We start from the raw sequence: 144,179 nt of genomic DNA, 5'->3' as shown, positions 1-144,179 counted from the left end.
CGGCCTAAAATCCAGCACCTAATTTTTTTATCCCCTTTTATTGGTCCTTAGAATTCATAAACAAGCCATATTTTTCAGGGCCCACTTACATAATTGCTGTTCATTCTCTAACTTATTCTCGGGGAAATCCTAGTCAGGAGGAATCGCCTGGGAGTGGGTGTAGATCGGTAGCTGGAAATCCAGGCTGTATCACATCTGTCTGTGATTGGGAGTCCCATAGGGTGGCGCACAATTGGCGGGGTTTAGTCAGAGTAGGCCGTCACTGTATATAAGAATTTGTTCTTAACTGACTTGCCTACACAGTAAAAATAAAAGTGTTAATTTAACTCCTATAGATTTGAATTCAACACTGTTTCAGATAACATTTGGTCCCGGTCTACATAGTGTTAAATTTACCCTAAATTTACCAAAATGGTGTTAAAATTTCACTGAATTGAGTTGAATTTACACTGCAATGACTGCATAATTTTACACTCCGATTTAATTCCGACTCTAGTGCTCATTGACTCCTCATAGTGTAGAAATTACCCATCCTGGGTTAAAATAAGTAAAAACTGTTATTTTTACACCTCTTTTCTTTAATGTGTAGTTAAATAAAGGTTAAATCAACAATAACAAAAAATCAACAACAAAAAAAGGGTAAGTATCGTTTCCCCAGGGGAGCTTTTGGCATCTGACATAATTTAAACAACACGAAAAGCAGACACCGTCGTTCAACAACGGTTGCTGAAAAACAGTGAGAGAACATCGGTAAATTGAAGTATAAATACAGTGCCTTGCGAAAGTATTCGGCCCCCTTGAACTTTGCGACCTTTTGCCACATTTCAGGCTTCAAACATAAAGATATAAAACTGTATTTTTTTGTGAAGAATCAACAACAAGTGGGACACAATCATGAAGTGGAACGACATTTATTGGATATTTCAAACTTTTTTAACAAATCAAAAACTGAAAAATTGGGCGTGCAAAATTATTCAGCCCCTTTACTTTCAGTGCAGCAAACTCTCTCCAGAAGTTCAGTGAGGATCTCTGAATGATCCAATGTTGACCTAAATGACTAATGATGATAAATACAATCCACCTGTGTGTAATCAAGTCTCCGTATAAATGCACCTGCACTGTGATAGTCTCAGAGGTCCGTTAAAAGCGCAGAGAGCATCATGAAGAACAAGGAACACACCAGGCAGGTCCGAGATACTATTGTGAAGAAGTTTAAAGCCGGATTTGGATACAAAAAGATTTCCCAAGCTTTAAACATCTCAAGGAGCACTGTGCAAGCGATAATATTGAAATGGAAGGAGTATCAGACCACTGCAAATCTACCAAGACCTGGCCGTCCCTCTAAACTTTCAGCTCATACAAGCAGAAGACTGATCAGAGATGCAGCCAAGAGGCCCATGATCACTCTGGATGAACTGCAGAGATCTACAGCTGAGGTGGGAGACTCTGTCCATAGGACAACAATCAGTCGTATATTGCACAAATCTGGCCTTTATGGAAGAGTGGCAAGAAGAAAGCCATTTCTTAAAGATATCCATAAAAAGTGTTGTTTAAAGTTTCCTCATTACACAAGCCACCTGGGAGACACACCAAACATGTGGAAGAAGGTGCTCTGGTCAGATGAAACCAAAATTGAACTTTTTGGCAACAATGCAAAACGTTATGTTTGGCGTAAAAGCAACACAGCTGAACACACCATCCCCACTGTCAAACATGGTGGTGGCAGCATCATGGTTTGGGCCTGCTTTTCTTCAGCAGGGACAGGGAAGATGGTTAAAATTGATGGGAAGATGGATGGAGCCAAATACAAGACCATTCTGGAAGAAAACCTGATGGAGTCTGCAAAAGACCTGAGACTGGGACGGAGATTTGTCTTCCAACAAGACAATGATCCAAAACATAAAGCAAAATCTACAATGGAATGGTTCAAAAATAAACATATCCAGGTGTTAGAATGGCCAAGTCAAAGTCCAGACCTGAATCCAATCGAGAATCTGTGGAAAGAACTGAAAACTGCTGTTCACAAATGCTCTCCATCCAACCTCACTGAGCTCGAGCTGTTTTGCAAGGAGGAATGGGAAAAAATTTCAGTCTCTCGATGTGCAATACTGATAGAGACATACCCCAAGCGACTTACAGCTGTAATCGCAGCAAAAGGTGGCGCTACAAAGTATTAACTTAAGGGGGCTGAATAATTTTGCACGCCCAATTTTTCAGTTTTTGATTTGTTAAAAAAGTTTGAAATATCCAATAAATGTCGTTCCACTTCATGATTGTGTCCCACTTGTTGTTGATTCTTCACAAAAAAATACAGTTTTATATCTTTATGTTTGAAGCCTGAAATGTGGCAAAAGGTTGCAAAGTTCAAGGGGGCCGAATACTTTCGCAAGGCACTGTACATCCCAAGATTTACACCCATTGGTTTAGAGAGATGAAGGTGATAATTGAGCCCATAGGTTTAACAGCAAGCATGAGGAATGTGCATAATTGTGTGATGCTTATAACCTATAAGGTAAATAGATGAATGGAGTTCCGCACGTGGCTAATAGGAAAGAAGAGAAGAAGCTATGAGGACACTATGCTGATGAGGAGGATACATTTGTATTCATTCCCACTATGCCCGTATAATAGGAAACAAAGTGAATGAAGTCATTATTATTATTATTTGTTTAACCTTTATTTAACCTAGGCAAGTCAGTTAAGAACAAATTCTTATTTTCAATGATGGCCTAGTTCAGGGGCAGAACGACAGATTTGTACCTTGTCAGCTTATGCTTACTTGATTAAGTTAAATGAGCATTCAGACCAGACTTCCTGATTGAACTTCAGTAAACTACATTTGTGTGTCATGTTTTAAGCATCACGTGACCCTATTGTCAGTATTCGGCTACATTATTTTCTTTATTTCCTTTATCATTTCATCATAATGTGCCTAGGAAGCCTGTTCGGTTACAGCATAATGTGCCTAGGAAGCCTGTTCGGTTACAGCATAATGTGCCTAGGAAGCCTGTTCGGTTACAGCATAATGTGCCTAGGAAGCCTGTTCGGTTACAGCATAATGTGCCTAGGAAGCCTGCTTGGTTAATATGATATACACTGAGTTCACAAAACATTAGGAACTGCTCTTTAACATGACATAGATTGACCATGTGAATCCAGGTGAAAGCTATGATCCCTTATTGACGTTACCTGCTAAATCCGTCAATCAGTGTAGATGAAAGGGAGGAGACAATGAGACAATTGAGACATGGGTCTCAGAGGGTGAACGGGTAAGACATAAGATTTAAGTGCTTTTGAACGGGGTATGGTAGTAGGCGCCAGGCACACTGGTTTGAGTGTGTCAAGAACTGCAACGCTGCTGGGTTTTTCACACTCTACAGTTTCCTGTGTGTATTATGAAGGGTCCCAAAGGACCCAATGGACATCCAGCCAACTTGACAGCTGTGGGAGCATTGGAGTCGACATGAGCCAGCATCCCTGTGGAATGTTTTGGACACCTTGGTGTCCATGCCCTGACGGATTGAGGCTTTTCTGAGGGCAAAAGAGGGTGCAACTCATTAGGAAGGTGTTCTGATGTTTTGTACACTCAGTGTACAATAAACCAACCTCATTAGAACTGATTTGCTATATGTTATGATTATGTTCTTGAAATGTTAAATTCAACACTGAAAAATGAACGTATTTACTGTAAAAAGTCATTAGTTCTGCTAACTACATCTTTCTGTTGAATCCCACTGCTTAGAACCATTTGAGACACCCAACTCAAAGAATGCCGTGGATAATACTTAAAGTAATAACATCACCACCCATTGCATGGCCAGTTATCTTTTTAAGTTCGAAAGAGGAATTATGTATTGTGAACTATAAAGATTGAAGTTACTTGAACATGAATATTTTTTCAGTGAACATAAACATTTAGTGTCCCTTCTACTTAATTATTTTTACCTTCATTACTCATTTTTTTGTCAAATGTAAGTAGTTTTCAACGGCCACGTCTAAATGTTTAACTTTGTTTAACGTATTTTACGATTTGTCATTTGAATCCACCTTAGCAGATACTGGAATGAGCACTGTGCTAAAGAGTAAGCTATAAGCATTACAGGATGCTGCATTAGCCTCTGTCATTAAGAGTGGTGCTAATGACTTTGTTGTTGGTGGGAATGGCTTGACTCACTATTGATCAATTACACCTCATAGCACAGCAAACTGCTTAATACTATTGTAGAAATATACTTTTCTTTCTTCGAACATGCATACAAAATTGTGTAAAAGTATCATGAAGTCTAAACATTTTGAATTACCCGCAATACTCTAAAAACAGAGCCACGTGGCACTACTAAGTATTCATAACTAGAAAAAACATAATAATTTGATATCATCACAACACAGATAAATCAAGTGTTTTTACTCAGATATCAATGTAAAGATGTAAAACAATACAATCAAGCAAGAACAACCTATTTAATAAGTGTTAGATTGACTGTAAAATATTAAACAATCATAACTTGTAAAAAGTCATTCATTTAGATCAGCAGAACAAAGACAAATAAAGTTAGATTTACTCTATAACCTAATATTTGTTTTGTTAACAGTACTCAAAAACATTAAGTGTTAAGAACATCTGAGTGAGTACCACTTACAGACGTGCTCAAATTTGTTGGTACCCTTACAGCTCATTGAAATAATGCTACATTCCTCCTGAAAAGTGCTGAAATTAAAAGCTATTTTATCATTTATAGCTCATGATTTGGAGAGAAGCTTGATGTTACATACCTCTACAACCACATGGGACATTGACTGAAGTTCACCTTGTCAGTAAACAATTTGCATGGCCAAATGAAGGCAGACCCGGCCTGATCAGAATGTTTAAAACATGCTACTATGAGAGACCTGCCGCCAGAATCACCATGATAATTTTGTAGATGAGGGGATGGCTGTTTGTTTTTATTGTGCTCAAGGAATCATGTTCCTTTTAATATTTATTCTATTTTTCTTTTTCCCGAAAAGTGTTGTGAATGGTTTGCAACTTGAAATTGGAAATAAGTTTTAACTTTACATGATCAACTTGAAATGTAGCAGATGAACAAATCATGTAAGTACAGAACTTACTTGTAATATTATATGACTTAATTGCAGAGCCACTGTACTTATATGGTATGAATTTAACTTAATTAAGTGTGTTTGCCTCAACCATCCCTTCCACTCTGTTGCGACCGACTTTTTAAACTAAAGGATGTGTGTGTTGCTACAGAAAATGTGTGCGTGCACCAGCTGAGAACACATTGCACATTTTCTTTGCATTCTTACCAGTGATACAATATATTTAATGTATTAGTATTTCTAGGATAAAAAAAACAAAACAATTATACATTATAATCCTTTTGTAAAAATCAATAAATAATGCATATTGACTCTTGATCTTTATAAACTATCCACTATTTTGTTCCTATTCAGTTTGATGTTTAACATCCCCTTTCACACAGGTCCATCTCTCTCTTTCTTTCTCTCGTCCCCCCTCTCTCACACATACATTGTATCAAATGCAGAAATTAGAATACTGTCACATTTGAAAACATTTTAATAAATATATTACAATTCATATAGCATAATGCGCGATTCATTATAAAAAATTATACATGATAAATAGAATATACGCTACACATTTAATTAGTAGTGTAATATAATATTGTGTCAAATAAAAGTGAATCTACAGACAAAGCAATGGTCTGTACTCGTTACACTTAAGAAACACAAGCTTAGCTTAGCTATATGATCATTTTTCATTTCCAATCTAAGAATAAAGGAATGTAAAAATGCTTTCTTAAATCAACTGCCACTAATTCTCCAAATTGAACAGTTGATTTCCATTTTACTCGAAGGAGACACCGCAGGAACTGCTCTCAAATTCACACTTCACCCCGCTAATGCTGTCGACGCTTGGCTGACTGTTAACTCTCTGGTGAGTGTGAGAAAAAGGGAAAGTCTCAGACCGGGACATCCTCCCTCTGCCCTGTGAGGAATCGGAGGAAGAGTTAATTACCAGTCTCATGAACTCAGGAGCGGTGAATCTCCGAAGTAATCTGGTTCCCAACCCGGTGAACCCCGGTGGACGGACAGGAATCTTCTCCGGCTCCATCTCTTCTCTGTAAAATAGGAGTTTGTTGAGTCGTCCGTTCGGAGGGAGGCCGCCGCACTTCTGACTCCCTCTCCTGCTTGATTGAGCGATGTCATTAATTTCATCTTTTGGCGCCCTGGTGGAATCCTCAGGCGCTCTCGGAGATTGACTTTTGCCGTTTAAAAGTGCTTTTTGCGCAGTGACAGTTTTGTCAGCATCGTTTGTCATCTCACAGTTGCTCTCTTGACATTCAGTCTTGACTATCAGGGATATTTCGTCCTGCAGTGAGGCTCTCTTTAATTTCCTGGCTGATAGGCTCATGTCACGCACATCCCCATGATAGGACTGCTTTCTGCTGCTCAGCAGGTCCAGGTTAAATGACTTTGCTTTGCCCCAGACTGAAATAGTATCTGGCTCCTCCTGTTTCATTCGTCCGTTTCTGCTGACATCTTTCTGGCATGGCTCTGGGCAATGGCTCATTGTTTTAACCCCCCTTATGTGCCTTAGTTTACAGTTCTGTGACTGTATCTGTTTGGCTGGGAATATGTCATCCTGTTCTTCTTCTGACTGGCCCCTCTCTAGGCAATTGCCTTTTCTCTCAAGGGACTTATTCTGGCATTTGATGCGCGCCCACAGCTCGTGGCTGTCCCCGACCCTCAGCTGTCTCTGGAACACCTTAGGTAGCTGGGCTTCATCCGTGCTGTGGAACGGTTTAGAGAACCTCTCCAGAACCTGCCTGGGGAGCTTGTTTGGTTGCCTCTGCTCGGTCCCTGCCTCTTTCCAGATCCCGACCTCCCCTAGTTGGTCATCTGACACCACCCCCCTCCTCCCAGAGTTTAGGGCCTTGACACACTGGTCGTGCCCAAAGAAGTTGGCCACCTGGATGGCAGAGTGGCCAGCGTGGTTGGTACGGTCCAGCCTCATGCCCATTCTTTTGAAAGACCTGACCAGGAACTCCAGCACGTGGCTGTGGCCGGTGTAAGCTGCGTACATCAGTGCGCTGTTCCCCCAGGTGTCAGACACATCAGGGTTTGCGTTGAACTGCACCAGAAGTTTGACCACGTCCAGTTGGCCCAGCTCACAGGCCAGGCTCAAGGACGTGCGCCCGTAATCGTCCTGGCAGTTCACGTCAGCCTCTTTCTCCAGCAGTAGACGGGTAAACTTGGCCCTGGCCATGGGGTCCTGCAGGCAAACGGCGAACATCAGAGGGGTGCGGCCGTTCTCTGTCTTGGAGTTGATGATGCTGTTGTCCAGCGCGTCCAGGACAAAGCGTGCTAGGTGCACTTTGCCACCATGCATGGCATCCAGGAAGGTCTTTGTGCCAGAGCCCTGGCGCAGATCCTTAGGTCTCATCATACTTAACAGTAAATTCTGGAGGTGAGCCTCAGACTGTGTTCTGAGATAGGAAGAGAGAGTGAATCCCGACCCTGTTTGTGTTGACAGTGTGTGTATTTACCTCAGAGTGAGCCTCAGTGAGGAGCTGCTGGCATTTTATACCTCTCTCTCGACACGCCCTCCCCACGTTGCCAGGGAAACAGCCATCTGAGGACCATTGTGCTGTTGCAACCTCCATTCAGAATAACCTGCCTCCGCCAGAAGAAAATATATGCTATTTCAACTGAATAATTACTCAAGGAGAAAAACATGACCAGTGTTTTTCATGTGTGCCAGGTAAAAGTGGCTGCAAAAGAGGTGCTTAAATCAGTCTCTTGTTTTTTCCCAGGCTACCATTCTTTCACATGGCAACTCTAATTAACTTTACCAGACTCTCTCACATGGATGAAAATAGAGAGCTTGGAGTCTCCATTTATGTCCTTTGTTGCTAAAGGTCAGCCAATGCTGCATGTTATGAAAGTTATAGTGTATCCTATAATGACTCATACATATCCATCTTCTCTTCCCAAAGGTTTCAGAGGAGAATAGAGTATAGTCCGGTTAGAAGCACTGATTTATTAATAGACAGAACATTTGTTTTTTAAGACGGAATGGGTGTTTCCATTCCGCCCTACCACTAAAACACCGCCCTACCACCTAAATACTGCCTTACCACTAAAACACGGCCCTACCACTAAAACACCGCCTACCACTAAATCACCGCCCTACCACTAAAACACCACTAAAACACCGTACTACCACTAAAACACCGTACTACCACTAAAACACGTCCTACCACTAAAACACCGCCCTACCACTAAAACACCGCCCTACCACTAAAACACTGTACTACCACTAAAACACTGTACTACCACTAAAACACGTCCTACCACTAAAACACCGCCCTACCACAAAACACCGCCCTACCACTAAAACACCGCCCTACCACTAAAACACTGCCCTACCACAAAACCCCGCCCTACCACTAAAACACCGCCCTACCACTAAAACACCGCCCTACCACTAAAACACGCCCTACCACTAAAACACCGCCCTACCACAAAACACCGCCCTACCACTAAAACACCGCCCTACCACTAAAATACCGCCCTACCACTAAAAAACCGCCCTACCACAAAAACACCGCCCTATCACTAAAACACCGCCCTACCACTAAAACACCGCCCTACCACTAAAACACGCCCTACCACTAAAAAACCGCTCTACCACAAAAACACCGCCCTACCACTAAAACACTGCCCTACCACTAAAACACCGCCCTACCACTAAAACACGCCCTACCACTAAAAAACCGCCCTACCACTAAAACACCGCCCTACCACTAAAACACGCCCTACCACTAAAAAAACGCCCTACCACTAAAACACCACCCTACCACTAAAACACCGCCCTACCACTAAAACACCGCCCTACCACTTGAACACTGCTTAATACAGTTCCAATAAATGGAGGTATTGTTTACATAGTGTAGCGACTCCCCTCTACTCCCCGTTCCAGGAAACCTGGCCCTCGCTGCCTTTGATCACTTTGATCTCTGTAATCAGTGACAAGAACTCTGTTTGTAGGACATCTATTATTTTTCCACTTAACCTGCTCCATGCTGTAATACTAATAATAACCATGTCCTGTCCACGTGTCAGGAGAGAGGTTTCTGAACATAGCAACCTTGATAGTATAGTATTGAGGATAATGTTTTTTTCATGCCCTCTTTGTCCTTTTGAAGTGTTTTGCAACCAACTGTTTTGTATATCACTGTTATTTTTTATTGTACTTGTCTTTGATTTGTCTAGAAACTGTATCTGATAATGGCTGCGATCGTACTATTCAGGAATTTATATAATATTGTCATTTTTCCCAGACAGCCATAGACAAATGTAATTTCCATCACGTCATTAAACATCCATTTTAGTTGAAAATGAAATATCATACAATTGATTTATAACGGATTTCTTATACATTTGTACATGAACTTGTATTGAATATGATTTTAAGTGATGATTGGAAATTACAAGGTGTGGTGGAAATTGCAAGGTGTGGTGGAAATTACAAGGTGTGGTGGAAATTGCAAGGTGCGGTGGAAATTACAAGGTGTGGTGGAAATTGCAAGGTGCGGTGGAAATTACATCTATGTAAAAAAGAAAAAAACATATGAAAACAATATTTTATTGCAAACATTTTGAACAACAACCATTGTTAAACATTTGATTAATAGAAGACAATGTAAGATTCCAAAACACTGGAACAACATGAGAACAATGTGTTACAGATGCTACAAGTAGAAATTCTAGCACATATATAGAGGGAAGAGTTCATTGAGAGCTACACATGTTTTATTTAATGGATGATTTTATGCCCTGCTTTGTATGTACTGTATCCAAGTGTATCTAAGGCTTAGAAAGAGAGCTAAGTTCCTCCCAGACCAAGGCATCCAGCTCCATGAGCCTTTTAGTCACTGGATGGGGCTCAGGGACAAGTCCAAGCACATGCTGTGGTCTGTACCATATGATGTCGTCTCTCATTGGCCCAAAAAAATGGTTGGGGCCAACGCACTCATGGTTTTCACAAAAGCACCACTCTCTGCGTGAACGTCTTGCACGATACCAGGGTAAACGTCGTGATCATACTCCACACCACTTTCCGATCAATGCTTCACTTAGATCTTCAATGTGCTGGACGGTGCTTTGAGAGGAGTTGAATTTTCAATCTTGGTCCACCTTTTCTTTTACTGTCAAATGTACAGAGAACATCTCCATGTTTCCCTCTTTGTTTTTCATCTCTCTCTCTCTCTCTCTTCAGCTTTGTTTTTCCACTCAAACCACCATGTCTGCTCACCAGCATCAAAGTCAGATGTTTTAAGCTATTTGGCTTGGCAAAGGGAGCAGTCTGTGTACATGCACTCTTTATTCAGGTTCTCACAGCACAAAGACTCAATATCTTTCTCAATGTTGCTGCAGCTGATCACTTTGTGATACTGTAGTTTGTCCGCCATGAACTGGAGGTTGGCGTGGCTTTTGCAGAGACATGTGTTCCTATCCTGGACTGCTGGCTTGACAACCCAAAAAGGACGTATTTTGCAGAATTCACAGTAGGAAATTTAAACTTCTGATAAAGGTTCTGAATTGTGCCATTCGAGAAGTGCTTTTGCTTTTTCTTCTTGTTCCTCGTTAGTGTGTCCTTTTTCCCTGTTGTTGCTCTGCTGTTGTCATCACGTTCTTAGAATCTAGTGATTTTCTCTTCTAGTGCAGTGCTAATTCTGTTACGCTGATTTTTCCTGGAGTATTGAAGACTTGATGGCCTGTTTTCATTTGCCCTCATTGCTTTTGCTGAAAATCCAAATTCTCTGTTTGGGGCTTTGACCAGGCCATACTTTCTCAGGATGTTGCCTCTGAGCATTTTTTAAGCCACTTGTTTGTCCTTGGCACTGCCCATTGTTTTGTACTTTTGTTTTAACTCTGCAATGATGGCATTTTGAAACAATAACATCCTTCTCAAGTTCTTCGGAGTTCCCTTCATTTGCGGTTTTGTCTTTGTCTTTGGGGAATCTTGTCTCTTCATTTTGTTCATCAGTCGATCGTACCTTTTTTTGTATTTCTCAGCTTTCCGTAAAGCATTATCAAGTTTGACATTTGTCATACTAAGATCTCTGTATGCTTTTGAGCGACCTCTTCCAACCTTTTTCCTTCCAGCAAGTATTCGACTTCTCATTCCTGTTGCAGACGATGAGGAAGAAGGGGTATCAGGGTCTGCATCAGGGGCAGGTATGTTAGGTGCAGGTATGTTGGCCTAATGTTCTGGCTGCAAGTCATCTGGTGACTAAGGTGTTGTGTTGCCTGATAGGTAGGTTTCCATTTCAACTGTTCTTTTTAAAGTCTGTCTTCAATTCCATTGGTTACATTTCCATTGCCTTCTCTTGTTTCTTTGTTCTCGCTTTGTAAGCTCAGAGATAAGATTTCACTTCTCCCCTCTCTTTTTTCTTCCAGTATCTCACCCCATCTTTTTGCAGATGTTCCTGGTATCGTATAGGAAACTTTTTGATTTTGTTTCTATATGTCTCTGACCTCTGTGCTGTTTTATGTGGCATAACTTGTGCACACCTTGTAGCATTTTCTAGATTAAATTAATTTAAAAGCTGACTAAATAAGCATGAAGTTGTTTTTTTTAAGTAAAGATAAAAAACAAATAAGATCATGGATTTGTGTAATTTCCACCACTTTCTGTAATTTCCCCCACACTTAAGTTTGTAATGGAAATGACTGTGATGGAAATTACATTTCTGCTTAGCATGCTTTGATTAGTTTTACAGCTAGTATATCATTTACACTAAATACATAAAATATAAAAAAATATATATAAAGTTCTTCCACAAATTAAAGAAAGTATAGCCTGTTTGGAAATGACTGACAATTAAAATATTCTCTACACGAGCAATATTTACCTCCATATTTCTTCAACTTCTGGACATCACATCTGGAACAATTGTCCACGTGCTTCAGTGTCACAATATGTTTCCATGGTAACTAAATTAACATTCTCATGAAAAAACATTATTAATGAGGAATTTGTCCTCAGTGGTGGAAATGACAACCACTCCCAAAGGACAGGTATATTTTGTGTAAAAAACAATATAAAGGGCATACTCACAATAAATATTGATATAGATTTGATTTAATTGCCTCTTTCTGTAGTACATAACATTATATAATGTGTAATTATTAATGTTTTCTCATAGAAGAACATAGTAAAAGCTTAAAAGTCTGGGTCAGGGTCAAGGGCAAAATATTGAAATTGAGATATAAAATGCATCTGAAAAGTAGCTAAAATACTTAATAGAGTGGTGTTTAAAAAAGTATGGGGTGATTCCAGTGTGAACTTAACATACACGTATTTGTTTTATTTTTTATAAAATCCCCAAAATTGACCCGAGGACATGGAAGTGCCCGTAGTTGCAGAATCACCATTTGATTCATTTGATGATATTGTTCCAAAAACATTATTCATGTTCCCCTCAGAAATACCTTTTAAGTTGATTGTTTCAGGTTCAACAGAATTGACCTGTGGGAGCGCAGGAGCCAGGCTCTTGGAAGAGGAGATTTGGAGGAGAGGATGGGGATGGACCCTCCCAAAAATGTGCCCACTGATTTAGCCAACCACCAGCAGTATAACATGTACCTAACACATTAACATAACTTCTCTTGAATTATAGAAAGCAGCCATCGCCTCCGTGCCTTCTGATCATTTTAATTAGGTTTTAATTGCTCAAATCAAAAACAGCAGGAGCAACCCCAGACCCAGATAGTGCAGGTGAGAGAAGCAGCACTTCCTTACTGTCAACATGTCTCTTCATCAAAACCCACAGCACGTCTCTGATGAGCCAGCTCCAATATCTCACCATTACATGTACGATTCCCATTCAGATAGATTTGATCAGAGGCAATGTAACACAAATAGGACTGAAACTCATGCAGTGACTGATGTAATTTTCTGACAGTAAGAGCTGGTTATATACAGTATTATATCACTGTAGAACAGGTATGTAATAATCTAGTCTTAGCAACAACTTCAATAAATGTTTTAATAATGCCATGAGATAGTCATTCTACATTCAACCTTCTTGATTTCAAGGATACATTTCCCCCCTGTCAACACTCAATAACAGATCCCAAGTTGCATTGTAAAATCACTGAGGAAGCCAAGCCAGTAAAAAAAGCCATATTACAACCTATGTTGTGATATTTGAGTTGTTTGCTCTATAACCCATTTGTTCATACTCCACTGTGATATACAATAAGGCCGTGACAACAAAAAGACAACAGTCATGCCGCGGCAGAATAAATTCAACTACACATGCGTTTGTCTAATCACAAAACCGAAGAGCAACATCTGGCGGGTGAAGTCCACAAAGCAAATATGTGACAAACAGTTAAATCACCTGCAGCATGATCAAGCAAGTTAATGTTTTCGACGGTTTACTAAACAACAACAACTGATTTAGAACCACAGAGTTACCGCAAGTCACAGGAGCACTGTCTCCGCTATTCCAGCACCATTTCAACTTAAACATCTTCAAATCAACAAGGCTATATGTATGCTTAGTTTAATACACTGAAAAAAGAAATGAAAGATCAAAAACAATTTAGTCCCATCAATATTGCTAAATATCATGTGGCTGTCCATGGTACTAATTTCTGTATGTGTGTGTGTGTGCATAAAACGTCTTTTTTTTACTCACCCTACTTGTAGACTAGTTGAAAGCGAATGTCATCCTTATGTCTTTCATGTTGGCAAAACGGTCTATGGCTCTGTCATACTGTCACACTTTTATTTTTTTGTTGTTGTCATAGGCTACCTAGCTTAAATGCTTGCTAGACTAACTTCCTCGCATGGGCAACAATGAACCACAGAACCAGCTGAGTTAGCTAGCTAGTTCAACGCTGATTAGCTAATTATCTTATAAAAACATTTATCAAGGGAGGCCAAATGCTTGCTGGTATCAATCAATCAAATGCTACGGCGGCAACATGTCATACTATTTTGGTCCAGACAACATCAGATACATGAGCGACGCATACTGAGACAGAAGGGCGCTGTTTCCCTCACTCAAATGATTTCTCCTTTGAGATTCAGCCACTTGCGAATTTACAGAAAATTAGGAAAACACAGAGAGAGAGAGACAAATGAGAAAGGATTTTATCGTTTAAAAACATGTATTGGTCAAATATTTGGGGAAGCCTGACTTCCCTTTGCATCCATGAATGTGCCTACACGCCACTGAACTACAATCCAGAGGATCTGGATCTTCTTTTCCAAAGCTCAGACTGAGTGGTGTGTCCTTAGGGACATCTGATGTTTCGCCTTAGCTACAGGACAGCCAGTGTCTCCGCTTCTCACCACCATCCTGCTTTAATTACTGCTAACGCACGCTCTCCATAGCAATAAGCCAGTGTGTTTATGATGCAGCCTCTGTCTCCTTCAATGCCGATAAGACCTTAATCAGGTTAATGTGATTCAGCAGATTCTGTTAACTAAGCAAACATAATAACCTGATCCCAGGATGCTGAATTAGGTCAGATCAATTTCTCACAACCGCAGCATGGTAATATAATAATCACCACATCTCAGACCATGTCAGCACAGCAGCATATTAAATAGCATACAGACTACTCATTAACAAGAGTTCTTATCTCAGCAGATATAGCTTGTTTAGGTTATTCCACCTTGTAGATATATGACTAAGGGGAAAGTTGCACAGTGCTTGATAAAAATGGTGCTCTCCATGTGTCCCCTTATCTGGTTTTCCAGTGGATTGCTTGCAGCCGTTGGCGGCTATTTCAGAGCTGCATTCCTCCAGAAATAGACGAGCTCTCAGACTAAACTTAATCCTAGCAGCGAGTCTACAGGCTGTGCTTGAGTTATTGTGTTGGCTCCCACAACTCCAGATAATCTGTGCTTGTTCATGTTTCCAGCTGTGCCTTTTGGGGAGTACAATATAATAAATATATTTTAGGATTTATGATCATACAGAAATAGCACAGGATATGTGGGTGGCATGTCACTCTATATGTACATACTTTTCATGTATCATTTTCATGCATTTTCCTAGGTTTTGACAAAAAGTGCAGAGTAAAAATAGTAATTCCAGACTGTGTCATTGAATATGTTCAGAGGTGACAAAAATGCACAGGGCAATTGCATTTGTCATTAAATACACTATATATTCCATTCAGATAATAGAATGAAAGGGATTGTTTAAATATGAAGAGTCTGAATGAGCAGGACCCATGAGGCTGACTAATTGAACAGATGAATGCGGAGAAAGCAGAGATGCCACGATAAATACTCTATCTCCCCTTCCCTACTCACTCTCACCCAGCTGCAGCCCCCTAGAATAGCTTATCAGATATTAAGGCTCACTTAAAGCCGTTGTGTTAACAGTCATAATGACTGAATTAGCCTCTAGGGAGAGGACACTTCTTGGATACTGAATCAACAAGTCTCTCAAGGTACAGCAGATAAATGTTTTAGCTACTTGGCGATGGCAAAGAATCTTAACACAATTCCAATTATTAAAAAACATAATTATAAATCATGAACAGGAATTAGTCTGGGACCTGATTTTGCGAGGTCCATTAATTTTACCTGTAAATGCCTCCTAACTGTTGTCAAAAAGTACACAGCTCATTTTATCTTGTTTCATCTTGTCTGTCCTAATTGGAGCACACCTGAGGATGCCTGCCTGGGTCTGGGATTACCCAGAACACACTGAGGAAAACAGGATGCATCTCCTTCACTATCATTAATCTGCTTCTCCCTCGACGACTTCCCAACAAAACAAAAAAACAATAACGAAGGGCCCTCCATATTAATTGGCCAAGCTTTTATATTCAGATATAATACTGTATTACCTCCCTGGGATGCTAATGTTGCACCATTATTTAACACATGTTATCAATGTGTCAGTCAACAACATCAGATTATACATTATTTTATACATCAGTGTGGACAGGACAGAACACCAGTCCATACACTTTATGTGCACAGATCCCTGTGTTGCCCTGTTTTTCCACTGTTACCTAGGGTGTGTTCGTAAATTCACTCTGGAGTGCCAGAGTGAGCTCTCGACGTTCGTAAATTCAGACCATTGTCAGTTCTTAAATTCAAAGCGTTTTTGTCTCTCGGAGAGACTGGACGATCTGGCCGAGGAGTAGGGTTAATCGAGCATTCTGACCTCACAGCGGCCGTGAAGCACCCAAGCTATCTGGCTAACGCTTGCTAGCTACTGAGAGATGGTTAGGCTGTTTTCATGTTATCCAGAGTGTTGGTGACTGTAACTGTGCTGCTGGCAACAATTTAATTACGCTTCTTTGCATACGTTTACTGACACCAGCCATATTCAAGGGGTTTTGAGCGTTTGTAAATTCATCAGTTATTCTGTGCTCTGGCACACAAACAGAGTGCTCTGAAATCAGAGTAGATAGCCAGAGGGATTTTATGAACGCACCCATAATCAGCTGAATGCTACCTCTCTGGTTGGGGGGTGGAAGATAACTGACTGGGGCTCACTAGATTGATCTCTCAGTATGCAGCAGAGAGGTGTCTGCTCGAGTGTCTTGCTTTCCTCGTCTTCTTCTTATTGCACTAATACCCTTTGATTTGGTACAAGGACACGACAGCTTGGTTTCAGGGGAAGTCTTCACACACAGGAAGGAAGCAGCTGGCCTCCTGTCATAGGGCCGCTCAATGTGCCTCTCTCTAAGGAGGCTCAGTGGAGGTCAGTGCTACCGTTGGCGGCACACAATAGAGACAATGTCCTTTTCAACTGCACAGCCTTTCTTTGCTGAAATGTTTTTAACATTTTAAAGGGGCAATCAGCAGTTGCTACATCAATTTTTTGACTCATAAATGAATGATATGTACCCATTGATTCTTGAAGAATATAACTTGAAAATGCCTCATGAGTTAGGTTAACTGTCGTATCCCATCAGAACCAAAAATACAGTGCCTTGCGAAAGTATTCGGCCCCCTTGAACTTTGCGACCTTTTGCCACATTTCAGGCTTCAAACATAAAGATATAAAACTGTATTTTTTTGTGAAGAATCAACAACAAGTGGGACACAATCATGAAGTGGAACGACATTTATTGGATATTTCAAACTTTTTTAACAAATCAAAAACTGTAATTGGGCGTGCAAAATATCAGCTCTCCCTCTGAGGCGCTTTGAACCACCAGGAATTAGATTTACAAATGCAATTTGTGCTCTGACTTTTTCCTGCATTCAGCGAGCGAAGGATAATAAAATGATTAAAAGTACCATTCCAGACAGTATTATGGTTTTGCTTGGATCCCACTCAATGGTGTCTGGCTTGATCAACATGTCTGGACATTCTTTTCCCTTTGTTCATGTGGCTCTAATCAAGCGTGATTTTATTAACGTCCCTAACCATTATTTAAATGACTGATGTCAAAGCAAATGATTGCCATAAAGATGGGATTCTCAATGGAACATATTTTGTGGAGGATCGATTTGACACACCAACATTGTTCTAACAAGTCAGATCGATACAGTCTGCATTTGTGTAGGACAAAAACACCTGAATTTGTTACGATAATAACATCATTAACAACAGAGACACCAGGCTCTGTGCACCAGGAGCCACCTGTGCCACATCATTGATCTATCATGTCTGGCTCTGATTGAAATTCACTGCCTGTCTTTGGATGCGCTCTGAGAAGGAGACAGAGGCCCGCGGAGCCTCCTCTCCATCTCTCCCCCTTACAGGCCCTATTTGTGGCCTTCTATCCTCGCTTGCCTGTGACAGCTCAATAAATTGGACAATTGGATAACAAATGTATTTCTGTGATGTCCACATCGTTGGGATACGGGCCATGCTAGGCCGCACCTGGAGTAATGGCCTGCCAGGTAATCCCATTCACACAGGAAGCTGCTGCGAAAGCGGCCCACAGTCTCTGGCTGGGACAGAAAAAGAAGAGAAAGCATTACCCACCATCTGGGACATTAAAACACCACCACGTGTAGCTTACATGTCACTGTGACTAATACCAGTAGACACAGTAACATCCCCAGATATTGTGTGCTGTGTATATATCCCTGTCGGTTGAGGAGGTAGATGTTAAGCATGCTAAAAGGTTGAAAGCAAATCACAGAGGATATCACTCAAGGTGGTTCATTTTTGATAAATCAATTGACATAAAAATGGATGGAATGTTACTTTGAATTGTCAAATGTAATAGCAACAGTTCTCAATTAAAATTCATAACAATTATTTGTTTTTTAAATATTAAATATTGAGTTTCTAAATGCTTTTAATTATTTCAGATTGGAGGAAAGTGTCCAAGTTAGTAAATGACTGGAATTCAGGATGGTTCAACACATCTCCCTCCCAGCCTGTCAGATGGAAGCAGTGTAATTGTATTGGCTGAAAAGGAATAACACATTTCTAAAACTAAGGTTCTTCAGGTCTTTTCAATAACATGACTGAATAGAAATGTCAAGGGGCACAACAAGCATTGTATAGTATGCTGGCAAAGTCATTTCTTCAAGGCAAATTATTTAAGTGCAGTGCAATCAAACTCTGTTGATGATGGAAAGGTTGCTCAGTCCGCAACATCACAAAGCTTTGTTAATGTCTGGAATACAGCTCTTTGAGCACTCTCTCTAGACTATTTAGTATTTTATTAGGATTTCCATTAGCTGTTGCCAAGGCAGCAGCTACTCTTCCTAGGGTTATCCTGGGGTCCAAACAAGAAGGATGCAGAGTAGAGGAACATACTTTCTTTTCAGATTAGCTCGTGCCCTTAGGCCCAAGGTTATCCATTTCCGCATCACAGGACAAACTAATTGAAAAACTTAGCATTTGACACTGTGCCTTTGAAAGAATCACATTGTATTTTTATAGGTAATATTCACTCTCCGCACATGACCGGCCTCTCAAATGTTTTACTTTCTGTCTTCAAACTAAATCCTTCACCTGCCTGATGTTCAGATCTTTTTTTAGTCTCAAGTTGAATGCAGAGGAACAGGAAGAGTGTAATGTGTTATGCTGTTTTATTACCGCAGGATGACACTGCAATGTTTTCAGGACAATTAAGACCTCTTAGATGTAAATTCACGTTTTGGGGACCTGCGTGGTTCTGGTACCGGTTCCGGCCGACATTTTCGCTTATAAATCGATCTATGGACACCATAAATCGTAATGCCTTGCACTGAGCTGTAGCCTTGATTCTCACGGACACAGGACTACTGAACATTTTTATAGCTAAACCAAGATAGACCACAGCCCGTCGTTTCAAATGGGAACAACAGTGATAGTGGGCAGAACTAGCAAGGAGCTGGGCAGAGCCAAGCACAAGCTTGCTATATCCTATTGGTTCATTTTAGCATACATTTGCATATTTCCGGTAGGGAACGTGTACTCTGTGAAGTGCACATGTGCAATGACTCAATTCGCCTTTGCACTACTTCTAAACCAGGTGTGCTCAAGCTTCTTTGACGTGAGATCTACTTTGCCAGCCTGATGAGATCTACCAGTCTCTAAATCTAAACCAACCAACAAAATATAAGAAACGCAACACACCACTGAGTATGGACTTGCTGCTGTGATACCTATTTGATATCCAAATATAATGTGGACCAATAACATGTTTTCCACAAATAAGTGCAACTAATTTAATTTCCTACCTTAGTGTGACCTTTGGCATGGGGTGGAGGCAATTAGTTTTTCATAGTCAGGGCTGGAGCAGCTTGTTGCAAGTCTCATGCAGGCAACAAGGTGGTCATCAGTCATAGCAGATCTGTGCTTGGACTTTATTATCCTCATGTGAGAAAATGCAGACTCAGAGAGGTAGGTTGATCCACAAAGGGCTGATAAGTTGAGAGCACATCTTCTAGCAGTAGCTCCCAGAACTCTTCCTTCATCTCAGTGGCTGCCCTGGATTTCAGCTGAATGTCAATTTGAAGGGTGAGAATTTCAGTTTCTGCTATAGTTGCGTTCAACTGAAAAAGTGATCCCATTTTGGAGGCAATGACTTCCACATTTATGTCTGTGCCAAATGGAAAGAACATATAAGTGGCAATAGGCTCAAACGATGCAAAGGCATGGTTGCCTTTTCCTTGCAGCTCTACATTCAATTCATTAAGCATGCAAGTTAGGTCAGTGAGAAAAACTAAATCCAGGAGCCACTGTGTGTCCTCTAGCTGTGCATATTCTGCACAACTCACTGAATCTCCCTAAAAATGTACCTCGGCTCAGCCACCGCACATCTGTGTGCAGCAGCAGGTCTGTGTGCTCCGCTTCAGTCTCTTCTAAGTGAGCGCGAAATAGCCTCCACTGTAGGCTTCTTTGCTCGAATAGAACACACAATCTTCATTGCAACATCCATCACCCCTTTCATGTTTAACATCTTCCCGCACAAAGCTTGCTGATGAATTACGCAGTGATAACTAAGAAAGTCAGGGAAAGAATCATTCCGTTTGCACAATGCAACGAACCCACTAATGCGGCCTACCATAGCAGGTGCCTGATAGTGTAATTTCATTATTCCAATATGTTTTTATTAATTGAATTCACTAGTCTATTTTATGAGAATTTGTAAGATTCTTATTTGCACAAAATAGACAGAGACCAGTCTTATCAAAAATAGATAATAGGCATTTATTCTCGGAGCGCGCTGCCATGTAACCACGAACAACAGTTTATATACAAAATATGACGTCATAGGTTATAAAATATTATTTCTCCCAACAGTTCAAAAGTTAATTCGGGATAAACCTGAAGTTTTTATCCATCACCATTCAGCAGACAGTTCCAGCTAATGGAAAACCTAAGAAAACACACACTGCCTTATCTAAACATCCCAGAGCTAAGTTGAGTCAGTTCAACCATAGGTTAAACAGGTGATGCACCTGGTAATTAAAACTTAGCTCCACTGGCAGAGAACCTGGAAAACTTGACAAACAATGTTAGCCTACAGACAACATTTGAAAGCAAGGTAAAAACTAAATGGCATTGTATATTATGTTGTGCTTACCTGTCTAGTAACACTGTAATTACTCTTGTAACAACATAGTAATTTAATGATTGCTTTGTTCTGGCATAGCAATGGAGTTCAGCATGTTGTTCGGCATATTATTAGATGAAAAACTAAAATTCTCGGGTACAACGGGATTTGAACCAACATTTCTCTGCTTTTTGGACAGCTTGGAATCATACTGTTCTTTTAAAATAGACATATTTTATTGAATCACTGAAGATTTCTAGTTGTTACAAAGACTCAAAGCTTGCTTGACAAATGGCTCTGACATTTCTTACCCTCTCTTTTCAATCATCAACAGAATATTACTTTATGAGTATACTATTACTAAGCTACTATATGAAAACTGTTTTTTTATGTTCATTGTATGGATGTTTTTGAGTTACACTTCCACATCAGTCCATTCCACGTCAGTCCATTTCCATTTGATCTCACCTGAGATCTGCACCTGCCAATCTTATACCAATTGGTTTCAAACCAGGGGTTGGAAACGGTTCAGGGAACAGAACTGAAAACCAGAAAATAACAAAAATGTTCAAGGAACAGCATCAGAACCGGGAACGAAAGTGATCTATACTGTTCAAGAACATAACCATTATTTTAAAAGCATGGGAACCGGTAAACAATGTTATTTTACATTCTGGGCATTTTTTCCCATCCCACAAAAAAAACGCAACAAAGCGCCTATGCAAAGCCCTCACTCTGTCACTCAGAAACTTATTCCAGTGGCTTCCTACCAGCTGAAAATCTTTGCCAGTGTGTGTGGTCACAAGCATTACAAGGATGATGCAGAAATCAGGGAGAGAGATTTTGATTTACAGAAGAATGGATTAACTCTTTCAATGTTAGTTAAGGATACTATAGTTATTATGTTTCACATTGGATTTATTAACTACGAAAAGGTAATTATTTTAAAGCTGGTGCCGCTCTGCACACACAAGCTTCTCAAGCTTACTCTCAGAAGTTCAAAGACATTCAAAGCTCCTTCATAGAAGCAGCTCCTCCGTTGGTATAATTCTGTGGGCCTAATTCAGATACTGTAGCTAACTCATGTCATAACAAGATACCCAGCGCTTCAAGCCAAGCCTCCACCTGCTCTCACTCTCTCCCGCAAAATTTCAGTCGCATCTCACGCCCTACACTTGTCTGTCCAATGCATGTAAACAACTATTGCTTGCCTGTTCCATATAGAAAGCTCCTCAATCCACAATGATTGGTGAAGTGATTTATTGTTGAGCTAAATGTTAAAAAAAAAATCTTTCAAAGGTTTAAAGGGAAACGAAAGGAAAAATATAAAGCAGTATTGTAGTACTCCAGACCGGGACCACATATTGAGGGTCTTGGTCTTGTCTTGGTGCCAGATACATTTTTTTGTCCCAATTTCCTTGACTCGCTGGTAGGGAAGAGTAGGGGAAATGTTGGAAAGTTGCACGCTCGCTATTAGTAAAGGTGAAACGGGGAAATTGTAACAGTCTTCATATCTATCTATATCTATCTATTTATATCTATCTATCTATACAGTGCCTTGCAAAAGTATTCGGCCCCCTTGAACTTTGGACCTTTTGCCACATTTCAGGCTTCAAACAGAAAGATATAAAACTGTATTTTTTTTGTGAAGAATCAACAACAAGTGGGACACAATCATGAAGTGGAACGACATTTATTGGATATTTCAAACTTTTTTAACAAATCAACAACTGAAAAACTGGGCGTGCAAAATTATTCAGCCCCCTTAAGTTAATACTTTGTAGCGCCACCTTTTGCTGCGATTACAGCTGTAAGTCGCTTGGGGTATGTCTCTATCAGTTTTCCACATCGAGAGACTGAAATGTTTTCCCATTCCTCCTTGCAAAACAGCTCGAGCTCAGTGAGGTTGGATGGAGAGCATTTGTGAACAGCAGTTTTCAGTTCTTTCCACAGATTCTCGATTGGATTCAGGTCTGGACTTTGACTGGGCCATTCTAACACCTGGATATGTTTATTTTTGAACCATTCCATTGTAGATTTTGCTTTATGTTTTGGATCATTGTCTTGTTGGAAGACAAATCTCCGTCCCAGTCTCAGGTCTTTTGCAGACTCCATCAGGTTTTCTTCCAGAATGATCCTGTATTTGGCTCCATCCATCTTCCCATCAATTTTAACCATCTTCCCTGTCCCTGCTGAAGAAAAACAGGCCCAAACCATGATGCTGCCACCACCATGTTTGACAGTGGGGATGGTGTGTTCAGCTGTGTTGCTTTTACGCCAAACATAACGTTTTGCATTGTTGCCAAAAAGTTCAATTTTGGTTTCATCTGACCAGAGCACCTTCTTCTACATGTTTGGTGTGTCTCCCAGGTGGCTTGTGGCAAACTTTAAACAACACTTTTTATGGATATCTTTAAGAAATGGCTTTCTTCTTGCCACTCTTCCATAAAGGCCAGATTTGTGCAATATACGACTGATTGTTGTCCTATGGACAGAGTCTCCCACCTCAGCTGTAGATCTCTGCAGTTCACCCAGAGTGATCATGGGCCTCTTGGCTGCATCTCTGATCAGTCTTCTCCTTGTTTGAGTTGAAAGTTTAGAGGGACGGCCAGGTCTTGGTAGATTTGCAGTGGTCTGATACTCCTTCCATTTCAATATTATCGCTTGCACAGTGCTCCTTGGGATGTTTATAGCTTGGGAAATATTTTTGTATCCAAATCCGGCTTTAAACTTCTTCACAACAGTATCTCGGACCTGCCTGGTGTGTTCCTTGTTCTTCATGATGCTCTCTGCGCTTTTGACGGACCTCTGAGACTATCACAGTGCAGGTACATTTATACGGAGACTTGATTACACACAGGTGGATTGTATTTCTCATCATTAGTCATTTAGGTCAACATTGGATCATTCAGAGATCCTCACTTAACTTCTGGAGAGAGTTTGCTGCACTGAAAGTAAAGGGGCTGAATAATTTTGCACGCCCAATTTTTCAGTTTTTGATTTGTTAAAAAAGTTTGAAATATCCAATAAATGTCGTTCCACTTCATGATTGTGTCCCACTTGTTGTTGATTCTTCACAAAAAATACAGTTTTATATCTTTATGTTTGAAGCCTGAAATGTGGCAAACGGTCGCAAAGTTCAAGAGGGTCGAATACTTTCGCAAGGCACTGTATCTATCTATAGACATGTTTGCACAGTGGCGAACCTATTGGACCTAGGCCTCCAGTGTGTGACAGGCTCATGATGCTGAAAGGACAGCAACCACAATACCAGCGCGCTCATGTAGGAGAGTGCACTTTTTGTAAAACACAAAGGGCCAGTGGTGTAGTGGAGGCTATACGCAGGCAAGCCTTATACCCACTTTTATTTTCAGTGGGCATTGCCTATAATCCCATATGTTGCGTATCAAAGTAGTATGGTGGAGGTATACGATTTATTAATGATGTAGTACAATAGAGAAATCATGCACAAAGTATCCTACACAATCGCAAAGCACATCAAATATATTAACATGTGTGCAGCACACATACCTGTAGCCTAGTTTCAGCGGAATATAATCTGCAGACAGCAAGAGCGCTGTCATGTCTTTGGCTATGCCGGATTAAGTGATATGACATGCTATTCTATAAAATAATTTCTCCGTAATTAATATCACCTGATTGAGCTAATCATGTAAATGTAATTAATTAGAGAGTCGGGCACCACGAAAAAAAACATTTATACAGCTGTTATCTTCCGAATAAACTCTTAAAGACCTAGTAATATTTTACATCAATAGCAGTCAATATTAATCCTCATCTTAATTCAGTCTCATCTGAAAATTGTAAAGTCTTGGTTATCTGCATGAACCCTGACTAACAATGTGAATCAGCAATACAAAATTGGGTTTAATTATTTATTTACTAAATACCTAACTAATCACACAGAATTACACATACACATAATTAAATCATAACTTGATTACAAATTACGTCATAATGGAAAACATCCCTAGCGGGCGGAACAGATATGACAGCTTGTTACACAAAGGAAAAGGGCTGGATTTGAGTGAAAGAGCGGGAAGACTGAGGGACACAGGGAGAAGCTGTGCGATCGTAAATACAGTATCTGATGCATTCTAAATTACCGCTCATTTGGAAAAGGAAAATGCAATAAATATTTACTCTGAGCTGCGCTTCGGTAGGTTGGTGGTAGATGGAAGGCCGTGTTGCCAAAACGAGTCCTTCGAAGAATGTCTCTGGTTGTCAATTGCATACGTTGTAGTAACGTCGTTGGGTGATAGACGGGATAGTCTGTCTGCTCCTTCCTAACCCTCATTGCATCTGCTGTTGCTAACTCAATGGCTAGGAGGTATCACACCTGTAGGGAATAAGAGTTCAAAGTTCATACCATTCGCAACCAAAGCTCACGCTGATGTTGGCTTCGTTCTGTATTTATCATCTGAACCATTCTGACATAGGACTGTCGTCCTACATCCTCGGAACAGGAGGTTCTATTGTCATCAAGGGATTATATAGGAAGGGAGAGGAGGGCGTGTTTGAAAGGTTTTATAGCCCATGTCCCTTCACAGGGGCGGGCCACTGATTGAGCAGAGCCCTGTCTTATGAAAACCCAAATCTCACATTTTAGAAGCTAAAATTACATTTCATCCCATCACGAATAATTTCATATTCAACCATTTAAATTGAACAACAATTCCATGTGAATCCGATAACTCTGATGTTTAGACTTTCCACTGTAGAGTTTATGTCATCTTATCATTGATGAGAATGTCTCACATGACAACCGAACTGACAACACATTCATTAAGTACCACCGCATATGTTCCATTGGTCGGATTAGCAGAATATAGTTCATTTCCCCCCACTTTCTGACGTTCCCAGAATCTCTATGTTAACCAAAGGTTTTGCAAATGTAACCTCAGTAGGGTAGAGAGAGGAAAAAGGGGGGAAGAGGTATTTATGACTGTCATAAACCTATCCCCCAGGCCAAGTCATGACAGCGCTCAGCTCTCAACTGGTTGTCACAAGAAGCAGCTCAGACGGATGACGTAGGTAGCCGGTAAGCAGGAAAGACGTTTCAATAGATGATATCTACCAGTAAATACTAACTAAGGCAACAATTAGTATGCAAGCCAGGAATTGAAAAAGTGTGGTCCTTAGTCTTGGTTAGTTGGCTATTTGCAATGTCCAATTCAGTCATCATGCACTGTTTGCATAAACATTTCTAAAGGCTTTCCCAAAAAAACCTTCTGATTAAATGTTGACTGCAATGTAGGCCTACCTGACAGAAGGATATAATGCTGATTTGTATCAATGGGGAGGGCATTTGTTTTGCTAAAAACAAAAAAAATGGCTACTGATGTGGTTTAGCAGTGGTGTCATTTTTTTTAATAAAAAATATTTAAAATCTAAAAAATCTCTAGGAAAACATAGTGTTTTTCACACAGGACGCCTTTATTCACACAGGAACCACTTCTCCAGGCCCGGCTACACCACTGCATAGGGCTGATGGAAAGACAGTAGTCCATTCATATAATAAGCCAGTAGGTCCCAATCACAAGAATACAAAAACACAACCATTAGGCTAAGCATTTCCCAAACAAAATGTACAACTATTACTTCCCATTTCAAAAAAACATTTCACGTTTAGCACAGCTGATCTAAAGTTTAAATGCAACAATGTTTCACACAGAAGTTATTTTCAAAGAGATAGCTAACAACAGTTCCACTCACCAGATGATGATAATTTTAAACGTAACTTCTTGTTGAAAGTTAGTCTTCAAAGGGGAGAAGCTAACAAATTAGCAACAACATCCTCTTCAATAACACTTGCTGCTACAGCCGCTGCAAACTAGTCTACAACAAAAGCTAGCTAGCTAGACCGTGGGAAAACTACTGCTCGCTATTGCACAGTGACCTGTTGGCCTTCGAGCTGTTGGTCAATGTGAATTGTTGGTTCCACTGTCACTCCAAAATGTTGCCCTAATGCAGTTGAATGGCAGATGCCTTCTGTCAAGCTTCTGATGACCTAGCCAATGGCTGGCTTAGCTAGGGAGATTTATCTTCCCAGAGACCACCAAAGAAAAATCCTGATTGGATCTTTTTTTCACTTGTGTTAACTTTTTCCTTTCTAACAAAAATTGAAGAGATTAAATCAGAACATCATTGAAAATATTAATATCATTATTATTATTTATATTATTTTAGAATTCCTTTGCCCTTCTCTGAAGGTGTAGAAGGCCCTCATTGTTCACCACTGTGTTTGGGTTAATAATAATGTGTGGCTCTATTTTCCCCCAGCATGCATTTTTTCACTATTCTGAATGTCTAAAAAATCCATATGTTGTTCTGAAATATACACACAGAAATACTGGACATTTTGAACTGTAATTATGGTGATGATTTGACAAAATTACAATCATGGTATTAAATTGGACTCTCATTTTTCTGGTCTCTGTCTTGACTCGGTCTCGGACCTGTCGTCCCCTCCCGGTCTAGGTCTTGACTCTGCCTTTGTGTAACTGTTGTTGTTTTGCCATGCTCTTGCTCTCTCTAAACTCATGCAGCGATAGCTATTCAGCTCACTGTGAGTCATGGACCCATTTAAGAAGAATCTTGGAGCCATTATGGTGGTATTACTAGGCAACAGTGTTTTTTCAGATGGTGCAGCGAGGCAGAGGTAGGGCAGAATGAATCAACAGGGCAGGTCTGAAGGGAAATATTACAGGGAAGGAGTTGCCTGGCAAACAAGAGGGATGGCATTAGGGTTCAAGCCAGAGGTGGGACCAAGTCACTCTTTTTTGAGTCACAAGTAAAGTTTGTATTTTCCACTTTAAAATTGGAGACTTGATTTGCCTTAACGAAAAAAGAATCAAGCTCAACAAAAAATGTCAGTTAATTATAATCCATATAATAATTCACATTTCCTGTTGCTGCATGATTATTTTCCTGCTGTAGCAAATTGGCTCAATTTAAGATCCTACCTCTGTACAACCAAGTACAGTCTCAAGTCACGTGACTCATGTCCACACCTCTGATTCACGGAGCTTCTCTGATGGAGCCTGGGTAAGGAGGGAATAGAGGAGGAGGAGGAGGAGGAGAGAGATTGAGGGAAACTGGCTTTGTCAAACCACACGTGTTAGAGGAAGGTTTGGGGGGATAATGAATGAGTCAGTTCGCCCCTCACTGTCCGCCAACATAGACCCTCTTATGGACCCTTAGCATTAATTTGTTATAACTAGAGGATATGGACCTGTTGAATCCACTTTTTCAATACACCTTGGGTTGTAAATTTGATTGGACTCTTGAAAACCTGTGGTATCCTTGGGCTATGAATGTCTACCCTTTTGTGTAGGATGGTTTAGGATGCTCATATCCCTCTCCAGCCCACACATAGTGTTGTTCATAACCCACCCCTTCTCAGCCCACACAGGCTAGCTGAGTATCTTAGGGAACAGGAGAGAGGAGACTTCCACCTTCTGTCTTGTCCTTTACTCTTTCCATCTCTCTTTTGATCTTTCTTTTGAGCGCTCTCTCTCATTCAGACTCATTTCCTATCTGCTTCATTTATTCATCATACTACCCATCTATTCTTTATCATTTCAGTCAACTGAAATGATCATGTCATAGCTGACTCTTTTTTTCATTCTTCTTTTCCCTGCCAACTTTTCCTCTCGTCACTCTCTTTTCTCATTCTCTCCTGGTCAATTTCACACTCTCTCATCACGTACAGAGCAATATAATCTAATCATAATCACAAGCACCACAGATTATTTGATTCTGATTGAATCTCAAAAGGAAGGTGCATTTCCAGCAAAGGAATGTATTTGTCCCGTAGTTGTTGATCACCAAAGGGATTGATTGTTACGCCTGTGTTTTTTCTAATCTAAGCGGAGTGCTGTGTTCCCTGGACAGTGAGCTGTCCACAGTGATGACCGGAGAGCATGCTCCCTGCATGGGGCCTTCCCTCTCTAGCTGGTGGGTGAGAAGCTGCTGGCCCTTATGTAACATTATGATAGTAGTGACTCAAGACTGAGTGGTATCACATGTTCAGCAGTGTGTGAGGGGACAGTAATCTCAGGCACAAGCTGTCCTGAGCAAATGGCCTGTGGACACTGACATCCTCATTTTTAAAATTTCAAAGCATTAGAAGCTGGGAGCAATCCAACTGGAGAATGGAACTTCCAACCTTCTGAACCTGAAGTTCATGTAACTTTTATTTAACTAGGCAAGTCAGTTAAGAACAAATTCTTATTTATAATGACGGCCTACCCCGTCCAAACCCTAGCGACGCTGGGCCAATTGTGCGCCACCCTGTGGGACTCCCAATCACAGCCAGTTGTGATACACCCTGGAATCGAACCAGGGTCTGTAGTGATGTCTCTAGCACTGAGATGCAGTGCATTAGACTGCTTTGCCACTCTGGAGACCCAGTAAGCACATTAGCTACAGTCCCTTGGAAGTGCTCATAGGTGCAGATTCCGACTTAAGAAATGTATGTCTTCCCTAGCACTTCTCATTAGATGGAATTCAGACTTACATTATGCAGGTGCGTAATGGGCTTTGCAGGCGTGGTTCCCTTGCGCACGCTGAATACATTTAATTCAACTGCTGAAAACCCTCCCACTTGCTGGCCAACAGATTTTCTTGTGGAGTTTTCATTCAATAGGGTTTTCAGTACATTTATCTTAAGCCATCTCTTTAAATATGATATACCTTTCATTTAAATTTTGAGAACAGAATACATTGAGAACAGGTTCAGAATATAGGGATCAATGATGTACATATTCGTCTCCGTTTCAGCACCAACTGGAAGATAAAGAAATATTCTGATTTTGTAGATTATTTAGGCACATTTTTGGATTTGGAACGTATGCATGAATCATAAAATAAAACAGGTTTGGAGAGCCTTTACGCAAAAAAATATATTTCCTTTGAGTGAGAGGTTATTTCCCTGGCACCACACTCCCAGGGCCCTCACCTTCTCTTTGTAGGCTATCTCATCATTGTTGGTAATCAGGTCTACTATTGTTGTGTCGTCTGCAAACTTGATGATTGAGTTGGAGGCGTACATGGCCACCAGTCATGGGTGAACAGGAAGTACAGGAGGAGGCTGAGCACGCACCCTGGTGGGGCCCCTGTGTTGAGGATCAGCGAACTGGAGGTGTTGTTTCCTACCTTCACCACTGGGGGTGGCCCGTCAGGAAGTCCAGGACCCAATTGCAAAGGGTGGGGTTGAGACTCAGGGCCTCAAGCTTAATGATGAGCTTGGAGGGTACTATGGTGTTGAATGCCGAGCTATAGTCAATGAACAACATTCTTACATAGGTATTCCTCTTGTCCAGATGGGATAGGGCAGTGAGTAGTGCAATGGCAATTGCATCTTCTGTGGATGTATCGGGGCGGTAAGCAAATTGAAGGGGGTCTAGGGTGTCAGGTAAGGTGGAGGTGATATGATCCTTAACTAGCCTCTCAAAGCACTTCATGATGACAGAAGTGAGTGCCACGGGGCGATAGTCATTTAGTCCAGTTAGCTTCACTTTCTTGGGAACAGGAACAATGGTGGCCATCGTGAAGCAAGTGGGGGCAGCAGACTCGGATAGGGAGAGATTGAATATTTCTGTAAACACTCCAGCCAGCTGGTCTGCGCATCTTCTGAGGACGCGGCAAGGGATTCTGTCTGGGCCGGCAGCCGTGGTAATGGATTGAGGGGGAATATACACAGCTTTGACTATAACCGAAGATAATTATCTTGGGAGGTAATACGGTCGGCATTTGATTGTGAGGTATTCTAGGTCGGTTGAACAAAAGGACTTGAGTTTCGGTATGTTATCACAATCACACCATGAGTGGTGAATCATGAAACATACCCTGCCGCCTTTCTTCTTCCCAGGGAATTCTTTATTCCTGTCGGCACGATGTACTGAGAACCCAGCTGGCTGTATGGACAAAGACAGTATATCCCGAGAGAGCCATGTTTCAGTGAAACAGAGTATGTTACAATCCCTGATGTCTCTCTGGAAGGAGATTCTCGCCTTGAGCTTGTCCACTTCATTATCCAGAGACGGAACGTTAGCGAGTAGTATACTCGGAAGCAGTGGATGGTGTGCATGCCTCCTGAGTCGGACTAGATATCCACTCCAAATACCTCTTCTCTACCGGTGGTGTTTTGGATCAGCCTCTGGAATTAGTTCAATTGCCCTGGGGGGTATGAACAAAGGATCCAATTCGTGAAAGCTGTATTCCCGGTTGTAATGTTGGTGAGTTACCGTCGCTCGAATGTCCAAAAGTTATTTCCGGCTGTATGTAATAACACAAAATATTTCTTGGGCTAATAATGTCAGAAATAACACACAAAAAGAAAACACTGCAAAGTTGCTTAAGGTAGGAGCTAGAAGCAAAGCTGCCTTGTCTGTCGAAGTCAACTTGCTTGTTTAAGCTATGGTTTACATAGCATTACTTTCTGTAATTATACATTAATACATTACTTTCTGTAATTATGTAGAACAGCATTAGGCCACAGACTCTATGTGAAGGTCTGATAAACGAGTCCCCATGCATTTTTAAAAACCTTTTAGTCATTACGCAGATTCTCTTATCCAGAGTGACTTACAGTTAGTGCATTCATCTTAAGGTAGCTTTTTTTTATGTAACATTGTCTTAAAGCTCTCTCCCTCATCTAACTACCACTGTGGATGAATGTCTCAACTCCTCAGCTCCTGACAACGTATTCCCAAATGTCTCGTGTGACACTCGCACTTTCCACATGCCTCCGTCATCGCCTCGCTTTTGTGGGAATGAATCAGCGATTTAGGGCTTTGAAATCGTAACAGACAGATACAAAGAGCATTGCAATTGTGTGTAATTATGAATGAGTAAGACCATTGTCTGCCAGATTGATGGCCATCATGGGCAGACAGAGATACAGCAAAAGATATTGTATTGAAAGTAGAGAGAGAGAGACGGAGGCACTCTGGTAATAGGAACCAGGCTTCACATGTGTCATTGCCTTCACTCACGTGCCCACCACCATCAAACAGCATTGGATCTGCTTCAAAACAAAAGAGCCAGTGAGCTCAAATAGCCTAGTGCCTTTGCATGCTTTACTAAATTGCTTCTCCCTTGTCTTCACTGTGTCTATCATTCAGATGCACTCAGTTCACTCATTGGACATGCTGCTGATGATTCACCCTGTATATGCTTGTCATTAGGGTACAAATATATTCCAGTATACAAACAAGCACACTCACATAGATCTACAAGCTCATATACACTCACACGCGGACACACACACAAACACACACACAAACGCACACACACACACACACACACACACACACACACACACACACACACACACACACACACACACACACACACACACACACACACACACACACACACACGCACACACACACACACAGGCGCACATACAAGTAACTGCCTAAATAAAGGAAACACCAACATCAAGTGTCTTAATAGGGCATTGGGCCACCATGAGCCTCCAGGACAGCTTCAATTTGTCTTGGCATAGATTCTACAAGTGTCTGGAACTCTATTGGAGGGATGTGACACCATTCTTCCACAAGAAATTCCATAATTTGGTGTTTTGTTGATGGGGGTGGAAAACGCTGTCTCAGACACCGCTCCAGAATCTCCCATAAGTGTTCAATTGGGTTGAGATCTGGTGACTGAGAAACACACACACACCCTTTAAACCCCCTATGCTCCTTGAGACACCTCTTTCATGGTCACTGAGATGACTTCTAGCCATGGAGGCCAAAATATTGGGGAACTGGGCATTGTTATACATGACCCGAAACATGATGGGATGTTCATTGCTTAATTAACTCAGGAATGAAATGTATTAGAGATCTGATAAACAGCATGCAGTATATGCTGTTAAACTTCAGACATAAATAAACTACTGTAACACAACTTTTGCCATGCATTTCCATGCACTCTGAATGAATGTGATTCTGACTGTGACTCCAGCTGAATGTGATTCTGACTGTGACTCTGGCTGAATGTGATTCTGACTGTGACTCCGGCTGAATGTGATTCTGACTGTGACTCTGGCTGAATGTGATTCTGACTGTGACTCCGGCTGAATGTGATTCTGACTGTGACTCCGGCTGAATGTGATTCTGACTGTGACTCCGGCTGAATGTGATTCTGACTGTGACTCCGGCTGAATGTGATTCTGACTGTGACTCTGGCTGAATGTGATTCTGACTGTGACTCCGGCTGAATGTGATTCTGACTGTGACTCGGGCTGAATGTGATTCTGACTGTGACTCTGGCTGAATGTGATTCTGACTGTGACTCGGGCTGAATGTGATTCTGACTGTGACTCTGGCTGAATGTGATTCTGACTGTGACTCTGGCTGAATGTGATTCTGACTGTGACTCCGGCTGAATGTGATTCTGACTGTGACTCCGGCTGAATGTGATTCTGACGTTGAAACAAACAAGCAGTGTGACTGAAAGTTTATTATCAGAAGGTATATATATAACCATAAACTCTGAAAACAACTGTCTTATAACAATAAACATACAGTAAATACAGTGCCTTTGGAAAGTATTCAGACCCCTTGACTTTTTACACATTTTGGTACATTACAGCCTTATTCTATCATGGATTAAATTAGAAAAAATCCTCAGCAATCTTCACACAATACCCCATAATGAAAAGGTGAAGTATATTAAACCTTAAAAACAGAAATACCTTATTTACATAAGTATTCAGACCCTTTGCTATGAGACTTGAAACTGAGCTCAGGTGCATCCTGTTTCCATTGATCATCTTTGAGATGTTTCTACAACTTGATTGGAGTCCACCTGTGGTAAATTCAATTTATTGGACATGAAAATCACACACCTGTCTATATAAGGTCCCACAGTTGACAGTGCATGTCAGAGCAAAAACCAAGCCATGAGGTCAAAGGAATTGTCCGTAGTGCGCCGAGACATGATTGTGTCGAGGCACAGATCAGGGGAAGGGTACCAAAATATTTCTGCAGCATTGAATGTCCCCAAGAACACAGTGGCCTCCGTCATTCTTAAATGGAAGAAGTTTGGAAGACTCTTCCTAGAGCTGGCCACCCGGCCAAACTAAGCAATCGGGGGAGAAGTGCCTTGGTCAGGGAGGTGACCAAGAAACCGATGGTCACCCTGACAGAGCTCCAGAGTTCCTCTGTGGAGATGGGAGAACCTTCCAGAAGGACAACCATCTCTGCAGCACTCCACCAATGAGGCCTTTATGGTAGAGTGGCCAGATGGAAGCCACTCCTAAATAAAAGGCCATGACAGCCCGCTTGGAGTTTGCCAAAAGACACCTACAGACTCTCAGACCAAGAGAAACAAGATTCTCTGGTCTGATGAAACTAAGGTTGAACTCTTTGGCATGACTGCTAAGTGTCAAGTCTGGAGGAAACCTTGCGCCATCCCTACGGTGAAGCATGGTGCTGGCAGAATCATGCTGTAGAGATGTTTTTCAGCGGCAGGGACTGGGAGACTAGTCAAGATCGAGGCAAAGATTAACAGAAAAAAGTACAGAGAGATCCTTGATGAAAACCTGCTCCAGAGTTCTCAGGACATCAGACTGGGGTGAAGGTTCACCTACCAACAGGACAACGACCTACTGTAATCACACAGCCAAGACAACGCAGGAGTGGCTTCGGGACAAGTCTCTGAATGTCCTTGAGAGGCCCAGCCAGAGCCAGGACTTAAACCTGATCGAACATTTCTGGAGAGACCTGAAAATAGCTGCGCAGCGACGCTCTCCATCCAACCTGACAGAACTTGAGAGGATCTGCAGAGAAGAATGTGAGAAACTCCTCGAAAACAGGTGTGCCAAGCTCGTAGTGTCATACCCAAGAAGACTCAAGGCTGTAACCGCTGCCAAAGGTGCTTCATCAAAGTACTGAGTAAAGTCAAGGGGTCTGAATACTTCCCGAAGGCACTGTAATCCATAATGCAGATAAAGTTCCTTTAGTGACATAATTAAGTACGAAATTGTAATTTAATAAACACATAAATAGATAACATCACTGCTACTAACCACACAGACGCTGGTAAAGATAGATAGTCTCCCATAGTGAGAGTAAGTCTAAATTCATCAGAATATAACTGACACAAAGCCAGCATCATGGCCTACTCCTCTGTTCTGATAACAGTTTAAACTTCTACCTTTCCTTTATTTAAAGTTTCTCAGCAAATTACAATCACAAAATGGATTTTGTGCTCCCATGTACATAAAGCCAATCTCTGAAATGTGTGGGGGAGTATCAAATTAATAAAGCCCAGTCCAATTGAACTGTGACAGATTGACTTATTCACTCAATTCAAGTAGACTGAGAGAAAGTCACTTCTCTCCACATTATACCTAATTCATCAATCTAATTGTCTCTTTCCTGTAGTCAAATGACGAAATCCCCCTCTAGTGACCTCATGGGTGGAATGTTATTCATATTTTTCATAATTTCATAATTAATAAACACGAACATAATTTCAACGCAGAAAAAAACAGTTTCTATGTCAAACGGTTTTGTTATATTTCAGTCTTCTGTGATGTATATAAAGTGTAATATTCGGATGAAAACTCAAAATGTAATACATCTCTGACATGGTACAGGTGTCTTCTTTTTTTAAAGCCCATAACCATGTGTGTGAGGTGGTGTATACTTTAGTTTCAAAGTAGATTTGTTGAAGAGAACCAAGAAACACTGTGACTCTAATTTAGCCCACTGCAGTAAAAGGTTAAGCCAGAAAGAGAACCACTTGAGGCTGTGACCATATGACTTAAGTAAGAGGTAGAGGCATGTGTTCTTAATATCCCAAATGTGTACTGATCTCTATATTGACTCATTGATAAATCATGATAAATCATTATTATTACAACGCATTGATAACTTTCCAATTTGTATCCCATACTGTAGTATCAACACCACTAACATGTCACACCTGATGTTCTCAGATATCGACCACATATACAGAGGAAAGGAGAAAGGTCCAGGAGCATGTCTACCCCAGGAAGACATTGCCATAGAAGCCCACCCCATCCTGCTGCTTCTCCCCAGCCTGGTCTATCTGCTCAGGGAAGTGGGCCCCCACACACACGTTCACAGCCTCCCGCAGATCAACAGGAAGTGACCTAATCTTCTTCTCATACTCCGCCAGGGCCTCCTGATTGAGCTGCAGATAGGTGGAGGTGAGAGGTCAGAGAGAGAAGGAGAGAGGAAGAGGTGAGAGTTGAAAATGCCTCTATTTGCACTGTATAATTATCCTTTATAGATGTTATCCACAGGGCAAGGTGGATTCATCCATGTCATTCATTTTGGACACATGGTCAACTGGAAAATCTACTGTGTAATCTATACGTTCATCAAACATCAATATCGGAACTATACTGTATCTGACACAAGTTAGATTTAATCAAATGTGTGATTAGTCTACCAGTAGGCTTATAGGACCTGTTCTGTGCATGCTGAAGACAGTATACATCATGCATCATTACATGTGTTACGTCATTTACATATTGGATGTTGATTGGCCTGGATGGACATTCTCTTAAAATAACATTTATGACAACCGCCACTTTATACCCATGTATGCATACGGATACGTGTGGACAGGTGTGTATGTGCATGTACATGTGCATTTGCATGTGTGTGTGCCAGACCTGGGTTCAAATACATGTGTATTTGATTATTTGTTATTTAAATACTTACTTTCTGTGTATTTTTGTATTTTCTAATTATGTGTCCCAAGTCAATTACTTATATTGGAAGTATTTTTTCTAATAATTTCCTATAAATAGCCTACTATTTGAAAATGTTTTCAAATACTTGGTCAATATATTATTTCAAATACTCCTAGGACCTAGGTTCCAATGCATGGGACCATTTGTTTGTATTTGAAAATACTCTGTGTAATTGAGTATTTTCAAAAAGATGCCAATGCTTTCAAAGTGTATTTCCAAATACATTCCAATATTCAACTGCTTGTATTTTCAACCCCCAAAATATCAATACTTACTTCAAAATATATGTGAAAGTCATTTAAGTCATTGAAATAGTATTTGAACCCAGGTGAGGTGTGTGTGTGCGTGTGTGTGTGTGTGTGTGTGTGTGTGTGTGTGTGTGTGTGTGTGTGTGTGTGTGTGTGTGTGGGTGTGTTTATTTGTTTACAGTACCTGATTGGCCATGCCTTTGATCTCATCCAGTGTGGCCGTTTGTCTCTTCACGAGAGCATCCTGCTGAGGACTGCTGTCTGTGGACTAGAAGAGTACAGTACCAACATGTCAATGAGAGCAGAGGCTTTGTATGGCTGTGTGTGTGTGCGCCGAGAAAGCGTAAAAGCTTGAAGGACAGGAAGAGTATGAGAGAGAGACACAGAGAGAGAGATGAGGAGAGAGAGACAGTGTGAGGTATCTTGTACAGTAAACCCAGGGGGATCCAACCTGAGAGATCAATACTGTTGGGTCACAACAGATTGGACCAATTCCATCAAGTGCTCTTTACGCTGTGAAACATTAGCTACAAGCTGGGTTGACCAAAGACGTTATCACATCATAACCCCTCTCAGAGACTCATGAAAGAGACAAAAAATATGCTTTTAAACCCTCCTTCGTTGAGGTGTTCAGATCAACCTGGTTGAACTGGTGTGAAAGGAGCAGAGTAGAAGTGATGTGCTTGTGAACAGTTGGGATGACTCCTGATGAGCCAACATGGTAAACAGCTGAGAAGAGCAACACCACCTCTCTCTCAGTGAGTCATCTCTCCACTCTACATGTGCTCCGTCCTCTCTCTGAGGTGAGTGAGTGCTCTGCTCCTCACTCAACTCAATGCGTGTGTGTGTGTGTTCTTTTTTTGTGTGAGAGAGCAAGAGAGCACATGCACGTGGGAGTGTGTGTAAACAGAGAGGGTGGTCATGTTAATGAATCCGACACTTTTGTGTACGGTACACTTCTGTAAAAGCTCTTTAGCTCAGTGTAACCATAGTTACTCTCCCAGTCTACCACAGTAGATGGACAAATGAGAATGAAAACCATGTGAATTTCTCTATATGGATGTGGAAAGTACTGCATCAATTACAGAGACACGTGTACATCCAGGTGTTGCCATTAAAGCATAGACCTGAGACATCTATAATAGCCGGTTCTATTTTATTTCAAAAGGAATGTACTTGCCACTGTATCAGTCTTTGCAGACTCCTCAGCCAGGTCCACGCTCATTGCCCTTTTCAGCCTAAGTATAGAGAAATATATATATTATGTTACCATTAAACTATGTAGTCTAGGTCTATGACAAAGTTGTTCCAACTCAGAACACAGCAGCACTCTGCCACGTGGAAGCAATTTAGCTTTCCGACCAACATTTAAAGCTCTGTATACTCTGCATATTTCAAATACTCCTAGGACCTAGGTTCCAATGCATGGGCCATTTGTTTGAGATATCAGCTGATGTACGAAGGGCTATATAAATACATTTGATTTGATTTGATATGAAAAGGTTTGGCATGGGCCCTCAAATCCACAAATAGTTATACAGCTGCACCCTTGAGAGCATCTTGACTGGCTGCATCACTGCTTGGTATGGCAACGGCACCTTCCTCAATCGCATGACGCTACAGAGAATGGTGCGGACTGCCCAGCACATCACTGGGTCTGAGCTCCCTGCAATTCAGGACCTCTATACCAGGCGGTGTGAAAGGAAGGCACGGGAAAATCATTAAAGTTTCCAGCCACCAAAGCCATTGACTGCTCTCTCTGCTTCCACATGGCAAGCGGTACCGTTGCATCAAGTCTGACACCAACAGGCTCCTGATCAGCTTCTATCCCAAATCCAAAACACTGCTAAGTAGCTTACAGAATCGCTACACGGATTATCTGAGTTGACCCTTGTATTTTATTTACATTTTTGCACTGTCTCTAAAGGACTCTACACACTCACTCACAATGGCACTCCAACACACACATATCATGCAGACATTTATACTGACTCTATACCACAGGGGGCTGCTGAGGACAGGAAGTCTCATAATAATGTCTGGAACAGAGTAAATGGAATGGCATCAAACACCTGGAAACCATGGAAACCATGTGTTTGATGTATTTGATAACATTCCACTGATTCCGCTCCAGCCACTACCACAAGCCCGTCCTCCCCAATTAAGGTGCTACCAACCCCCTGTGCTCTACACACATGCACACACTCACATACAGTGCCTTGCGAAAGTATTCGGCCCCCTTGAACTTTGCGACCTTTTGCCACATTTCAGGCTTCAAACATAAAGATATAAAACTGTATTTTTTTGTGAAGAATCAACAACAAGTGGGACACAGTCATGAAGTGGAACGTCATTTATTGGATATTTCAAACTTTTTTAACGAATCAAAAACTGAAAAATTGGGCGTGCAAAATTATTCAGCCCCTTTACTTTCAGTGCAGCAAACTCTCTCCAGAAGTTCAGCGAGGATGTCTGAATGATCCAATGTTGACCTAAATGACTAATGATGATAAATACAATTCACCTGTGTGTAATCAAGTCTCCGTATAAATGCACCTGCTCTGTGATAGTCTCAGAGGTCCGTTAAAAGCGCAGAGAGCATCAGGAAGAACAAGGAACACACCAGGCAGGTCCGAGATACTGTTGTGAAGAAGTTTAAAGCCGGATTTGGATACAAAAAGATTTCCCAAGCTTTAAACATCCCAAGGAGCACTGTGCAAGCGATAATATTGAAATGGAAGGAGTATCAGACCACTGCAAATCTACCAAGACCTGGCCGTCCCTCTAAACTTTCAGCTCATACAAGGAGAAGACTGATCAGAGATGCAGCCAAGAGGCCCATGATCACTCTGGATGAACTGCAGAGATCTACAGCTGAGGTGGGAGACTGTCCATAGGACAACAATCAGTCGTATATTGCACAAATCTGGCATTTATGGAAGAGTGGCAAGAAGAAAGCAATTTCTTAAAGATATCCATAAAAAGTGTCGTTTAAAGTTTGCCACAAGCCACCTGGGAGACACACCAAACATGTGGAAGAAGGTGCTCTGGTCAGATGAAACCAAAATTGAACTTTTTGGCAACAATGCAAAACGTTATGTTTGGCGTAAAAGCAACACAGCTGAACACACCATCCCCACTGTCAAACATGGTGGTGGCAGCATCATGGTTTGGGCCTGCTTTTCTTCAGCAGGGACAGGGAAGATGGTTAAAATTGATGGGAAGATGGATGGAGCCAAATACAGGACCATTCTGGAAGAAAACCTGATGGAGTCTGCAAAAGACCTGAGACTGGGACGGAGATTTGTCTTCCAACAAGACAATGATCCAAAACATAAAGCAAAATCTACAATGGAATGGTTCAAAAATAAACATATCCAGGTGTTAGAATGGCCAAGTCAAAGTGCAGACCTGAATCCAATCGAGAATCTGTGGAAAGAACTGAAAACTGCTGTTCACAAATGCTCTCCATCCAACCTCACTGAGCTCGAGCTGTTTTGCAAGGAGGAATGGGAAATAATTTCAGTCTCTCGATGTGCAAAACTGATAGAGACATACCCCAAGCGACTTACAGCTGTAATCGCAGAAAAAGGTGGCGCTACAAAGTATTAACTTAAGGGGGCTGAATAATTTTGCACGCCCAATTTTTCCGTTTTTGATTTGTTAAAAAAGTTTGAAATATCCAATAAATGCCGTTCCACTTCATGATTGTGTCCCACTTGTTGTTGATTCTTCACAAAAAAATACAGTTTTATATCTTTATGTTTGAAGCCTGAAATGTGGCAAAAGGTCGCAAAGTTCAAGGGGGCCGAATACTTTCGCAAGGCACTGTACAATCATAATTTACCCTGCTGCTACTCTGTTGATCATATATCCTGATGCCTAGTCACCTTACCCCTATACATATCTTACCCTAGCACCACCTATCCCTGCACATTGTAAATATGGTACTGGAACCCTGTAAATAGCTTCTTACTTTCTTGAGTTCTTCTTATTTCTTATTTTTTTTATTATTGTGCGTTTTTGTTTTACCTTATGTTATTTTTATGTTATGGATTACTGCATTGTTGGGTTTTGAGTTAGCAAGAAAGGCATTTCACTGTGCTTGTGCACGTGACATTAACACTTGAACCCTGTACTGTTTGTACTGTACATCGAACAATGACAGAATCAATGAGTCAAATGAGCGCCCTTTAATGTGATTCCATTAGCACACATTCAGCTCACCTTGCCTTGTCTGAACCTGAGCGCTTTGACATCCCTTTCTTCTTTGCCTCCTTCGATTCACTTGGGGAGGAAACAGAGAGCGCACATCACTGGGTGTGATTTTAAGGCCATTCAAGTGAAAGCCTCACTCAGCCCATTACATGAAAACTCCCACTCAATAAAGCGTCTTATGCAGCCGGGCTGTGTGACCATGTTCCAGTTCATATTTTCTAAGTGAAAAAGGGTCAATAAAGTAGTCCAGTGTCTGTTTGATGAGTTAAAACAGAGGCTTTCTTATCCCTCATACTGCTGTTTGATCACCTGGTGGCTAATGGCAGGCATTAGATAACCATCTGCCAGCTGGGGAAACTGGATAACACTCACACACACTCTCTTTTCTCACACACACACACACACACACACACATAGGCACAGTCTCTCTGTCTCTCATACACACATACTGTACGCAAAAACCCACACACTTTAGACCAGCATAAACCGCCTGAGGTCCCTGAATAACCTGGTCCCCGAGGTCTCTGAATAGCCTGGTCCCTGAGATCCCCAAATAACCTGGTCCCCGAAGTCCCTGAATAGCCTGGTCCCTGAGATCCCCAAATAACCTGGTCCCCGAGGTCCCTGAATAGCCAGGTCCCTGAGATCCCCAAATAACCTGGTCCCCAAGTCCCTGAATAGCCTGGTCCCTGAGATCCCCAAATAACCTGTTCCCTGAGGTCCCTGAATAACCTGGTCCCCAAGGTCCCTGAATAACCTGGTCCCCAAGGTCCCTGAATAACCTGGTCCCTGAGGTCCATGAATAACCTGTTCCCTGAGGTCCCTGAATAACCTGCAAGGATGGCTGAATCATTTATTACTTCAGTTATTTTCTTTGCAAAAGGTCAAATACTTTCCCTGTCTAACACACACATGCAAGCACATGCTTTACACACACACACACACACACACACACACACACACACACACACACACACACACACACACACACACACACACACACACACACACACACACAGGCGCACATACACGTAACTGCCTAAATAAAGGAAACACCAACATCAAGTGTCTTAATAGGGCATTGGGCCACCATGAGCCTCCAGGACAGCTTCAATTTGTCTTGGCATAGATTCTACAAGTGTCTGGAACTCTATTGGAGGGATGTGACACCATTCTTCCACAAGAAATTCCATAATTTGGTGTTTTGTTGATGGGGGTGGAAAACGCTGTCTCAGACACCGCTCCAGAATCTCCCATAAGTGTTCAATTGGGTTGAGATCTGGTGACTGAGAAACACACACACACCCTTTAAACACCCTATGCTCCTTGAGACACCTCTTTCATGGTCACTGAGATTACTTCTAGCCATGGAGGCCAAAATATTGGGGAACTGGGCATTGTTACACATGACCCGAAACATGATGGGATGTTCATCGCTTAATTAACTCAGGAACCACACCTGTGTGGAAGCACCTGCTTTCAATATATGTTGTATTCCTAATTTACTCAAGTGTTTCCTTTATTTTGCCAGTTAGCTGTACAAGTTCCTTATATTTGCTATATATCTAGAGATCCTGAATTTAGGAAGGCAGAAGGCTACTGTGATGTGTCTGTTGGCCCACCTCGCCAGAGTGTTGAGTTCACTGATGTGTCTCTCTGTGGCCATCTCCAACAGTTTGGCTAATCGCTGTCACACAGGAAACAGGATGTGTCAGTAACAATGTGGCAGCTCTACCAACAGCAAAACAGACCTAGTTGAAGTTACCCCTGAAATGTATTAGAGATCTGATAAACAGCATGCAGTATATGCTGTTAAACTTCAGACATAAATAAACTACTGTAACACAACTTTTGCCATGCATTTCCATGCACTCTGAATGAATGTGATTCTGACTGTGACTCCAGCTGAATGTGATTCTGACTGTGACTCCAGCTGAATGTGATTCTGACTGTGACTCCGGCTGAATGTGATTCTGACTGTGACTCCAGCTGAATGTGATTCTAACTGTGACTCCGGCTGAATGTGATTCTGACTGTGACTCCGGCTGAATGTGATTCTGACTGTGACTCCGGCTGAATGTGATTCTGACTGTGACTCCGGCTGAATGTGATTCTGACTGTGACTCCGGCTGAATGTGATTCTGACTGTGACTCCGGCTGAATGTGATTCTGACTGTGACTCCGGCTGAATGTGATTCTGACTGTGACTCTGGCTGAATGTGATTCTGACTGTGACTCGGGCTGAATGTGATTCTGACTGTGACTCCGGCTGAATGTGATTCTGACTGTGACTCTGGCTGAATGTGATTCTGACTGTGACTCTGGCTGAATGTGATTCTGACTGTGACTCTGGCTGAATGTGATTCTGACTGTGACTTTGGCTGAATTTGATTCTGACTGTGACTCTGGCTGAATGTGATTCTGACTGTGACTTTGGCTGAATGTGATTCTGACTGTGACTCTGGCTGAATGTGATTCTGACTGTGACTCTGGCTGAATGTGATTCTGACTGTGACTCTGGCTGAATGTGATTCTGACTGTGACTTTGGCTGAATGTGATTCTGACTGTGACTCTGGCTGAGACCTGACTACGAGATGCTACTGTCACACACTCGATTGGCCTTCCGGGCCAGGGGAGTCTATTCCCTGGGTGGTGAGGTCACAACCTGATTGACCTCTATCTGATGCAGATCCAGAGCTTATGCTAAGAGCACCCAAGAGCACCTGGCTGTGATGGATAATCAATACTGTGCTTACATGCCTGGCTCCCAGCCATCAGCTGAAGGCCGGAAGTGAGATTCACTCTGAGGTTAGTTAGGTGCATGGTGGTGGGGATTAAACATAATCTTACCTCAACTACTTATCCAGTACATAGATTAAATGTAAAAAGAAAGACATCCTTGAATAAGAGTGTACAGTATGTTTATGCAAATAACTATCAATAATATCCTTAATATCAAACCGACTCTGGCAGGTAGAGTTGGTCTGTACTTTACTGTACCTCAGTGGCATGCTGCTCCTTCCTCTTCTTCAGCTGATCACACTGCTCCACCCACAGAGCTTTGAGCTCCACCTGCAGCCTCTCCTTCTGCTCCATCACCCTCTCCACCCTGGGGCCGGGCTCTGCCGTTTCACCCCCTACCCTGGGGGACACAGTCAAAACGTCAGGGACCAGGCACTGGACATGAAATGACACTAGACGCTACAATTGAGTCTGTCTGCTGACCCCTGTAATACCCAGGGGTCTACCAGGGGCTCTACCAAGGAGCTCTACCACGGGGCTCTACCAAGGAGCTCTACCAGGGGGCTCTGCACATCACTGCCTCACATGGAGGTCTGTTACTTCATCCCAGCAGTATGGCTAATCGCTGTTTTTTATTATCATGCTTTGTCATGTAGTATTTTATTGTGTTTTGTACTGATGTTTGTGTTTGTATTGTGCAAGGATCATTCAAAGAAGAGACTTGGTCTCAATATGACACCATGTTAAAATAATAAATCAAGTACGATTGTAGGGCCAGGGGTTTTTTTTTCCTGATAATGTGACCTGACCAGGGCCCCAAGTTTAACTGGTCAGGATACGAGGACAGGAAACACTGCTGTCCCTAGTATCAATAATGTGGTTGGCACTTTGACAGTGCATAATCATGGCTTTTCCAAGAAAGGTTACTGGGTAAGTCTCCCGAGTGGCACAGCGGTCTAAGGCACTGCATCTCAATGTCACTACAGTCCCTGGTTCAAATCCAGGCTGTATCACAACCGGCCCAGGGTCGTCTGGATTTGGCCGGGGTAGGCCATAATAGTAAATAACAATTTTTTCTTAACTGACCTGCCTAGTTAAATAAAACATGTTTTTATGTCTTTGCAAGTTAAAAACATATATTCATAGAGGATATCATTATCCCTCCATTAATTGCTCCACCAAAAAAACATTAAATAAAGAATATTCAAAATCTCCCTGAAAGGAATTATTATTGGTCTAAATACAATTATTGTTAATTAAACTGGCCAACAGAAAAGCAACTTGATTACATTTGGTGTGTCTGCCACCACCACCTAGTGGATCAGAGGGGAATAAGATGAACACAAGGCTAAAAGAAAATACAAAAAAGACTGTATTCCATTACTCTTTTTTCTTCATGGAGTTCTTCTTCTTGAGGGCTTTGAAGGTGTCGCTGTATTTCTGGATCAACTCCTCCCCTTTCTTCTGGAACTTCTTCTCCAGCTCCTTCATGTCTTTCTCCTGTCTCTTGGTGACCTTCAGGAAACTCTTGTGCTGTAGTAGCTCCTCACATGGAACTGTGGATGGCTCTAAAAGGGGAGACGAGGAAAGGGGACAATATGGTTGGAGGTTGTCAGATTTTACACGGCTCCTATTTTTTCGGATATACAGCACCAGTCAAAAGTTTGGACTCACCTACTCATGTTTTTTCTTTATTGTTACAATTTTCTACGTTGTAGAATAATGCTGAAGACATCAAAACTATGAAATAACACATATGGAAGTATCGTGTAGTAACCAAAAAATATATTTTACATTTGAGATTCTTCAAAGTAGCCGAGCTTTGACTTGATGACAGGCTTGCACACTTTTGGCATTCTCTCAACCAGCTTCATGAGGTAGTCACCTGGAATGCATTTCAATTAACAGGCGTGCGTTGTTAAAAGTTAATTTGTGGAATTTCTTTCCTTCTTAATGCGTTTGAGCCAATCAGTTGTGTTGTAACAAGGTAGGGGTGGTATACAGAATATAACCCTATTTGGCAAAAGACAGTCCATATTATGGCAAGAACGGCTTAAATAAGCAAAAAGAAATGACAGTCCATCATTACTTTAAGACATGAAGGTCAGTCAATATGGAACATTTCAAGTGCAATCGCAAAAACCATCAAGTGCTATGGTGAAACTGGATCTCATGAGGACCGCCACAGGAAAGGAAGACCCAGAGTTATCTCTGCTTTTATTTTTATTTAACCTTTAACTAGGCATGTCAGTTAAGAACAAATTCTTATTTATTCTTATGCAGAGGATGAGTTCATTAGTTACGAGCCTCAGAAATTGGAGCCCAAATAAATGTTTCACAGAGTTCAAGTAACAGACACATCTCAACATCAACTGTTCAGAGGAGACCGCGAGAATCAAGTCTTCATGGTCGAATTGCTGCAAAGAAACCACTACTGAAGGACAACAATAATAAGAAGAGACTTGCTTGGGCCAAGAAACACAAGCAATGGACATTAGACAGAGTGAAGGAAAAGCAGCCAACAAGTGCTCAGCATATGTGGGAACTCCTTCAAGACTATTGGAAAAGCATTCAAGGTGAAGCTGTTTGAGAGAATGCCAAGAGTGTGCAAACCTGTCATTAAGGCAAAGGGTGGCTAGTTTCAGGAATCTAAAATCTAAAATATATTTTGATTTGTTTAACACTATTTTGCTTACTACATGATTCCATATGTGTTCATTCATAGTTTTGATGTCTTAAGTATTATTCTACAAGGTAGAAAATAGTCAAAATAAAGAAAAACCCTTGAATGTGTAGGTGTGTCCAAACTTTTGACTGGTACTGTATGCATGTAATTGTTTTAAGTATATTCTGGACATAGAAGAGTCACTGGTGTTACCTTCATTGTCATCTGGAGGAGTGGAGTCCTCAGGTGCAGGATCGGATGAGCTGGGCTCAGATGGAGGGACAGGAGCTATAGCAGGGTCGGCAACAGGAGTGGACTCAACATCTGGATCAGGGGTAGGGACGACATTGGAGTTAACATCTAGAGTGGAGTCAACATTTGAGGTGGGGTCGACGTTACTGTTGGGGTCTGTACAGGTAGTAGAGTCAACCTTAGGGTCAGGGGTCAACTCTGTGGCTAGGGCAGCCTCTGGGTCCACATCAGGGGTGTTAGGGAGGGCCTCAGGCTCTGTAACGTGCTCTACACTCTGGATGGGGCCAACAACAGATGGCTGAATGATTGGAACAGGTTCAGCCTCCACACTGATGGTGTTTGCGGGAGACGGTGAGTCCATGTTGGGTTCAGGCTCTGGAGGGGCCTCTTCAGGAGTAGGCGGAGTATCCTGGGTACCAGTGGTAGTATCAGCTTCCTCCACTGGAGAGGGAGCTTTAGTCTCAGGCTCTAGTGAAACAGCATTGGCAAAGAGCTCAGTGAACTACAAAACAACATTACTTTTCACACACTTTGCACTCAAACTCTAGTGAATAGATAACTTGGCCCTACTAACAGGAAACAGCCTCCTTTACCTCTTTTTGTATATGTAGCCTTCTCTCCAACAGTCGGTATTACGTTAACAAGGGGCATCTCGTATGGGGAGATGTAGTCTGCTGATGACTTCGGGAACAGAACACAAGAGCATCAGTCCCATAAGAAAGTCTTTATAAAACCACAAATCCCTTTTCAGTGCTTAAGCCATTTTCAGTAAGCATCTCACTATGGACATATTTTGTTGTAAAAGGACGAGGACCTTGCGAGTGAAACACGTCATTTTCACGTGGATCAATGAGTTCTGTCTTGGAATTGATTTACCTCTGTCGTCTTTGTTGTCTTCTCAGAATTTTTTGTTGGGTTGAATAAGGCATCTGTAAAATCTGGGACAGAACAAGACAATACTGAACAAATTACACAACGTTATAGTCCTGTTTCATAATCAGTCACTCAGTGCAAAATAATAATTTACTCTTAAAACACCATCTATAGGCTTAAATCTTACCTGCCCAAATTAGGCATAAGCATGCAAATTAAAATGATTTTGTGCGTTTTCTGGAAATAGGAACTGAAAGTAACTGTACTGTACCTGCAAAAGCAGCAGGGATGTAGTCCTTGACCTCGATGTACACAAAGAGAGCTGGCAGAGTGAGCGGCATGTTGCTCTCACTGCGAAGACAGATGTGCTGGAAGCCTGCAGAGCACAAACCCCATGAATCAATCAGACAAACGCAGAAGCTTTCTGGTGCAAGGTCTACTTCAATCAGCCTCATGCTCTGGAATTCTGGGTAGAAGTGAAATTTGAAACCCAGGTAGAAATAGGTAACTATTTACATGAAATTGCTCTTATATCTGTGTAGTAAATCTGTAATCACTTAACACTGTAACAACACCATGTTCATACTGTGTTTTCACTAGAGTAATGACAGTGTTACTACACATAGGAGAAAGGTTATGTAACATGTTATCAAACAGACCTGACTGAAGGGCCTCGATGGGGATGATCCTGTGGCCCAGAAACTTCCCTCCCTCCTCGTGAACCACGACCCTGAGAGAGGCCATGTCAGGCAGCAGGATCTGTCCACACAACAACACGCTTGACCCTTCTGACATGCATTCGACAAGGCAAATTTGTTTGCTTATAAAAAATAATAACTGAACGAATTGAATGAATATACCTTCTCAAAAACAAAGGGTTCTTCATTCCAAACTGGGTTAATGGTGTTCGGTGTGGTTGACCACCTGGTCCGGTACTTCTTCTTGGGGTCTCCTGGCAACCCAATGATCTCCACCTCTACGCCTGTCTTCACACTCTTGTCTGACAGGAACTGGCCTGAGTATATCTGAAGGGAATTATGATAATGGATATACAGTGTACTGTACATTATAACCTTTAGAAACACATGTAGGCCAAGAGTAAATAAGGAAGAAAATACAGCTGACAGCAGGCCTGTACACATATCACAAAACAGACAGGCATATTTTGCCAAGACACAGAGAGAGAGAGACACAGAGACACACATAGAGAGAGAGAGAGAGAGAGAGAGCGAGAGAGAGAGAGAGAGAGAGAGACACAGAGACACACAGAGACACACACAGAGAGAGAGAGAGAGAGAGAGAGAGAGAGAGAGAGAGAGAGAGAGAGAGAGAGAGCCTAAGGACATCAAAACAAGTGGGAGGAAATTAGCCCCGAGCTGCAAACAACCAGCTGAAGCAGTTCTCCCAAAGTAAATCCATGAATAATGATCCAGAATGCAGTTTGATAATGACCATCACAGTCGTATAATTACATTATAACTCACACATTTTAGTCCTATCATTTTAAAATTAACTGTCTAAATGCCTGCAACCAAGGCCTAAAGCAAGAATAGTGAATAGAGGTCTGCTGCTCTCTCTGTGAGGTTGGCGTAAACGTGCCTTGATGGTCAGTGTGTTGGCCACAATGGTGTCGATCCTTTCACAATAGGGGTCAAACTTCTTGTCACTACGGCGGAGGAGGTCATGCTTGAGGAGGTAGCCTGTCCTCCCGTTGAATTCAAATAGAGACATGTTGTGCTGCATTGGGAAATCTGGGGGAAAAAACAACATTTTCAGAACATTTCACAATTTCAAAACATGTTAATTCATTACTGCATTATAACACAAATGTGAGATAGATCTGTATTTTTATGGCATGTGCAGTAGACCATTGTCCAACTCAAAACAGTACAACACTGACCTCCAGTGGTGGATATAAGAAATGCTACTCAATCTCCGACTCAAGATTACAATTTCAGGAAACAAACTCTGCAAGTGTGCCTTATCATGACAACAACAATAATGGGAACAATCAGAAGTTGTCACACCAGTTTTTCAGCCGTAAACTAATACCAATCCCAGACAGCTGATATAGCTTAACCCATTGTTTGGTAGTTGAGCGCCACCATCTGGCATCCAGCGTTCCAGAAGGGCTGAGGGCTGTAGTTGGAAGAGTCCATTCTGGTTCCTTTAGGGTAAATCCTACTCATCTGCCTCTTGTTGTATCTGGGTTGTCATACTAAGGAAGTTTGCATTCACAAATGTGACAGAAAGTTATTTGAGAGTAATTCAATCAGAGCTAAATAAACAGTTGTCAAAGGATACTCCACAAACTCCACTGCAGTCTTGGAGATCATACTTTCCCCTTTGGTCTCTACAAAAGATGAGATGAGGTAGCTCTTGTTTTTCTCTGTCCACAGGAGAATGAGAGTGATCAAGCAGAATATTAGTTTCCATTAGCAACAACAACTAGATAAACAGTAATATGACATTTACTTTGTGTAAAAATGTATATCATATAACGTTATTATTTTAAAACTGCTCCTTCTTATTTTTTGTAGAGGGACAAGTTACCCTCATCTAACCCCTGCCCCAAATTAGCATCAACAAATCACAACTTACTTCGGGAGTTATCAAAGGAGATGAATTTGGTGGGTTGGATGTAGTTGACAATGGCAGACATCTCCTCATACGCTGTCACTTCCTGTCCCGCTGTACCCTATAGGAGGATAGACAGGAAGTTATCTCCTGTCTGAAACATCTACTGACCTAGAAAGAGGCTTAGAAACACCATCTTGCCATACCTCGTCCGAGTTCTTCATCTTCTCCTCATCCTGGTCTTCATCCTCCTGCTGTTCTTCATGATCATCAGTCATCTCCCCGGTCAGGGTCACCTCCTCCCCGGTCATGGTCATCTCCCCTTCTGGACATAAGACACATACAGCCTCAATATTTACTACAACAATGTGGCTGCAACATTATCTGGAGGATTAATACAGTACAATCACCATACAATGTCATTTGGTTTGTGCCCTGTATTACACACCAGTCACACACTGGTCCTCAGGGTTAGTAGGGCCTGTCTGGTTGGGCTCCTGGCCAGCGCTAGCTGTGACTATGGGCTGCTCTGACTCTTCTGTCTTCTTGGGGCAGGCCTGGCTGGGCTTCCCATGGCTGCCCTTCTTGTTCTTGATAAGGATCTTCCCCATGAGCTCTGCTGGGCTGGGGATCTGCAGACCTGGCTTCATCTGCTCATGGGAGAAAACACACTTCAGGGAAGGAGGCCAGGCACACACGCACACACACTCAGGTGGCAACACACATACAGTGTACTTGTGCTCTGTTCAGGGAAGGTCAATATTGGTTAGCTTAACACATAAATCAGTTTAGAAGGCTACAGAGGCTGATAAGAGTCAACTGTAGTAGTAATGTGTAACAGGAAAAGGTGGTGAGGGTGAAGGTTCGGTCTTTAAATTTATGTACGTTTAAACTGAGGATATAGACCGTATATATACAGTACCAGTTAAAAGTTTGGACAAACCTACTCATTCAAGGGTTTGTTTTGTTTGTACTATTTTCTAATAATATAATAATAGTGAAAACATCAAAACTATGAAATAATACATATGGAATCAAGTAGTAACCAGAAAAGTATTAAACAAATCAAAATATATTTTATATTTGGGATTCTTCAAAGCAGCCAACCATTGCCTTGATGACAGGTTTGCACACTCTTGGCAATTTCTCAACCAGCTTCAAGAATTTGTCACCTGGAATGCATTTGAAATAACAGATGTGCCTTGTTAAATGTTCATTTGTGGAATTTCTTTCCTTCTTAATGCCTTTGAGCCAATCAGTTGTGTTGTGACAAGGTAGGGGTGGTATACAGAAGATAGCCCTATTTGGTAAAAGACCAAGTCCATATTATGGCAAGAACAGCTCAAATAAGCAAAGAGAAACAACAGTCCATCATTACTTTAAGACATGAAGGTCAGTCAATCCAGAAAATGTCAAAAACATTGAACGTTTCTTCAAGTGCAGTCGCAAAAACCATCAAGCGCTATGATGAAACTGGCTCTCATGAGGACCTCCACAGGAAAGGATGACCCAGAATTACCTCTACTGAAGAGGATAAGTTCATTAGAGCTACCAGCCTCAGAAATTGAAGCCCAAATAAATGCCTCACAAAGTTCAAGTAACAGACACTTCTCAACATCAACTGTTCAGAAGGGACTGTGAGAATCAGGCCATCATGGTCAAATTGCAAAGAAGCCACTAATAAAGGACACCAATAAGAAGAGACTTTGGTTTCAACCACTTTGTCTTTGTGAGTGTAGGTGAACGGATGATCTCCGCATGTATGCTTCCCACCGTGAAGCATGGAGGAGGAGGTGTGATGGTGTGGGGGTGCTTTGCTGGTGACACTGTCAATGGTTTATTTAGAATTCAAGGCACACTTAACCAGCATGGCTACCACAGCATTCTGAAGCGATACACCATCCCATCTGGTTTGCCCATAGTGGGGCTATCATTTGTTTTTCAACAGGACAATGACCTAACACACCTCCAGCCTGTGTAAAGGCTAATTGACCAAGAAGGAGAGTGATGGAATGCTGCATCAGATGACCTGGCCTCCACAATCACCCGACCTCAACCCAGTTGAGATGGTTTGAGATGAGTTGGAATGCAGAGTGAAGGAAGAGCAGCCCAAAAGGGCTCAGCATATGTGGGAACTCCAACAAGACTGTTAGAAAAGCATTCCAGGTGAAGCTGGTTGAGAGAATGCCAATAGTGTGCAAAGCTGTCATAAAGGCAAAGGGTGGCTACTTTGAAGAATCTCAATTATAAAATATTTTTAGATTTGTTTAACACTTTTTTCTTTCTACATGATTCCATATGTGTTATCTATGTCTTCACTATTGTGGTCACAAGTGTATTTTTTACACCATTTTCTCCTCGCGTTAGGTCTCTTGGCTCATCTCTGCAAGAGTTTGAGTCATGCATCCTCTGAAACATGGCCCGCCTACTTCTTATCACACTGCTCGCTTAACCCGGATGTCAGCAGCACCAACGTGTCAGAGGAAACACTGCTCGCTTAACCCGGATGTCAGCCGCACCAATGTGTCAGAGGAAACACTGCTCGCTTAATCTGGATGTCAGCCGCACCAACGTGTCAGAGGAAACACTGATCGCTTAATCTGGATGTCAGCAGCACCAATGTGTCAGAGGAAACACTGCTCGCTTAATCCGGATGTCAGCAGCACCAATGTGTCAGAGGAAACACTGTTCGCTTAATCCGGATGTCAGCAGCACCAATGTGTCAGAGGAAACACTGATCGATTGACGACTGGAGTCAGCTTGCAGGCGACCAGTCCTGTCAAAAGTAGTCGCTAGAGCATGATGAGCCAAGGAAAGCCCCACCGGCCAAACTCTCCCTTACTCCGAACAGCGCTGGGCCAATTGTGCGCTGTCCTATAGGGCTCCTGGACCGAACGCCAGGTTATGGTGGCGCCTCCACACACCATGTGAACTTCTTATGTTTAACAGATGAAAATGAATATGGCTTGTCCATGAATGGATATGACTGAGACAAATGGACATGTTTGTTCCTAATAGACAGTCCCACTCACAGGGTACTTGTCCAGAGGATCCATTAGCAGCATATCTCCAAATATGGTCTTACAGTAGTTAGCCATTTTCTCCTGCTGCTTCACCCTGGAAAAACATAACATACAGCTTCAATGATAATCCATTATTGTCTACATGCAGGTTACAGGATCAATCATATGATATAAATAGTCACATGATATTAAGAACCCAAAGAAATGTTTGTGATGGTAGGGGCACTGAACGCTAAACTTGCATGTTTTTAATTTGAAAAGAGGAGTGAAATGCATTGTCTTACGAGTCCACATGGTTCTCAAAGGAGAGGATGACGGGGTACTGTGACGTCTTGAAGGCGCTTTCCGCGATGGCCTCAATCACATCCTGTCACACAGACAAACACACAGACAGACCGATCTGGACTCTGGGACATACTAAGTAGACACACAGCATGACTGGCAGTATCAACACAACTCTATCAGACCCAGCTAAACGAGCTGGAGGCAGGCCAAACATCATCAAGGCTGGAGGAAATCCGTGTTTGACAGTAAACTATGCTGAGGCGTTTGGTTTGGTCTGTGTGCCAGTTAGAGTGGAGCTCTGGGTGCCCTTAAATGGCAGTGTTGAGTGAGGGGCCCAGGGGACGTATGGTGTGGTGTGCTAAGGCTGCCGTGCTGCACGCGGGCTCCAGTGCCCAGGCCCATCATGACACTCTGCGCTGTGTCTCTATTGACACCTGCTGGCAGAGCCACAAAGAAAGCTGTCACTGTGAGACGTAAAGCAGGGGCCACTTCCTGGGGCACTGCTACAGTAGGTGCTTGGGTCTGGACTACCGTCGCGTAACAGTAACAGTCAGGGCCCGGCATTAGTGACACTATCTCTGTTGTCTGTGAGTCTTAATGAATCAGGGCTGTGTAAATGGGGACTGCAACAGTGGTCACAATGGGTCAATGGTGTACATTTAGTTAGATGCTTTGTCTTTGGTTGGCACGCATCATATTGGATCAGTAGGATTGAGGCTAAGGCTAGAATCCCCCAAAAACAGGTTGTATATTCCTTTCAAAATGTATGAATATTTGGTTTTACAGCACTATTGCACTGTCCAGCACTGAGAGATGAGGGCTGACTGACACCTGACCTTGAACAGAATCTCAGTTGTCATGGTGAAGCCGTGGGTGATAATAGGCTCCTCATCCGGTGGTTTTCCCTTCCAGCAATCCAGCTCCAGGCAGCGGCAGCCGGCCAGCAGACACTGGCGGTACATCTCTGGAGACGACACGCCGGAAAACTGACCAGCTGTGGAGGGATCACAACATTTTTGGGGGTCATTTTCCACTTTAGAGACACTCAAAGACGCATTAAAACCACAGTCTATAAGATTTTCGGTCATTTCAATTAAGGAAATAACCAGAAACGATTGTCAAAGATCATTCAGCCATTGTCTTTCTACTGCTTCTACTAATAGCTCTGGGCTCACAGTTTCTGATAAGAAAAATAGGCATTCCCATTTGCATTGCTCTGAGTAGCCTTTTACAACCTTGTGTACCATAGCTTTGTTGAAATGTGTGATAGTTTAAAGACTGTTCCCATCTCACCCGTCAGGTATGTGTTATGGGAAGACTTGATGAGGTAGTGGGGCAAAGGTTGGCTCATGTCCTGACACTTGGCCAGCTTGTCCAATATGACCACAGATGTCTCAGGCCCCATCAAGTAGAACAGCAGACCTTCCGGAGAAATCTGACCTGTAGAATAAGATACCTGTGCATTATAACAGTGTTACACATCTCTCTTCTATAAAACACTAGATTTAGAATACAGTAACGATTGGGAATAGAGTGTAGTCAATGATGAAGATTGGCTAATGCAGTAGTAATGTGATGATTTAGGCTTCTATGTTAGTTCTACTGTCCTGACCTTTAGTAATCAAACTGTATATATGTGTCTCTTACCTCTGTTGGAGTTGGAGGAGCAGGGTTCGTACTTCTCAATAAGGGCCTTCACCTGGTCAGGTCTGAAGCGGGGGAATAGCTCTTCATTGAGGCGGGAGTCACGCTGCTTTTCGTTGACGAACTTGGCCAGGCTCTCCTTGGTCATGTAGGGCTTAGCCTTGGCAGAGCTGGAGGGACAATCAGCCATGACATTCCCATCAACAGCATCTTACATCAGCCAGGGCCCAGACAAACCCTGAGCCAGGGAACTAATGCATGAGCTGGACACTCGACCGACCAACCATTGAGGAGAACATGATGACAATTACACCTGGCATCACCTCATGCCTGTATTCTCCAATTGGTAAGTATGAATGTTACTTACTAGGATGTGAAGATCTCATAGATCTCAGGCCGGGGACAAAGACTCATCAGGAAGAGCTTGAAAGCAGCTTCAGTGAAGACGTCCGGCTTCATAGTGTCACCCTGAGAGAACACACAACAGCCTGTCACATTATGACACTTTACTGAAAATAATTTATGATACACCTTTAAAAAGGATTACGATAAGTACTTGGACTACATAGGTGCAGACCCCAGAATTGTGACTGTTGAAAAACACCGGGGTTTCTCTCTGACCTTTCCTTTGGGGAGGTGTGCTGAAGCTAGAGCTCCCTCCACCCTCTTCTTATCAGCTGGAAACATCTTGTAAATACTGAGGATGGAAATAAAGACAGCTAATGAGAGGCTTGAATGTAGTTTAAATTGACTGAATCTGTTCAACTGTTGTTGTACACTCGTAGAAAAAAGGTTTCCAAAAGGGTTCTTCAGCTGTCCCCATAGGAGAACACTTTTTGGTTCCAGGTAGAACCCTCCATGTAGAACCCTCCTATGGGGACAGCCAAAGAACCCTTTCAGGTTTTAGATAGTGCAGATGTTAAACCAATTCGACATGACATTGTCTGTGACTCACTTTTTGACAGGGATCTTGCCATCCTTATTGGTCTGAAGGGAGATGCGGACATACCTAGGATGGAGAGGTTTATCAAAAAAAAAATATTATAATTTACTGGCTAACAACATAGAGAGAGACCGGTCCATGTCCACTCACATTTTCTCCATGAAGACTTGTCTGCAAGCGTTGTTCCTCGATGGGTTGTAAGCAATGGACAGGATATCAGCAGCCCAGTTCTACAACATCACACCATAGCTGCATGAAATAGCTGTCTGGATTTACGACATGTCCTGATAATATTGTTTTATTTGTGACCACTAGGGGGCACGGAACTGATCTGTGCTTCAGGAAGAGAGAGTCACGCATGTTGACTGTCTATCAATTGTTATTTTAATTAGAGTTTATTAAAACCGGATATTGTAGTCGTAAACTCAAAAAGAGGGCTAGGACAGAGGCTGCTTTGTGGTGGAAATGAAGGCTTATATATTAGTGGTTGACCTGAGGATAGAGCTGCAGAGCCAGTATGGAATCAGGCAACGAATATCACTTAAACAAATGTTGGTGGTAAGGTGATGCTGATAGGTATGTAAACATCGAGAGTAAATTTGCCTATCTCATTATGTTTAATTTATATATATATATATATATATATATATATATATATGTATGACACTTAATGATTGAAGTTATTTTACATGCAGTACGGGCAGTATGAGCTCTGGTTATGTCATGTTGCTGTAAAGAAGATGGAACGAAGTAAGGATTATTAATGTGCATTACCTGTGTCACTTTCTCCTTGTAAGCAAAGAAGTTGTGGTAAGTCAAATTCACCATGTCAGGGCCTGTGACAACAGTCAGGGTTTTGACTAGATGGTCGCTGTTTGGAAAATCCAGGTTGAACACATTCCTGACTTTAGGGTGCTGTTGATGAGAACGGACAGACATTTGTAAAAACCTAAATTCCAGTGACCACAAGTAATTGTTCCTTTGTACCTATGTTATCGCAATGTCTGTTTGGAGAGAGGGAAATGAGCCCTGCTGCACCCTAGTGTCTGTTTTCCATACACAGGACGCCTGGGAGCTCAAGCTGGACCAGGCAAATCAGTGCATGCAAACTCCCGACCAGAGCTGAGAAACATGAGAGCAGCAGCTCAGCAGAGGAACTGGGAAGTTACTATGTCCTCAACTACTACAGTACCAACAGATCAATGATGCTACAGCATTTGTTTTGATACAGTATCCATGGCTTATAGAAGAGCAACTGCTCTCCTTGACGGCAACACATAAGACAGACTGCATAGATAGATGGCACACCAGCTATGGGGATGATGTTGTTTATCCCCCAGGGAATAGCTGTGACCTACCCCAGTAGTAGGGAGTAATGGCTGCATACTGAAACTCTCTATGGAGACAGCTCAGTGTGGGAGAAAGCAGTGGGAGAAATTCAAACTGTCAAACTCAATCATATCTCTACAGCTTGATCTGCAGCACAGAAATCACACAGCTGGGCTCTCGCTTTGGCTGCAATCACATCACTAACACTGTGTGTGTCTGGGTGTGTGTGTGCACTGGCATTGTGTTTATTGCTGATTTTGCAATGCAAATTCCCCCCTCAATTATACAACACACTTCAGAATGCATGCAGAGGTTTTTACAGACAAACAGATAGAGAATGGTTGTATTGAGTGGATCACGCAGCAGTGAAAGCATTATAGCTCTTACGTAATGGTACTCACTTTAGGAAGTTTTGCATATTTTCCTGATCTGGTATCTCTGATGTTTGCAACATCCAGGAACTCTGTCTCCTAGGAATGGGGAATTATAAAATTAAAACCCACTGAGTGTACAAAACATTGAGGAAACCTTCCAATTATTGAGTTACACCCCCCCCCCCCCCACCCCACCTTTTCCCTCAGACTAGCGTCAATCTGTCGGGGCATGTTGACTCCAATGCTTCCCACAGTTGTGTCAAGTTGGTTGGATGTCCATTAGGTGGTGGACCATTCTTGATACACACAGGAAACTGTTGAACGTTAAAAACCCAGCAGTGTTGCAGTTCTTGACACAAACCGGTGCACCTGGCACCTACTATCATACCCCGTTCAAAGGCTCTTAAATCTTTTGTCTCGCCCATTCACCCTTCTGAATGGCACACATACACGTCTCAATTCTCTCAACGCTTAAAAATCCTCCACTACATCTACACTAAGTGGATTTAACAAGTGACATCAATAAGGATCATAGCTTTCACCTGGATTCGCCTGGTCAGTCTGTGGTTAAAAGAGCAGGTGTTCCTAATGTTTTGTACACTCAGTGTGAAGTAGAACCCACTGCATACTGAGAAAACAAATTATATCTTTCTATGATAAAACAATGATTATTTTATGATTGCATCAAGAGATAGGCTTCACCCATATTCAACTGTAATATGCTTTTCTATTACTTGCATGAATACTCTGTATGGAAGCTCCCACACTGTAAGCACACGTGTGTGTTTAAGCCTCGGTGGGCATCAGAATGTACTGCAGACCAGAAGGTGCCGAGAGAGAGGAGAGAGGAGAGAGAGAGAGAGGGAAAGAAAGAAAGAAAGAAAGAAAGAAAGAAAGAGCAAAAGAGAGAGAGAGAGAGAGAGAGAGAGAGACAGAGACAGAGACAGAGACAGAGAGAGAGAGAGAGAGAGAGAGAGAGAGAGAGAGAGAGAGAGAGAGAGAGAGAGAGAGAGAGAGAGAGAGAGAGAGAGAGAGAGAGAGAGAGAGAGAGAGAGAGAAGAGAAGCCCAATGAGCATTGTTCTGAATTCATCTTTGCAGCGGAGCAGGCTGGTAAAACCCACATCAGCTTCAATCAATACAATCCACAAGGCTGCTGGGACTGTGAGGCGCAATGCAACGCTCTAAACCATTCCTCAGCTAAATGTAATTCACTGTTAACATACAGTACATTGTGGTTACAGCGGTTGAGGCTCTAAGTCATCCCACAGCCTGACGGACCCCATTCTAGAGCTGTGGAGCCTGAGGCAGCCAGAACACATTTCATATGGCCTGGATTTAACACATAAGGACCTAAACTGCTCAACTAAGCAACCAGGCAGATTATATAAGGGGGCAATATTTACTCACTGTAACCCAATTATTTGGCAGTAATTATCTCATTGTGCAATGTCACTTCTGTTACCTTACCTTGCTTTGGTTAGTCCAGTAGAGGTAGTAGCCCTTAGGGTCCATTTTCATGGTGACAGGCACAGTCTTGGTTGACTCCTGATTGAGGAGAAATATATTTTGAGTTATTGCAAACCTTATCACAGAATTTATACTTGGCCCAGCTAGTTTTGTGACAGAGCTATAGCTCAGGGTCTTGAGGACAGACAACTTGTATTATTTATAGAGGCAACCCTGGAAATTGTAATGGATGTTTTACATCAATGGAGTCTTTGTAAATGCAATGTATTTTGGAGAGATCTTTCTGTGATTCTCATTCAAAGTGAACTAATGAACTTGTTTTCAATAGAAGATTTTCTCCAGGAATTTACTTTCAAGAGTAGCCAACTCACCTCTGACCATTTGGTAAACCTGTCTCCTTTGACCAAGTAGAGTTTGACCTCTGGTGGCTCCAGGGTATACCGTCTCTTGTCCATTGTGTTGGTCCCTCTATTGTCTCCTCTCCTGTTGTGTGTGACTGGTGGAGGTGACCCCTCTACACCATGAAGCTGACCAGTGACTGATCAACCCTACCTGTACTCTCACTGTGCCCTTGGAGAGATGTACTGTAGCTACAGTCAGACACAGGTAGGGATGACAAGGGAGGAGGCACCCCAACAAATATGCATTGCAAATGAGCCCAGCAATAAAAATGACATTATTTGACTTGGTGAAAGGGTTGTCAGAAAATCTAACTTAAATAGTGTGACACTGAATGCACAAAATGTTTGATGATGATATGAATTAGTATTCTGTTTACAAATCTAATTTATTTTGATCATCCCCTTGCCACTGGCAAATAATGACTGAACTTCCATGGACCTGAGCTTTAATTTAGTCTGTTAATGTTTTTCCTCTTCTCCAGACACATATTTTACAACACAATCACAGCATGCTGCTGGACATAACAATCAGTTCCCAAATGTAGACTGCATACTGTACAATATTGAGAGACAATTGCCAGGATGCTTGTTCTATCTGTGATGGATTACTGATCTAATGGTATATTGATTTTAATTTACTTTTAATAATGTGGTGTAGAGAAATGAAATGTACTGTATCATGTTAGATGGCCAGAGGTGGCAGAGAGGGCACTGATTAATGCTGATTCATTGCTTCTGCTTCTGACTGTTCCCTGTAATTTGTGTAATATGCAAATATCCACTTGAGAGCAATACTTTAGGACAATTGCATAGGGATAGGAGGACCCAAGTTACATAAGGACAGGAGTGTTTGTGGTAGGCCTAATAATAATGTCCTACATTAGATCAAATAGAACATTATATTAGAACAAATAGAACATTATATTAGAACAAATAGAACATTATATTAGAACAAATAGAACATTATATTAGAACAAATAGAACATTATATTAGAACAAATAGAACATTATATTAGAACAAATAGAACATTATATTAGATCAAATAGAACATTATATTAGAACAAATAGAACATTATATTAGAACAAATAGAACATTATATTAGAACAAATAGAACATTATATTAGAACAAATAGAACATTATATTAGAACAAATAGAACATTATATTAGAACAAATAGAACATTATATTAGAACAAATAGAACATTATATTAGAACAAATAGAACATTATATTAGAACAAATAGAACATTATATTAGATCAAATAGAACATTATATTAGAACAAATAGAACATTATATTAGAACAAATAGAACATTATATTAGAACAAATAGAACATTATATTAGATCAAATAGCACATCATTCACACTTTTGAAGGGGAAACTTGATGTATGGCAATATTTCCAAGGCAGCAATAAAAGCATACAACATACCGTATCCAGCATTTACGCGTACAACATACCGTATCCAGCATTTACACTGTAGAGTTTCTAAGTCGAAAGTACCTGTATGTGATTCATGACCCAAGCCCAGCTCAGTTACCCCCTACCATTGTGTCACAGAGTCATCATAATGCTTTGGCAAATGTACATTATAGCAGGGGCATTGGTAGACGACATGTAATTAATCTAATGTATGTCCCTTTAACTGCCCTGAATGCCTCTGCTGATCCTACAGCTATTGTATGCAGCAATCATGTGCCTATGAACCAGATTTATGCTGTGAGCACTGAGGAGGTGTGCTCTAGTAGGAAGACCACTGGATGCAACTCACCCTGCACTAGCATAAACAACATGAGAATATCTACTTCTGCTAAGCTTCCCAGTAAAGCAATGAAAACAAACAAGCATACCAGAAAAGTGCTCAAAATAGCCTACGTTAACATATGTAGCTTAACAAAGAAGGTTCATGCAATTAATAACTTGCCAGTAACAAAGGACATTCATATTCTGACTATCTCTGAAACTCACTTAGACAATACCTTTGATGATACAGTGGTAGCAATAGAAGGTTATAACATTTACAGAAAAGACACGAATGCTAGTGGTGGAGGTGTTGCTGTTTATATTCAGAACCACATTCCTGTCAAGATTAGAGAGGATCTCATGTTAAATACTGTTGATGTAATATGAGTACAGGTTCATATGCCTCACCTAAACACCCGTTCTTGTGGGAAGCTGCTACAGACCACCAAGTGTTAACAGTCAGTATCTGGATAACATGTGTGAAATGCTTGATAATGTATGTGATATCAACAGAGAGGTATATTTTATGGGTGATTTAAATATTGACTGGCTTTTGTCAAGCTGCCCACTCAATAAAAAGCTTCAAACTGTAACCAGTGCCTGCAACCTGGTTCAGGTTATCAGTCAACCTACCAGGGTATTTAAACAGCTCAGGAATGAAATCATCCACATGTATTGACCACATCTTTACTAATGCTGCAGAAATCTGCTCTAAAGCATTATCCAAATCCACAGGATGTAGTGATCATAATATAGTAGCCAAATCTAGGAAAGTTCCTAAGGCTGGGCCTAATATAGTGTTTAAGAGGTCATAGAAGAAGTTTTATAGTGATTCATATGTTGATGATGTAAAGAATATTTGTGGTGTGTAATGAGGCGCAACCAGACACTGCACTTCACACATTTAGGAAATTGCTTATCCCAGTTACTAACAAGCACGCACCCATTAAGAAAATAACTGAAAACTGTTAAATCCCTGTGGATTGATGAGGAATTTAAAAATTGTATGGTTGAGAGGGATGAGGCAAAAGGAATGGCAAATAAGTCTGGCTGCACAACCGATTGACAAACATACTGCAAATTGAGAAATTATGTGACTAAACTGAATAAAAAGAAGAAACAATACTATGAAACAAAGATAAATTACATAAAGAATGATAGTTAAAAGCTTTGGAGCACCTTAAATTACATTTTGGGAAAAAAGGCCAACTCTGCGCCATCATTCATTGAATCAGATGGCTCATTCATTACAAAACCGACTGATACTGCCAACTACTTTAATGATTTTTTCATTGGCAAATTAGCAAACTTAGGCATGACATGCCAGCCACAAACGCTGACACTAAACATCCAAGTATAGCTGACCAAATTTTGAAAGACAAGAATTGTACTTTTGAATTCCATAAAGTGAGTGTGGTAGAGGTGAAAAAAGTATTGTTGTCTATCAACAATGACGAGCCACAGGGATCTAACAATTTGGATGGTGTCACCGCCATCGATGGAAGTGGACCATGGTGCATTGTGGTGAGCTTAAATTTTCTTTTTTATTTAAAATGTCGCCAACAAAACAAGAAACAACCATGAAGTTTACAGGGCTATAGTGTTACTAGCAAAGATAACTACCCACACTGAAAGGAGGGAAAACAAAACAGAATGCCCACCCCACATCACACCTAACCAAATAGAGAAATAAAACGGGTCTCTAAGGTCAGGGCGTGACAGTAACCCCCCCACCCAAAGGTGCGGACTCTGGCCGCAAAACCTGAACCTATAAGGGAGGGTCCGGGTGAGCAACTATCCGTGGTGGCGGCTCTGGTGTGGGACGTAGACCCCGCTCCTCCTCTGGCTCACCCCACTTTGGTGGCGCCTCTGGTGTGGGGACCCTCGCGGTGGGCCCCAGACTGGGCGCTGTCGCTGCGGGCCCCGGACTGGGCGCCGTCACTGGGGGCTCCGGACTAGAGGCCGTCGTTGGAGGCTTCGTGCCATGACTCCTCACTGGAGGCTTCGTGCCATGGATCATCACTGGAGGCTTCGTGCCATGGATCATCACTGGAGGCTTCTTGCCGTAGATCATCACTGGAGACTTCTTGCCATGGATCATCACTGGAGGCTTCTTGCCGTAGATCATCACTGGAGGCTTCGTGCCATGGATCATCACTGGAAGCTTCATGCCATGGATCATCACTGGAGGCTTCGTGCCATGGATCATCACTGGAGGCTTCGTGCCATGGATCATCACTGGAGGCTTCGTGCCATGGATCATCACTGGAAGCTTCATGCCATGGATTATCACTGGATGCTTCTTGCCATGGATCATCACTGGAGGCTTCGTGCTATGGATCATCACTGGAGGCGTCTTGCCATGGATCATCACTGGAGGCTTCGTGCCATGGATCATCACAGGAGGCTTCTTGCCATGGATCATCACTGGAGTCTTCATGCCATGGATCATCACTTCAGGACTCACCAGGTTCACCAGGCTGGGAAGACATACAGAAGGCCTGGTTCTGGGAGCGGGCACAGGATACAGTAGGCTGTGGAGGCGCACTGGAGGTCTCGAGCGTAGAGCCTGCACAACCAGTCCTGGTTGGATGGTTACTTTAGCCCGGCACGTGCGGGACGCAGGCACAGGACGCACTAGGCTGTGCAGATGCACCGGAGACACAGTGCACAGAGCTGGCGCAGGATATCCGGGGCCGTAGAGAAGGTAGCGCACCGGACTATGAACGCGCACTGGAGACACCGTGCACTCTAACGCGGTGCCTGACCAGTACGACGCTGGCCACGGTAAGCACGGGGAATTGGCTCAGGTCTCCAACCTGACTCAGCCAGACTACCCATGTGCCACCCCCAAAAAAATTATGTGGGGGCTGCCTCTCATGCCTGCTCCGTTGCCGTGACTCCTGGTAGCGAAGTCATTCCTCCCTCGCTACTTCAGCCTGTTTCCATGGCAGGGTCATGTCCCCTGCCATAACCTCCTCCCATGTCCAATATGTATTCCATTCTCTCTTCTCCCGGGCCTTCTCTCTTCTCCCGGGCCTCCTGGTCCTTTGGTGGTGGGTACTTCTGTCACGGCTGTCGAAGGAAGTGGACCAAGGTGCAGCGTGGTGAGCGTACATTTTCCTTTTTATTTAGAATGCCGCCAACAAAACAAGAACCGAAGAAACAACCGTGAAGCTTACAGTGCTATTGTGCCACTAACAAAGATAACTACCCACACTGAAAGGAGGGAAAAAGGGAAACCTAAGTATGATTCCCAATCAGAGATCACGATAGACAGCTGTCCCTGATTGAGAACCATACCCGGCCAAAACATAGAAATAAAGAAACATAGAAAACAAAACATAGAATGCCCACCCCACATCACACCCTGACATAACCAAATAGAGAAATAAAACCGCTCTCTAAGGTCAGGGCGTGACAGATGGAAAATTACAGAGGATAATAGCAGATGATATCGCCACTCCTATTTGCCATATCTTAAATGTAAGCCTACTAGAAAGTGTGTGCCCTCAGGCCTGGAGGGAATCAAAAGTCATTCCACTATCTAGGAATATTAAAGCCAAATCTTTACTGGCTCAAATAGCCGACCAATCAGCCTGTTACCAACCTTTAGTAAAGTTTTGGAAAAAATTGTGTAAACAAATTGACAACAGACTTTCAGCACACTTATAGGGAAGGACATTCAACAAGCACAGCACTTACACAAATGACTAAGGGTTGAGAGAGAAATTGATGAGAAAAAAGATTGTGGAGGCTGTTTTTTTAGAGTTAAGTGCTGCTTTTGACATTATCGATCGATAGTCTGCTGCTGGACAAATGTGATATGTGTTACGGCTTTACACCTCCTGCTATATTACGGATAAAGAGTTACCTGTCTAACAGAACACAGAGGGTGTTCTTTAATGGAAGCCTCTCCAACATAATCCAGGTAGAATCAGGAATTCCCCAGGGCAGCTGTCCCTTACTTGTTTCTATCTTTACTAACGACAAGCCACTGGCTTTGAGTAAAGTTAGTGTGTCTATGCATGCGGATGACTCAACACTATTTTTACCTTTATTTAACTAGGCAAGTCAGATAAGAACAAATTCTTATTTACAGTGTGTTAACTGCCTTGTTCAGGGGCAGAACAACAGATTTTTACCTTGTTAGCTCGGGGATTCGATCTAGCAACCTTTCGGTTACTGGTCCAACGCTCTAACCACTAAGCTACCTGCTGCCCACTAGGTTACAGGCCGCCCCTATACACATCAGCTACTACAGCGACTGAAACAGAGAGCTGCAGTTAGTTTCAGAATGGGTGTCAAGGAATAAGTCAGTTCTAAATATTTAAAAAACTAAAAGCATTGTGATTGGGACAAATCATTCACTAAACCCTAAACCTCAACCAAATGTTGTAATACATAATGTGGAAATTGAGCAACTTGAGGTGACTAAACTGCTTGGAGTAACCCGGATTGTAAACTGGCATGGTCAACACATATTGATACAACATTAGCTAAGATGGGGAGAAGTCTGTCCATAATGAAGCGCTGCTCTACCTTCTTAACAGCACTATCAACAAGGCAGGTCCTACAGCCTATAGTTTTGTTGCACCTGGACTACTGTTCAGTCGTGTGGTCAGGTGCCGCAAAGAGGGGGAAAAAATGTGCAATTTGTGTCACGTCCTGACCTCAGAGCTTTTTATGTCTCTATTTTGGTTTGGTCAGGGTGTGATTTGGGTGGGCATTCTATGTTCTTTATTTCTAGGTTTTGTGTTTCTATGTTTTGGCCGGGTATGGTTCTCAATCAGGTACAGCTGTCTATCGTTGTCTCTGATTGGGAATCATACTTAGGCAACCTGTTTTGCCACCTGAGGTTGTGGGATGTTGGTTTTTGTTAGCTCTGTGTAGCCTTCAGAACGTGACGTTATTTTTTGTTGTTTTGTTTAGTGTTCAGTTGAAATAAAGTATGAACAATTACCACGCTGCACCTTGGTCCACTTCTTCCGACGAGCGTTACAATTTGCTCAGAAGAGGGCAGCACGGCTGGCCCGTGGATGCACACAGAGAGTAAACATTAATAATATGCATGTCAAACTCTCCTGGCTCAAAGTTGAGGAGAGATTGACTTCATCACTACTTGTATTTGTGAGAGGTAACGACATGTTGAAAGCACCGAGCTGTCTGTTTAAATGACTAGCACACAGCAGACACCCATGCATACCCCACAACACATGCCATCAGAGGTCTCTTAACAGTCCCCAAGTCCAGAACAGAATATGGTAGGCGCACAGTACTATGTAGAGCCATGACTGAACATAACCTGTTGTTGAAAAAACATGTGTTATAGCTTTTCAGAGCTATCAATCTAATAGAACTAATATAACTCAAATGGTTTTCTTTAATGGAAGCTTCTCTAATGTCAAACATGTAAAGTGTGGTGTACCGCAGGGCAGCTCTCTAGGCCCTCTCTTTCTATTTTTACCAATGACCTGCTGCTGGCATTAAACAAAGCATGTGTGTCCATGTATGCTGATAATTCAACCATATACCCATCAGCAACCACAGCTAATGATGTCACTGAAATCCTTAACAAAGAGTTGCAGTCTGTTTTGGAATGGGTGGCCAGTAATAAACAGGTTCAGAACATCTCTAAAACTATTAGCATTGTATTTGGTACAAATCATTCCTTAAGTTCTAGACCTCAGCTGAATCAGATAATGAATGGTGTGGCTGTTGAACAAATTGAGGAGACTAAATTACTTGGCGTTACCTTAGATTATAAACTGTCATGGCCAAAACATATAGATTCAATGGAAGTAAAGATGGGGAGAGGTCTGTCCGTAATAAAGAGAGGTCTGTCCGTAATAAAGCAAGTTCTGTAGAATCTAGTTTAGTCTAATATTTATTATTGTCCAGTTGTGTGGTCCAGTGCTGCAAGGAAAGACCTAATTAAGATGCAGCTGGCCCAGATCAGAGTGGCACATTTTGTCTAAGAGTTGAGGAGAGACTGACTGCATCACTTATTTTTATAAGCAACATTGTGTTGGAAATTCCAAATTGTTTGCATAGTCAACTTACACACAGCTCTGACACACACACATACCCCACCAGACATGCCACCAGGGGTCTTTTCACAGTCCCCAAATCCAGAACAAATTCAAGAAAGCATACAGTATTATATAGAGCCCTTATTGCATGGAACTTCCTTCCATCTCATATTGCTCAAATAAACAGCAAATCTGGTTTCAAAAAACAGATAAAGCAACACCTCACGGCACAACGCCTCTTCCCTATTTGACCTAGATAGTTTGTGTGTATGTATTGATATGTAGGCTACATGTGCCTTTACATTTTTTTATGTAGTTCTGTCCTTGAGCTGTTCTTGTCTATGTCATGTTTCATGTTTTGTGTGGACCCCTGGAAGAGTACCTGCTGCTTTTTGCAACAGCTAATGGGGATCCTAATAAAATACCAAATACCAAATGACTAACTGATGCAAGCAGTAGAATGAGATAAAAACAACTGATACAAATACCTTATGGAACAGCGAGGACTGTGAAGCAACACAAACATAAGCGCAGACGGATACACACATGATAACATACACACTATACACACACGTACACATGGATTTTGTGTTGCAGATATGTGGTAGTGGAGTAGGGGCCTGAGGGCATACACTTAGTGTGTTGTGAAATCTGTTATGAATGTATTGTAATGTCTGCCTTAATTTTGCCAGACCACAGAAAGAGTAGCTGCTATTGGGGATCCATAATAAATTCAAAATACAAATGTAATGTAGCCTATCAATGGATGGAACAGGATCAAATGGAAAAACTGTTTTTGATCACTCATATTTCTCACTCTTCATCTAAATCTGGCAGCCAAATAAGTCAGTCAAGCCCCCAGTCACCTGCCCAGCTAGCAATGAGGAATCGGCCCAGAAGCGGCCCTTTTCCGGGGGGCTGGAACTGATTGAATCGGGACAGAATCGGGTTTCGGACTCGGCCCGGAATCAAAATGAATGACTTCCCAGAATCGGCCTGATGCAAATGTAAATAAATGTATACACATTATACACAAATACATTTTATGCATACAAATATATGCGCAATATATAAATATATTATAATATATATAATATATATATAAATATACGCATCTACCAAAAAATAAATGTTTTGTCGGAGGAAACACTCTACACCTGGTGATCGTGTCAGCTGCGCCGCTGCGCCACTCCGGAGGCTCCATTCACAAAGTCTTTAATGCTAATCAATTGCCTTGCACAAAGTACCGAAATACTAAAATACAACTTAAACAGGACTCTTAAAGAATGTCATTGAAATGTTAATTGTATTTTTTAATCACAGAAACAATGAGAAAATATGGAAAAATAAATAAAAATGAAAAGTGAATTATATTAAGCAGCCAGTGTAATCATCTGCCAGAGAGTATCCCCAATCGGCCCGAGACCCAAGTAATACATTTGGGCCAGATAACTGTCACCGGAATCGTCCCGAACTCAATACCTGCATCCTAGCCAAAAGTAATACTGCCTAATACGGCCCAGACTCGGGCCACATGACGTCGGTCAAGTCTGACTCTCAGCCGAGTGCCCCGACTCTCAGCCGGAATCCGCCCAGATCCACTGTGCTAGCTGGGTGAGAACGTGTGTAATGTGTTGCCTGACCACACGCTGGGCACAGATGAACTACAGCCAAGAAGAGCAGTGGTATTGACAGTCAGGGTCGCGACCCATAGTGGGGTTGCGGGGGAACTGTAGTGGGGTAGCCCCCCCAAAATAGCAATAAAAATAATTATTAAATTACCAGTACAGATTATTGTATGGGACAATACACAACGTTTTTGAAACAGATCATTTGACAAATAAAAATTTATTGAGTAAATGTTTATATTGGTTTCTTTTCATTGTGGTTATTTGTTCATGTAAAAATCCACATTTTACGATGTTATGGTTGTGTCATTAGATTTGGGGAATTGTGGGGTCAGCATGAAATTCTTGGAGGGGAAATGGGGTCGCCAGAAGTTCTGGAGGAAAAAATGGGGTCCTCGCTGAAAAAGTTTGAATACCACTGGCTATCCCATATCAACACGCGCACGCAAACGGCACACACGCTCGTGTGCACTCAATTATTTGATGGGCTCCCAGAGGTCTGAGATTAACCTACATTCTTACTCTTAAGACATTATTTAGAAATGGCATTCTCAGAAGATATGTGAACCTGTTTGTTAATCTAAGAACATATACAGTAAGTATATAATCCCAGATGATCCCATGAGCTGCCATGATTCGCAGACGCTAACATATTTGTTTAAACAGCTGACCTTTCAAGCTATTGACTCAATCCGTAAATCAATTATGTTTAAATAAAAGGTTTGTATTTAATTCACATATGCTATATGAAATATTTTTCACGCAATGTCCGACTACTCTGCCAATTTAGGATCAACTACTATCGCGTAATTATCAGCTACTGGCCACTGTCCAAGGTGCTGAAATCATAATGGGTTGAAATCCTGCAGCAAGCGTTGGGACTGCTAAATGTGTCAATTTGAGCCTTCAGTAGTGGTCTCTAGATCATCACAAGCTATAAATTCCTAGTCATCAGTTCCACGTTGACGTCAATATGTAAACATAGGCACTCGCTCTGGACAGTTAAACCATGCGCATAAATATATGTATTTACTCAAGTAGTTTTGGGATGAGCTGTGCGTTTAGTGACGTTTAATTAGTTAATCCAGCCCGCTGCATAGCTGCTGGCACTTTAAGAACCTTCAACCCCCCCCCCCCCCCCCCCCCCCCCCCCCACACCCTTAAGTATTTTTAGCTGAGCCATTCACTTCGTTTGTTGTAGGCAACCGTACAGACAGTTGTGTAGGCCTACCGTATGGTCTCACTTAATCGTTTTAATAAATTACATCGAATCCTTTACTGCTGATTCCTTAGGAAATATTGTTGGAATAAACATTAGTTGTCTGGGATTCTGCTGGCGGATGCTGAAAATCACAAGAGCCCCTGAGCTGCTTGCCTCATCCGTCCATGATGAAACGCAATGCTGCACTGGGTTTCTGAGACAAACCGCAGTGCCTTCTAGGATGAAATGAATGAACCCAAAATATATTTAGAAATAAAATAGACAGTCAAAGAGCGCGGACGGTCCACAGTAAGGCTGTGGCTCTACGTCTTCTCTCGACCGGATAGGTTCCTGTGTTCTTTTGTATTGTGGATAACAATAAACCTTCAAGACGGACGGGGTGGTAGAGCATCGAGGGAAAAATCGGGGCAATATGAGAGAGCGGGACTTTATGCCCAACATGGAGAGGGGCAAACCTGCCACCTATACGGGGGACAAAAAGGCTAAGATGGCTGCGAAGACGAACAAAAAGTGGGTGAGACTAGCCACTGTCTTCGCATATGTATTGTCTGTGTCCTTAGCAGCCATCATTCTAGCCATTTACTACAGCTTGATATGGAAGCCAACGAGCGCATCCTCTCCAGCGGGAAAGCCGGTGGTGCCAGAGGAGGTCACAGCCTCCGCTAACATCTCAACAAACAGCTCCACAAGCATCAACGTCTTAGACACTAACTCTACACAGACAGAGCTTTTATCTGTCAATGACACCAGGTTAAGCGCAAAGCCTCAGACCAAGGCATTTAACTGGGAGGGCAGAAGCAAGAGCCCGGCCATCATCTCCGACGGTATTTTATCAGAAAGTGCTCACTCGCAACCGAAACGGCTCTACGAGTCTACTCAAAGACACACAGCCGCACAAACTGCGGATAGACCAAACACTGTGGGGAGAGACAGTCAACCGTCTCAGCTCACTGGGGACAATCGGGGTCCGTTGCGCACTGGAGCACACAACCCCATGCATGGGAGAGGGGAGAAGGATGCGGACCGACCAGCTACTGGCAGTGCGGATCAAGCAGCTGCAGATGCTGCTCCTTAAACCTCAAAGGCTCAGCTGCGCACCTCCGCCACGAGCCAACAGTGATTGCACAAAGGAGACTGGCCAGGCCTTTAAACAGTGATCTAACCAGTGTTTGACAGACTTATGCTGCGGTCGGATACAATTGCCTGCAGACAGGCGTCTTCGTGGAACAGATGTCGAAGAACAGGGGATGCTGCGAAAATTGCACAGGCTTCATGCACGTATTTTATTGATATGTTATATACCAATAATCTGAATGAGTATGACTGACAATTATAGACAAACTGCTTCAAAGGAATATTGTTTTTCCCTAAAACACTATGCGTTTTCTGTTAGGCTACTTTAGGCTATGCATTAATTGATGTAGGCCTACGTCATCTTTCCTTTGGACATCTCCACCAAGGTCATTTATTTATATCCATATTATGGACAAGGACATATGACATACACCTGTATTTAAAGCTAGAATCCTTACTTGAAACAATAACAAAGCGGCATCCCACCTCTGTTTTGGTAAAACGCTAAGGGATGGGCCTGGAGAAATGTAACCATTCTCAAAGTTATAGACAGAGGTATGGGTGCAAGGACTGACCATTCATTATATTAAAAAAAAATCTAGTTTAACCATGTTTTGAGGCTATACAGTGTTTGTTACTATTTACATTGTTTACAAACATTGGGGTAAAACAAGCTTATATGTTGGGTTCTGATGGGGTACGACAGTTGAACTCTAAGCTCCTGAGGCACTTAGAAGTTCAATTCTTCGAGAATCAATGGTTATATATCCTTAATAAGTCAAATAATTTAGCACCTAAGGATTCTAGCTTTATTAACTGGTACAGGAGATATGCCTGTGGTTTGTAGGATATGTAAATTACGCATAAACTATGGGCCTCCAATTTTATTCAATAGCATAGCCATTTATTATTGCCATTGATTGGCCGAGCTATTGAACAACAGGAACGCATTTACAAAGCATTGTGTCCTCTATATTTCCTTTCACGGATACATCTGGATTCCTGGTATATAGGAACCTGTATTATTGAGTTAAGCTCAGGTATATGTGCATATAACCATGTAAATGTATTGTGTATTTGGTCATGTATATAGGGCAGATAGTGTACATCCTTTGGCCTTGATCTAACTTCTAGTCTAATTAGATACTTTTTATTGAGACTGTCACTTAGGTCTAAATCACAAGGAAAATAAACGTCCTAGAAAATGTTTCTTTGATTAGATGTTGTTTTTTTTACATGCAGCGCAACTTAATAATAACCCCTTTAATATGAAACATTCTATTATTTTGAGTGATCTGAAATCATACATGGAAAATAATGTCAAGTGTTGATGTTTTGGAGTTTGATAGAAGCCGTTTTCAAATCGCCTAGTCTAATTATCCTCTGGTAAAATATGATACATTAGATTATCAGGTATATTATATCTCTATCCAGTCTACGGGATTATTGTTGACATAGTTCACTCTTTATCAGCTACCCAGTTGAACAGAGAAGCAGTAATATTCCGGCCAATTATTAGTCCGACAGCTCAAAGGACAGTCAGTTTACTGTCAATGTCTTCATGTGAGCCTGTCATTAAATCTGAGTTTTGCAGCAGGCAAGTGAACAGAGGTATAAAAAATAAAAAAAATGGCCCATTGTTTATCAGTCTGCCACATCTTATAGTCAGATCTCTCTCTCTCTCTCTCTCTCCTTCCTGCTTCTGACTCACTTCTGGTGAACTCTGGAGAGGGGAAAACAACAAGCCTGTATGTATGTATCTACTTGAACTGAACACACTGAACGGCATGTGAGGGAGGTGTATCGATTGAGCGCTCGGTAGTTACGGTGCAGAAAGGAAGAAGGAATGCATTACACAATACTGGCCGGTACTATTTCCAGCTACCGCTCTTTGAAAAGCTTATTTTTTTCACTGAGTGGTGGAGAGGTTTTGTTGCTGGTGGCGAGAATCACAGTGAAATGTAAGCCTCAGTTGAGTAGTGCTGCACTGCAACCCTGTCATGACGACACCTATTGTAAAAGAGCAGGCAGTATCAGGGTACTTTGAACAGAATTGTGCACAGAACACACTGGATATCCCTACAGTAGTTTCCCTATAGGCCCTACAATATGTCCGTGACAAGGACGGGGAGGGGCTAGTTAACTTTTGACCTCCCAGTCACCCGGGAGAATGTTTACAGGATGGAGTACTCCGTAGGAGATGGCGGTTGCTGCAACAAAGATCCTATTAAATGACAAATTATTTGGTTGCTGCTCTTTCATCACTGCTCTGTTTTTCCTGACCATGTGACCTGGCCCTAGTCATCACCACACCACTAAAAAAAAAATCACACCTGAGTCAGACAATCTAGCAGAATATAAAAGCTGTCCTGTTGTCCTCTTTTTTAAGGTATGTGTTTAAAAAACAACGTTTTTCTCAATCTTACAGCTGCAGCACGATTAGATGTTACAGTATGTTGAGCTCAAGCACAGCTACCACTACCGGGGCAATGAGCAATCAACGTCTTGGGTCCCGGGGTGTTGAGAGTTACCATTGGTCGTTAGGCTACACAGCTTAATGCCAGCTATAGAGGATGAATTACTGTTGATACTGATGACAGTGTTTGTTATCAGAGCAATAGCACAGCCTAACTTTGGATTTCGCAGAACTTCTTCTGTTTATCAGTCTCAGCATGTACTGCAGTGACACCAAGCATTATTTCAATGTGCCAAAATGCCACCCAAGAGAAACCTTTAAAACAAAGGCATTTAGAATCTCATTGTCTGAACAAGACACTATCACAATACTTGTGAATAATTCATGAGGGTTTGCAACACAGGAGAGCAATATAAAGCAAGATCATAATAGGCTCTTCAATTAACGTCAGGGAAGAATTATGGGCCCGTGCATTATTACTCAAACTATAGATAGACCCATGGTGTAGCAGTCACTCTAACGTAAGATAACATATGGTGCAGTGCAAGAGGTTTAAACAGTGTCCCAAACTATGCTGGGATTAATTTGACCCTAAGAGAAATAGCTACTGTGTAAATGTAAGTTCAACTGAATTAAGCCCTCTGTTCTCAGGGCCCTTTTACTATGAAGGTGTGCATGATTTCACCATGACAACATGGGGCACAGGTGCAGAGTCATGACATAATGCAATAAGCAGATGGTGACCTAAATGCTGAGTTCTCTCCCTATGCTTTGCAGAACCAGGCTGTCTATTGAACATCTCAAACGACACCTGCCAAGACCCTATGCTGCTTTTTCAAAACAAAATGCATTATAGGGAGCAACGGAAGTGCTGGTCTCCAGCCAGTTTAGCTGCGGTTCCCAATAGGAAAGATTCATCTTGGCTCATCCATATTCTGTTCAGAACAACAGTGGACAGGGAAAAACATGCTTGTTACTGACACCCACCATTTTGTGTTACATAGAAGGCTACTGGGGGCTGCCTGGACCTTCAGATTGACTGACCTCTTTAACCCGTGGAATCGGTACGACTTCAGTGAGAGCAATAGAGCTATTTCATACAACACATCACAGTAACAATCCATATAGTGGTCTGCCAGGCTGTCTGCTGGAGCTGTTTTATGACACTAACAATGGGGACATGACCCCATGGCTCAAATCAATAAGGCAAGCTGTACATTGACAGCCTTGTTTGCGAGGCGTGAGGAAAAGAAGAGCAGAACACGCTCAGATAACTCCAGCTGCTGAGGCGTGGTTGGTTTGTACATCCTGGGCCATATAGAGGCAGAGGGATGACGCACACGCTCAGTTGGGGAAGAGACCTGCCAAAGACCACCTGTCCAAATGCAGCCATATATGTAAAATGTCATGGCGCCTCAGAGACACTCTCATGCACTTGAGAGAAAGAGGGTTGCATATCCAGAGCGTAGCATTAGGAGCTTACTTTCCTCACCCCGACACTGAGGGCTGCAAGCGTCTCTGAGCCTGGTTCCGATAAGGAATTGGCTTTGACAGAGCATGTCTGAAGGAGACACCTTGTGAGGCTTCAATACCAGCCCCGGGTGAGAATGCAGGAGTCAGGACTGAAACATGCGAATATCCTTGGTGACAGGCTTGGTTTCCCGCTCAGAGCCTTTCTGCCTCCAAACGTTACAGTGCTTTAGACTTACAGCTGAGCTGCTGTCACCTCCTTTATGACAGAAGACCTTCTGCATTTCAAATCTTATCCCGCTGTGTATGAATACTGGTGACATAATCCCACAGCCCTCTTCAATTTCCAGAGCTACCTGTACTCCCACTGTTAAAGCATTGAGTTGCATCACACCCCTCAACATCTATTAGTCACCACTGGGAGAACTGGGGAGGGAGATCATTCTAAATGTAATCAAACTGCAGATGAATAGTTACATCTGGTGGTTCAGTGAGATAAACAAAATGTAAGTAATGTAATGAAAGCCTAGAGACTGTTCCCCCATGGCCATGAAATGAGAACCAGATGTGTTTTAAAAAGGGACAGAGGAGAGCCTATTACCTGCAAGAAAACAACAGGCAATGAAACATGAATGTAAGGGCTGATGCAGACTCAACTGAAAAACAAGGAGCAACAAAGCACTATGCCGAGGTCACAGGACCCAGGGGTTTAATGGTAGAAGGTGGCCCTAGAGAACGCCTGTGGAGAAGGTAATTAAAAGAGTAACACCTTGGAGGATTCTCACCCGAGGAGATGGAGGGAATGGTCTCCAACACAACAGTCCCATGGAGAGCTCATTTGAAATTAATCAAAAATGACTCCCACATGGAGGCAGCTTAACACAGGCAACACCATACTGTCACAGTCTCCCATTCTGAAACACCATACTGTCACAGTCTCCCATTCTGAAACACCATACTGTCACAGTCTCCCATTCTGAAACACCATACTGTCACAGTCTCCCATTCTGAAACACCATACTGTCAGTCTCCCATTCTGAAACACCATACTGTCACAGTCTCCCATTCTGAAACACCATACTGTCAGTCTCCCATTCTGAAACACCATACTGTCACAGTCTCCCATTCTGAAACACCATACTGTCAGTCTCCCATTCTGAAACACCATACTGTCAGTCTCCCATTCTGAAACACCATACTGTCACAGTCTCCCATTCTGAAACACCATACTGTCACTGTCTCCCATTCTGAAACACCATACTGTCAGTCTCCCATTCTGAAACACCATACTGTCACAGTCTCCCATTCTGAAACACCATACTGTCACAGTCTCCCATTCTGAAACACCATACTGTCACAGTCTCCCATTCTGAAACACCATACTGTCACACTCTCCCATTCTGAAACACCATACTGTCACAGTCTCCCATTCTGAAACACCATTTGTTTTTTACTGTAAGTTCAGCCAAATGTAATCAAATCAAGGGTATGCATGTGCTGCTATCGTGTCATATTACATTATTCAATCTCTTATGGGACACAGAATCATTATTTTTTCTAAAGTTGTCATGCTATCAGTGGTGGTTAAGTATTTTACATAAGCTATTAGATACATATTAGCAGCCAACTTTCCCATGCATGTATGTGAATCATCAGAAACCTCTCTTGGGAAATGTACTGGTGTTGCTTATCAGTGCTCAAAATGAATATAAGAAGTGAATTAGATGTGTATACAAAACATGACATATTGTAGTGTACACTGAGTATACCAAACATTAGGAACACCTTCCTAATGTTGAGTTGCACCCCTCAGAAAGCATTCCACAGAGATGCTGGCCCATGTTGACTCCAATGCTTCCCACAGTTGTGTCAAGATGGCTGGATGTCCTTTGGGTGGTGGACCATTCTTGAGACACACAGGAAACTGTTGAGTGTGAAAAACCCAGCAGCGATGCAGTTCTTGACACAAACCAATGCGCCTGGCACCGACTATCATACCCCCGTTTAAAGGCACTTAAATATGTTCTTGCCCATTTCACCCTCAATGGCACACATACACTATCAATGTCTCAATTGTCCCAAGGCTTAAAAATCATTCTTTAACCTGTCTGCTATCCTTTCATCTACAATGATTGAAGTGGATTTAACAAGTGACATCAATAAGGGATCATAGCTTTCACCTGGACAGTCTATGTCATGGAAAGAGAAGGTTTTCTTAATGTTTTGTATACTCTGTGTATATTACATAGGAAAAATACGTTTCACATTCACTCCATTTTCATGATGTTTCTATAGGTCAGGGTTAGGGGACAAGAGATCATATTTTGTGCAGTCAGTTGTGCACCTCTGTGTAAGACAGAAAGAGAAAGACAGAATCTGAAACAGGGGGTACTTTTTTTTTATTGTGCTGTATGCTAACTTACAACTGTTTTACAATCATGGAATTTGCACTCAAGTTAATACAAACAAAGAAGAAATTTTGACTGTAAAAAACTCGATGGACACACATTTTTTTGAATTATTCAAAAATCCTGTGTGAGTCCATGGAGCACAGGGCTCACAGTGATACACAATGTTGAAAGGAGCAGTAATATGGCAGACAATCATTTCTAAAATGTTCAAGTGTCATTAGGCAAGGCTTGGTGATGACGTAAATGTCAAGCAATAAATACACTTACCAAACAAACAAACAAACAAACAAACTGTAACCCTTATCTAAACAGGCACTGAACAGGAGAAGTACGTTTTGCACTACAGTCACATGGTTGAAGTCAATTCCACTACTTCGCACAAACAAACCTCCCTACGTTCAACTCTCTCCCTCTCCCAGGATCAATTTGTTCACTTCTGTTTTCTCCCAACAAAATAACTTCAATTCTGTTAGCTCTCAATTTCACTCTTTATTTTTCACCTCCTTTTAATAACAATCGAAAGAACCTCACCTTGCTCCTGTAAATTGTCACTTGGTTATGGCAATGTGCTTTTAATACCATGTTCTCCAACATGTGCTGTACACTGAATTGCATAAAGAAGTACTCTAAAATGAAGAATGAAAGTGTTTCATTAATACACTAACTATTTATTACATGGTAAGGCGCTCAGTCATATTTTGTTGTATCAAAGTATGATAAAACAACAACAGCAACTTAATGACCCTTTCCCTACTTTAAATAAAGCACTCCATCCGCTAATGTCATCAAGTAAGACTTTACACTCCAGCAAATAGTACTTGACAATCCAATTGAGAGCAATAAATAAAATCAACATTGACCGTTCGTTAATACCACATCACTCAAAACTAAACGTGAAATAGTTCCTACATTTTCTTTGAAGAAAAACAATGCAACAATTAACAACCATCATTGAAGGAGGAACCTTCTAGCATTTTAGTTATATTTGAACTTTTCTGCCAATACGATTTGTATTTGAAAATAGCAGAAAATGTATACTGAACTTTATATTACATAGTAATCCCACACTTAAATAATGCACTTGAATGGACTTTGACTTCATGTAACTGGTTTCACCAAACCAAGCCGTAAACTACTGTATGAATGAATGAGCTATCATATCAACAGATAAGTGCAATGGTTGGAGCTTTCTACTTAATTGATAATAAGAAAAGTTACATACAGCGCCATGAAAAGTATTTGCCCCCTTTTTAATGTTCTCTACTTTTGTATATTTTTGATACGGAATGTTATCAGATCTTCAACCAAAACCTAATATTAGATAAATGGAACCTGAGTGAACAAATAACAACAATTACATACTAATTTTATTTATTTTATAAACAAAGTTATGCAACACCCAATGGCCCTGTCTGGAAAAGTAATTGCCCCCTTATACTCAATAACTGGTTGTGCCACCTTTAGCTGCAATGACTCCAACCAAACGCTTCCTGTAGTTGATCAGTCTCTCACGTCGCTGTGAAGGAATTTGGGCACACCCTTCAATGCAAAACTGCTGTAACTCAGTGTGCAAAAAGTTATACTTTTGAATAATCTGTCCATAGAACATACTTCCAAAAGTCTTGATTATCATCCAGGTGTTTTCAGGTGCTTTTTGGCAAACTTGAGTCAACTTTTTGGATGACATGGGTCCCATTATATCTGGTGAAAACCAAACACTGCATTCCACAGTAAGAACCTCATACCAACGGTCAAGCAAGGTGGTGGTAGTGTGATGGTCTGAGGATGCTTTACTGCCTCAGGACCTGCACGAATTGCCTTAATAGAAGGAACCATGAATTCTGCTCTGTATCAGAAAATTCTACAGGAGAATGTCAGGCCATCCGTCTGTGAGCTGAAACTGAAGCGCAGCTGGGTCATGCAGCAAAACAATGATCCAAAACACACAATCAAGTTGACATGAAAATGGCTAGAAAGCGACACATTTGAAGTTTTGGAATGGCCTAGTTAAAGTCCAGACCTAATCCCAATTTGAGATGTTGTGGCAGGACTTGAAACAAGCAGTTGATGCTTAAAAACCCACAAATGTCACGGAGTTAAAGCAGTTCTACATGCAAGACTGGGACAAAATTCCTCCACAGTGACGTGAGAGACTGATCAACTACAGGAAGCGTTTGGTTGGAGTCATTGCAGCTAAAGGTGGCACAACCAGTTATTGAGTATAAGGGGGCAATTATTTTTTCACACAGGGGCATTGGGTGTTGCATAACTTTGTTAATTAAATAAATAAGATAAGTATATACTGCATATTTTTTTGTTATTTGTAAACGCAGGTTCCCTTTAATATTAGGTTTTGGTTGAAGATCTGATAACATTCAGACACAAAAATATGTGCAGCTCATTGCAACTAAAGGTGGCACAACCAGTTACTGAGTACAAGGGGACAAAAACTTTTTCACAGCACTATAAATACAGCCAGTGTACAGTATAACTATAAGCATATAATGCTAATTATATTTCATCATTCAAATTAGGCCTACTGCTAAGGCAAAGAGTGACACAACAACACCAGGTAATTTGATTGACAATCACTTGCGGCAGTGAAGTTTAAACGCAGGGCCTGTTCAGGTCATGTAGGTTAGTCATCCATAGGAACTGAACTAATACAAGCATTAGGACTGGTATCTTGAAATAACACTTCAAATGTAAACAAAGACAGTCATTCAACATAAGTTTGCCATTCAAATAGCACACTTACCTAATGTATGACGTGTCAATACTCATACCTCAAAGAATAAAGTGCTTGTAAGTATTTTCAAGCAGACAAAATTCTCAAAATGACTTACTTTGAACATTTATCGTTTCCTTTTCCCACTGTGAGCAACTAGCATCATTTCAAACGAAAGAACATTGTGGATGCTAGTCTCACCTTGACCAACTAGGCACAGGACACCTTCAAAGAGCTATTGGAAGCAAATGTGCTATTAAAGTGGAACTGACAGAATTTTCTGACTAAAATATGGTTATTTTGCTACTTTCACAGAATGTTTGGAAATTATGTAGAGCAAGTCATTTGTGAAAATTCTATAGCAATATATAGTGGGGAAAGCGGCCCTGCACTTGTACAATAGACACCGCAGTAAATGAAACCTAATTAAAAAACGTGTCAGTCCTGTCCTAAACAGGATTCTACAGACCGGACTCTACACAGTAGGCCTATATGCAAATAAGCCATTTTCCACATGGGCCTGCCATCTTTCACTTTGAACTGGACTGTGTTTACAGGCAGTAGCAACAGCGTGACTTTAAATCATTAGCCAAAAAAATACACCTGAAAATTGATTTCTGCAAATATGCAAACACCACGGTTGTCCTCTTACATTTGGGAACTTTACAGTCCTATTGATCAAACAACCAAGAACAGGTAGATTATCCCTCCCTAAGATCAACAACGAATGTTAGCCAGAGCTAGATGATTTCAAAGAATAGATAAACCCTCTCAAACTTTTTCAGCTTGTAGTTTGCCCTCAAAATTGCACTGAAACGATGGAGAATAAGTAGCCTGCTAACCTTTCTGCAGCTTGCCTGCCAATGCATGCTTGTCCCAACCTACGTTTTCCCAACTGAATGGGAACTGCCTGCCCGCCCATTTGATTGATGCCAAATGCATTTGATTGACAACTAAAGAGATCTGCATGCTAACTGTGTGTAACGGTCGTTCAAGTTCAGCTAGCTAGCCAAGCGATTCACGTCTCTTGCTAACTAACCAAATTCATCTCTAGCTGTTGCCACCGAAAAACGATATGAGGGGAAACTCATCCAATGACATGACATCCTCCCAGCAGCTAGCTCATTTGGCTGTGTTTTTAGCTTGCTAAATAAATAGCTACATAAATAGATACGCTAGCCTATTAGCCACGTTATGGCTGACTTGTGATCATTGCCCTTGCTAGTTTGATTGTAGTGATGGGTCGTTAACTTTTTGGTGAACATCGGGAACCGAATTGCAATGAGACGTTCATTTGGCTTCCTGATTTGCATACTGCTACTATACCAAAACTATGCATACATTCAGGCCCACACTAATTTTTGCAGTGCTTAAACCAATAATAATCTAATAAATTTGGCCAGGTAAAAATATATTTGAATCCGAATTTCCCGATCTGATATAATGGTAGCCTACTTTTTGGGCTTGACATTGGAGATTGATTCTAGGTGGTTCTAAAAATCATGGTTCAAAGTCCATTTTTAAGCAGTTGGAACAAAGAGCTGTTTCAGAGCCAAATAAACCAGCTCTTTTAAGTGAACGGAGCCAAATTAGCCAACTCACAGAAAATACTCTGAATGTCCATCACTATTGTATTGACATTCCGAGCCTAAACTATATATGTTATTGAAACTGAAACAGTGCGTCCCGAATGGAGGCAGCAAACAATGTACCAGGCCAGCTGTGATTTACAAGCTGATAGCAACATTTTTGGACTACCATGAAATGTATTGGTGAATTATATGAATCATGCATTGAACTGCATCCATCTATTCTGCAACAATGACTTACTCTACATCATGAAATGTTTTTGACAAATAGAACCTATTTTTAAAACCTCTTTCAAAGTTGGTTTTGTAGCATGAACTGGAAATGTGATATTTTTGACTGATATTATGATTGTCTGTTTCATATCTGCAAAGTTGTTAAAGTGCTGTGATTTCCACTTTAAACTAAAAGGCTTATGGTAAATTCTCTACTTAAGCATGTTTTGGTTTTACATATTGACCAATTCATATAAATGTTGAAAGTCCTTCAAACAATCTTCCCATTTTCTCTTGCCTATAAAACAAAACAATGAAAAAGGGGTTAAACAATGTGATTTTTTAAACAAGTGTAAGTAAGTACATTATTGTTTTTACTCAATGGTAGGCATACAGTACTTATTTTTGCACAAGTGGTTGGTAATGCACCATGCTACAGTGGTGAAGAGCTGGAATCTGAATATGCATTGTCTCTCAGCTATTTTAAATCCACTTGAACACTACAGAAGAGCATAGTGAATACACTCATGCAGCAATCAAATATCCACATTTTGCAGCCCTGATGAATCATACACACTTCTCTCTATCCATCCAGTTTCTTTCTCTCATTCGCTCCATCTCTCAGTCCAGACTACAATGCAGATGAGCCATCCATCCATCCATCACAGTTTCATCCTCTCAGTCTGTACTGACCTTGTCAGTGCTGGTGGTGTGGGTTGGGTGAGTATCTCCTGACTCCAGCCTCAGAACAGACAGACTAGAGTCAATCAGTTCCTCTGTGAAGGGAACCCATTTTTTAAAAACATTACGTCATAGTGATAGCTATTCACTGTACCTATTTGACAGGGAGCATCCATGAACAAAACCATTGCCTACCTGTATTTCTGTTGCTATTGCTCTTAGCGTGTTCTAAAGGCTGGACAGCATTCTCCTGTGGAGGGGCAGCATCTTCGACATTGCTGTTTGAAGTGGGAAAAACAGGGGTGAGCACACTGTCATGGCCGCTTTCAGCACACTCTGTTTTGGAGGAATCGGAAAGCTCAGAGCCCTCCTGCCCCGGTGTCTGCTCGTAGGCCCCGGGCCCATTGAGCTCCACCGAGAAGCGGACCTTCTTCTCTGCAGCTCGAGGGGACGATTCCTTAGCCTTCTCCTGTCTGGGTGTACCCTCCTCTGAGGGGTCGGCTGGGGCGTGGAGCCAGTCGGCTTGGTCCAGGGCAGGATTGACGGGTCCACTCACCTCCTCAGTCTTCACCACATCCGGGGTCAGGAAAGACTCAATTTTGAGGTAAACATCTTTGACCTCTGGAGTTTCTGCAGTGGAGTCGTCTACGTCAGGTCCACCCAAAGCATCAAGCTCTTCTAAGAATTCCTCCAAACTTGTCTCGGAGGCCTAAAAAACCAAAAACAAATTCCATTGGTAATATGAGCCCAAGCACAGCCATCTTTCATCGAAGCACAGAGCTATACAGAACAAAAATATAAAACGCAACATACAGCAACAATAAAGATTTTACTGAGCTACAAAATGGCTTTATTACAGACAGAAATACTCCTCAGCACACGTGGTCTACGGTTGAGGCAGGTTGGACGAACTGCCAAATTCTCTAAAACAACGTCGGAGGCAGCTTATGGTAGAGAAATTAACATTAAATTGTCTGGCAACAGCTCTGGTAGACATCCCTGCAGTCAACATGCCAATTGCATACACCCTCAAAACTTGAGACATCTGTGGCATTGTGTCGTGTGACAAAACTGCACTTTTAAAGTGTCCTTTTATTGTCCCCAGCACAAAGTGCACCTGTGTAATGATCATGTTGTGTTAATCAGCTTCTTGATATGCCACACCTGTAAGGTGGAGCGATTATCTTGGCGAAGGAAAAATGCTCACCAACAGGGATGGAAACAAATTTGTGCACAAAATTTAAGAGAAATAAGATTTTTGTGCATATCAAACATTTCTGTGATTTTTTAAATTTCCGCTCATGAAACTTGGGACCAACACTTTACAGTATTTGTTGCGTTTATATTTTGTTCAGTGTACATTATCAAAGCAAAGCATTCAGTTTAAACCCCACCTGCAAATCATCCCCATCCTCGCTGGCATCCCATCTGAAATGTTAAAAGGTTTATGATTAGAAGCATTCAGAACGAGTGGTCAATGTACTTCAGTATCCTGGTAACAAAGAGTGCTTTTGCGCTTAGAAAAATACACAGAAAAAACACTATTTCTGTTCTGTATGGTATCACAGATAGAGAGAGAAATATAGCGTGTGAGTGACACAAGAAGGAAATGGAGAAGGATGATAGGTCCTCTTACACACTTGTGTTTAATCATCATCTCTGCACATCCTGAGAAATGCTATAGGCTGGTCTCAGCAGTTCTCTTCACGCACTACTCTTTTCCCATTTGCACCAGCAGCAAAGCCTAATAACAGGCAACTGAGGCCAGGGACCACTCTCTGGACAGACCTGACTGCTCTTTCCCATGGCTAGCTCAATCTCAGAGAACTGCACAGCCACCAACACCTGCCTCTCAAGCACTGCTAACAGACTAAAAGCATTCTAGCCTCACGAATGGCTACAGTATAAAACGCTGGAATAGTTGGCTTTTTAAAATAACAGTGTGAAAAAGTGAATATGATGTTTTTTTATCATTTGACAAATGTGCACTTTTCGAGTAAGTCCCAGTGTGTTTTGCATACAGCCAGGCTACTGTATGTGTGTGGTTTCCTTCTCTCAACACGGGCTGCTACTACATTTTAAATCTGCTGCTACTCACCTCCTGGCCCTGCCAGTCAGCCGATCCTTGCCCTTGGCTTTACTGCTGACCACAGGCACTTTTTTAACCCCCTTGTCTCTGCCCCGTGGTTTCTGAACTGTCGATACAAACAAGAGAAACATCAGAATAGTTCCTCTATCAGTACGTAGCATGAACTTAGAACCGCAACACTGATGTTGAACTGACTCAGCTGCTGGTGCACAGTTCACAGCATTTCAACTCACCCCGTGACTCATGATTTGATTTGGGGTAACCTCTTCTTGCATTTCTTCCTCCTTGAAATGAAACAAGTTCAACAATTATTGGGTATCACTTGATTATGGTCTGACTATTCCTGTGTTCGAGTTGACAAGAATGTTTCAAATTTATTACAGAGTGAATTTCTCACCTCTATCTGGAGGCCCCTGTACTCTCTCCTCGGGAGATTTATCTGAAAACCTAAATAGAGACATTTCGTTTACAGTGAAAGAACTAAAACCAAATACACAGCCAGGATGTTCCATCAACAGAAGAACTACCAGATAATGAAGCCATGGTTTTGGTGTTAAAAAGTAAACAGGCAAACTCTTTCATGCCAGGGTTCATGAAGGGTCCCATGCATTTGGACATTCTTAAATATCTGTATTGTTCCACTAACCTAACAATTCAGCCATATTCATTTCCCTGTATCATTATGTTCTGTGATCAGAGATAGAATGACACATTGTACAAAGATGAGTATGGTATCTTGAAGTCATGCTTCTACACTCCTTATTCATTGAGAACATTAAGCTGCTGAATCAAAAAAATACTTTTCTTGCTCTATTTAGTCTCTGGGGCCTTTTTTAAAACCATGCCAAAAAAGGAAAGGCATCCCAAGCCCAGCTAAATATAGTCTCCTGTTCTCTCCTCTCTTTAAAGTTAGATGCTTCTTTCTTCTAAACAGTACTTTTATTTATCCAGCCACTGGGCCACTCACAGCACATCAGCTGTGTTTGAAACCTAAAAAAACAACAGAAAAAGAAGGGGGTGTTCATTTTTCTTTTCCTGGTAGTAAGGATGACACTGTCTGAAAGGATAGTGCCTCAATACATAGCCAAATAGTGGGTTTCAAAATCAAATAATGCAGGTTATACACTATATACAAAAGTATGTGGACATCACTTGAAGTTAGTCAATTCGGCTATTTCAGCCACACGTGACAGGTGTATAAAATTGAGCACACCGCCATGCAATCTCCATAGACAAACATTGGCCGTAGAATGGCCTTACTGAAGAGCTCAGTGACTTTCAACGTGGCACTCTCAAAGGATGCCACCTTTCTAACAAGTCAGTTTGTCAAATTTCTGCCCTGCTAGAGGTCAACTGAAAGTGCTGTTATTGTGAAGTGGAAATGTCTAAGAACAACAAAGGCTCAGCGGCAAAGTGATAGGACACACAAGCTCACAGAACGGGACGCCGAGTGCTGAAACTCATAAAAAACGTCTGTCCTGGGTTGCAACACTCACCACCGAGTTCCAAACTACCTCTGGAAGCAACGTCAGCACAATAACTTAGTTGGGAGCTTCATGAAATGGGTTTCCATGGTCAAGCAGCAGCACACAAGACTAAGATCACCATGCGCAGTGCCAAGCGTCGGATGGAGTGGTGTAAAGCTCGCCGCCATTGGACTCTGGAGCAGTGGAAACTTGTTCTCTGGAGTGTTGAATCACACTTCACCATCTGGCAGTCCGACAGACAAATCTGGGTTTGGCGGATGCCAGGAGAACGCTACCTGCCCGAATCCATAGTGCCAATTGTAACGTTTGGTGGAGGAGGAATAATGGTTTGGGCTAGGCCCCTTAGTTCCAGTGAAGGGAAATCTTAATGCTACAGCATACAATGACATTCTAGATGATTCTGTGCTTCCAACTTCGTGGCAACAGTTTGGGGAACGCCCTTTCCCGTTTCAGCATGAACATGTCCCCATGCACAAAGCGAGGACCATACAGAAATGGTTTGTAGGGTTCGGTGTGGAAGAACTTGACCAGCCTGCACAGAGCCCTGACCTCAACCCCATCGAACACCTTTGGGATGAATTGGAACACCGACTGAGAGTCAGGCCTAATCGCCCAGTACCCGACCTCACTAATGCGCTTGTGGCTGAATGGAAGCAAGTCCGCACAGCAATGTTCCAACATCTAGTGGAAAGCCTTCCCAGAAGAGTGGAGGCTGTTATAGCGGCAAAGGGTGGACAAACTCCCAAGTAAGCCTAAACTGGCCTAGGTTTACCAAGATGCGTACCAAAGTTGAGTCAGTAAGGTCAACTCTACTTCTCCCTGGTTCCATCACGTTGCCTTTCAGCTTATCACAAACCACAGGTCAACTTCTTCTAGTGGAAGCGTCCAATGTCTAAAATAGCTAACCAATGGAGATGGAGGTTAGAGTACTAGGGAGAAGGTAGTTTGAGTACTACATGATACACATCTTAAGAGGGCATCTTTCCCCTTTCAAGGTCTAACAGAGCCTTTTTCTAAGAATGGCTCACAAACTAAGGTGATCCAATAAAGATGTTACCTCAGAAAACTAACACATTTTTCCAAGGCTTCCCTCTAATAGCATTATATGCCAGTCTCCAATTTGCTGTGAATTGTTTTACAGTCTTGTGACTTGTTTGGATTAAACCTTGTGACAGTGTGAAATCAGTATCATGGGATGAGGCACGGGCATCTGGGGCCACAGGGCACCGACCTCCAGGATTAGTTTTAGAGTAATCTCATGCAGTTCAGTATTCTAAAAAAATATTTCCATGAGGCGGAGAGAAAATGTTGCAGTTTAAAAGCCAGATTCACTGCTATTCTACACATTCTGCCATGAGGCTGAGAGGAAATGGCAGTTATAAAGCAAATTTCCTGCAATTATAAACATTTTGCCATACCTTATGACATGTTCATATGCTGTCTGGGGGGGGCCCCCCCAACCAAAAATATATAATTATTTTTGGTTGGAGGCTGCCTCCAATTGTGTTAATACCTACAAACAATTTACATCTTCCGTCAGCCTAATTCAACATACTGAAAGTACCTTAGAGAGTCACAACAGGAAACAAGCCTATTAGTTCATTACCAGTAATTTGATAAAAGGGCCATAGCCATGAGAATAAGAACGTCACAGTATTGCTTTCCCTGTTTTCACCACTGTCTTCTCCACAGACATCATTCTGCGCTTCCTTAGAAAACAGTCAATGGCTCTGTATAGAAGCAGACAAAAAGTAGAGAAAAGAGAGAGAGAGACCGGGCTACTTCCTCTATTGAACAGCGAGGTAACAGAGCAGGTAATCTGCGTGATGAGTGAGTGAGTTAATGTGTTAGTTTAGTTACAATGGCAAAAGCATGGTCTCTATTGCATGGTAAGACACGACGTGTGTGGTAGTTAGCTGCAAGCTGAAGTTGATATGTGAAAACAAAAAGACCAGAAGACGAGCACATACAGAAGAGTACACTCATTTTTAATTGTAACATGACTTTATAATGAAATGAAAAATGAGCACTTAAACATGCATCAAGCAAATGGAACAGCCAAACCTGCAGAAACTGAAATGATTGACAATGCAAACTAAAGCGAAGAGCAAAGCAGCCAGCAATGGGAGCAGTGGGCTTACATATTCTCTGTTTTGTCCATGTCCCATGCCCGCCTCCACTGGCCATTGGCATTTCTGTGGCGGGCCACACGCTCCCGGTCGATCTGCTCACGCTCCTTCTTCCAGCGCAGGTACTCCTGCTGCTCCTCTTTGGACGTGGGAATGGTGAGGTCTGTGTCACCTGCCAGGCCTGGCCCCTCAGACTTCTGCAAGGAGAACACACGTACCAGTCATAGTTCAGTGCCAGTAGTGAAAACTGTGAAAGGCTTACCATAGTCAGATATCAAAGCTGTATTTTGGGTGTGAGAGGTAGCTTTCAACAAACTATGGGAGACAATAGCAATAAAAGGTCAAAATAACAGCCAACAATCAGCTGGCCGTGGGTTGGTGAAGCCTCTGTGCAGTCCAGAAGATCAGAGGAACAACAGGGGTATGGGGTAGAACTGAACAAGTGCTCCTGGTTCTTACATGAAAGAGGACATGTCTGTAGACTGGATAGGCTTTTATCGCATCACTGGGACTAGTCACCTGGGGTCCCAGATAACTACACTGTCTGCAGGCTTTCATCCAAGTTATTATCTTGTTTCACTCATTATCCGTCCCATTGTGATTCATCCTCTCTGCCCAGTGTTGGTAGTGGAATTCTGTAGTGTGATGATAGTGGTAATGTTTCCATGGATGACCAAACCACTGGACTGCTACTAATATGCAGTGGTGTGTATTCATAGTTGCCAAGGGAGGCCAGGCTTCCCCATAAATAAAAACCATATTTCGTCTTTCTGCGTTTCATAATATTCCCTCCATTCGCAGGAGGCTGAATGTATCTCACTGGAGAAAGCATCCAAGCAAGCGAAACAGCCCCCCTCTGTCTCTGAATGTGTAGGCCATCTATCTGATGCTGTCTGCTCAAAGAGTATGACATTGTTGCTGCCCCTAGCATTGAATGCAAGGAAAGCCAGTGAGCATTTGGCCTCCCTTGACAAAAAAATAAAATAATAGCCAATCAGCGTTGAGCTAAACTGAGTGAGCTCAACTGTGAATGGTCCTGGTGCACCAAAAAAAAAAAAAAGTGTCAAGGGAAGCACATTTGGATTTGGCTTCACTCCAACCACATCGCATCATTGACAGAAACGGGTTATCTAAAATTGTCCCTTTCCTAAATTAGCCATGGATGGAGATAGGGAGATAGACTTGTGGTTTTATTGAATTCTCCGTACTGGCCAATGATTATAACGGCAATTCTGATCCAACCATTCATTCATACTCCTGGCCTGAGAGGATGGAAGTTCAATATGTAGCTAGATGTAGAAGGCTAATGTTAACTAGCTAATGTTGCCCATGTAAGAAAGTTACGCTGGCGAGCAAGCATTTCAACTAGATAGCCTAAGACAACAAAAAATGAAAGTCTGTACTATATGACAGAGTGATTGACTTTCATCAACATGAAAGAAAGGAGGATGGCATTTCTCTAGGGTGAGGGTGAGTCAACATGTTTTTTCTACTTGCACGAACGCACACAAAACTATGGACATCCACATAATATTTAGCTTAGCTGACTGGACTAAATTGTTTTTGGTATCTTTTAGTTGTCACTGTACTAGACTAAGCATAGATGATTTGATCATGTTGAAATTGAAATGGTGCTGGAATAGTGGAGGCAGCTTCTGTTTTCTTTGCGACTTGCGGTAACTCTCCGTGGTTCTAAAATCAATAGTTGTTTAATGGTCCGAAAATATTAATTTGCTTGACTGTTTGTTTACATGCAACATGCTTTGTGGACTTCCCCGGACTGATGTTGCGCTCCGGTTTTGTGATGAAACAAAAAGGTGGTTGAATTTATTCTGCCACTGTTTTCTTATTTCCGTCTCAGCCTTAGGCCTATAGATCACGGTGGCGAGGTGTATGAACTAACAGGTTATAGAGCAAACAACGCAATTATCACACCACATAGGTTGGAATACGTAGTTGTTTTTGGCTTGGCTTCCCCAGTGATTTTACCCACACCACTACCACTAATTTGAGCTCCAGAAGTGGAAAGTAATGAATTACATTAAGCTCTGAGAAATGCCCTTCACAACATCCACATGGCCCCAAAGATGCATCTCAAATGTCAATGAACTCTGCCTTAAGGGAGGTTAGATGCTTGGCAAAAGAAGGGAGAAGAACAAGGCTGGAAGTTGTCATTGCTAAGAGTGTGTCAGGACAGAGGACGTCATGATGGTCAGTGAAGATACAGACACAATAACAGAGCTACCACTGTACAAACCAATGTGTGGTCGGTCTGTGGAGGGTTTTTACGCCCGAACCAGGAGACAGACAGACAGACAGGGAGGGAGAGCGAGACAGGGAGGGAGAGCGAGACAGGGAGAGGTAGTGACAGGGCACAGAGGTATAAAGTAGGGGCAGACAGAGGTGATGTTTTCCTCAAAGGTATGGACCAATCAGAGACAGGTAAACATGTGGCTCTCCTGCAGGTGGTATCGGGAACGTGGCATCCGTGATCATCCTCTCCTCTCTGTCTTTTCTCCACCAGTCCTGGAGGACGCAGGGCCCACAGGGGACAGCACGTCTCACATGTTCTAACAGGCCGGCCCCCGCTGGCTCCACCAGCCACACCACTAATTAGCACTTTCAATTTCCTGCCTCTGCAGGCGCTCTCTCCCAGGGTTACAGGGGCCAGGGAGGAGCCCAGGGGAGAACGACCGCCCCTCTCATTGAAGCCACAAAAGGTCAAGGACGACCACAATACTGCAGTCAATGTTTTCAGAAAACAGGATCCCTCATTATTGTGAATGGGAAAATGTCAATCTTCGTGTAAATAACATTTAAAAAATCAAAGACAATCATGGTACCAATAATTGCTTCTATTACACCAGATTCATGTCCCTGAACCACTTATTTCAAATTCACGAATAAGTTATGGATAATTCAGTTGCTAATGACAGCCTGCAGTACCACAGTCGGCCTTCAACGAGATACTGAATGAGAGGGGGCAGCACTGAGCTGTCAGAGAGGAAGAAGCGAAGCGAGAGGGTCCGCTCCCATCAAAATCTGTCCATGCGGGAATACAGCGATTCTGCTTATCAGTCTGCTTTATAATCAGACCATCTGCCTTCCCTCCTTTAGTACAACGACTCATATTGTACACTGTATTAAGTCTACATAAATCTCTCCCATGAGAGGCCATCTTACCAAGCTAAAACCAACTTCCTGAGTTTCAAATTCGCCAATGATTCTTAGGAATGCATGATGTGATGTCATCGATGGCTTTCTCCATTCATATACAGTCTTTGGAGGAGCGGCACACTGGCCAACAGAAAGGACCTGGGTCATATTCATTAGGGCATCGTAGCAAAATGTAGCAAAACATTTTGCAACAGAAAATGAAAAACATACATTTCTTATTGGGACAAGTACAATAAGTTTAATCTGTTTTCCCTTATTTGGTGTCCATTGAACACAACTCTGGGCTGTCTTGTCCTGAACTCTATGACCATACTTACTCTGAAGCGGTGTTGGATACTTCCCAAATATCAGAATAGAGCGTTGCAGAGAACGAGGACGGAATAACGGAATCAACATTAACATTAACTTAGTAGGAAATCAACTAAATGCATTGAACATATTAGAAAATTCATTAATTTGCCAAAGTTAATCATAAGACGAACTAAAGGCATCAGCGATTCGTATTTTCCTGCAATTTTCTGAAACGGCACAGGAATGCCACTCTCTATGTGTGTGCCTTTATCTGATGATGCAAATGATAACCTTCTTCTGGTAGATGGAAAGGCTTTCCCAAAAACCTTCTCAATTAAATGTTAACTACAAAGTAACCCATGCCTACCTAGCAGAATGATATCATGATTATTTGCATCAATCCAGTGGCCATTTGTTTAGCAAATTCTGCAATCATATGAGGGTTACAGAAACCTCACTAACCAAACAACAGTCTTGCTGGTGCACACGTGCACTAAAGGGTACCTACACCCAAAAATCAACATTTCTTATATTTTTCCCAGCCCTCAAAGTGTTCTCCTGATCTGGTTTAAGCATTGTTGTGGACTTACAACATCCATTTTTTTTCAACTGGGAAAAACAGAAACCTGGAAAAAATGAATTTAGGGACAAACTGAACTGAATCAGGCCCCACATTTTCTTAGGGCCCTCTCAGAAAAACTTCACATCTAGGCTTTAACAGAACAAAGCCGCTAACAAAGCTTTACTGGGGTGGGTCTCTGATCTGGTTCTTCTTATGCAACACTGGCTTCCAAAAACCAGTCCAGGTGGAAGAGGTTGACTAACTCATTGCATTCTCCACAATCAGGCTGAGAACACAGCAAGGTAGTATAACAGAGTGGACATGAACAGCATCACTTGTCATGTGACTCCTTCCCTCCTGCTCTGGCAGCTCTGTGCCCTCCCTCCTTGCCTAACTCCCTCTCTCTCTGCCTGCCTCCGAGTGTTTATGCCCTATATTTCACTGGAAACACTAACACACAGAAGGCACATGGGGACAGCTTACCAGAGGGAGTGGGGGGGTGGAGGATACTTGTGTTTTGGAAAAGAGGCAGTCTATCGTCACCTCAGAAGACAGGGAGTGTGGCCCCCCGGGGGCCAATAGGAAGGGGTCTGGTCTCTTACCTGGTAGTAAGGCTCACACTCTGACAGCCAGTGACGCTCCTCTGTCACACCCTTTCCCTGCCCCCCTTCATCCTGAGAGAGAAAGAGAGAGAAAGAAAAAGAGAACGAGAGAAAGAGAACGAGCGAAAGAAAGTTATCAAATGATAACAAATGATATATTCCTGTCCTCAGCAGGACAACAATTCATGCAGACTTTCAGAGAGCTACACTGCCCCCAAGTGGACATAGAGTATCAAAGTTTTTTTAACAGCCAACACCCTATGAATAGTCAGATCCCTCCTGAGCAGGAACAGCAGTACAGCAACAGCAGTACATATACCTCAAACCTATCTTACCCAATCTTTTTTCTATGACTTTTCATATAATGCTATTTATAGTCTTGACACAGCACCATTTTCTTCCCAGTATCCATTCACTACAACGTTTCTATTGCCAACCTTCCACTACTGCTTAAGGCCCTACCAGGGATCATCAACTAAATTCAGCCTAGGGCCAATTTTCTCTTGAGCGGAAAGTCAAGGAGCCGTAACATAATTACAAATAATTTGTAGACTGCAAATTGACCGCAAGAAGCCCAAACAGATATAATAGCTGACTAAAACGTAATCTTTTCAAACCTTGCTTACATTTGTACATTCACATATCTCTATCTTTTATGCATGGGACTACTTTGGAACAGGTTTCCAAGATTACAATCACTTAGAGCTGATTTGCTGGTGTTTTTACAGACTTACGTCTAACAATAAAAAACACTGCCAGTTGGAGAATCCTGCCCGAGACTGCAGGTTCTACTAGCAAACATCTCCAGAACAGTGAGAGACACTGTGTGATAGAGGTACTGGGAATTCTGGAAAGAATCAGGGAGACTGTCTGAGGAGTGATTTAGAATACCTTCAGAGTCACACCACTGAGCCTGGGATTTTGTACCCCTGTGAGCACACACACAAAGGATCCCTCGCTCTCGCTCTCTTACAACTCTCTCTCTTTCCTCCCCATCTCACACTCGTCATCCCTCTCTCACACTCTTTCATCTCCTCTCTCCTTCACCCTTCCTTGGCATGCTGCCCACTCGGTCCTGTCAGCGGCATAATGAGCCCATTCAGAACAAAAAGCAGCCAAATGTTAATTAGATTAAATCATTCTTTCATGATGGTGGGAATGAGGAAACAATGTGGAGGAGGAAAGCAGACTCTCCGTGGCTCAGGGGAGAAAGAGACTGGAAGCAGCATGTCTGTATGCCAGGTTCTCTTCTCCCCCCTTACCCCTTCGTATCCCCAGGGCCTGATAGGTAGTGCCTCACGGTACTATCACCCTCATATTTTCCTACTGATACTCCAGCAGTCATCCTTTCCAGAGACTCCCAGTCTCAGCCCTCCTCACCCTCCACCAGGAATGCTTCCTGTCTTCCCATCCTCCCCGTTTCTCAGGGACACTCCCATCCCTCCTCCTGTTCTGTCTCTGGGGTACAGCAGCTACCCCACCCTCCACAATGGAGAGACTACCTGGTCTGGACACACACAGAAGACCAGAGGAAGACAGGGCAGGGCACAGTGGACCATAGAGTCAGCTGTGGATCAGTAGGGGCTATGCTGCTGCAGTAAGAGTGTTGGCTGTCTGAGGAGAGCATATGGGGGAGAGGCTCAAGAGGTGAACAACAACAGGTGAACAACATTATATAAGTAGGGTCCAAGTGGCCCAGGGATAAAGGTCTAGTTTTCCACAGCTGAGGTGGCTCAAACACTGGCCATAGTTCAAACGCTAATTCAGTGAGCATGACATGACTAGGAGCGTCTGACCAGATAGATACAGGCCAGAAACACAGCCAGGAAACATCCTGTTCACCCTGTAAATGTGTCACGTTAAATTGCTGGACCTGGCTGTAACAGGGTAGGGTTCTAGATCATTCTAGAGCCTCTGTCTGTCCTGTCCCACACCACGCTACAACGTTGTGCATCCATCCTCTCCTCCTGCAACACTGATCTCTGTTCACAGAGCCCGTCTGACTGAGTTTCACATTTTAGTGTTGGAGGATCAACTGTCTGTGATGTGTATCAGCGCGTTGATTGGGCCAATGTGCGTGTGTGTTGATGTGAGTGCCAGACCACAGCCGGAGCACTAGCAGCTGTTCCAGAGACTGTGTGCCCAAGGGTCTAAATCAGAAACCGTATGGCAGCAGCCGGCAGTACTGTGTGTGTGTGTGTGTGAGTGTCCCCACATCTTCTAAGAAACAACCTGCATCAGGCAGTTAATTAAAACTCTTCCATCTATAAGTATTTATAAACACCCATATCACTGCATCAAAACTCATTAAGTAGTAAAGCTAAAGGCAGCACTACAAGGCAGGATGTTAGGGATTTCAAATACAGTGACTCAACAAGGAGCATCGTAATTATCCTTGAAATAAGCAAGCTGTGATTAAACAATGGCACCTAAAAGCTAAATAAAAGAAAGAAAAACACTAAAAGACCTTGGAGGAAATACACACAAACCATTTCTGATCTATTTTCCAAGTTATTCACTGCAGTCATTCCCAACGGCCAGACCAGTGTGAGTGAGCGTAATGAAAGCCCTGGATCAGCTAGATAAATACTTCTCCCTACAGTCTCATTATGGCCATGACAGCCAGGCCACTGTAAAGACAGAGGGACTAACAAGCTGTATGTATGCTGAGCGCTCTCAGCTCTGTCTGAATACAGCAGCTACATCCCACCAGGACTGCTTGAGGGGCTCTGCTACGGCCCTCCAGATCAGACCTCTGAGAAAAAAAAGACGCCATTTACCATCGAATGGGAAATGTACATGTTTTAACACACGTATGTGAACTGAGGGCTCTCAGACGTGACTAGCTACTCCAGCCGCCCTGGTCGTTGAGTGTTCTCTCTGCTACCGCACGGCAAGGGGTACCGGAGTGCCAAGTCTAGGTCCAAGAGGCTTCTAAACAGCTTCTACCCCCAAGTCATAAGACTCCTGAACATCTAATCAAATGGCTACCCAGACCATTTGCATTGCCCCCCCCTCCCTCTTTTACAATGCTGCTACTCTCTGTTATTATCTATGTATAGTCACTTTAATAACTCTACCTACATGTACATATTACCTCAGTTACCTCGACTAACTGGTGCCCCCGTACATTGACTCTGTACCGGTACCCCCTGTATATATTCTCGCTATTGTTATTTTACTGCTGCTCTTTAATTACTTGTTACTTTTATTTTATTTTAATTTATATTTTTACTTAAAACTGCATTGTTGGTTAAGGGCTTGTAAGTAAGCGTTTCACTGTAAGGTCTACACCTGTTGTATTTGGCGCGTGTGACAAATACAATTTGATTTGATTTACTAGCTACACCCCAGCAGGCCTGACTAGCTCCAGGCCAGACCAGTGTGACAGAACAGTTCCCAGTCCCGCCCCCTAATCAATCACCACCCCTGGGGCCCTCCCCCTGTCCAACAGCCTTTGTGCTTCTTCACAGGACGGGAGTTGCCTGCTGACATGTCTGACAACTGTGTAAAACAAGACAGCATTGTATGAGAGAACAGACACGAGAGAGGAGAGGGTGGCTTAATTAACAACAAGGTAAAGAGCAGGGGAGGATGTGGAGGCAATATAAACTAGCCAAAGTCTTGATAGTGTAAAAAGTACATAGTCACTGCTATATTTTCTAATAAAAAGCAGGCTGGTTTCCTCCAGGACTCTGTTTAGAGTGTGCAGCATCACTACACTTATACTACAATGTCTCAAATGATGATTCGGCCCAGTGTGTATGCACTGCTGACCTGTGGTCCCGTGTCCTTCTTTGCTGTGTTAGTGTGCTGGTGTTTTCCTCTGCCTGCTGATTCCACAAGGTGCTGGTGCAAGCCATCCTCTGTAAGGCTCTTCACATTCAGCAGACCGGGGGGACCTGGACCTGGTCTTCTCTCCAGCCTCTCACTCACCACCCTCTTACCCTGGGATCAAACAAACAGGGATCATCCTTCACATCAATATGGATCATTTACATGGGGTTAGGAGTTTCTCCTGACCAAATGACTTGATCAGGAAGAACTCCTGGTCCTAAACATCCTTCATATCGTTCAATGGCAATATTTGACCACTGTTGGCCACACAACTGAATAATTCCCCTACCGTCTCTCATAGACACCTGTCATGTTGTTTACCTTTGTGTTGCCAGCCATGGTGACCAGTAGCTGCTTCCTCCTGCCCCGTCCTGAGCCCAACAGGTTCCCCTCCGCCTCCCTCTCCCCAAGCTCCTGGACCCCCTTTGGGGTGGGAGAACCACCCGTGCCTGGTTTGGTCATCACAACACGAGGCTCCTGCTCAATAGCAAAGTGAACATGACAGTGTAAATCACTGAATTGGGATAATACATCTCTCTTGCTGATAAACATACACTGAGTGTATTAAACATTAGGAACACCTTCCTATTATTGAGTTGCACCCCCTTTTGCCTTCAGAACAGCCATAATTCATCGGACTCTACAAGGTGTCGAAAGCGTTCCACTGGGATTCTGGTCTTTGTTTACTCCAATGCTTCCCACAGTTTTGTCATGTCGGTTGGATGGTCTTGAAGCAGTGGACCAATCTTGATACATGCAGTGTAATTCTTGACACACTCAAACCCGTGCGCCTGGCACCTACTACCATACCCCGTTCAAAGGCACTTAAATCTTTTGTCTTACCCCTTCACCCACTAAATGGCACATATACACAATCCATGTCTCAAAATCCTTATTAAACCTGTCTCCCCATCATCTACACTGATTGAAGTGGATTTAACAAGTGACATCAATAAGGGATCATACCTTTCACCTGGATTCACCTGGTTAGTCTATGTCATGGGAAGATCAATGTGTTTTGTACACTCAGTGTATATTTATGGATAAGGTGGGTCTTTCATCAAGATGGACAGGTCATTCTATTGGTAAGAATATTCATATTTCAGAACTGTTCTGACAGGTAAAAGCATCTCTGTGTACATCTCTGTAGGGAGATAGGGGGTCACTCACGGTGGTAGACTTGTTGATGGTGATGGTCAAGTCCCCTGCGTTGCCCTTGGGGCTCTGCAGTGCCATTCCTTCCTCCTCTGCTCTCTTTTTGTCCTCCTCTACCTCCTGTATGGAATGAAACAGAACATGAAACCCAGAACAACCAAATGATCCTGATATTAGTCCTCAGCGAACCCTGTAAAAGACCTAAAAGATTTGTTCATTTGTTGAAATGCAGTCTTCACTCCATACAAGGCAGGTTGTTAGAGAGAGACTTACATTATCTAAGGTTTCCAATGCCACTTGCCATTTTGTTAGGGATATGATGATTAAACCATTGCAGAAAGACACCAGGTCTTTGTCAAGCTCAATCCCTCCTAGTTTTAAAAATGGTGTCCTTCTGTTTTCAGAGTAAGAACAGTAGAATACCAACTCACCTGATACCTCTTCATGAGGGCTTCATTCTTCCTGCGGAGAGCCTCGATCTTTTTATCCAGCTCCACATCCTTCTGCTCCTTCTTCAGCATGACGTCACTGGAGGTCTGGAGAGAGACGCACAACACTCAGCTAATTAGAACTGTAGAATCTTGTGCTACTTGTAAGTGGCTACAGTCCCTACAGTAAACAGTCCATTATCCTGGACATGCTATGCTTGATGGGCATTCAGAATGATGAACTCGCAGCAAAAGCAGGCCAAAAACTTAAGACTGCTCTCTCTGCTACCACGTGGAAAGCGGTACCGGAGCGCCAAGTCTAAGTCCAAGAGGCTTCTAAAACAGCTTCTACCCCCAAGCCACCTGAACACCTAATCAAATGGCTACCCAGAATATTTGCGTTGCCTACCTGCCACCCCCCCCACCTTTTACACCGCTGCTACTCTCTGTTGTTATCATCTATGTATAGTCACTTTAATAACTCTACCTACATGTATTACCTCAACTAACCAGTGTGCCCCGGTTCATTGTACCAGTATATTGTTATTTTACTGCATTGTTGGTTAGGGGCTCGTAAGTAAGCGTTTCACTCTTTTATTTATTTATTTATTTTACCTTTATTTAACCAGGTAGGCAAGTTGAGAACAAGTTCTCATTTACAATTGCGACCTGGCCAAGATAAAGCAAAGCAGTTCGACAGATACAACAACACAGAGTTACACATGGAGTAAAACAAACATACAGTCAATAATAAAGTATAAACAAGTCTATATACAATGTGAGCAAATGAGGTGAGAAGGGAGGTAAAGGCAAAAAAGGCCTTGGTGGCAAGGTAAATACAATATAGCAAGTAAAACACTGGAATGGTAGTTTTGCAATGGAAGAATGTGCAAAGTAGAAATAAAAATAATGGGGTGCAAAGGAGCAAAATAAATAAATAAATAAAATACAGTTGGGAAAGAGGTAGTTGATAGGGCTAAATTATAGGTGGGCTATGTACAGGTGCAGTAATCTGTGAGCTGCTCTGACAGTTGGTGCTTAAAGCTAGTGAGGGAGATAAGTGTTTCCAGTTTCAGAGATTTTTGTAGTTCGTTCCAGTCATTGGCAGCAGAGAACTGGAAAGAGAGGCGGCCAAAGAAAGAATTGGTTTTGGGGGTGACTAGAGAGATATACCTGCTGGAGCGTGTGCTACAGGTGGGAGATGCTATGGTGACCAGCGAGCTGAGATAAGGGGGGACTTTACCTAGCAGGGTCTTGTAGATGACATGGAGCCAGTGGGTTTGGCGACGAGTATGAAGCGAGGGCCAGCCAACGAGAGCGTACAGGTCGCAATGGTGGGTAGTATATGGGGCTTTGGTGACAAAACGGATTGCACTGTGATAGACTGCATCCAATTTGTTGAGTAGGGTATTGGAGGCTATTTTGTAAATTACATCGCCAAAGTCGAGGATTGGTAGGATGGTCAGTATTACAAGGGTATGTTTGGCAGCATGAGTGAAGGATGCTTTGTTGCAAAATAGGAAGCCAATTCTAGATTTAACTTTGGATTGGAGATGTTTGATATGGGTCTGGAAGGAGAGTTTACAGTCTAACCAGACACCTAAGTATTTGTAGTTGTCCACGTATTCTAAGTCAGAGCCGTCCAGAGTAGTGATGTTGGACAGGCGGGTAGGTGCAGGTAGCGATCGGTTGAAGAGCATGCATTTAGTTTTACTTGTATTTAAGAGCAATTGGAGGCCACGGAAGGAGAGTTGTATGGCATTGAAGCTTGCCTGGAGGGTTGTTAACACAGTGTCCAAAGAAGGGCCGGAAGTATACAGAATGGTGTCGTCTGCGTAGAGGTGGATCAGAGACTCACCAGCAGCAAGAGCGACCTCATTGATGTATACAGAGAAGAGAGTCGGTCCAAGAATTGAACCCTGTGGCACCCCCATAGAGACTGCCAGAGGTCCGGACAACAGACCCTCCGATTTGACACACTGAACTCTATCAGAGAAGTAGTTGGTGAACCAGGCGAGGCAATCATTTGAGAAACCAAGGCTGTTGAGTCTGCCGATGAGGATGTGGTGATTGACAGAGTCGAAAGCCTTGGCCAGATCAATGAATACGGCTGCACAGTAATGTTTCTTATCGATGGCGGTTAAGATATCGTTTAGGACCTTGAGCGTGGCTGAGGTGCACCCATGACCAGCTCTGAAACCAGATTGCATAGCAGAGAAGGTATGGTGAGATTCAAAATGGTCGGTAATCTGTTTGTTGACTTGGCTTTCGAAGACCTTAGAAAGGCATGGTAGGATAGATATAGGTCTGTAGCAGTTTGGGTCAAGAGTGTCCCCCCCTTTGAAGAGGGGGATGACCGCAGCTGCTTTCCAATCTTTGGGAATCTCAGACGACACGAAAGAGAGGTTGAACAGGCTAGTAATAGGGGTGGCAACAATTTCGGCAGATAATTTTAGAAAGAAAGGTTCCAGATTGTCTAGCCCGGCTGATTTGTAGGGGTCCAGATTTTGCAGCTCTTTCAGAACATCAGCTGAATGGATTTGGGAGAAGGAGAAATGGGGAAGGCTTGGGCGAGTTGCTGTTGGGGGTGCAGTGCTGTTGACAGGGGTAGGAGTAGCCAGGTGGAAAGCATGGCCAGCAGTAGAAAAATGCTTATTGAAATTTTCAATTATGGTGGATTTATCAGTGGTGACAGTGTTTCCTATCTTCAGTGCAGTGGGCAGCTGGGAGGAGGTGTTCTTAATCTCCATGGACTTTACAGTGTCCCAGAACTTTTTTGAGTTAGTGTTGCAAGAAGCAAATTTCTGCTTGAAAAAGCTAGCCTTGGCTTTTCTAACTGCCTGTGTATAATGGTTTCTAGCTTCCCTGAACAGCTGCATATCACGGGGGCTGTTCGATGCTAATGCAGAACGCCATAGGATGTTTTTGTGTTGGTTAAGGGCAGTCAGGTCTGGGGAGAACCAAGGGCTATATCTGTTCCTGGTTCTAAATTTCTTGAATGGGGCATGTTTATTTAAGATGGTTAGGAAGGCATTTTAAAAAAATATCCAGGCATCCTCTACTGACGGGATGAGGTCAATATCCTTCCAGGATACCCCGGCCAGGTCGATTAGAAAGGCCTGCTCGCTGAAGTGTTTCAGGGAGCGTTTTACAGTGATGAGAGGAGGTCGTTTGACCGCTGACCCATTACGGATGCAGGCAATGAGGCAGTGATCGCTGAGATCTTGGTTGAAGACAGCAGAGGTGTATTTAGAGGGGAAGTTGGTTAGGATGATATCTATGAGGGTGCCCATGTTTAAGGCTTTGGGGAGGTACCTGGTAGGTTCATTGATAATTTGTGTGAGATTGAGGGCATCAAGTTTAGATTGTAGGATGGCTGGGGTGTTAAGCATGTTCCAGGTCTACCTAAGGTCTACCTACACCTGTTGTATTCGGCGCATGTGACTAATACAATTTGATTTGAACAATATGTAGCAAGTACTGATGACTGACGACTTGCCATGATTAACAGAAGGATCACGAGTATGGAATCGTATTCCAGTCGTTCTACACCACTGTGCCTGTTGGTCAACACAGTAACAGTAGTACAGACCAAAATGCGTGCGCATGTTAGCACTAGAGCACAGAGCAGCATGCCTCCTCACGTGACAAGAGGCATCTGGCTAAAGCCTCGATGACTTCTTGTGGGACTGTAACAGGGTGTGTTACACTGCTTTTAAAGCCCGAAGGCATTTCATACGTCATACCACTGTGACACTGGAATTTATTGAGCAATAGGCATTACAGCAGGGGTGTCCAACAGGTAGATCGCAAACTAACAGTAGCTCGCAGCCCACCTAGGAGTAGCTCAACAATCAAACTGTCCATAGACATAAAGCACCCAGCTACTATCCAATCAAAGCCATATTGACATTATCCCACCCCTGGTTAGCCACTATTGGCTTAAAAAGTCCAACGTAACACAATATCTGCCAATTAATTTCCAGCAATATTGCCCTACTGTCTGTTTGGTGCGTACAGTTGTCCATCATCAGTCAGTATGTAGCCAATTAGCGATGTTAATGATACCCGGCATCTTGTGGGTAGACGGTCTTTCCCCAAAAACCTTCTTAATTAAATGTAAAACTGCAAAGTTGGCTTCCCAGACAGAACTATTTCATGATTCATTTGGACATTGTTTTGCAGCAGTAAGCCTTACTGCAGAAACATTGCTAAACCGACACATTCCTCTCTTGCTAGGTTCACAATTAGGGGAATTAGACTCATAAATCAAGATTTGTCCATTGACATGGACTCAGAACATAATTTTTAGTTGTTTCTCTATGAATAATTGTAATATTGAGAGTAAAAAACTTGCAACTCAGGAAAAAGAAAAACGGAGAAAACAGATTTCTGGAAAATAGAAAATATAATTTTATGGGGCCTGTCATGCCCATTGCTGTTTATTAACCATTACCAGAAAACACATCTCTTACAATAGAAAAAGACCCCGTGAAGAGTTACAGGGTAGAGGAGAGGACAAGAATGTGCCTCGCAAAATAAATAACCTCGCAATATTTTGGAGACCCCTGCATTACAGAAGGCAGCTAGGCCTAACAGCTGGTGTGTTGACAAACACATTTTTTTTAATGTATCCAGGGTACACAACCCAGTGATGGGGAATCTAATCTAAAATACAATCTGATTCAACTTTGATTCTTCCCCTTCTGATCATAAGAATTCTTGTAGCAGTCTCTAATGGCGTTAATTTAAATGGCTGCAGCGTGGGCTAAAGGGCACGTGTATGACAGGCCAGAGGGAGCAGAGTACATGTAACGTAACGCAGGACTCTTTCTGTTTCACTATACAGACAAGACTATCTGACTGTATATATGATACGATGGAACGAAAAGTAGCCTACGATCACTACACTCAATGAAAAAACCCATTTGGGAGCCGCAAACAGAAAGCAGACGTGCTTACGGCCAACTGTACAAAACAGCCGATTTGATCTCATCTTATGATTATTTTATCTGTTGAGATTGCAGCATGGTCATTCCACGTGGGTCCTTTAGGTGTAACTCCAGCGGTGTCTGTGCTGAACTGACACCTGTGTATGAGAAGTAAAACGTAGACTTTGGAACACGTTCTCAGAGGAAAATGGATGCCCTGAGCAGAGCTAGTGATGGAGCATTGAATAACACTTGTTTCCTCTCCAGGCGTAGTGAACGCCCACACCACTCAACAGCCCTTCACAGTTCTCAGAGGAAAATGTCAGATCGCATTGGCTCTGTACTCTGTACTCGGCACTGTGAGATGCAACTCCAAAAGTTCACTAGATCCTTTCATATAAGCCGAGCACTCATGATGTGACTAAACCTTGAGCTCCAACAATACATACACAAAGACACATGCACACACTCAAACAAGCACCATGTGTGCTGTCAATTAAGGATGCTTACAATTCAACCTGTCAGCATGAAATAAATGCAATTCCACTTTGTCATTCCCCTGTCATCTGTGTAATGAGTTTATCATTAGGAGCACTGTATACAGCAAATAATGCTAATGGTGAGTCTAAAAAAATAATACAACCAACAAGTGAAGTGGCCATAACAAAACAAAACTAGACCCAGGCCTTAATCAAATCTACTCATACACTTACTTGACATCAGAGGCAGTATGACAACAATCCTAACCCGAAACCATAACAAACATTTACACCTTTCAACCCTGTGCTGTACAATTCCCCCTATAAAAAGGGGCTACTGCATACCTTGCAGACAGCCTGACTGTCAAAGACAGAGAAAGGCAGGAGGTGGCACTCACTGCAAAGCTGCCTGCCTGCCTGCCAGTTACCCGCCGTCGCCACAGTGACGACAAAAGAGAATCCTGGCTGCTCAATGTGACATTCCGCTCAGTGCAGAACAATGAGTCACAGCGTAGCCTACACAACACAGCATTTGTACAGGATCCTTCCATGCCGTTCCACTGCCATTGCACTGTCACTGCCCTGGCCGCAAATAATGGCTGCCAGACTCCTAGCGCAGATGGTAGGAGATTTTGGAGGAGGGGCGTTGGTCAGACGTCTTGTTTTTAAAATTGACTGAAGAAAAGAATATCGTATTATTTGAAGCTCCATGTTTAAAATGACCAACATTCACATTCATCATGAACCTAAAAAAATGCAGGTTGAATATGGCACATTCATTTTTTAATGGACATTTTTTTTAATGGACATACTGACAATTTTAAAATCAGTTTGCTTGCAGTGCAGCATAGCCAATAGCAATGATTCACAGACAGCCCAACAGGAACATTAGCAAAATAGCTTTAAAAAGGTGCAATATGCAAAAACTAAACTTAAGAACGGAAAGCATAGAAATAGTGCACATAGAACAGATATACCACTTTAGACTTGCTTTCAATGAATGACATACTGCAGCTTAACGGGACAAGAGAGCATAAAATCCAATCTAAAGCTTTTGAAAACAGTGAGATAGAAGTTGGGACTCACAGAGAGGCGATGGGAAGTGCCAACTGCTTTAGAGCTTCTAGTTGTCAGGGTATCCAAACACAACAGGCCATGATCACACACCAGGAATAGGACAGCGAGGGAAAAGAACACCACCAGCTCTCACGCAGGCAAGTGGCGGCTCATGAGAATAGCCAGCTAAAGTATCAAAGTGAGCGAGAGAGACACCACAAGTTGAAAACGTGAGGGGGACGTGGATTTACCCTTCAGGGTTTGAGGTACCTCTTTTCTCCCTCTCGGAGTCCCTCTCACTGTGATCGCCTGTGAAGGGGGTGGGTCCTTAGCATACGGTAGCTGGCTCAGACCCACACACGTAAACATACACACACAGGCTGTGGGACTGTCAGCTAATGGCACCCATGCCCAGGCAGGGAGGCCTGCGGAACTGAGGCTGGCAGAGCCTTTCGCCTTAATCCCTACCCACCCAGCGACCCCAGCATCTAGTGGAGGACCAAGGTGGAGAATAGAGCCAGCACATCTGACTGAAGCCCTGCATTTACTTACAGCTACAACCTCTAGCTGAAGAGAGCCGGGAGGAAGTAGAGACGAGCCTGTAGCAGGAGACAACGAGAGTAAGGAGAGAAAGAACTAGAGATGCGAGAACGAGAACTAGAGCGAGAGAGAGAGAGAGAGAGAGAATGCACTCACAGGTCTCTCCATGTCAGCATTGAAACCTGGGCTGGGTCCAAACGCGAAGCAGCAGCCGAAGCGGCAGAGTCCGCGATCATGCCTTGATTACAATGAACCAAGTTGGGCGGACAGCCAAGACATCTAACAAATGCACAGAGCGCCCCTGTTAATGGATTTTACAGCGCCTGCCCGCTTGCTCTCGCACTCACCCTCTCTCCATCCTTCCCACTCTCACACACATGCTCTTGCGCTTTCCATTTCTCTCTCTCTGGGGCACTTGCTCTCAGTTAAAATTACCCTTTTCCCTCCTCCCCCTGTCCTCTGCTCAAAACACAATGGTTAAATACTGCCCCCCTCCCAATACATGCACTCAACCCTCTCTGAATTTAAAGGGAAACGGGAGATTATTTTAAGTTAGTGTTACCAAACACATGCTGTCTTCCTGAGCATGATACAGCCCCTCAAATACTAATAACAGCAGTCCAGTCAGTGTTATATTTGCAGCCACTGTCAATGTTATTCCAAACATGTCCCAGCCAGTAATGAGATGCATGTATTTGATTGTTAGAACAATTCCCCCTACCATCTCTTTCACAGCTGGTTTGCGTGCGAGTGCCCAGACAGGGTATGGGTTGGGGGTTGGATGGGGGGGGGTTGCCTGCAGGATTTCCCACGACTCCTTCTGCAGTCAGACAAATGCCAGACTGCTCAGGAAGCAGCAGGGAAATCAAAATGCTGTGACTTGCAGTCAGTCGCATAGTTTTCCCAGAGTGCTTCAGACACACAGATAGCTTCTTTGATAGAGTAGGGCAATTCCACGGTAACGGAATTACACTGAGACTCAGTTTTTTCTATTTAAAATGTATGCCAAACAAAACACATTTATTTAAAAGTTTAACAAACTCTATGCACAATGACTAAGTTTAACAATTTCCACTGAAAAAAATACAAAAACAAAATTAAGTGTAAGAACTGTGCAGATGCAAACTTTGGTAAAAGAATTACAGTAAAATCTCCCTCGTTTTTTTTTTATGTGACCACCTTTCCCCTCAAAAATATCTGCTCCGAATTCAAAGATGTCAGCAGAAAGAATGGAGTGTCACATTACACCTTCATCTTGAAAATAATCTATTTTGTTATTGAACTACAGTAAGTGAAGTGGATTTACACCCGGTAACAGAATTACAGAAATGGAATTACATCATGGCTCCCTGATCTGTAGTACACAGAAATGCATAATTATGGGTATGAATGTCATTCTCCATATGTTTCACAAGTTTGGACATCACAGTGTACCACAGCGGAGTTCAGAGCAGTATAGTGCAGTAAAGTAATAAAGTAGAGTACATTATACTGTACTCTAGTGTGCTCTACTGTACAGTATTGTACTGAACATTTACCTACCTTTTTTTTTTTTTTAACTGTCCTGTACCGTGATATCCAAACTTGTGAAACATACATCTATGATAAATCCAGTCCATCTGTGGACGTTGAAATCAAGGCCAGGGTGGACTGAACAAATTTAAACTACTTGTCAAAGTCCATGGACGTCCGGTGTCAGTTGGTGCACAGTGGCTGAGGATGCTGGTTACAGTAAATGGAAAGAAAGCGGGCTTTCTTGGTAAGAGCTGGGAGAGTTGACATTAGAGAGCGAGAGAGAAGACTGTTTTAACACTCTTGGTTTGACCACCAGATGCCAGAAAGACAAAGAAAACAGCTATTAGCTGAACATAAAAGTATTCCAGTGGAAGGGGAGGACAGTAGCAGGTGACCCAACTGTAATTTGTGAACATTAGGAGTTCCTATTGTAGCCAGTTCAGTTGCAGTATTTCCTTTACAGATTTTGGGGTAATTCCCTAACATAATTATGAGTTAATTAATGTAATTAATCTACCTTTACTGTAAACTCACCTTTAGTTCAAATTGCATTTAGTGTAATCAAACATATGCCTGGAACATGCATGCATTTCAATACATGAGTTCCAAATGTTTCAAGGACATAGCTAAACCACAGATAGAACAAGGAGTCCAATGTTTCAACGGATGTATAAATCTGAAGCATCCGGTTGGAAGTTCCACTCCCTACCAAATATGGTGAGGAGAGGAAGCCCAGTGGCCGATAGTGGGAGAGTATGGAGCGAGATGGAACTGGGCTGACATTCTGCATGATTTTATCATCGAGGAAAACCCCCGACCTCAATACAGTTTTCTGTTCCCCAAACTAAAATATGTTACGAACAGAATGCACTACGTTTTGTAGACGTGACCCCTTGCCAAAGCTTTTAAAAAGTGCATTGTTTACAAGTGCAAGTGCGAATTGAGTTATAGAGTGGTCTACTGTGTCCGGAAGCAACTTCACCATTACTTTTCTGGATTCAGGCTCACTCAAACATCGTTTTAAGCGTTGTTTTACTAAGTTGCAGCTGATTTCGGGATTCTATACCGATCGATTTGCTCTCCTTTAATATTTGTAATTTGATTCAGTCTCTGAATTGTTTCATCTAACTTTTCGCCGCAAGCTCCTGATATCGGGGCATAAAAACTACAATTTGTGTCCTGAATTAGCCTGGTGCGCATGTGCGCCCAGCTATATCCTGTCCCGAGCTTGTTTTCCCCGTTTTTTCGTGGCTAAACTAGCTGAACTATGCTAGTTTTTGTCCTCATTGGCAAACTTCATAAATACTTCACCATAAAATTATTTGTTTTGTTAAATAGTCATGACTGGTTCGAGCTATGTGTCGTGTCGTAAACAACGGGGCGAAGGATATCATTGCTACTTAGCGCGGACTCAAATTCAGTTTTGAGATCCACTGTCGTCATTGGCGTAGAGTTAGATGGAATGTTTCTGACGGTTCTTGGAACTGTGTCAACAGGCAGCCTCCCCCACTTGGCTTGATGGGATATGTAATGATTTAGCCTATTATTTAATTTGGTAACCTTTATTTAACTAGGCAAGTCAGTTAAAAACAATTTATTATTTATAATGACGGCCTACCTCAGCCAAACCCGATTCAGCGAGATATGTACAGTGTTGTACCCTTAACATTTTTTGAACTGACTTTCGTATTTGTTGATTAAAATCAAGACTTTATTAGAATAATGAGTAATCCAATAATGCCACGAGAAAATAGCAACTCTACAGAGCTACAATGAATGGCAAAATGTATGTGGTCTACCACTATGATAGAACCCAATAGGATCTCGCTAGATCGTGCTTGGTTGGCTCTGCCCACTTTGCTTCATGTGCTCCCATTCTCCCATTGAAAACGGCACAGATGAACCATCTTGGGTTATTTATAAATATTTTTGGCTAAACTTAACAAAATAAAAATGTTCTCCGGCACTTGCCAGGTACCATCCATGATGAGGACAGTAGTCTATTCTTATTTGCTATAAACTAACTTTTGGAACATCATCATCGTTCACATGTTCAAAAGACCTTGGATGTCCCTGACCTTGTACAGGCTGCATAGGCTCACTGAGATCCCATTGTAATTAACAGCAATGACACAGGGACAGTTGCAGCAGGCGAAGAAGATCAATAACACTCACGGCATAGTCACTGCGGTCTCTACCCTCTACCACGTATCCACTCTCATCGTGCAGGTGCTGGTATTCGATGCCCACCTCCACCTGTCCAACTGTTGAAAGTTGCCTGACTAAAGAGATGGCCACATTCATTATAATTGCATTCCATTAACAGTAAGTGATTTGCAATGACACTCGATTTTCATGCATAACCTGCATGCATGATGAATTGACACATGTTTACATGTAGATATTTGTTTAGGCTAACGTTAGCAAACTAGCTACTTGGAATGACACTGACAAGTGAGTTTTTAGATTTGGCGCTAAAAAAGAACAAACAAAATCCACTGCTGACCATGAAATCCTCAACGGATAGCAATTTGGCAAGCTAGTTTATTTAAAGAAAAAACGGGATAGCTTATATTAGATTGCTAGCTCTACCTGGGATGTAGCAAGCCATGTTGGATGGTGATTTTCCACCGTCGTCGAAGTAGAACACGTTGGTACTTATCAAGCTAACAATCTGCTAACACATATGATAAATAGGAAGCAGCAGTGTGTATTTTTGGAAATGTACAAATTCATAAACTTGTTGACGTGTATGCCTATACAATTTTAAGGTATCATTATAGCGAAATTGTGCAGCCTCTGTGCAAATTGGAAAAAACATGTGGACGAGACGGCAATGGTGAATAATTACCCCTTTTAACCACTAGGTGGATTACTTGCTTTATCCTTCTGGTTGGTGGTTTATTCCAAAGCCTCACCTGCCATACATACATAGGCTTGCATCAACTTTTGTTGGCTCTCATGCGTTAATTTATGCTTTCATGTCATTGTTGGTGAAGGAAAGACCATTAACGTTATATATCTATGATCAACTAGAGATTCAACTAATCTTAACCAAGAGGGGTTAGCGAGCCCCCGTAGACCACTACTGTGACATTGTCTGACTCTCGTTATGACTCATATGGGACTATGGGTTAGGCCTGCCTATTCAGTGGAAATCAGTCTGGTAGTGCCATTCTTTGTGTGCACGTAGTAAAATAGTATAGAATAGACCCAATAAGTATCGACCATTCCTCTTTGGTTTGCATGAATGATGGGTGTACATCGCTGAAGTCAGGAGGACTTTATCAGCCAGGCAATGTCCCCTTTAAATGGGAAGGGCACAATTACTGCCCACAGAAGCAGTGGGGTGATGTGACAGAGATAGAAATATGTTTAGCTCTGCCCTTTACATTTACAATATTAAGATGAGTGGGCCAAGACACAAAAAGGCAGAGGTAAGTCAGTTCACTTACTTTTGAAATATAAAAAAATGGTTTCAGACTTGTGCGCTTTGGGAAAGATTTGTCTCTCTAGGCTTCTTTACTTCAGTCAACTCAGTCTTAAATCACTTGAGCAAATCTCAGCTGCCAGTGTTGTCCTGCGGGATGTAAACAGAATACTGTCTGTTTCACAGGGCTTCGGAGGAGAGGGCAAATAAGAGGTAGGAGGCTTACACATTGCAAAAATGTTTATTAACTATCAACATTAACTTGGGAAAACAAAAAAAAGGAGAGTCGGAAGGGTGAGTCTAGGATGTCATTTTTTGGGGTAATTTCCAGGGGAAGGGCAATGGTGGAGGGGAACACGGTCATGGGTAAGGGAGAAGAGGTGGAAGAGGAGGTGAACATGGAGGAGGTGATCACGGAGCAAGAGGAGGTTGTGGCGGACATTAAAGATATGATCATGCATCTGTTGTCAACACTTATTACAAAGAAAACAGTTTGGGCAAAGAAAACAGTTTGTAAAGTTGACAAATTTCAAATAAAACATACTTGTAAAACTGAGCAAAATGATTGTTTAACTTCTTAATGCATAAGCAAATATTCATACGATGACATATCTAAACAGGACCTTATATGTCAAGAGTCAGTGAGACGCACCACCATTCTTACCATTCTTGTGCATGCCAGACTGCCCAGATCAAACAGTCAATTAAGTAATTCTTATGATTTTACTCACATAGAGAACATAAACCAACGGGTTAGTAATAAGCCCTTGTTATCAATCCTTTCCACAACATTTCAGAAAAAAAAATCCAAGACTAATGTTTGTGTACAACAAAAAGCCCACAGCATTGACCCAGTAAAAGGGCCAATTTAATTTGACCTTTATTTAACTAGGAACTGCCATCATTGAAAATATCTGCCCTGTTCAGGGGTAGAACGACAGATGTTTACCTTGTCAGCTCAGGGATTCGATCTTGCAACCTTTCGGTTTCAAGTTCAACACTAACTGCTAGGCTACCTGCCGCCCAATGGTCCTTGCAGTTGTGACCTTTACCACCAGAGGGATACACATCTCAAATTAGCTGTCTCATACATGTCCTATGAAATATATTCTAAAGATAATACATTCAGGGTCTGTGCTACTAAATAGTCTCTCAACTGCAGTTATTTATACAGCAATGGCATGTTTGTACACAGATTACATTTTTGTTTTTTTAATTTGGTTGAATATAAATTGAAAAGAAAAGGCATGACAAAAGTTTATTGTCCATGTAAAAGTACAGTATAATAATATGGATCTCATTGCTATGGAAACAAGTCTTCCACAATCTGGGGTGTTATGTCACACGATGAGTTGCTAAACAAACAATATGACAGAAAAGCAAGAAGCTGCTTAAATATTATCCATCCATGATACAGTATCATATTTCTAAGACATAAATTCACAAAGATCAAGATGACATATTAGCAACTATCTATACCTTTAGACAGCATGTTTTCTCTTTTTTTTTCTATACAAACAATAAAACCATAGCTTTCTGTTGTGATACAGGTTCATCATTTATCATAAGCAGGATGATGCAAAGGTCATTGTACCTCTGAATGAGAGAGTTTTTGGACTTTGCACGTGAACATTCAGCACTCTTTTTCCTCTTGGGTCAGTGTGGTATCTGAGTTCACCAGCTCAACTCTGAGCTGATCCAAGGCAGCGGTTATGACTACCTGAACCACAGAGCATGCTGTCTCCAGCAGGTGGACCTCTTTCTGCTGCACATCACAGTTCTGCTTAGAATCACCATTATTTTCAGCATTGAGGATTTCATGGAATGTGTCACAACCAGTCTTCAAAGAGTTGTTCAGTTCAATGGGGTATAAATGCACGTCATCACACATGTTACTCTCTAAATGTGAATCCTCTTTAACACTCTCATTTACAATTATGCTCATTGGAGTGTTTTCCTCTATTGCTTTTATTCCATTATGTACAAAAGCATCCTCACAAATTGCATTTAAGTCAATGTGTTTGTTAAAAGCGTTTAATGTGAATTCCCCCCCCAATGATGGATCCTCTGCGGCAACTGTGCTTGAGGTAACACTTTCACTAAAGCCTGAATGTCTCTGCACCTCCTCTACCTCTGAAACAAGATTCACCCCGTCATTGCCGGCACAACTATAGGTCTCTATGGGATATGGGGTTGCCAGCATCTCATCTGCCTGCTTCAGTCTATTTTCAGGATATTTTTTAGCTTCCATTTTATCAGTTGTAGGGGCAGGGTTTTCGTAAGCCTTAGTTTCTTCTTTACTTGTTTCTATGGTGTCTCTGACCTCAGTGTCCTCTGACTTCATAACACTCACATCCACACTCACTGTTAGTGTCTCAGAGCAATGCCCCTTAACCTCCCTGACAAAATCTAGGGGATGTGGATTAGGATTCATGAGCTCAGTAATATCATCAGCATGTCTGTTAGCCAGGACTATAGTCTCCTCCTCAATGTATTCCTGTGTGCCTCCAATACGCTCCTGGAAGAAAGGAGAGGGCTTTTTGGTTCTGTGCCTCCAGAGATTCGCAGTCTTTTTCTTGGAGGAAATAGCACAAGGAGAATGATCTTGTAGAGAAATCTCTGGTCCTAGCTGTTCTTGCTTTGTTTTTGAATGGTCGTTGGGAGCGATCATGAGCCTTTTGAAGATTCTCCAGGTTTTAACTTTGACCTTTTCATCCTTTCCTTTCATCGCAGGAGTGTCCATGCTAGAGCAATTATTAACTTGCTTTTCACTGGTTGTTACCCCATAAACTGCAGTTGGTTGAACAGCAAAGTCTCTGGTTTGCTTGTTGAAAAATGTGATATCATGACCTTCCTTGTCTTCCTTTTCACCAGCTCTCTTCCTCCACCTTCTAATGCAGATGAGTGATGGAGAGAAACATCGCTTCCTTGTGCCTTGTTTTTCCCTCTTGTGCTTTTGGTTTGAATGGTCAGCTTTTACATCACTTTGTTCTGTGGAGAGTGACTTTGTGGTTTCCATTGTGTTTTCTAGTGTTTCCTCCTCTTTGGAATCAGTGGATTTCCGAGGGCTCTTTGTGGTAGATTCCAGTGGAACCTCTTCAAAGATGGTGTCCTGACAGCCAGGCATGGAATCTTCCTTGGTCCCTTTGCCATCCCCTGATCTCTGTCCCCAAGCGCAAGTCTTTCCCTTCCTCTCCATGTCAATGCTAGTCTTTGATTTACCAAGGAGTCGTCGTGGAGGACCTGTCAGCTTTCTCCTCAGCCCCACTCTTCCCTGAGCGTGTCCAATCGAAGCCTCTTTGACTGACATGGTTGATTTATTATCAGACCAGCTCTTCAGTTATTTATCTTCCAGAGGAAGTTGGATGTGTCAAAACATTACTCAACCATGACACCAGGGGACAAAATCCTTGAAGACCCTCTGGCAGGATATCAGCCCTATGAATAAAACGCACACATTGATGAATTGTTCGAAAGTGTGAAGATTTGCGCAATCAATAACGTTTTCCTGGTGCAAAAGTAGTAAGCGTGTTTTGAGGTATACATATCAGATACAGGAGTCTCAAAGGAGATGCAACAAATGGCTTTGTTCTTATTTGCAGAAGCACAATATGCATCAATATTACAGCTTCTAACTTTAAAGGTCTTTGTCATGAATGAGTCACAATTATGAGACTAATTATGCCAATTAGATCATTTCAACCCAACATTAGTTGTCTATTTTTACCCCATGACTCATCCATGACTCAATGAATATTGAGGTTGTTATCACATTTGCATTTATTAGGCTAATATAGAAGAGATGAAAGGTAGAAGAAGGTTACAATCAGGTAAAAGCATTGAGCAAAACAACAATAGGATTTTCTCTCAAATGATACCTTTGGAAGAAATAACTCCTCTCTTCAAATAGTTCCTAACCTAATAAATTACAATTAATTTCAATGAATGAATAATTTAACTGCATCTATTTAAATGGTGAAGTAGCAATTCAAATACAATTATTCAGAAAATATATATAATATGTAAATAATCATGTTCTACTTACCATTTGTACAACTATGTAGGAAAATATTTTTTAATTTCCCAATGCCATTAGATACATGGTGGCACAATACCTGTAGACGTCCTGACAAGCCGCAGTCCGCGTGCAAGTGTCCGACAGAGCTCTCAGAGAGCAAGCAGTATGTTTCATTTACATGTTTCAAAGCAGCAGCATCCTACCCGGTTTCCATAGTGACGCATTGATTGGATTGTAGCACGATGCCCTGCCCACTATCACTACAACGTACAGTGCCTTCAGAAAGTATTCACACCCTTTGACTTTTTCACATTCATTTTTTTACAACCAGAATTCAAAATGTATTAAATTGAGATGTTTTTCCATCTGGACTACATGCAATACCCCATAATGTCAAAGTGGATATTTTTGTTGTTGACATTTTTACAAATGTATTAAAAATGAAGAGCTGAAATGTCTTGAGTCAATAAGTACTCAACTCCTTTGTTATGGCAAACCTAAATCAGTTCAGGAGTAAACATTTGCTTAACATAAGTTGCATGGACTCACTGTGTGCAATAATAGTGTTTAACATGCTCTTTTAATGACTGCCTCATTTCTGTACTCCACACATACAATTACCGGTAAGGTCCCTCAGTCAAGCAGTGAATTTCAAACACAGATTCAACCAAAGCAGACATTGATGATCCCTTTGAGCATGGTGAAGTTATTAATTACACTTTGGATGGTGTATCTATACACCCAGTCACTACAAAGATACAGGTGTCCTTCCTAACTCAGTTGCCAGAGAGGAAGGAAACCACTCAGGGATTTGACCATAAGGCCAATGGTGACTTTAAAACAGTTACAGAGTTTAATGGCTGTGATAGGAGAAAACTGAGGATGGATCAACAACTTTGTCGTTACTCCACAATACTAACCTAATTGACAGAGTGAAAATATTACAAAACATGCATCCTGTTTGCAACAAGGCACTAAAGTAATACTGCAAGAAATGTGGCAAAGCAATTAACTTTTTTTCCTGATTACAAAGTGTTATGTTTGGGAGAAATCCATTACATAGCATTACTGAGTACCACTCTCCATATTTTCAAGTGATTGCATAATACTATGGGTATGCTTGTAATCTTTAAGGACTAGGGAGTTTATCAGGATAACAAAGAAAAGGAATGGAGCTAAGCACATGCAAAACACCAGAAAATGGTTGTCTAGCAATGATCAACAATCAATTTGACAGAGCTTGAATCATTTTGAAAATAATAATGGCCAAATGTTGCACGATCCAGGTGTGGAAAGCTCTTAAGAGACTTACCCAGAAAGACACACAGCTGTAATCACCACCTAAAGTGCAACAAATTGTTGACTCTGGTGTGAATACTTACAGAAATATCTAATTTACATATTTCATTTTTAATAAATTTGCAAACATTTCTAAAAGCAAGTTTTCACTTTTGCCATTCTGAATTGTGTGTAGATGGGTGAGAAAAATCAATTTTGAATTCAGCATGTAACACAATGTGGAATAAGTCAAGGGACATGAATACGTTCTGATGGCACTGTATTTGTGAATTTCTGTTTTCAATTGACACAAAATTGGCACCAATATATAATTATGCACCAAGGCCACCCCCCTCAATTCTGATTGATACTACAATCAGTGTAGACAGATAAATACCTGTCTCAATAACAGGGACAAAGAGGGTAAAGGTTGCAGCCAATACAATATAACGTTTTGTGAATAGTTAAGATTACAGTACTGTTTGTTTTTCCTGCTCTTCTCTAAATTAGCTGCACAGCCATGCTACCTGGCTCTGATTCTGCATGTAGTTGTGCTGCTAGGCAGATGGCAGCCCCAGCAGGTGGTCCATGTCAGACTCAGCTCTATAATAATTTTAGCTTCTCTGGTCACCAGTCACAAAACTAATGCACACAGCAACCTCCTCAGTGGGGAAATCCACTCTAGAAAAAATTATATCACACCTGTGCTATATATTAAAACCCCCCAAAAATTCCAATGAACAGAGACATTTTCCATTTTAACTGTTTTTTTTCTCCATTTAATCGTTTGATATGTGTCATATTGATTTTAAGCAACATGCTCAAATTTCACAGAATCAATTAGTGTACAGTACTTTAACAGTATTTGACATTGTTTCTATTTTATATTGTAATATAGAATGACCAAAGGAAACATTTAAGAGAGGCACAATTAGGACAAATCTTTAAACAACAAGGATGGTCAATGTCAGAAGTTTTTATAATGCAGCAATGTCTGAATTTGTTCTGCTTAATTTTCAACTCTGTTTTGAATCTTTACCAGTCCATAGCAGTAGACAGTCTGATTTACACACAAATAACCACCCAATTCATGATCTGAGACTTCCCTCTCCCTAGGGTCTCCTTGCCATGCACAGTATTATCAGACACAACACTGTACTTCTGGAGGGATAAGATACAGTAGCTTCTGGGAAGGTTTGTTTATTTTTAGAGGTGATTATTGAAGGAATGTTAAGTAGGTCATTTCTCCCTGCTAGAATACTAATACAGAGTTAGTCTCGAGGGACAAACAGTTTAAGTTTCTTTACATTTACCCTTCAGTGGCCACAGGCAGAGCAAAATGAATTATTGACAGGCGTCAGAGACTGAGTGAAAAATAAAGGACATTATTAACAGGGGAGGGAAAAGCTTCCAGTTATTGCTCCACCACATTTCATTAGGGCTCGTTGTGGGTGCTGCAGACTACAGACCAGGGAGAGATCGAAAGAGAGAATATCCAGAATCATCACAGACATCAAGCATATCTGTAAACTAGTATGGGTTGTTGTATTGATGTCGTTCATATAGCTGTAATGTTAGCGGATTCCTTCAGGTACACAGGGTGGAGCACCAATTAGAATAGTCCGTTGACCTGCTCAGTCTCAGGGTCCAGGTCAATGTCTTAGCAACATGGCCTTGTGGGTAGCCCTGGAATCGTGGGCATCTAGGATGGGGCAGAAAAAAATAACAATATCAGTATATTTGTGTCCTCTGATCAAGAGATTGATTCAGTTGATTCTCTGTTGAGGCCAGTGCTTTCTTACCATGCCAACCTGATGGGCAGGACGAACCCTGTGGGCACCCCCTTTTTATCCGCCTCGTGGGACAGGGACAGATGGGTCTTTGCCATGCAGATGGGCAGATTCCCCAAAGCCCTGGACAAGACAGTAATGGCATTCATTGAAAGGAGATTAAAACCTCAAATAGAAATGCAAGTCTGTTGACAGAATTTCACCAACAAAAATAAAGTCTGGCCTTAAGTCTCTTTTTTTTTCTTGAACCTTCAAGGATGAAGTTGACAACGGAAGGCCCATGTCCTTGAGTAGAATGAGCTCCAGATATCATGTAAACAAATAACCATCTCGATTAAAATCCTTGGTCTCATAGCCATTGTACCCATTTGGTGTAAAGCTCCACCTTGTGCTGGGCATCTGGCAGCAGCTCTATGTTATCAGCCCCGTAGATCTTCTGAGAAATGATCCGGATCTTCTCCACAATGGGCAGCTAAAAGTGATTCAGACAGACAAACACACACATATGCATGACATATGAGTACCATAAAACTGGTTCAGGTCATCTACACGGATTCGTCAACGTTTCAATTTAGTGCATTTGCAACAGTACCAACCCACTGGGCACACCACGTCATTTTAACGTGGACAATTGGGTAATATTTGGTTGAGACGTTGGTCAATGAGTAAGTTGAATTTCCAGTGTGTTATCACTATGCTTTCAACCATATAAAAGCACAACCAAATTCCAATCGAAAAACAAAGTCCAATTTTTGGTTTAGTTGTCACACATGCTGTTCCAGATTCTGCACAGTACAACAGCAACAGCAATTGTGAAGATCTCCACAGACCTGAGACGACCCATGCATGAGATCTTGAACATGCACCCTTAATATGATTACATAAGAACAAATGTATAGTCACATTAACCTCAATGTGGCCATGGATGTGTTCCTCATTTTAAGGTTGAATGTTACATTAGTTTGTAAGATAGCCTTAACATTAGGCTATTTACTATATTTCATGTAAAAGTCATATTGACTTGTGTTTGGTTGACAACACAACCAAATATCAACATTTAAAGGGTATGCATCTACTGCTTGTATAGTTCCATCTGAGCCACTGGCTTAATCCCATTCTTTATAATTTATTTTTGGTTGAGTTGGAGTTGTGAATCCAGCATATCATTTGTTAACAAGTTAATAGGCTATATATTTTACACGACACAAGCAGGTGTGCTGCTCGTCGAACATCTCATTCCAAAATCATGGGCATTAATATGGAGTTGGTCCCCCCTTTGCTACAATAAGTCTCTACTCTTCTGGGAAGGCTTTCCACTAGATGTTGGAACATTGCTGTGGGGACTTGCTTCCATTCAGCCACATAAGCATTATTGAGGTCGGGCACTGATGTTGGGTGACTAGGCCTGGCTCACAGTCGGAATTCCAATTCATCCCAAAAGTGGTCGATGGGGTTGAGGTCAGGGCTCTGTGCAGGCCAGTCAAGTTTTTCCACACAGATCTCGACAAACCATTTCTGTATGGACCTCGCTTTGTGCACGGGGGCATTGTCATGCTGAAACAGGAAAGGGCCTTCCCCAAACTGTTGCCACAAAGTTGGAAGCACAGAATCGTCTAGAATGTAATTGTATACTGTAGCGTTAAGATTTCCCTTCACTGGAACTAAGGGACCTAGCCCAAACCATGAAAAACAGCCACAGACCATCATTCCTCCTCCATCAAACTTTACAGTTGACACTATGCATTCGGGCAGGTAGTGTTTTCCTGGCATCGGACTGCCAGATGGTCAAGCGGGATTCATCACTCCAGAGAAGGCATTTCCACTGCTCCAGAGTCCAATGGCGAGCCTTACACCACTCCAGCCACAACGGTTGTCATTGCGCATGGTTATCCTAGGCTTGTGTGCGGCTGCTCGGCCATGGAAACCCATTTCATGATGCTCCCAGCGAACAGTTCTTGTGCTGACATTGCTTCCAGAGGCAGTTTGGAACTCGGGATTGAGTGTTGCAACCGAGGACTTTCACGTGCTACGTGCCTCAGCTCTCGGCGGTCCCGTTCTGTGAGCTTGTGTGGCTCACCACTTCGAGGCTGAGTCGGCAAGTTCTCCTAGATGTTTTGACTTCACAATAACAGCACTTACAAGCAGACATTTTACAAACTGACTTGTTGGAAAGATCGCATCCTATGACGGTGCCAAATTAAAAGATACTGAGCTCTTCAGTACGGGCCATTCTACTGCCAATGTTTGTCTATGGAGGTTACGTGGCTGTGTGCTCAATTTGATACACCTGTCAGCATTGGGTATGGCTGAAATAGCCAAATCCTCTAATTTGAAGGGGTGTCCACATACTTTTGTATATATAGTGTATTTCAAAAGTGATATTGAATTGTGTTTGGTTGTCAATGCAACTAAATATCAACATTTGAAGGAGATTTATATTGTGCTTGGCTAATTCCATCTGTGCCACTGACTAGTCTTCAATTTCAGTTTGTCTGCAAAGTAATAAGTTATATGTTGGATTCACATCTCCATCTCAACCAAAAATCTAAGTTAAAGAATAGGACTAAATCAAATAAAACTTTATTTAAAGTGCATTTAAAGTTTGATTTGATGTAGTCCTATTGTTTAACTTAGGTTTTTAGTTGAGATTGAGACGTAAATCCAACATATCAATTATTCATTTGCAAACAAACTGGAATTAAAGCCAGACTAAGGCAGTGGCACAGATATAACTATCCAAGCAAAAGATGCTGCCCTGCCTATCTTTTTTTTGTGATAGTGGATATAACGTTGAAGATCTGACGTTTTAAAGGTACAAATTCAACATATTTTATACAAGATTTTTCCTATGTTGAAATTTGGTTACCATGACATAATCCTGTGGTTTAAATTTCACCCTCAACAGTTTACGTCGATTACTTTGATCAAATTCAATGTATTTTCCACATAGATTCCACTTTACAGTACATTGACAAATTATGTTGAAATAACGTTGATTCAACCAATTTGTGCCCAGTGGGAAGCCATTGCATAGCCTACAGTGCCTTGCGAAAGTATTCGGCCCCCTTGAACTTTGCGACCTTTTGCCACATTTCAGGCTTCAAACATAAAGATATGAAACTGTATTTTTTTGTGAAGAATCAACAACAAGTGGGACACAATCATGAAGTGGAACGACATTTATTGGATATTTCTAACTTTTTTAACAAATCAAAAACTGAAAAATTGGGCATGCAAAATTATTCAGCCCCTTTACTTTCAGTGCAGCAAACTCTCTCCAGAAGTTCAGTGAGGATCTCTGAATGATCCAATGTTGACCTAAATGACTAATGATGATAAATACAATCCACCTGTGTGTAATCAAGTCTCCGTATAAATGCACCTGCACTGTGATAGTCTCAGAGGTCCGTTAAAAGCGCAGAGAGCATCTTGAAGAACAAGGAACACACCAGGCAGGTCCGAGATACTGTTGTGAAGAAGTTTAAAGCCGGATTTGGATACAAAAAGATTTCCCAAGCTTTAAACATCCCAAGGAGCACTGTGCAAGCGATAATATTGAAATGGAAGGAGTATCAGACCACTGCAAATCTACCAAGACCTGGCCGTCCCTCTAAACTTTCAGCTCATACAAGGAGAAGACTGATCAGAGATGCAGCCAAGAGGCCCATGATCACTCTGGATGAACTGCAGAGATCTACAGCTGAGGTGGGAGACTCTGTCCATAGGACAACAATCAGTCGTATATTGCACAAATCTGGCCTTTATGGAAGAGTGGCAAGAAGAAAGCCATTTCTTAAAGATATCCATAAAAAGTGTTGTTTAAAGTTTGCCACAAGCCACCTGGGAGACACACCAAACATGTGGAAGAAGGTGCTCTGGTCAGATGAAACCAAAATTGAACTTTTTGGCAACAATGCAAAACGTTATGTTTGGCGTAAAAGCAACACAGCTGAACACACCATCCCACTGTCAAACATGGTGGTGGCAGCATCATGGTTTGGGCCTGCTTTTCTTCAGCAGGGACAGGGAAGATGGTTAAAATTGATGGGAAGATGGATGGAGCCAAATACAGGACCATTCTGGAAGAAAACCTGATGGAGTCTGCAAAAGACCTGAGACTGGGACGGAGATTTGTCTTCCAACAAGACAGTGATCCAAAACATAAAGCAAAATCTACAATGGAATGGTTCAAAAATAAACATATCCAGGTGTTAGAATGGCCAAGTCAAAGTCCAGACCTGAATCCCAATCGAGAATCTGTGGAAAGAACTGAAAACTGCTGTTCACAAATGCTCTCCATCCAACCTCACTGAGCTCGAGCTGTTTTGCAAGGAGGAATGGGAAAACATTTCAGTCTCTCGATGTGCAAAACTGATAGAGACATACCCCAAGTGACTTACAGCTGTAATCGCAGCAAAAGGTGGCGCTACAAAGTATTAACTTAAGGGGGCTGAATAATTTTGCACGCCCAATTTTTCAGTTTTTGATTCGTTAAAGTTTGAAATATCCAATAAAATTCGTTCCACTTCATGATTGTGTCCCACTTGTTGTTGATTCTACACAAAAAAAGACAGTTTTATATCTTAATGTTTGAAGCCTGAAATGTGGCAAAAGGTCGCAAAGTTCAAGGGGGCCGAATACTTTCGCAAGGCACTGTATATCAGGAATCAACCAATATTCCACTGCTCCTCTCCTCTGATTCCCCTTGTGCTCTCAGTCACCAATCACCAGAGGGGCGTACAGCAGCAGTCCTGCTCCTGTCTCTGACAGATCCACTGTAGTGGAGAATAGAGCCATTTCACATTTCGACTAACCTCGACTCAGGGGTCACAGGCACATCTCTCCTCACCTGTCAGTCGCACATTGACTGATGGAGTGACATGGGGTTGATGTATGGATACTCTGTGATGAAAACAGTCATCGGAGCATAAGAAGTGAATCACTGATTTCATCTACGGACATGACACAAGACTGATAGTGAGATGGTATGAATGGAAGTCCAGCCAGTGAACAGTCAAGATGAGAAAAATCTTTACGACCTGAGCAGGATGAAATCAATGCACCTATGTCATAAAGTGAAAACCAAGGTCTTTCAGTAAGGTCCAACGCTCGCTTTACCTCTACATCATAGAGAAACTTGAAGTCGCTGGGGGCCTCAGAAGCCCTCTGCACAGCCTGTCCCAGGGCCACAGCACCAGCACCCCCTTCAGCCCATTGAGAGCAGCGCACCGCATCAAAGGCTCCTGCTGCCTTGGCCAGGCTACAGATCAGGTCCAGCTCTGATTTCAGTGTCTGTCCTGCAGTCAGGGTCACAAAGGTCAGAGGTCAAAGCACTAATAGACAGGACAATAGGGGTAAAATAGTTTCAGATGCTCACCATGACAAAGACTTACTTGAAAGCGTTGACTGCCACCACCACTGGCACTCCAAAGTGTGTGGCATTTTCCACCTGTTTCCTCATGTTACTGCAGCCCTTTCCGAGATGCTCAAGGTTCTACGCAAGAACACACAATGGGTCTTGTTGATATATAGCCATTACATAACATATTGTGTATACTCTGCCTTTGTAGAGAAACCCCAGTGACCTTGACGAGCAAGTTAAGTGCAGCCAAGTTAAGTGCAGCAGTATGCACTGGTCCATGTAAATGAAGGGAGCTTGTGAACTGGACCTAATTGCACTCCATAATGGATGGGCCTGGGTAATTCAGATCAACTAATAGCATCAGATGAGAATTAAACCAGGTCACAAGACAGAGCAAATACCACGCTCATGCCCTTGATGCCTTCTAATGAATGATTGAGTCTTACAACCAAGACATAATGACATATTACCCATCCTCTGCACTAACAAAACATTTTCATAAAGGGGAAGTGACACATTTAGGATAGATGCCCTTTCATTGATGTGCTGAGGTGTGAAGGGGGAGGGGGTGAAGTTAAGACAGTGGGGGTGAGGGGCGAAGTAGTGTCTTACCTCTTCCACATATTCTTTGGGCAGGGGCAGTCCAGCAGTAACCTGCAGCAAGGGAGAAGTCCAGTCAAAAAGCCACCAAACTAGCATAAGCAATTATGGGATCAATCCCTACCCAATGACATGAAACTTAGTAGTGTTTGTGGGGATAGAGCTAAAGCAGCAGCAGAGTGAATATGAATGAGGTCTTCCTGTGTGACCGCCAAACAGCAGGAAATGTAATTACATTCTCAGCAGTGCACCTGCATTCATTGACGCGGGATAGAACATTCCATACGAGAAGATATGTGACAATAACGTGTGAACATTCTCTAGGCTGATCTGATGATTATAATTCACTGCAGTGAGCAACCATTCTTTTTCCTTTGAGGGTAAAAACCTGTCCTTCGATAGTTTTTTCTGAAGCAGTCTTTCTGAAAGCTGCCCGTTGTCACCACCGTTAGGACAGAGATGGAAAGATATTCAGAGACCCCCGGTAAAACTGTGCAGTCACTCACCATTGGCCCATCTCCATGCATCTCCGTGCATGGGGCGGCAGGTAGCCTAGTGGTTAGAGCGTTGGACTAGTAACCAAAAGGTTGCAAGATCGAATCCCTGAGCTGACAAGGTAAAACAAATCTGTGGTTCTGCCCCTGAACAAGGCAGTTTAACCCACTGTTCGTTCCTAGGCCGTCATTGAAAATAAGAATTTGTTCTTAACTGACTTGCCTAGTTAAATAAAGGTAAAATAAAAACAATTTATAAAACATCTTCAGGGCTCGGACAGTGGCCACCAGCACCACCACGTGAGGCCGGAGTAGCGGCATTTGATGTTGAAGAATGCCGACATGGAAGCACCAAACCCAGCCACCGTTGCTATCCCATGAGAGAGACAACCAACACTCACATTGCATGACTCGTTCATAGCTTTGTTTCTTGCCAAGGTAGAGGCTGTGTGTTTTAGCTCCACTTACCCACAAAGCCCTCCTGGCCGACCAGCTTCAGGGCCATCTTATCAGCCAAGGAGTTGCCATGGGTGATGTTGGCGAAGTGTCCGGCATGGACGAACACGGGTGTTTTCTGTTGAGAGAAATGCCTCACACAGCAGCAGAACATACAGACTGTGGCAATGTCACCACTCAGACTCACAGCAGTCAGTCTACCACATCAAAAGCCATACTGACTCAGAATCCCTTATCTGCAGTCAACATAAGTTTAGCTAAGCAAGTTCTAGGCTTTGAAATATCTGTTGATTAGACCAAATCCTGCCTCTGTACTTCTCAAAAGAGATATAGGGGATTAGTAACTAAGCTAAAAAACAGCCACAAGCAGATGCCTTCTGTCTATTCCAGACTGCGTTATCACTGCTCCGGGATAATGTAGGAAGCCTCACATCCACACTACCCTAACCAATTAAATAAATCTAAAACCCATTTTCCCACACTGCTTTGCTTCCCTCTCCTCCAGTCGCCGGGCCAGTACAGTTCAGCCCCCCCGGCTCTGTGGCCCCCACCCACCTCCAAAGTCTGCATCAGGTTGGGCTTGATGGCATCCCTCTTCAGCACAGTCAGGGCTCCGCTCACACCTTGTACAGAGTGAAAGCATAGGAAGAACCTTTCAAGCCCAGAATCAACAAGCACTCATCACAAACCTCAATCCAACCACTGATCATTGCACAACCACAGTAAAATGTTGTCAAAAACAGAGCAATTGAATGTGTTGACGGCCTATGTATTGGTTAACAGTGAAGGAAAAAGACTAGGGCCACTGACCAGATCCTCTGTGGTGATGGGCTGCCCGCTGCGGCTGGTGGCCACCACCTTGGCCAGGCGCTGGCCCATGTCCTCCAGGCTGCTGGTGAGATCCAGCACTGGCCACCAAGATACTGAACTGGGCCTGGGGTTGAGGGACAGAACATGTCAGTATTAGGTGACTAACTAATGGTAAACTAGTGTGTCCCTTCTCAGTCGGTGATTGGCCAACGGTGATCTTCCTCAGGAAACGATCATTGGTGTCCAACACTGAAAATGACGCAAAGACCCATAAAACATTATATTTCTCATGATTTTTGATAATATGCAGTATGCACAATAACAGCTGCTTGTGTCTCCCAGACACAGTGCATCTCCAGTACCTCCATGCCAGGTAAGAGAGTCTGGGTCCATGTCCAGGTGGGCGAAGCGGTTGATCTCCTCAGTGAGAGTGGTGGGGTCAGTCTTTTCAATGCACACTCTCTATAGGAGTCATACACACAGACACTTGCAGAGAAATTCTCTCACTAGCACAGCCAAGATGATAACGTCATTATCCAATTGTCATCCAATGAGCCGTTCTTTGTTCTGATGTTTTTAACTTCAGTCTGTTTATCTGGATGGGGAAGAACATCCGCTGACCTCCACTAAGGGGGACCAGACGGTTATATAAAGCTTGTGGGAGAGGTAATAAGTGAGAAAGATAAGAAATGGACTGACACACATTCATCAAACATGAAATACCACTTTGTGCAGTGCAATCTTTCTCAACAACAGAGGTCAACAGAGGTCGAGAGAGAGAGAGTTCACCTTGTCTATTTGGGTGGCTTCGTGGAACACGCGGGCGTCAATGGCTGCCACCACCAGGTTGTTGGCAGCTGTGATGGCATGGATATCGCCAGTGAGGTGGAGGTTGAACTGGAATCAGAATTAAGCTATATGGTCAGACACAAGCGAAGACAGTAAGCTTCATGTGAGCCCCCAGAGCCTGGACCAGTCCTATGGTGGTGGTGCTTTTTCCCTCCCCAAGCGGGGTGGAGGTGATTCTAGAGATACAGATAACATTAACACTGTAAAGTTTCAAAGAGCATAACAGATCATCAATCTTGATGAATCAAGAGTTCTGTACCAGGCCACTGTAGTGACAAGGAGCACATTTGTACATTACACCTACAGCATGAAAGAAAAATAACAGATTCAAGTCAAGAACAAAAGGTTATTGTACCCAGTACAAAATAACTAGCGAGACAGACAGACAGCGTACCCAGCGACCACCACGTATTTCCCATCAGGCTGTGCCCGCAGGCGTTTGAGGATGTCCAGCTGCACCTTAGCCTTGGTCTTCCCATAGAGCTCCACCTCTTCCAACAGCAGCCCCACCTCCCTGGCCATCCGGTCGATGGGCTTGAGTGCGCAGGAACGTGAGATCACGATGTCACTAAGGGCCACAGTGGGGTCACACTCATCTAGTCAGCAGTAACAGCAGACAGAAAATGTTCCGCAAGCCTCTGAGGATCAGGTTTAGGGCTTTCCACCATGAAGGTAGAGACTCAAGACTAGAGCCTCCTCAGTTAGTGGATGCTTGAATTATTCAGCAACAGTATGGAGGAGTATTAAAAGTATGACTAAGTGACTACGAAATAGAGTGATTCCACATCAGAGAAGGTAGGCAGAGGATGAGGGGACCAACCTTGGCACAGGCAGGTTGAGCTTGATGTAGGTGATGCTCCACTTGCCTGGCTGGTGAGACTCCAGGAATCGCTTGGCACTGTGTTCTGGAGATGAAGAAAAGTCGCAAACCACACAGCCAATAAAAAGCTCTGACTACACGTTCAGCTTGGAATTTGTACATAACTCGAAGGCAATTTGCTATGGTTCTGCCTTATGGACAAAAGCTATTAATTCTAAGGAAATGTGCTCTGAGCAACCGTGGACTGCAGAGTGCCATAAAAGTGAATAAAAATAAAAATTGCTTTCCATTCATTCATGTCGTTAGAATGCAATTGCCTCAGCTCAGAGGATTACCAGACAGAGGGAAATTAGCTTCTGAAGGAACACCTTATCTACAACAAAATGCTCCACAGTCTGTTTTTTCCATAATGTCATGCTGCGGAAACAGGTGAATAACATTGATAAGGCCACAGGACAGGGAGTTGCTCCATCACAAACAAAATGACCACCAACTTTTCCCCTGAAATGTGAATTCTCACAGGATGAATTTTGGAGCTGAAGTGTTTTGTGTAATTACTAGTAGGGGTGACACTACCTTCGTAGCAGAGGTGGATCGGTAAGCTACACTCACGTCATGAGTAACTTTGGCTGAGATCTGAGGACTTGTATTCCAAGGCTTTAGCTTGGTGGGCTACCGTATTCTTGAGGCATACAGACAACCTGTGTTCAGTCAAGGGCTCCACTCCTGGTACGAGAGTGATGAAGCCAGCCTGCTCCTTAGCAGAGGAGTATTGCACATCCCCCACCTCGTGCTTCCCACTGGGCCTCGTCCCATCTTAGAAGGTCAAAACAAGCAGAAGTGCCCCTAAACTTTACCCATAAATAAAAATCAAATCAAATCAAATTTTATTTGTCACATACACATGGTTAGCAGATGTTAATGCGAGTGTAGCGAAATGCTTGTGCTTCTAGTTCCGACAATGCAGTAATAACCAACAAGTAATCTAACTAACAATTCCACAACTACTGTCTTGTACACAGTGTAAGGGGATAAAGAATATGTACATAAGGATATATGAATGAGTGATGGTACAGAGCAGCATAGGCAAGATACAGTAGATGGTATCGAGTACAGTATGTACAAATGAGATGAGTATGTGAACAAAGTGGCATAGTTTAAAGTGGCTAGTGATACATGTATTACATAAGGATACAGTCGATGATATAGAGTACAGTATATACGTATGCATATGAGATGAATACTGTAGGGTAAGTAACATTATATAAGGTAGCATTGTTTAAAGTGGCTAGTGATATATTTACATCATTTCCCATCAATTCCCATTATTAAAGTGGCTGGAGTTGAGTCAGTATCAGTGTGTTGGCAGCAGCCACTCAATGTTAGTGGTGGCTGTTTAACAGTCTGATGGCCTTGAGATAGAAGCTGTTTTTCAGTCTCTCGGTCCCAGCTTTGATGCACCTGTACTGACCTCGCCTTCTGGATGATAGCGGGGTGAACAGGCAGTGGCTCGGGTGGTTGATGTCCTTGATGATCTTTATGGCCTTCCTGTGACATCGGGTGGTGTAGGTGTCCTGGAGGGCAGGTAGTTTGCCCCCGGTGATGCGTTGTGCAGACCTCACCACCCTCTGGAGAGCCTTACGGTTGAGGGCGGAGCAGTTGCCGTACCAGGCGGTGATACAGCCCGCCAGGATGCTCTCAATTGTGCATCTGTAGAAGTTTGTGAGTGCTTTTGGTGACAAGCCAAATTTCTTCAGCCTCCTGAGGTTGAAGAGGCGCTGCTGCGCCTTCTTCACAATGCTGTCTGTGTGAGTGGACCAATTCAGTTTGTCTGTGATGTGTATGCCGAGGAACTTAAAACTTGCTACCCTCTCCACTACTGTTCCATCGATGTGGATAGGGGGGTGTTCCCTCTGCTGTTTCCTGAAGTCCACAATCATCTCCTTAGTTTTGTTGACGTTGAGTGTGAGGTTATTTTCCTGACACCACACTCCGAGGGCCCTCACCTCCTCCCTGTAGGCCGTCTCGTCGTTGTTGGTAATCAAGCCTACCACTGCTGTGTCGTCCGCAAACTTGATGATTGAGTTGGAGGCGTGCGTGGCCACGCAGTCGTGGGTGAACAGGGAGTACAGGAGAGGGCTCAGAACGCACCCTTGTGGGGCCCCAGTGTTGAGGATCAGCGGGGAGGAGATGTTGTTGCCTACCCTCACCACCTGGGGGCGGCCCTTCAGGAAGTCCAGTACCCAGTTGCACAGGGCGGGGTCGAGACCCAGGGTCTCGAGCTTGATGACGAGCTTGGAGGGTACTATGGTGTTGAATGCCGAGCTGTAGTCAATGAACAGCATTCTCACATAGGTATTCCTCTTGTCCAGATGGGTTAGGGCGGTGTGCAGTGTGGTTGAGATTGCATCGTCTGTGGACCTATTTGGGTGGTAAGCAAATTGGAGTGGGTCTAGGGTGTCAGGTAGGGTGGAGGTGATATGGTCCTTGACTAGTCTCTCAAAGCACTTCATGATGACGGAAGTGAGTGCTACGGGGCGGTAGTCGTTTAGCTCAGTTACCTTAGCTTTCTTGGGAACAGGAACAATGGTGGCCCTCTTGAAGCATGTGGGAACAGCAGACTGGTATAGGGATTGATTGAATATGTCCGTAAACACACCGGCCAGCTGGTCTGCGCATGCTCTGAGGGCGCGGCTGGGGATGCCGTCTGGGCCTGCAGCCTTGCGAGGGTTAACACGTTTAAATGTATTACTCACCTCGGCTGCAGTGAAGGAGAGACTGCATGTTTTCGTTGCAGGCCGTGTCAGTGGCACTGTATTGTCCTCAAAGCGGGCAAAAAAGTTATTTAGTCTGCCTGGGAGCAGGACATCATGGTCCGTGACTGGGCTGGATTTCTTCCTGTAGTCCGTGATTGACTGTAGACCCTGCCACATGCCTCTTGTGTCTGAGCCGTTGAATTGAGATTCTACTTTGTCTCTGTACTGACGCTTAGCTTGTTTGATAGCCTTGCGGAGGGAATAGCTGCACTGTTTGTATTCGGTCATGTTACCAGACACCTTCCCCTGATTAAAAGCAGTGGTTCGCGCTTTCAGTTTCACGCGAATGCTGCCATCAATCCACGGTTTCTGGTTAGGGAATGTTTTAATCGTTGCTATGGGAACGACATCTTCAACGCACGTTCTAATGAACTCACACACCGAATCAGCGTATTCGTCAATGTTGTTGTCTGACGCAATACGAAACATGTCCCAGTCCACGTGGTGGAAGCAGTCTTGGAGTGTGGAGTCAGCTTGGTCGGACCAGCGTTGGACAGACCTCAGCGTGGGAGCCTCTTGTTTTAGTTTCTGTCTGTAGGCAGGGATCAACAAAATGGAGTCGTGGTCAGCTTCTCCGAAAGGGGGGCGGGGCAGGGCCTTATATGCGTCGCGGAAGTTAGAGTAACAATGATCCAAGGTCTTTCCACCCCTGGTTGCGCAATCGATATGCTGATAAAATTTAGGGAGTCTTGTTTTCAGATTAGCCTTGTTAAAATCCCCAGCTACAATGAATGCAGCCTCCGGATGAATGGTTTCTAGTTTGCAAAGAGTTAAATAAAGTTCGTTCAGAGCCATCGATGTGTCTGCTTGGGGGGGGATATATACGGCTGTGATTATAATCGAAGAGAATTCTCTTGGTAGATAATGCGGTCTACATTTGATTGTGAGGAATTCTAAATCAGGTGAACAGAAGGATTTGAGTTCCTGTATGTTTCTTTCATCACACCATGTCACGTTAGTCATAAGGCATACGCCCCCGCCCCTCTTCTTACCAGAAAGTTGTTTGTTTCTGTCTGCGCGATGTGTGGAGAAACCCGTTGGCTGCACCGCTTCGGATAGAGTCTCTCCAGTGAGCCACGTTTCCGTGAAGCAAAGAACGTTACAGTCTCTGATGTCCCTCTGGAATGCTACCCTTGCTCGGATTTCATCAACCTTGTTGTCAAGAGACTGGACATTGGCAAGAAGAATGCTAGGGAGTGGTGCACGATGTGCCCGTCTCCGGAGTCTGACCAGAAGACCGCCTCGTTTCCCTCTTTTTCGGAGTTGTTTTTTTTTTGGGTCGCTGCATGGAATCCACTCAGTTGTCCTGTTTGTAAGGCAGAACACAGGATCCGCGTCGCGAAAAACATATTCTTGGTAGTACTGATGGTGAGTTGATGCTGATCTTATCTTCAGTAGTTCTTCTCGACTGTATGTAATGAAACCTAAGATGAGCTGGGGTACTAATGTAAGAAATAACACGTAAAAAAAAAAAAAACTGCATAGTTTCCTAGGAACGCGAAGCGAGGCGGCCATCTCTGTCGGCGCCGGAAGTAAAAGTTGCTAGCTCCATGGAGAACTGATGACACACTAATGGTTAGCGCACATATTTGTTCTAAAAAGAAAGAATACTTGTCAAAAGGGAAACCAATGGAGGGGACCACACTAACTAACCTAGGATGTGATTAATGCCACAGTCGATGACCACCGCTCCTTTCTTTACCCAATCTCCCTTCACCATCTCTACTTTCCCGATCCCAACCACCAAGATGTCAGCTCTTCCCACCTGCAAAGAGGGGATTGGATGGATCTCCTCAAAATACTATATTAGTGTCTTTCGTGGAATGAGTCTGTCAATCTAATGTACATTAGTGCTGCTGTATATGGGATCTGTATGTGACATATATACAGTGCCTTGCGAAAGTATTCGGCCCCCTTGAACTTTGCGACCTTTTGCCACATTTCAGGCTTCAAACATAAAGATATAAAACTGTATTTTTTTGTGAAGAATCAACAACAAGTGGGACACAATCATGAAGTGGAACGACATTTATTGGATATTTCAAACTTTTTTAACAAATCAAAAACTGAAAAATTGGGCGTGCAAAATTATTCAGCCCCCTTAAGTTAATACTTTGTAGCGCCACCTTTTGCTGCGATTACAGCTGTAAGTCGCTTGGGGTATGTCTCTATCAGTTTTGCACATCGAGAGACTGACATTTTTTCCCATTCCTCCTTGCAAAACAGCTCGAGCTCAGTGAGGTTGGATGGAGAGCATTTGTGAACAGCAGTTTTCAGTTCTTTCCACAGATTCTCGATTGGATTCAGGTCTGGACTTTGACTTGGCCATTCTAACACCTGGATATGTTTATTTTTGAACCATTCCATTGTAGATTTTGCTTTATGTTTTGGATCATTGTCTTGTTGGAAGACAAATCTCCGTCCCAGTCTCAGGTCTTTTGCAGACTCCATCAGGTTTTCTTCCAGAATGGTCCTGTATTTGGCTCCATCCATCTTCCCATCAATTTTAACCATCTTCCCTGTCCCTGCTGAAGAAAAGCAGGCCCAAACCATGATGCTGCCACCACCATGTTTGACAGTGGGGATGGTGTGTTGCTTTTACGCCAAACATAACGTTTTGCATTGTTGCCAAAAAGTTCAATTTTGGTTTCATCTGACCAGAGCACCTTCTTCCACATGTTTGGTGTGTCTCCCAGGTGGCTTGTGGCAAACTTTAAACGACACTTTTTATGGATATCTTTAAGAAATGGCTTTCTTCTTGCCACTCTTCCATAAAGGCCAGATTTGTGCAATATACGACTGATTGTTGTCCTATGGACAGAGTCTCCCACCTCAGCTGTAGATCTCTGCAGTTCATCCAGAGTGATCATGGGCCTCTTGGCTGCATCTCTGATCAGTCTTCTCCTTGTATGAGCTGAAAGTTTAGAGGGACGGCCAGGTCTTGGTAGATTTGCAGTGGTCTGATACTCCTTCCATTTCAATAGTATCGCTTGCACAGTGCTCCTTGGGATGTTTAAAGCTTGGGAAATCTTTTTGTATCCAAATCCGGCTTTAAACTTCTTCACAACAGTATCTCGGACCTGCCTGGTGTGTTCCTTGTTCTTCATGATGCTCTCTGCGCTTTTAACGGACCTCTGAGACTATCACAGTGCAGGTGCATTTATACGGAGACTTGATTACACACAGGTGGATTGTATTTATCATCATTAGTCATTTAGGTCAACATTGGATCATTCAGAGATCCTCACTGAACTTCTGGAGAGAGTTTGCTGCACTGAAAGTAAAGGGGCTGAATAATTTTGCACGCCCAATTTTTCAGTTTTTGATTTGTTAAAAAAGTTTGAAATATCCAATAAATGTCGTTCCACTTCATGATTGTGTCCCACTTGTTGTTGATTCTTCACAAAAAAAATACAGTTTTATATCTTTATGTTTGAAGCCTGAAATGTGGCAAAAGGTCGCAAAGTTCAAGGGGGCCGAATACTTTCGCAAGGCACTGTACCTGTATACATGATCGTGACGAGTTGGATGTAGTAATGGCCTGTATATGACAGGTTATGGTTGTGAGTGTGTTCATGTTCTGAGTGAGCGTGTGACATGTTCTGGGCTTGGGTTTACCTCAGCAGCGAGGTCAGCAGTTTTTGAATGGCAGGTTGTCACGGTAGCGTGGTTCCACAGCAGCAGGTCATGCATGGGCGCACCCACTATCTTACTGCGGCCAATCACTACTACACCGACACACAATCATTAAATTGAGCACTTTTACATACCTCTTATGAACTTTGAGCGGTTCTGGACTGGTTCTGACTGACATTTTGGTGTACAAAGTGATCTGAAAGTCGTAGGGTCCAGTGCCTTATAGTACCAGAAAGCCCCAGCTGTCCGCTCTCCACAACCACTCTGTCAGCGGAGCAGACTTGAAGTGTCAGGTTTCACACTCTACATTTGCATAGGGAATGACGTGTCACATTGTCTGGCCTATCCAGACAAATAATATATTTGCTCTCCCTCTAAATGACGGGAGCCCAACCTTGGAGACTGCATATGAAAGAGGACAGTCTAGCGATTCCAGCAGTTGTGGTTTCATCTCATTATAACCACTTTCACTTGGTCACTTTGTGCATAAAGCTGAAGTTCTAACGAGTCTGCAGCAATTTGAATGGTGTCTCTGCATCACTCAGAGGAGACTTTACAGAAAATGCTCTGTCATCAGTTATATGAAATGGGGCCACATTTGTACACTAACTAAATATGATCATATTTATTTTCCAGTTCTAAGAAAATTGAAATCTTATAAGTCATTCGTAATTTGATTGTTACTATATTTTAAAAGCTTTTCAGTCATTTCAAGTCGTTTTTCCACACTTTTGTTGAAGATTTTTGTTATATTTTCACAATATTTGTAAGATGTACTTGAGCTTGTACTTGAGAACACCTCAAAAGTGAGTTCAACTCAGCAATTTATAATTATTTCTACCAGAAAGGTGAGTTCCCGTCCTTTCTAGAACTAGGCAGCATTACTAGTTTTTGTTTATGGGCATCATGAAAAATTATAACTTTTGGCTATGTCTATTTAGGCGGAAATCTATATTTTGCATTATCATTCAAGTCAAGTGATTCAGCTGACTGGCATTTAGTCCTATTTTCTCCACTGTACCCACCAGTCTGTCTGATGAGCTCCATGCAGCCGTTAGGAGTACAGGGGATGAAACAGTCACCCAGGTCCCCACAGGACAATTTCCCTGCATTTATACTAGTCAGACTGGGAACACACAAACAGTACACTCATTATCAGCATCCGTTTTCTGATCAACAATTCTAACCACTAAGAGTTAGTCATACTTACACATACAGTGGGGTCCGAAATTATTGACACCTTTGATAAAGATGAGCAATAATGATTTTTTTTAAATAGTTTATTCAAATACTAAGCTATATTATATGCTCAAAAACATTCTGGAAATTATATAATTTTATACTAATACAATTGCTCAGAGAAAGAGCTTTTGTTTAATAAGTCATATTTTTTCTAAAACAAAGTAGGGGGTCGAAATTATTGACAACCTTAAAGATTCTTAGAAATAAAAGGTCAAAAGTTTAGTATTTGGTCCCATATTCACAACATGCTTCTGATGCTACAAACTTGTTGGATGCATTTGTAGTTCATTTTGGAGTCATTTTTATTCTAAATAAGAATAGAATATGTTTTTATTTTACCTTTATTTAACTAGGCAAGTCAGTTAATTAAGAACAAATTCTTATTTTCAATGACGGCCTAGGAACAGTGGGTTAACTGCCTGTTCAGTGGCAGAATGACAGATTTGTACCTTGTCAGCTCGGGAATTTGAACTTGCAACCTTCCGGTTACTAGCCCAACGCTCTAACTGCCCTGCTACCCCAGGGTAGCCTAGTGGTTCTAAACACTACTATATTAATGTGGATCCTATCATGATCATAGATAATCCTGAATGAGTCATGAATAATGATGAGTGAGAAAGTTAGAGGTCAAAGATCACACCCCCGTTATTGGTAATGGTGAGAGGTTAGCATATCTTGGGGGTACTCATCATTATTCACGATTACTCATCATTATTCACATTAAACAAAATCTTTCTCTGAGCAATTGTGTTAGTATAAAATTACATAATTCCCCCATTTTTTTGCAGCTTTGAAGGGAATATTGAGAAAACATCCTGGGTGAAGCTGCTACTACAGAACAATAATGTTTCATTCTATTGTTAATGTCGGCGTATTCCCAACCTTGATACAGTATTTTTTTAATTGAATGACATTTTTGTTAAATTTAACTAGGCAAGTCAGTTAAGAACAAATTGTTATTTACAATGACGGCCAAACCCGGACGACGCTGGGCCAATTGTGTGCCGCCCTATGGGACTCCCAATCACGGGCGGATGTGATACAGCCTGGATTTGAACCAGGGACTGTAGTGACTTCTCTGTAGTGACTTCATTTCACATGAATGGGCAGGGGTGGGGGGGCATAGGCCCACCCGCTTGGGCGCCAGGCCCACCTACTGGGGAGCCAGGGCCAGCCAATCAGAATGAGTTTTTCCCACTAAAAGGCTTTATTACAGACAGAAATACAACTCAGTTTCATCAGCTGTCTGGGTGCCTCGTCTCAGATGATCCCACAGGAAAAGAACCTGGATGTGGAGGTTCTGGGTTGGTGTGGTTACATGTGGTCTGCGGTTGTGAGGCCGGTTGGATGTACTGCCAAATTCTCTAAAACATGAGGCGGCTTATGGTAGAGAAATTAACATTCAATTCACTGGCAACAGTTTTGGTGACATTCCTGCAGTCAGCATGACAATTGCATGCTCCCTCAAAACTTGAGTCATCTGTGGCATTGTGTTGTGTGACAAAACCGGAGATTGTAGATTGGTCTTATTGTCCCTAGCACAAGATGCACCTGTGTAATTATCATGCTGTTTAATCATGCCATATCTGTCGGGTGGATGGACTTTCTTGGTAAAAGAGAAATGCTCACTTACAGAGATGTAAACAGATTTGTGCACAAATTTTGAGAGAAGCTTTTCATGCGTATGGAACATTTCTGGGATCTTTTATACCAGCTCATGAAACATGGGACCAACCCACATGTTGCATTTATATTTTTGTTCAGTATAGATTCAGCCGCGCGCCGATTTGTTCTTGAGCTCTGTGGAGATGGGAGATCCTTCCAGAAGGACAACCATCTCTGCAGCACTCCACCAATCAGGCCTTTATGCTAGAGTAGCCGACGGAAGCCACTCCTCAGTAAAAGTCACAGGACAGCCCGCTTGTTTACCAAAAGGCACCTAAAGGACTCAGAACATGAGAAACAAGATTCTCTGATCTGATGAAACCAAGATGGAACTCTTTGGCCTGAATGCCAAGTGTCACATCTGGAGGAAACCTTGCACCATCCCTTCGGTGAAGCATGGTGGTGGCAGCATCATGCTGTGAGGATGTTTTTCAGTGGAAGGGCCTGGGAGACTAGTCAGGACTGAATGAAAGATGAATGGAGCAAAGTACAGAGAGATTCTTGATGAAATCCTGAGCGCCATGGAGCAGATTCTCAGACTGGGGTGAAGGTTCACCTTCCAACAGGACAATGACCCTTAGCACACAGCCAAGACAACGCAGGAGTGGCTTCGGGACAAGTCTCTGAATGTCCTTGAGCAGCCCAGCCAGAGCCCGGACTTGAACCCGATCGAACATCTCTGGAGAGACCTGAAAATACCTGTGCAGCGACGCTCCCCATTCAACCTGACAGAGCTTGAGACGATCTGCAGAGAATAATGGGAGAAACTCCCCAAATACAGGGGTGCCAAGCTTGTGGCGTCATTATACTTCACAAATTCAACTAGAACGCTCCGAGAATGGCAAAGATGTGGATGTGAAATCTCCATGATTTGCCGGAGTGTCACAAAATAAAATTAAAACCGTTTTTGAGAGTTTATCACAGTTTGATTGACAGTAAACTGGTCACACAGAACATGACAAACATGTTGAAACATATTAGTGCTTTCCCATCCACATCCTTCTCTGGGGCCGCAGCATTAGTCACCTTCTCAGTATCTATTTTGTGGATGGAGTCTAGAGGCAGCTGAACGACGAGGCCATGGATAGCAGAGTTCTCATTCACCTCCGTAATGCTGTGCAGAACCTACAGAGATGTGGGGTGTGTAAAAGAGAGAGGAAGGGAAAGAAATCAAAAGAAAGGGAATGACTGAGACAAAGAGAGCGACAGAAAGTGGCCTGCAGGGACCACTAGGAAGAAACACTATGCAAGCTGTGAAGTCAACCCCCTCAGGATCCCTCCTCACCTCATCCTCTGTGGCAGTCCTCGGGAGCCTTAGGTGTGTGGCATTTATTCCAATCTACAATAGGCACAAGAAAAACAGAGTTTATGAAGTGAACAGGGAACAACGTGGAACATGTATCAGACATAAATAATCACGTCAAACTTTCTACTGTTATTTACCTCGGCTGCTGCCTTCAGCTTCATGCTGATGTAGAGGCTTGAATCATCTCAGTCCCCCACCTGAAAAGTACACAGCACATTGGAGAAAATAGGTATTCTTCATTTGTTGCAATAATGATTGAATAACCAATGTCAGTTATTATGTACATTACGTTTCATAATTCAACTATATAAGTATAAGAATGGAATAAATGATCCTCTCTCCACTCTGAGTGGTTCTGAATCTGCCTGAGGAAAGATATGACCCCCAGGCTTTATTCTGTATCCCTTTTAGCAGACAACACAAATTCGTTACCCTCTCAAGTACACTCAAATGATACAAAGACTACCCATAGACAATCTAAGGAAACAGGCCATGGGAAAATAGGCTACATGGACAGAATCAAGATTTGAACTGCAGCCCTAAACACAAACTCTTGCTCTTACCTTTAACACAACCAGTCTTGGTCAAAAGTTAGGGTCCTGAGACTTCATCTGCTCCACATTCTTCTTCAGCCTCTCCCTCACCTGGCTGTGGACATAAGACAAGCTACAGTCTCACAAAGAGAAAGCAGGGGACCATTACTCGGGGGTAGAACCTGGATAGTCTTACAGGGACGTGGTGTTCCCAGACACCACTGAAGCCATGGACCTCCATCCTCCAACTGTCCACAGCACAACTCAGATCTTTGCAGGAGGTGAGGTGCAGCATGATTACCAGCTGAGGGACAACTCCAGGAGTATGGAAAAGAGCAACCCCTGGAGTGCAATGCTAGGAAAGAGCCCTTATAGCGCTAAGAGACTCAGACCACAGGCAACCTTGGGTGTATTAGCTGGTTATTTTGGCGTGGGAGAGGACAGCAATATATGATATGTGACAGAGAAAGTCTTGCTAAGGAATTAGACTGTTACACTAAGTGATGTCCATGTAAATTCACCAGCCCAGCCAAATGAAGGCCTCTTAAGAGAGGGGCATCTCAGAAATGTCTTATTTTAGGCCCTTTTCTATCAACTAAACAGTTATTAGAGAGAGAGAGCAAGAAATGTTAGGGTCGTCAGCATCTCATCCTGGCTTGGCGGTACTCACATGAAAAAGGAATAGATCAATGGTACATTCTATTACATAATAATTGGCTCCCGAGTGACGCGGTGGTCTAAGGCACTGCATCTCATTGCAAGAGAAGTCCCTACAGTCCCTGGTTCAAATTCAGGCTGTATCACATCCGCCCGTGATTGGGAGTCCCATAGGGTGGCACACAATTGGCCCAGCGTCGTCCGGGTTTGGCCGTCATTGTAAATAACAATTTGTTCTTAACTGACTTGCCTAGTTAAATTTAACAAAAATGTCATTCAATTAAAAAAATACTGTATCAAGGTTGGGAATACGCCGACATTAACAATAGAATGAAACATTATTGTTCTGTAGTAGCAGCTTCACCCAGGATGTTTTCTCAATATTCCCTTAAAGCTGCAAAAGATTGTGACATTGTTCCCATCCACTTTGACATGAGACTAAGAGGAAAACTATGAGTGACATTTGACGTCCTCGGGTTCAAAATAAAAATGTAGGCCAAGTGGTTCATGCAGTTCATTATTAGCTACACACTAACAAGTGCATACTGTTGATACCAGAATAAAGGATGTATGGAATTCTCAGGAACACGTTCTTCAGAATCTGTTCCAACCTTGTTTGTGGTTTGCAAAGTTTTGGGTAGAGATTCTACAGAACATTATGAATAGAACGAGGTTGCCAAGTCATGCTTGATGCATGTGGCTGTTGTTCACCATGTACAATGTCTGCAGAATGCAACAGAACGTAGAGATACGTGAGAAAAGCAACCTGCTACGAGGAAGCTATGTCAAAGGTTTACACAAAATCAACATCATAGTGCTTTCTAAACCCTCTGCACAAGAGCTGTGTGCTAGTCGAGCAAAGTTACAAAAATGTGCGTGATACACTTGCTGTGGTTGCCCAGCAGCAGTACCATTTTGATCCAACAGACATGGTCAGAAATATTACAGAAACGGACAGTAAATCTCTTACGCAGAAACATCTTATCCATTGATGATTTGGGCTGGCATTGTTGGCTGAAAGAAAGTTTGTCCCGAGACAACAATTAAATTCAAGGGGCTGTATTGAACTTGTTCTCAACTAGCCTACCTGGTTAAATAAAAATGAAATTAAAAAAATAAAAAAATAAAATTGGCATGGGAAACAAACAGTGGGGCAAAAAAGTATTTAGTCAGCAACCAATTGTGCAAGTTCTCCCACTTAAAGATGAGAGGCCTGTAATTTTCATCATAGGTACACTTCAACTATGACAGACAAAATGAGCAAAACAAATCTAGAAAATCACATTGTAGGATTTTTAATGAATTTATTTGCAAATTATGGTGGAAAATAAGTATTTGGTCAATAACAAAAGTTTATCTCAATACTTTGTTATATACCCTTTGTTGGCAAATACAGAGGTCAAACGTTTTCTGTCAGTCTTCACAAGGCTTTCACACACTGTTACTGGTATTTTGGTCCATTCCTCCATGCAGATCTCCTCTAGAGCAGTGATGTTTTGGGGCTGTTGCTGGGCAACACGGACTTTCAACTCCCTCCAAAGATTTTCTATGGGGTTGAGATCTGGAGACTGGCCAGGCCACTCAAAGACCTTGAAATGCTTCTTACGAAGCCACTCCTTCGTTGCCCGGGCGGTGTGTTTGGGATCATTGTCATGCTGAAAGACCCAGCCATGTTTCATCTTCAATGCCCTTGCTGATGGAAGGAGGTTTTCACTCAAAATCTCCCGATACATGGCCCCATTCATTCTTTCCTTTACCAGTCGTCCTGGTCCCTTTGCAGAAAAACAGCCCCAAAGCATGATGTTTCCACCCCCATGCTTCACAGTAGGTATGGTGTTCTTTGGATGCAACTCAGCATTCTTTGTCCTCCAAACACGATGAGTTGAGTTTTTACCAAAAAGTTATATTTTGGTTTCATCTGACCATATGACATTCTCCCAATCTTCTTCTGGATCATCCAAATGCTCTTTAGCAAACTTCAGATGGGCCACTACATGTACTGGCTTAAGCAGGGGGACACGTCTGGCACTGCAGGATTTGAGTCCCTGGCGGCGTAGTGTGTTACTGATGGTAGGCTTTGTTACTTTGGTCCCAGCTCTCTGCAGGTCATTCGCTAGGTCCCCCCGTGTGGTTCAGGGATTTTTGTTCACTGTTCTTGTGATCCTTTTGACCTCACGGGGTGAGATCTTGCGTGGAGCTCCAGATCGAGGGAGATTATCAGTGGTCTTGTATGTCTTCCATTTCCTAATAATTGCTCCCACAGTTGATTTCTTCAAACCAAGCTTCTTACCTATTGCAGATTCAGTCTTCCCAGCCTGGTGCAGGTCTACAATTGTGTTTCTGGTGTCCTTTGACAGCTCTTTGGTTTTCGCCATAGTGGAGTTTGGAGTGTGACTGTTTGAGGTTGTGGACAGGTGTCTTTTATACTGATTACAAGTTCAAACAGGTGCCATTAATACAGGTAACGAGTGGAGGACAGAGGAGCCTCTTAAAGAAGAAGTTACAGGTCTGTGAGAGCCAGAAATCTTGCTTGTTTGTAGGTGACCAAATACTTATTTTCCACCATAATTTGCAAATAAATTCATTAAAAATCCTACGATGTGATTTTCTAGATTTTTTTTGCTCATTTTGTCTGTCATAGTTGAAGTGTACCTATGATGAAAATTACAGGCCTCTCATCTTTTTAAGTGGGAGAACTTGCACAATTGGTGGCTGACTAAATACTTTTTTGCCCCATTGTATATGGTTTTGCTGTTTGTTCTTTGTTATAGAGCCAAAAAGATTGGAGAAGTGGTTTACCCATACATCTCCATTTTGGATAGACAAGTCTTCATGTTGTTGTTTAGTGTTTTCCAATTTTCCCAGAAGTGGTTAGAGTTGATGGATTCTTCAATTACATTGAGCTGATTTCTGACGTGCTGTTCATTCTTTTTCCATAGTGTATTTCTGTATTGTTTTAGTGATTCACCATAGTGAAGGCTTAGACTTCCCGGTTTTCCGGGTATCTATGTTTTTGGTTGGACAGGTTTCTCAATTTCTTTCTTAGATTTTTGCATTCTTCATCAACCATTTGTCATTGTTGTTAATTTTCTTCGGTTTTCTAGTTGAGATTTTTAGATTTGATAGGGAAGCTGAGAGGTCAAATATACTGTTAAGATTTTCTACTGCCAAGTTTACACCTTCACTATTACAGTGGAACGTTTTATCCAGGAAGTTGTCTAAAAGGGATTGAATTTGTTGTTGCCTAATTGTTTTTTGTTAGGTTTCCAAACTATATTCCTTCGATCTATAGCATTTCCTAATATTACTCAGTTCCTTTGGCTTTGATGCCTCATGATTTGAGTATTGCTCTGTTCAAGTAGACTGTGATTTTGCTGTGGTCTGATAGGGGTGTCAGTGGGCTGACTGTGAACATATACTCTGAGAGACTCTGGGTTGAGGTCAGTGATAAAGTAGTCTACAGTACTACTGCCAAGAGATGAGCTATAGGTGTACCTACCATACGAGTCCCCTTGAAGCATACCATTGACTATGTACATACCCAGCGTGCGACAGAGTTGCAGGAGTTGTGACCCGTTTTTGTTGGTTATGTTGTCAAAGTTGTGCCTAGGGGGGCATATGGGGGAAGGAATGCTGTCACCTCCAGGCAGGTACTTGTCTCCCTGTGTGCTCAGGGTGTCAGGTTCTTGTCCGGTTCTGGCATTTAGGTCGCCACAGACTAGTACATGTCCCTGGGCCTGGAAATTATTGAGGTCACCCTCCAGGATGGAGAAGCTGTCTTCATTAAAGTAAGGGGATTCTAGTGGGAGTTATAGGTAGCACACAGGAGGACATTTTTCTCTGTTAAGATAATTTCCTTTTGAATTTCTAGCCAAATGTAAAATGTTCCTGTTTTTGTTAATTTAATGGAGTGAGTTAGGTCTGCTCTATACCAAATTAGCATACCCCTTGAGTCCCTTCCCTGTTTCACACTGGTAGTTTGGTAGATGGGACTACCAGCGCTCTGTAACCTAGAGGGCAACCAGTGGGTCCATCTCCTCTATACCAGGTTTCTTGAAGGATGACAATGCCTGTATTTCTGATTTATTTGATGAAGTCTAGGTTCCTGCTCTTTAGGTCAAAGGCAGATGACCTCAGGTCTTGGATATTCCAGGATGAGATAGTGAAGGCTTTGTGTCCCATAAAGTGTCCAATGTTGTTGGTCGTGTGGTTTGGCCTCAGGCCAGTAAGTGTGACCAGAGCCTACTGAGCATCTGGTACATGCCATTGGCTTGGGCTAGTGTAAGAGTGGGGGTTGGGCCTGTTTGCCCGCTCACGGCCTGGGCGTATCTGTATCCATGTTGAGGCCCTCTTTGCGGGGGTGGGGTGTATGGGGTGGGCAGGAGGGGCATAGGTCTGATCTGAGGGGGCCTAAATGGGGTGTGGGCATGGTTGACTTGGGGGGGGGGTTGATTGGTTGGGATGGCGGTGTGTTTGTGGCTGGTGGTGTTGTGTCCTGGATATAGGTCCTCTTGGCATGGGTGGGGGATGTCTATTGATCTGTTGCTCCTGTGTGAAGTGCTGGGGCTACATTTGAGAGCGATGTCCTTTAGAGTCCGGGCGAAGGTGGGCACTGCTGCCTTGTATAGGTGGACCTGGTCATAGAGGCTGTTCAAGACCAGGGTGGAGTGGTGGGCCAGGAAAACATTTGGTTTTGAGGCACAGTCATGGGAAATACTTGTGTTTACCCACCGAATGGTAGCAGGGTGGAAGTCTTTTCATGGTAGCAGGGTGGAGATAACCACTTGTGCATTGGGGAAAGTAGAAGAAGCTATTTCAATCACTCCCTTCAGTGCTGTGGCCACCCTTTCCTGCTGTGTTCTCAGGTCATTTGTGCCTGTGTGTATTATTATGTGACTGGGTGATCCTAGTTAGTCCTCAGACAGAAGGTCTAGGGCGGGCTGGACATTAGGACACCAGAGTTTAGACACACTGTGTTTGGGGAAAAGTGTTTTTTTCTTGAATATATTTCCCATTTGAGTCCATAAGGAGTACATTCTGTGTCTTGTGTATGCCCTCACTCAGTGGGTGTGGGGGGCTTGTCGGGAGGGATAT

General features: G+C 42.5%; 7 protein-coding genes and 1 pseudogene across 14 annotated transcripts; 1 reads left to right on the top strand and 7 right to left on the bottom strand.

Moving 5' to 3' along the window:
- Positions 1–4,987: 4,987 nt before the first annotated feature.
- On the bottom strand, positions 4,988–7,700 carry LOC149972089 (uncharacterized). The gene has a single exon (XM_090220719.1). The coding sequence runs from the start codon at positions 7,469–7,471 to the stop codon at positions 5,870–5,872; it is 1,602 nt and encodes a 533-aa protein (XP_090076845.1). The 5' UTR covers positions 7,472–7,700; the 3' UTR covers positions 4,988–5,869.
- Positions 7,701–33,511: 25,811 nt separating this feature from the next.
- LOC110505469 (phospholipase C, beta 2) lies at positions 33,512–59,934 on the bottom strand. Its single transcript, XM_090219308.1, has 32 exons — positions 59,807–59,934; positions 59,436–59,513; positions 57,995–58,063; positions 57,039–57,179; positions 56,415–56,494; positions 56,277–56,330; positions 55,943–56,018; positions 55,689–55,789; positions 55,325–55,491; positions 54,971–55,117; positions 54,514–54,671; positions 53,677–53,759; positions 53,402–53,486; positions 50,818–51,019; positions 50,576–50,694; positions 50,394–50,490; positions 50,097–50,181; positions 49,873–49,997; positions 49,392–49,543; positions 48,653–48,817; positions 48,452–48,551; positions 48,064–48,168; positions 47,796–47,857; positions 47,490–47,600; positions 46,881–47,421; positions 45,387–45,570; positions 44,261–44,402; positions 42,882–42,946; positions 41,269–41,328; positions 38,222–38,279; positions 37,226–37,309; positions 33,512–36,225 (listed from the first exon to the last, which is right to left on the bottom strand). Exons 1-32 carry the CDS (start codon positions 59,888–59,890, stop codon positions 36,055–36,057), a joined length of 3,951 nt encoding a protein of 1,316 aa, XP_090075434.1. The 5' UTR covers positions 59,891–59,934; the 3' UTR covers positions 33,512–36,054.
- A 3,266-nt stretch (positions 59,935–63,200) lies between these two features.
- On the bottom strand, positions 63,201–64,422 carry LOC149972088 (uncharacterized). The gene is made up of 4 exons (XM_090219306.1): positions 64,401–64,422; positions 63,659–64,314; positions 63,438–63,536; positions 63,201–63,209 (listed from the first exon to the last, which is right to left on the bottom strand). The coding sequence occupies exons 1-4, from the start codon at positions 64,420–64,422 to the stop codon at positions 63,201–63,203; spliced, it is 786 nt and encodes a 261-aa protein (XP_090075432.1).
- Positions 64,423–70,429: 6,007 nt separating this feature from the next.
- LOC110505468 (uncharacterized) lies at positions 70,430–72,747 on the top strand. Its single transcript, XM_021584703.3, is given in 1 exon segment — positions 70,430–72,747. A coding segment is annotated over 1 exon segment (708 nt). The 5' UTR covers positions 70,430–70,875; the 3' UTR covers positions 71,584–72,747.
- A 5,059-nt stretch (positions 72,748–77,806) lies between these two features.
- On the bottom strand, positions 77,807–110,177 carry LOC110505463 (coiled-coil domain-containing protein 9B). Of its 4 annotated transcripts, XM_021584696.3 has the most exons (15): positions 109,916–110,177; positions 109,499–109,605; positions 98,806–98,910; positions 98,390–98,494; positions 97,541–97,696; positions 97,160–97,330; positions 93,383–93,454; positions 88,763–88,947; positions 85,532–85,581; positions 85,368–85,418; positions 85,144–85,240; positions 84,440–84,473; positions 83,241–83,754; positions 83,058–83,140; positions 77,807–82,662 (listed from the first exon to the last, which is right to left on the bottom strand). In XM_021584696.3, the coding sequence occupies exons 1-15, from the start codon at positions 109,932–109,934 to the stop codon at positions 82,636–82,638; spliced, it is 1,776 nt and encodes a 591-aa protein (XP_021440371.3). In that variant the 5' UTR covers positions 109,935–110,177; the 3' UTR covers positions 77,807–82,635. The 4 variants fall into 4 exon arrangements, with proteins under 4 accessions (XP_021440371.3, XP_090076840.1, XP_021440372.3 ...); XM_090220714.1 differs by lacking the exon at positions 109,916–110,177 and having other exon boundaries at positions 109,499–109,644; XM_021584697.3 differs by lacking the exons at positions 109,499–109,605; positions 109,916–110,177 and adding an exon at positions 105,965–106,269.
- An 801-nt stretch (positions 110,178–110,978) lies between these two features.
- LOC110505465 (uncharacterized) lies at positions 110,979–114,131 on the bottom strand. The gene has a single exon (XM_021584700.3). The coding sequence runs from the start codon at positions 114,061–114,063 to the stop codon at positions 112,387–112,389; it is 1,677 nt and encodes a 558-aa protein (XP_021440375.3). The 5' UTR covers positions 114,064–114,131; the 3' UTR covers positions 110,979–112,386.
- Positions 114,132–116,805: 2,674 nt separating this feature from the next.
- On the bottom strand, positions 116,806–126,215 carry LOC110504198 (uncharacterized). Of its 4 annotated transcripts, none has more exons than XM_090220715.1 (11): positions 125,924–126,215; positions 125,562–125,685; positions 125,307–125,374; positions 124,764–124,869; positions 123,814–123,855; positions 123,233–123,333; positions 122,958–123,136; positions 122,654–122,741; positions 118,204–118,311; positions 117,852–117,962; positions 116,806–117,751 (listed from the first exon to the last, which is right to left on the bottom strand). In XM_090220715.1, the coding sequence occupies exons 1-6, from the start codon at positions 125,927–125,929 to the stop codon at positions 123,326–123,328; spliced, it is 354 nt and encodes a 117-aa protein (XP_090076841.1). In that variant the 5' UTR covers positions 125,930–126,215; the 3' UTR covers positions 116,806–117,751; positions 117,852–117,962; positions 118,204–118,311; positions 122,654–122,741; positions 122,958–123,136; positions 123,233–123,325. The 4 variants fall into 4 exon arrangements, with proteins under 4 accessions (XP_090076841.1, XP_090076843.1, XP_090076842.1 ...); XM_090220717.1 differs by having other exon boundaries at positions 118,225–118,311; XM_090220716.1 differs by having other exon boundaries at positions 122,689–122,741.
- Positions 126,216–126,228: 13 nt separating this feature from the next.
- LOC149972087 (C-1-tetrahydrofolate synthase, cytoplasmic-like) lies at positions 126,229–138,723 on the bottom strand (annotated as a pseudogene). The gene is made up of 12 exons (XR_016491550.1): positions 138,625–138,723; positions 138,459–138,539; positions 138,033–138,092; positions 137,875–137,928; positions 137,554–137,714; positions 134,689–134,808; positions 133,665–133,779; positions 131,700–131,811; positions 127,905–128,046; positions 127,231–127,314; positions 126,805–126,978; positions 126,229–126,458 (listed from the first exon to the last, which is right to left on the bottom strand). The product of XR_016491550.1 is annotated as a C-1-tetrahydrofolate synthase, cytoplasmic-like (transcript).
- Between the last annotated feature and the right edge of the window lie 5,456 nt (positions 138,724–144,179).

Source organism: Oncorhynchus mykiss, chromosome 25 (assembly GCF_057628025.1).
Source record: "Oncorhynchus mykiss isolate SJ-2025 chromosome 25, ASM5762802v1, whole genome shotgun sequence".
Taxonomy (NCBI): Eukaryota; Metazoa; Chordata; class Actinopteri; order Salmoniformes; family Salmonidae; genus Oncorhynchus; species Oncorhynchus mykiss.
The sequence above is the reverse complement of the archived record's forward strand: the minus strand, read 5'-3'. Positions and strand labels throughout refer to the sequence as shown.

Bases quoted from the DNA above. Each gene is read 5' to 3' on its own strand.
- LOC149972089 (XM_090220719.1), bottom strand. From the start codon at position 7,471: ATGATGAGACCTAAGGATCTGCGCCAGGGCTCTGGCACAAAGACCTTC.
- LOC110505469 (XM_090219308.1), bottom strand. From the start codon at position 59,890: ATGGACAAGAGACGGTATACCCTGGAGCCACCAGAGGTCAAACTCTAC. The intron at 56,019-56,276 runs GTGAGTCACAGA...TTCCATCCTCAG, and splicing joins GGCAAGATCCCTGTCAAAAA to TATTTACAAGATGTTTCCAG. The intron at 49,544-49,872 runs GTTAAGCTATAT...TTTTTCCCCCAG, and splicing joins GCTCAACTACCAAACAATGG to ATTTCCCAATGCAGCACAAC.
- LOC149972088 (XM_090219306.1), bottom strand. From the start codon at position 64,422: ATGGGTAGTCTGGCTGAGTCAG. The intron at 64,315-64,400 runs GTTGGAGACCTG...CGGTGTCTCCAG, and splicing joins GGGTAGTCTGGCTGAGTCAG to TGCGCGTTCATAGTCCGGTG. The intron at 63,537-63,658 runs GTGATGATCTAC...GACGGCCTCTAG, and splicing joins TCCATGGCAAGAAGTCTCCA to TCCGGAGCCCCCAGTGACGG.
- LOC110505463 (XM_090220714.1), bottom strand. From the start codon at position 109,627: ATGAATGTGGCCATCTCTTTAGTCAGGCAACTTTCAACAGTTGGACAG. The intron at 83,141-83,240 runs GTAGGCAATGGT...TTCCCTTCACAG, and splicing joins CAATAGCAACAGAAATACAG to AGGAACTGATTGACTCTAGT. The intron at 82,663-83,057 runs GTCAGTACAGAC...TTTGTTTTATAG, and splicing joins ACACCACCAGCACTGACAAG to GCAAGAGAAAATGGGAAGAT.
- LOC110505465 (XM_021584700.3), bottom strand. From the start codon at position 114,063: ATGTCAGTCAAAGAGGCTTCGATTGGACACGCTCAGGGAAGAGTGGGG.
- LOC110504198 (XM_090220715.1), bottom strand. The intron at 125,375-125,561 runs GTCAGTGGCCCT...ACTCTGTACAAG, and splicing joins CCATCACCACAGAGGATCTG to GTGTGAGCGGAGCCCTGACT. The intron at 124,870-125,306 runs GTGGGTGGGGGC...TTCTCTCAACAG, and splicing joins ACCTGATGCAGACTTTGGAG to AAAACACCCGTGTTCGTCCA.